The sequence below is a fragment of the Alosa pseudoharengus genome, unplaced genomic scaffold, assembly GCF_046254945.1.
Source record: "Alosa pseudoharengus isolate Yale_2024_CS ecotype anadromous, Long Island Sound unplaced genomic scaffold, YU_APseudo_1.1 YU_APseudo_1.1_scf_14, whole genome shotgun sequence".
NCBI classification, from domain to species: Eukaryota; Metazoa; Chordata; class Actinopteri; order Clupeiformes; family Clupeidae; genus Alosa; species Alosa pseudoharengus.
In genome coordinates, this window is record NW_027468609.1 from 23,016,979 (window position 1) to 23,149,820 (window position 132,842).

At 41.5% G+C, this 132,842-nt stretch overlaps 5 protein-coding genes and 2 pseudogenes across 8 annotated transcripts; 5 read left to right on the plus strand and 2 right to left on the minus strand.

Moving 5' to 3' along the window:
* Window positions 1-5,504: 5,504 nt before the first annotated feature.
* On the minus strand, window positions 5,505-13,852 carry pcyox1 (prenylcysteine oxidase 1). 2 transcript variants are annotated; one of them, XM_076284217.1, is made up of 7 exons: window positions 13,729-13,852; window positions 12,828-12,979; window positions 12,422-12,628; window positions 12,012-12,186; window positions 11,579-11,790; window positions 10,783-10,935; window positions 5,505-10,590 (listed from the first exon to the last, which is right to left on the minus strand). In XM_076284217.1, the coding sequence occupies exons 2-7, from the start codon at window positions 12,937-12,939 to the stop codon at window positions 9,920-9,922; spliced, it is 1,530 nt and encodes a 509-aa protein (XP_076140332.1). In that variant the 5' UTR covers window positions 12,940-12,979; window positions 13,729-13,852; the 3' UTR covers window positions 5,505-9,919. The 2 variants fall into 2 exon arrangements, with proteins under 2 accessions (XP_076140332.1, XP_076140333.1); XM_076284218.1 differs by lacking the exon at window positions 13,729-13,852 and adding an exon at window positions 13,470-13,712.
* surf2 (surfeit 2) lies at window positions 13,272-17,763 on the plus strand. 3 transcript variants are annotated; one of them, XM_076284221.1, is made up of 7 exons: window positions 13,272-13,353; window positions 14,280-14,386; window positions 14,602-14,753; window positions 14,916-15,019; window positions 15,451-15,648; window positions 17,386-17,525; window positions 17,655-17,763. In XM_076284221.1, the coding sequence occupies exons 2-7, from the start codon at window positions 14,312-14,314 to the stop codon at window positions 17,742-17,744; spliced, it is 759 nt and encodes a 252-aa protein (XP_076140336.1). In that variant the 5' UTR covers window positions 13,272-13,353; window positions 14,280-14,311; the 3' UTR covers window positions 17,745-17,763. The 3 variants fall into 3 exon arrangements, with proteins under 3 accessions (XP_076140336.1, XP_076140335.1, XP_076140334.1); XM_076284220.1 differs by lacking the exon at window positions 13,272-13,353 and adding an exon at window positions 14,098-14,201; XM_076284219.1 differs by lacking the exon at window positions 13,272-13,353 and having other exon boundaries at window positions 14,116-14,386.
* Window positions 17,764-18,027: 264 nt separating this feature from the next.
* Window positions 18,028-21,209, plus strand: LOC143123095 (uncharacterized). The gene is made up of 2 exons (XM_076284222.1): window positions 18,028-18,208; window positions 18,597-21,209. Exon 2 carries the CDS (start codon window positions 18,667-18,669, stop codon window positions 20,485-20,487), a length of 1,821 nt encoding a protein of 606 aa, XP_076140337.1. The 5' UTR covers window positions 18,028-18,208; window positions 18,597-18,666; the 3' UTR covers window positions 20,488-21,209.
* A 92-nt stretch (window positions 21,210-21,301) lies between these two features.
* surf4 (surfeit 4) lies at window positions 21,302-33,117 on the plus strand. Its single transcript, XM_076284223.1, has 6 exons — window positions 21,302-21,492; window positions 26,026-26,212; window positions 27,824-27,900; window positions 28,155-28,198; window positions 28,465-28,651; window positions 31,478-33,117. Exons 1-6 carry the CDS (start codon window positions 21,445-21,447, stop codon window positions 31,742-31,744), a joined length of 810 nt encoding a protein of 269 aa, XP_076140338.1. The 5' UTR covers window positions 21,302-21,444; the 3' UTR covers window positions 31,745-33,117.
* A 10,793-nt stretch (window positions 33,118-43,910) lies between these two features.
* On the plus strand, window positions 43,911-50,025 carry LOC143122606 (endonuclease domain-containing 1 protein-like; annotated as a pseudogene).
* A 4,100-nt stretch (window positions 50,026-54,125) lies between these two features.
* LOC143122607 (alpha-2,8-sialyltransferase 8E-like) lies at window positions 54,126-64,076 on the minus strand (annotated as a pseudogene).
* Window positions 64,077-68,725: 4,649 nt separating this feature from the next.
* On the plus strand, window positions 68,726-121,185 carry ass1 (argininosuccinate synthase 1). Its single transcript, XM_076283264.1, has 15 exons — window positions 68,726-68,810; window positions 69,718-69,854; window positions 73,564-73,632; window positions 80,344-80,532; window positions 84,978-85,034; window positions 85,126-85,200; window positions 86,214-86,284; window positions 86,549-86,579; window positions 98,406-98,496; window positions 104,054-104,138; window positions 104,492-104,556; window positions 111,555-111,686; window positions 115,319-115,475; window positions 119,488-119,553; window positions 120,850-121,185. Exons 2-15 carry the CDS (start codon window positions 69,753-69,755, stop codon window positions 120,896-120,898), a joined length of 1,239 nt encoding a protein of 412 aa, XP_076139379.1. The 5' UTR covers window positions 68,726-68,810; window positions 69,718-69,752; the 3' UTR covers window positions 120,899-121,185.
* Window positions 121,186-132,842: the final 11,657 nt, after the last annotated feature.

The window sequence follows — 132,842 nt, forward strand, 5'->3', positions numbered from 1 at the left end:
GATTTTTGAGAATATCATTATGCATTGCTTAGTTTACATTTTTGACTGAACCATGTAACCTCTGAATGCCTGCGGTGTCACATTGTTTTAACAGCTTTGCTTTCCTAGCCTAACACTATAAAAAAGAATTCACATTAAAAGTATAAAAACAACACTATTCAGCTTTATCACATCAACACATCATATGAACATCACACACAACATATTTAACACAACAACAACAACAAAAGCATCCAAAAGACACTAAAATAATGATAAGTAAGATTTACCACATTTGACAAATGACAGCTTAATGTTCTCACCATACTGTAAGCCTGCGACGGCTAAGAACACACAGATGGGCACTTCAACTCTCATGTTGCCAAACCTTGAAGTGGGTCACTGTGTCTCACAAAAGTGCTTGTTTGTCAGTCCGTACTTTGAGTCGTGTTTTCTTTTCACTGCCGATGCCTATTATATGCCCCGGGGACATCACATGCTTGGCGAATGCTGGCAGACATCATCCTATTGTCCATGGCTACCTGCAGGCAGCTGGGTGGCACATCGGGGATAACGCACAGACGTGGCATTATTTGGGTGCAGAATGGGCGCCATTGTTGGCCTCGGGGTCAGATGGTCCTTTATTTTGGGTGCCGGGGTGTGCCGGTGATCTGTGTGCATCTGAAGAAAAAGGGATGGTGTGTGTGTGTGTATGTGTGTGTGTGTGTGTGTGTGTGTGTGTGTGTGTGTGTGTGTGTGTGTGGGGTGGGTGGGTGTGTTGGGGGGGGGGGGGCATTACTCATATTGTTGACATCTAAAGTCGTTTCCTCTTTGCAATACAACAAATACAACAGAAATGTTAGCTGGATGTGTATCATTGACATAATGTGCAGAACTTTAGAACATCACAAAGACCAAACAGACTGGTAATTGTGTGCATGGATATGATGCCGAAGAGCCATGCTTTGTCCTCCAGAACGGGATTATGCATTCTAATACATTCTGTGTATACCAGAACCATACGTGTGAAATTTTTTGCACTGAATGGTTTTATTATTCCCGAGAGGAGCTGCCTTGGATTTTCCAGCACTGACAACACTGACAATGTTAACATTCTGCACTTTGGAGAATCCAACTATGTGGATAGATGACTTTGTGGTTTATAATAAAAAGTGCTATTCCTGAGATCATTAATCAACACATCAGCTCACTTTGTGTTCGGGGAAACCGGTCCCATTTATTTCACTAGCCCTTTTGTTAACGATATCAACTATCAATCACTGGTATTGAGCACACCACAAATATGTCATATTATCTGTTGCCAAAGAACTATTTCTTAGCGGTGCCTAGTCAGCGCTTGAACCATATTATGAAAAGCTGTGCGTATATGGACCATTATACAGGACTTGGATCTTTGTCAGGCTCAGAGTAAAAGGTGTGTATCAGTTCTTGTTTGAAACCTACAGTATAAGGGCCCTCTTGGGGTCCATATGGAACCGGTCCAAGACTTATGCAAGAACTAATTAGTCTCAACACTCAGATTTTGTGTTTAAAGTTAAAGGGAACACATGTTTTTACTATCATAAAAACAGACTCAATTTTGCCTCAAGCCAGTTCTCTGTGGTAATGTCGACCCACACAGTGACCAAAGAACATCTGTGTCCATTATGAATTAAGAGAACTGACCACAAGTTGTTTCCTCCAACACACAAATTAGATGCAGCATTTTTTGTTACATCTGCATTTTCTTTCTTTGTGGCCTCTTGACCTTGAGATGTTTGGTAAGGACATTCGAAATTGTTTACACTGCTAAATATTTAATGAGAGGTGACGGAGGTTAACCAAACAGCATTTCCCACCCAAGCTCACCTCTAGTCATCCAAGAGAATTGCATAACACATAGCAGTAGGGGTTTTGATTTATTCACGCACAGGTAGCCTACCACACAGGAATTTGCTTCTGAGATATATATTCTGAAATATACACTTAAATGTGCCAGAAATGCTCTGATGGTTTTAAATAGGAAACATTTTTACAATTCCCTGTCAATTTGTCAAATTACATAACAACCCAAGTTCCCAAGTTTGATTAAAGGCACACTATGCAGGTTTTTTAGCTTAATATGCAAGTTTTTAAGCTTAATTTACCTTCATTTAACAGCTTCAGAGTCATTGGGACAGTTATATGACTTTTTTCGGGTTGAATGGTGGCCGTCTCGCTTCCCCCTAGCACCTGTGAGTGGAAAAACCACCCTTGCAACTGTGCGCCGGCCGGCCGATGGCCTCGGTGTCAGGAATTATAACGAGTGTAACGAATTGCTTTACTGCATTCAAATACACATACACGGCAGGCACCGGCTAGAAAAAGGTAGCGATGGAGTTTCTCAGACATTCGTCATGACAGAGCCAGCGAAAAAGAAGCAAAAACCGAGAAAACAGAAAGGAAATTGCCAATACTGCATAGTTTACCTTTAATAGCAAACATATAGAAAGTATTCACAGCACTTCTTTTTTTCCACATTCCGTTATGTTACCTTATTCCAAAATGGATTCAATTATTTTTTTTCCACAAAATTCTACACACAATACCCCATAATGACAACATGAAAAACATATTTTTATAAATGTTTTATTAGATTGCATTTATTAGAAATAAATAACAAAAATATAATATGTACATAAGTATTCACAGCCTTTGCTCAATACTTTGCTGTGGCACATTTGGCAGCAATTATAGCCTCAAGTCTTTTGGAATATGAAGCCACAAGCTTTGCACACCTATCTTTGGCCAGTTTCACCCATTCCTCTTTACAGAACCTCTTGAGCTTCAGGTTGGATGGGGAACGTCAGTGCACAGCCATTTTCAGATCCCTCTAGAGATATTCAATGGGATTCAAGTCTGAGCTCTGGCTGGACCACTCTAGGACATTCACAGAGTTGTCCTGAAGCCACTCCTTCGATATTTTGGCTATGTGCGTAGGGTCATTGTCCTGTTAAAAGATGAACCGGCGCCCCAGTCTGAGGTCAAGAGCTCTCTGCATTCATCTTTCCCTCAATCCTGACAAGTCTCCCAGTTCCTGCCGCTGAAAAACATCCCCACAGCATGATGCTGCCACCACCATGCTTCACTGTAGGGATGGTATTGGCCAGGTGATGATCGGTGCCTGGTGTCCTCCAAACATAACGCTTGGCATTCACACCAAAGAGTTCGATCTTTGTCTCATCAGACCAGAGAATTTTGTTTATCATGGTCTGAAAGTCTTTCAGGTGCCTTTTGGCAAACTCCAGGCAGGCTGCATATGCCTTTTAGGAGTGGCTTCCGTCTGGCCTACCATACAGGCCTGATTGATGGAGTGCTAGCTATGGTCGTCCTTCTGGAAGGTTCTCCTCTCTCTACAGAGGAACCCTGGAGTTCTGTCAGTGACAATCGGGTTATTGGTCACTTCCCCAACTAAAGCCCTTCTCTCCGATCACTCAGTTAGAGGGACAGCCAGCTCTAGGAAAAGTCCTGGTGGTTCCAAACTTCTTCCATTTACGGATGATGCGGCCACTGTGCTCATTGGGACCTCTAAAGCAGCAGAATTTCTGTACCCTTCCCCAGATCTGTGCCTTGAGACAATCCTGTCTCGGAGGACTACAGACAATTCCCTTGACTTCTTGTTTGTTTGTTTGTTTTGTGGTCTGACATGCACTGTTAACTGTGGAACCTTGTATAGACAGGTATATGCCTTTCCAAATCATGTCAAATCAACTGAAGTTTACCACAGGTGGACTCCAATTAAGCTGTAGAAGCATCTCAAGGATGCACAATGAAACAGAATGCACCTGAGCTCAATTTTGAGCTTGATCTCAAAGGCTGTGAATACTTATGTACAAGTGATTTCTTTGTTTTTTATTTTTAATACATTTGCAAAAATCTCAAACAAACTTTTTTTAAGTTGTCATTATGGGGTATTATGTGTAGAATGTTGAGGGGAAAAAAATAACTCAATCCATTTTGGAATAAGGCTGTAACATAACAAAATATGGAAAAAGTGAAGCGCTGTGAATACTTTCTGTATGTACTGTACCTTTAACCTGGTTAAACACGATCCTTCAGTAGTGGGCTATCTCAAACCTACAACTGACATACCATATTTTATAGATAATTTAAGTAAAGGCTATATCAGGAAGGAAATGTCAGCTCCACTCCATGTTAAACAAAATGGCAAAAATAGTGTACATGTTACTTAACATCTACATCTCATATAAAACAATGGAAAATATTAATTTTAACATGAGTCAATATGCTGTGTGTCTGCAGTGCAGTCCCGAGTGTGTGAGCTATAGCTGTGGTACTCTGACGTGTTCATATAGCTTAACTGTAGTCTGAGGGCAGCCAGGTATTCTCAACATCCTGTTTCTTCCTCTCAGCTTCCAGTTTCTTTGGCACCTCTATGTAGAGCTTCTTGTCAGCCATGGCACAGCTCAGCGCCTTAGGACTAGCCCCATCGGGTATCAAGAGAGTTCAAAGATACAGCACACACATCCAAAAACGATAAATACTGGGTGCTGGACAGAAAAGCAGATGCAAAGATAAGAACAATGAGTCCGCACAACAGAATCTGCTCGCTAAGGAGCAGATTCTGGTGTGCGGACTCATCGTTCGCTCAACCTCCTGCCTGAGCTGCTGCACGTGGTGAGTGGAAGTCGCTCTCATTCCCATTGCCCCACATCACCTGCCTCTGCCTGATCACCTGCAGCCTCCCACCTGCCTGCCTGACGGACAGCTCCTCTGGGGAGAAGCTTCCTCTGTGTCCAGTGACAGGATGAAGTGGTTGTCTCTCTCTCCTCTAGCCTGAGGGAGATGGGCCTAATGATGTCCGTTGAGAGTGTCTCCTCAGCTTCATCAAAGAGAAGGTACTCCTGCGCCTATTGACCTTCTGCTGTTACTCTTCAGCAACTGCAGGCTGCTCTTCATCTCCTGGAGGTCTGCGCATAGTGCATGATCTATCAGGAGGGCTCTGTAATGATCTGAGGATAGAGACAGCATCCATCAGGCTCCCCAAATCAGTAGATGAAGGTTGGAGTTAATGAAGGCACAGTATCTTCACTTAACTTTTATATCAGCTTTGGAGAAGAGAAACACTCAGTTCAGCTTTACATTTGACTCTGACTTGAGCTATATGTTTGTCTCTCATGCTTCTCATACTGTAACTGCCAGACTTTCAGTTCTTTCTGGAATATTCTGGTCATTTCCATAGTTCTCCACTAGGTGTCACCATGAAGTTATTCTCCACACATTTAGAGAATAAGTTAGATGTAGGATTCTGAACAATTGAATAGAAACTTGCATACTGAGAGGTATGGTCTTTATGTCCAGAGTGTAATAGCATTACTTAAAAAAATAACAAAGCATATCCACCTTCTTTTATTTTATTTATCTAAAAATATATTATTTATAATACTCCTCAACCTATTAGATGCAACAACTCTTACTAAACCATTTTAAGAATGTCAAATATCATTTAACAGAATGATAAGACATTTTCCAATATTTTACTGGTTTATTGACATCATAAACAAAGACCTCACTGTCAACTTAATCACATCCAGTTCAAGTGACCCTCAGTACACTGAAGTGGTCTCTTGTGTTAACACTGCATAGTATACGATCAAACACCTATTTTTTTGCACCTAAGTGGCATAGATCAGATGCAGTCTACAGTACTGCACTGGTATATGGACATAGTGGTGTCAGTGCAAACAGTACAAAAGCACATGGAAAGCGGTATTTTCAGATCCAGTCGGCCTGCCGTGTAAACACAGCCCACTGTTCACCAAAGAAAACAGATGTTACTCCCAGTATCTTCACAGACATAAAACGACCATAGCAGAACAGGAACTGTGCCTTCATTCTCACAAAATAAAACATTTGTATAAAACATAAAACAAGATTTATTGTTGTTTCTTCAAATGAACTGATTTAAATTTAACAATGAAGGTCCCTGAACAATCTGAGTAAGTTAAATTATGACCAGACCCTCTGCTAGACGTTTCCTCCTTAAACCATTTTATTAACTCATTAATTCTTCATAGACGTTTTGTCAACAAGCACAAAGTATATATTGCATTTCTTGAATTTCTTTTTAATCGCATTCAGTCCATTCTGCGCCTGACTTCTTCCTTCTACTCACTGAAACAGTAGGTCAGTGTTCATCATGATTGATGGTTTCAAATTCCAAATACCAATTCAAGAGGTGCATGTTCATATTACAGTTGACACAGAAAAAATAAAACTTAGTAAGTCAGACAGAATTCTATTCTTTTTTTAAACAAAGAAAGAAACACAGGAAGAAATGTCAACAATGGCATCACACAAACTCCAGCATAATTCTATAGTTATTGATTTTCCAATCAGTAGTACAAAGACTTAAAAGGCACAGGAGAGGGATATAATACACCCTAATGTACCTTACACTAACCTATGGGCTTGGGTGAGCTTGTTCTATTTGGTCTACATAGCATCAGGAACCGGGAACAGGGAACACCTTAAACTGCGTTCCATCAGCCTCCAGGAAGAGGAAGTACAGAGACCACGGTGGTGAGACAACGCTCAGCAGCAGGTGTCGTCTCACAAACACCTTTAACCCAACCTGGGTGAACCCCGACGAACCTGTTAGTAAACAGGAGTACAGTATAGCGTGGTGCAAGTACACTAAGACCACCAGGATCCCGATATTTCCTAAAGTTAAGATCGGCAAAAGAGCTTAATTCAAGAAGTTAAAAGTAGCCTGGGTGAACCCAGATGAACTGGTTAGTAAATTTGAATTTGCTCTGCATATCTGTCTGGAAAGGAGCCCATTGACCCCCGTTTCCAAACTTGCCTTTCTCTGCTTCCACAGGCATAACCATAAGTGAAATTCAACTTAAATGTGTGCATTAAAGTCTTACCAAATCGTTTCAAAAGTGCAGCAAACTTATCTGTCTCGTAAATAAAGGTTTTAAATGCAGTTGTTCACTCAATTCCAAAGAAAATACACATTCCTGGGTTTTGGTTATTCGGGAACAGACGTCAACGGGCTCCTATCCAGACCAACCTGCAGATCAAATTCAAATTTGCTAACTGGTTCATGTGGGATCACCCAGGCTACTTTAAACTTATTGAATAAAGGTCTTTTGCCGATCTTAACTTTAGGAAATATCGGGATCCTGGTGGTCTTAGTGTACTTGCACCACGCTATACTGTACTCCTAGGGGTTTCCAAGGGGTCTCTCTGTCTGCTTCAGTTACAGTATCAAATAGGAGCCTGGTTACAGTGCAGTATTTCCCATGAAAACTCACATCTCAGTTTGGCCCTGTTTACACAGCAACACACATCATATTTACAAACAGTCCATATTTTTCTTATTGCTAAAAAAGCATTAAAGGCACTTTGGGAATGACAGGTTATTGCAAGTGGCTCACTAAACAAGCATAGTAATTAAAAATCTAGCAGTAGGCCTACCTTGATTTAAAAGGTGCAATACATAACACTACAAATATCGACGAAGCAAATTTCAATTCATGGTGTAAAAAAACACTTGTTTTTTTTAGTCAAAGATACAGTGACTCATTACTGGTCATTATTTAGCAACGACCAGAAGGAAGCCACCAGATGTTGACTTATGAGAAGCACAGAAGCACTCAGAGACAAGCTGATTGTACTGTATAAAAAAATCTGTAAACTACTTTTACATAACTGTTAATGATTATTTGACATTAGCAGCTAATCACAAGACACTGAAGACAGAGAGGCTATCCAGAAAATTCACCTTCTACAGGCAGCAGGTTTCTGTCTACATGTATACCACTAACAGAGGATGACTTCTTAGAAAGCGTATCTAAACATATAACATATTAGGCCCATTTGTATGTCACTTGAGCTTTCAGAAAAACTGTGCCCATAAAATCCTGCCATTTGATGTATTTTAAAAAGTTATTGCTGAAATAATGTGCCTCTGTTGCTGTGCTTATAACACAGACAGACTAACAAGCATATCAAAGACATCTGAGGTGGCATCAGAGACCTGAGACATTTCTTTTAGTATCTACCAAGTGGTTTTCAGAACTTCCTTATTCGCTTGCAGTTTTGCGGTTTTGTCAGCAGTTTTGAAAAGCAATGACCAATGGCGTCAATGGCTTATCTGGTTACACAGATGTTCCCAAAAGAACCACACCACCTTGGTCTTCCTATTGCTCATTTGCTCTCCCACAAGTGCATGTCAGAATACAGTACATTATGAGCTCAACTCAAGAACTCGAACACTGCCGTGACACAATCAGCACAGTGTTGTTCTGTCTGGAGGTTCTCAAGATCACCAAATATGGTCAGTGTGAAAAAAACCTGAAAACAATCGGTTTAACCACGCTCGAATTGCTACAGCCAGCAGCTAACGCAGCCAGGCAGCTACACTCTCGGGGCATGTCCGTGAGCTCTCATGTACATGCCCCCAGTGTAGTGCTGTAGCTGCCTGGCTGTAGCAACTCCAGCTAGGTAAAAAAACATTGTTTTCGGGTTTTTTCGTATTGACAGTACTCGGAGACCTTGAGAAATGGAGATCTATGTGAAAACAAATTAGTAACAAATCCACCTTGAAACACGTTAAAAGCTTCTTTAAGATAAAGAACATATTTTTTATGAAAATAAATATAATACAAGTCGGTAGGTGGTCACCTTTGTGGTCTATTATTAGGTAATGTTTGTGAAATGTGTCCTCCAATCCCTGGTGTATGTCATATGTTGTATGAATGTCATGTTTCATGGGTCATGGACTTACGGTGTTGCTAACAGGGCAAGGTGCCACACCCTATTTTATACCACTAGCAATGCTCAAAATAGAATTACACTTCTGTGGTAGTGTGGTGAGGGTTTCTACAAACAAACCAAAGTACTGTATATGTTATAACAAGACCTGTATCTGTAGAAAAAATATCCATGGCTTCCTGTTCTGGTATCGTCAAATTGACGGGCGGGTTCGGCCTTGCAGCACTGTGCAGATCTAGCGCTTTTAATACGAACATGTCTTACGTTTAGCCAGATCTGCGCAGCGCTGATTCGATTGAACGCGCCCGCTGATTTGACAATACCAGACCAGGAATCCATGGGATTTTATTCCTACAGATACAGGCATTGTTATAACCTCTCTGTTCACTTTGAAAGTTTACAATACGTCGGTTTGTCTGTAGAAACCCTCACCACACTACCACAGAAGTGTAATTATATTTTAAGCATTGCTAGTGGTATAAAATAGCAACTTGCCACCTTGCCCTGTTAGCATCACTGTAAGCCCATTCAGTGATAATGCAAATAAACGGTCTTGCTCAAAACGCCACCAATTAACATAATTTTGCTCTCAATCAAAAGTTTAAAATTGTTAAGTGTCATAAATAGACGCTAGGTTGTTTTTACTCCGGATTTACACTTTAAAAACAGTTCGATTTTAGAAATGTTGTATGGTATCAGAGTTGTTTTACTAACTTGTGCTGGCCTTTACATTATTGTATCATCAATATAATCATTATAATTATATTATAATTATTTTAAAATCATTTGTGTTTGATACTATTTTAAAAGTAGTTAATCATTTCTGCAGGACCAATGGCCTGACGATTAAATTAAAAATTATTTTCGAAACCAAACAGTGAGGCAGCCCTTTAAAGGTATACTTTAGTCCGACAACAACAGCATCTTTTTCTCATGTCCCTTTGTTGTTTTGAGTTTTGCTGAATTAACCCTCCCACAACTTCTTCCTACTCTAAACTCCAATAGTCATGGGGATTTTTTTTTATTTTTGCCAGTTGTGGGCATTACGAGTAAACTAAGACCGGTGAAGAGAGTTAGCTCTGGGGCACGTCTCCTCATCGCCCCCCTCTCCAACCAGTCGTGCCTTTGCGCCTGTCCCCCCCTTCACTCCACACCTTTACAGCTCCCCCCTCAGACGGGTGTGGAGGTCCTCCTGGTCCACCTTGGCGGTCTGGCCATGCCAGCGGTGGTGGGCGAGCAGCGCTAGGTTGCGGGCGGAGATGGCGCTCATCTCCATGGCGCTGGCCGCCCACTCTATGGCGTTCAGGTAGTAGAGGCGTTCGTGCAGCTCGAAAGGCGGCGTGCCGCGGTGTGGCGGGCTGTATGCCGGGTACGCCAGCCAGCGGGTCTCCGACACCTCATCCCACGACACGAACATGGCGCCCAGCTGCTCCGGTGTCAGCGGCCGCGGTGAGAACACCTTCCAGACGGAGGGCTGCGAGGCCGGCGGCCGCTTGTAGCCCGGAGGGATGCTCACGGGGTCCAGCGAGCTCAGGCTGTTGATGTCCAGGCGCTGGTGCTCAGTGGTGAGGATGTCCGAGTAGAAGAAGTGGGCCGGGTCGGCGGCAGAGCCCAGGAAGGAGACGTTGAGCCGGCCGTGGACCAGCGTGGCCATCGTTTGATGGAAGCGGCCAGGGAAGTGCGAGGGAATGGGTGGGGAAAAGCCCAGGAAGGCGATGTCTGATAGGCCCTGGTGCAGGGGTGTGGCCACGATGACAATGTCATAGAGGGAATGAGCTGCACCTGATTGGCTGACGTAATTAACCTCATAGAGGTTAACAGAGTTACCTAACGACAAGGAGAGTGGAGAAGGGGAGAGTAAAACTATGACCCTTTTTGAAACCAAGAGTGACCTGAGTATAATGAGTATAATCATCAGTTTTACATCCAGCGTCTTAAAACTTGTTGAACTCAATACATTAAAAGGTGAAGTAAAAGTCTATCACAACAGATCTAGAATAGATTAAAGCAGATTCTTACCACTCTTGGAGGGTCTGTGTTTGACTGCGATGGCGGTCACACGTGCCTGAATGAGCTCGGCCTTGCTGTGGTACAGAAGGCCAGAACATACCCTCTTATTGCCCCCGTCCACTGCCCATAGCCCCGAGTCTGCCCCGGCGAGAGACACAGCACCTGCAGGACCCAAAACAGCACTAGCTTACACCTATCCAGTCTTAACACAGTGTCCTGGACAGACTTTAACACAGTCCAGGGGGAGGTCTGCAAAACGCATTTTGTGAACAGAGGGTTTACATGAAAAGTTACACTATGCAACAATTTGCTACTTTATGAGATATGCTTTTATACAAAACTTGTTTTGTGGTCATCTTCACATTAGTTTTGATGATGCACTGTCAGGTGAAGGACCGATAAACAGACGTGCAATTCCCAATAGGCTATTCACTATGTAGTTCTGTGTTCAGGGAAGGAGTACCAAGCAAAAATATGAGGAGAGCTTTCACAGTACAACTGTACCTTGCTAGCAGTGGCAACTGGGATGGTGGTGGTGTTTGAAAGGTTCATAGTAGGCCTACATGTGCTTTTTAGGTAGTTTGAAAAATGTGCTGCTTTCAAACCAAACAAAACCTTACTGTAGCGTAATAAAGCATTAGTCGCACCTACAGATGTATCAATCTGTTGTCTTTAAATAAAATATCCTTTGAAATTCATTTCTTGAGTTACTGTTCGACCCTTTACTTTAGAGCTAATAATCATTAGCTGATATGCAATTCATGCAAAAACATGGGGTCGCTTCCAGTTTGTGATTCATCCGTACCCACTAATCCATTGATGCGGACACTCTGGCCGTAATTGACACGTGTGACAGGGGCCACGATGTCATTCAGGAAGTTCTGAGAGAAGCCCTCCCCCATCATGGCTTCTTCCAAGGTCTGATTGGTTAAGGTAAGAAAGGCATCGCCGCCCATCGCATGTAACAGCCTGTCAACACTCGAGAAGGCATAGCTAAACTGCTGGTACTGGTATATCCTGAGGAGAGAGTGAGAGAGACAGAGAGACCATATGCACTGTATATGCAAACTTATCAATTCATCGATGAAATCAATGCAATGGTGAAGGATAAGAGAGCTTCAAATTGAGCCATTCAAAGTCCATTTGATGTGAAAGTTATATCTGAGATTATATGTCCAAACAAATGTATATATTCTGAGTCATTCAAGAGCATTTACCTCAGTGACCCAGTGACTCACCTCATGAACTTGTCCAGAATTCCCTCCACCCACATGTACATACGCAGGAAGTTGAACCCATATTGCCATAGCATCCGAAAGATATTGACAACGAACCAGTCACTCTCCTCAAACGTCAACTCCTTCCCGTCGAAAATTGCCATTTTAGAGGGCACATCCTTTCGTGGATTCAACCCTATCAATGTCGATAACAACAGGGGACCGTGGCAATCAGAAATGTCTACCACATATCGTACATTACATATCTATCACTGCTTACAACTGCTTTCAGCATGTACCACTACATAGACCTCGATTACTAACAAAAGTGTGCAATTCACATTTTGCAGTATATGATATCAACATAACAGCACATCCCATTCAAGGCATTTATTTAAAAGGATTTCATTTGCCATGCTAATCATCTTTACCTAGCTTATCCACAAAGTGCTTCATGTGCAGGTTCAGTGGGTGGATAATGGATCCTCCTGTCTCATATTCGTCACCTGCAATGTTCTCCGTGGCTAGACGGCCCCCAACCTTTCCTGGTTCGAATATGTCAATTTTAACACTCTCTCCAAACTCCTGCCGCAGGAAGTAGGCAGCAGCGGTACCTCCAATTCCTGCTCCAACTATGGCTACAGGGGGGAGAAACTTGTTTTTATGGCACTAAATATACAAACAAGTGGTTTCAAATTATAAGCTTATTACAAGCAGAATTAAAACGAACACTTCCCTTTCCAGCATTGAGACTGACTTTTTGAAGCTTTGTACATATACATCAACTCAATTAATTGTGTTATTACGGAGAATGATAACATATATGTGAGGGCTCACCGATCTTCTTGGGTTGATCTCTGAGCTCTGGGGCAGAAGCAAGACCTCTTCGGCCAAACTGACAGAGCCCCAGGAACACAAGTGTTTTGATTGGAAGATTTGGTGGAAACATTGTTGTCTGATATTTATGAAGTCTTTACAAATATTGACACCTAGGAGGAGGGGAAAAAAGACAAAACTTGAGATAAAGCTGAAATCATGGCCGTATCAATTATGAACTTACACTGACTGTATGTTCAAAAATAATATAACGCACAAACATACATAACAACAATATAAAGTACAAAAGCGCCTAGTGATGCGAACAGTCACCGAAATTACAGTGGTACAGTGGTCGGTGATTTCGAAAGGAAGCAGTCAGAGCACGTCTTAATACAACCAACTTGAACTTTACTCCTACTTTAAGGACAAGGCCCGAAGAAAGTACTACAGATGAAATACAAACACTCAAAATCTATTTGGATTTAACGTGTCATCAACGTTTGATGTCAACTGGTCGAAGAAAGGCACAACAACTCAATTTGGAGTGAGTTATTACAGAACACTTAGTATTTTGCGTAAGAACACATGTCACATTAACTGAACTTTAAGCAGCAAGCTAAGTGTGGTAGCATACCGCACCTTCTTGGTTTTACAACATACCGTGAAGTTAGCAGTTCGCTAAGTGGTTCAACAAACATTAACATCAAAAACGCACAAAATATGCAGCCATTTCTGTCGTGTTAGACTTATTTGAGGAAATGTCGTTTCTCGTTTAACTACATAGTAGTACCCTAACCTCCACTTTCCTATCAAGTTAACCTAACTTAAAGACATCTACTAGCTAGCTAATTTGACTTCAAAGTTAACTTGCGGACATAACTTGATGCGATATTAATTCCGAAATAATTTCACTACATACCATTTTCAGAGATCTCCTAATGTATATGTTTGAAAGTCAAAATAAGTTTGACATCTGACAGCTAAAACTACAAAGTAAAGAGTGAGTTGTAGGTTCAGAGACACTACTCCAGCACAGAATGACAGTATTCACTCCTGTTGACAATTAGTATATGTTGACAATCAGTATACCGCCACCTATCGAACTGGAGTATACAATGGTACTTACTTACAATGCTACACTTTACGACTATACTTCTTCAAAGACACTACATTAAATACATTTATTAGGCCACTTGTTTCAGCAAACTTTTTGTGAGTTTAAGGGGAGTTGCATTTAAGTAATTTATGTTGTGTTAAAAAAGATGTGTCTAACAGCACTTTTATTTTGAAACCTGTGTGACCCGGAAGTAGAGTACCAAAACAGTGTGTCCAGAGCTTGTTTAAAACTTCTCTAGTATGTCGTTTTCGCCACACGTTTGTCACCTCATGCTGGTAAGCTAATAACATTGACTGTATATTTAAGCAAAATTATGTGACATTTTCATCCTGTTGTAACGTTACGTTTTTAAGTATTCCCAACTTTGCCCGAGCTACACGTGATAATGGCGGATCTACCGAAAGACCTCATAGATTTCCTTAAGAATCACCCTTTTCTTCAGGCCACAGACGCCAACAAGGTTTGCACCTCGTTTTTCCCTTGTTGATACTGTGGAAATGTTTTTTCTCTGACAGTACTAAGTCATTATCATTGCACTCTTACGTTATATCTTAACATTAACGTTAGACATGCTGTTGTTGTTCATGATACTTTAAATGACCGTTGTCGACCAAGTATGATGCGTATGGCAAAGTTAGTGCTCCCAGTTCATTCACTTGTATTTTCATACCTCAGATCAAATGTACCTTGAATGGACACGAGTTTCCCTGCAGCCTGAATGAACTAAAGAACTTCACTTTGGGGAAAAAGTACAAGAAATTGAGTGCTGTTGCTGAATTTGATTACAGTCAATATGAGCCCCACGTGGTACCAAGTACCAAAGAGCCGTAAGTAAACATTGACATGCTAACTGCACAATAATTTTTTATGTCCTATGTATTTCAGCCTTTTCCTGCCATGATTGGGGCACTTTGCATTGCAGACTATGTAATGACTGTAATGGTACAAGTCGCTCACAGCATTTTGTACAATATTTATGTGTCCCACAGCAATCATCTCTTTTGCAAGCTGACTCTTCGACATATCAATCGCCTTCCTCACCATGTTCTAAGGCATGTTAATGGAAAACGCTTTCAGAAAGCTCTGCAGAAATGTCAGTAGGCTATTTCCCCCTTTTCATTAACACACTGAACTAGACACAAACCATGACCTCTTGCCTCATGACTTGATGGATTAGTATGCTTGTCATCACTCCCTTACATTTACTTTTACATTCAAGCAGTTTATTTAAATACATTCTGATTTATCAACACTTACACAAGTAACTAAAATTGCCCCTTGAGGACATTAACGTTGTCTAAGTCTAAATAATGCTATCTGCAGTAAGTGACACATTTTAGATATCATCTTGAAGAGATAGTTTTATGTTTTGTTGATGTCAATTAGATTCTCAGGAAGGATACATTCACATGTATACTTTTGATGTTGTCCTTAAAGTGAATGACTGTCTTAACCTTTGCTATTTCACTGTGTTAAGAGGTGATGTTTGCCTGGAATAACAATGTGTGTGGCATACCTGTGCAGTTAAGGAGTGCCAGCAGCAGGGAGTGGAATATGTTCCTGCTCATCTCCGGCAGAAGAGGCGACCCAGAGAGGAAGATGACGGCGAAAACAAACGACAAAACAACCATAAGAAAAAAGGGAACGGGGAGGTGTGGGAGCCCAGTTCCAGTGATGGGGAGGGCAGCGATTCAGAAGACAGCCTGTCAGACCTTTACCCATGTGAGTAGGCTGTGTCCATTCTGAAAAATACACATTTCAACACATTTCGAACTTCTAAACCTTTTCCATGTCCATGTCAAGTGATCATTTATTCAGGCTTTTATAAGTTGTAATAGACGTACTGGTAAGGTGTCACAGAAAGTGCCTTATCAGTATAGAGCTCAATGCTGTCATCTCAAATCGTTCTTTCTATAAAACCACAGCTGAAGCGAAAAAGTATGAGATTGTTGGTTGCCTTCTAGTTTGTAGCAGTAGGTTGCTTGGACAGCACGTTGACATGCGTGTCAAACTATTTACACATAACCAAACAGAATTTTCTAAAGAAGACCCATATGAAAGAGCCAATATCAGCTCTTGACCCATATGAAAGAGCCAATATCAGCTCTTGTGCTGAAATGCCTTGTAATGTGTGATATATTTGCTGTAGTAAAGTATGATATTTTCTTTTGTCTGCATCTTCGAACCAACTGAGGATACTGAACCAAAAGTGAAGCCGAATAGCTCAGATTTGGCTCATCAGCCATGTCATAAAAGGGCTAACCTATTGACAGATCTGCATTAGTACCATGGATGATGATGTGTATGTGATGTGTATTTCTTCACAGAATGTCTCAAAATAATTGTTTTTTTCTTTATTATACTATTTTGTGAACCCTTTTCAAGTCCAGCTACAAATTCTGTATTGGATTGAGGTCTTAGGCACACAAGAACATCCATGTTGTTGTCTTTAAAACATTTCTGTGTAGCTTTCACTGTATGCTTTGGGTCATTGTCTTGCTGGAAAGTAAATCGTCTCCCGTAATTCTAGAGAATTACGACTTCCCTTAAATCGTAATTCTCTTGCAGACTGAATCAGATTGTCCTCCAGAATTTCCATATATTTTGCTGAATTCATTTGACCCTTTACCTTTACAAGCCTTCCAGGGACTGCTGTCGAGAAGCACCCCCACAGCATGATGCTGCCACCGCTATGCTTCAGATTAGGGATGGTGCGTTTGTGGTGATGTGCAGTGTTTGGTGTCCGCCAAACATAGCACCGAGTCTGATGGCCATAAAGCTACATTTTGCTCTCATCAGAGCAAAGAACCTTCTTCCATTTTACCTTGGAGTCTCCCAACTCTTTAGCAGAACTTTAGTCGAGACATAACATGAGCTTTGTCACTTGCCCATAGAGCTTTGACTGGTGAAGAACTTGAGCTGCTGATGCTTTTAACTCCAGAGTTGTCATGGGTGCCTTGGTGCCCCGCCCCCATCAGCATTACTCTTGAATGGTCGCTCAGTTTGTAGGGACGACCTGCTCTAGGCAGATTTACACATTTGCCATATTCCTTACATTCCTTAATGATGGATATCTGTGAACTCCAGTGGATTTTTTTTTTATATCCATCCATATACATTTTCTCTGAGTTGCTTAGAGAGTTATTGTGTCTTCATGGTGGCATTGTAGCCAGGAATACTGATTAACTAGTGACTTGGACCTTTTTTTTGTGTAAATTATTGTAAACAAAAGGCCAAATTAAACTGACCAAAATTCCATTTATAAAAACAAGAAAAGGGGAATATATCCAAAGGGGGGCTAATCATTTTTATATGCACTGTAGCTCAGATGACAAGACTTGAATGTAGGATTGTTACTGTTCAATGCATCTACCCTATTAAACAAAGATGCCATAATGAATGTGGTTCTGTGCTCTATGCTCAGTTCTGATTGATTAGCCCTTTCTCTTCTATGTACAGCATCCCTGTTCACTGTAAAGGAGCCAGAGAAAATGGCAGGTGCAGAGGAAGATGGAGATGATTTTGAGACTGATGAAGAAGACATGGAGGTTTCTGCCATTGAGGAGGAGCAGAAGCAGGCTCCACAGAAACGCAAAAAGGTCGGAAATAATACAGCATACAAGACAAACATGTTGTTATCTGGTTTAGTCATGCTCTGTTTCATCATGTTAATGTTTTGTTGTTTAGTCTGTGTTAATATTCCATGAACTGTTTTTTTTTCCTAACAGGTGCAGCCTGAAGACTTCAAAAAGAAATTTAAGAACAGCAGGAAGAGGAAAGGGTTTCAATTCATTGGCAAAGTCAGAAATGGGAAATAAAAGTATTGTGTTCTCATTATTGACTGACTGATTTATTTCTGTCTCTCAGCCATCACAGACCAAAAAAAAAAATCATCAACCTATTTATGTGAGAAAACAAAATAGTCTACTCTTTTTGTAAAAAAAAAGTCATTTTTTTTTCTTAAATTCAAATTTTATATAAAACAAGCACTTTATTAAGCATACAACATTATTCGGAGTGAGTGGACTATGGCATGTAGTTAAGGTAGGCCATGTTGTCAGAATGAATAATTCTGTAAACATGGGATGCATCGTGGAAAACACCTTTGTCTAAACGCTTCTTCAGAGCTGTGGTGTCTGGACACCAAAATTCTTTCTAGCTTGTGACGCTTCTGACGTTGACCAGAAGGGGGGAGACATTGCAAGTGCAATCGCACATGTCCGCGGAGATCTCGATTTGTCGCGGAGATAAAAACAAAATGTTATCCTGAAACGCTACATCGGTAAGATCATGAACCTTCACACTGGAATTTATATGTATTTGCATTTCGACGAAAAAGTGGTAAATTAGTGAAATGAGATTAGCTGATGGTTGTTCTGTCGTGGTAGGGATGCAACATAAACAAACAAGCTAAGAGGGAATCAGACAAAAGCTAATGCCATGCAGTCATTACGTTACCGTTAGAGACGCGAGTAAGACATGCACAATCTTGAGACTTGTTTTCAGATATATTTTACTGCAACGTTTTGATGTGATTGTAAGATGGCTAACTGTACACACAAACAGCTCTCTAGCAATCTAGCAACACAAGCTAACATCTCTGCAGGATGTGCAGAATCTGCTGTTGCTGCTGTGCGCGACATTAAAGCAAAATCTGTTTGTATTTTCAGTGAATTTCAGTTCCACAATCGAAGTTCGAATCATATTCGTTGCAGTCCACATCTAAGCGACTAAAACAACATGGCAAGCTCATCTCCGCGGTTCACATGGTGCGCCTGTCGGAAGCACAAGATCCCATCCAAGGATACCCACGAGCAGTGTTTGCACTGTCTGGGCATTCAGCATGCGAAAGAGGCCGTGCTGGAGTACGGAAAATGCCCTCACTGTGCCAAAATGGACTGGAGCTCCTGCATCAACCGCCTTACAAAAGTGCAGGAAGTGATGCATCGCGAGAGTCAGCAACGGAAGCACGAAGCCGCTCAGGCTGGGGCGCAACCCAAACCTGAGACCACAACGGCGTCTGTTACCGACGCCAAACCTGTCCAGGATGTAGTCTGCAGTACTCAGCCTGTCCCTCGGCCTGTGGTGGCCACCCCTGGCCCCACATCGTCCACTATGCCAGTGATGTTCACTATTCTATCCCCTCCCCCTGTACCTGCCGAGTCAGATGCTGGTGTAGTGAAGGGGGCCTTTATGTCCCATGTCGCTATTCAACAGTCAGCAGACTCCACTCCATCTCTGAGTTACCAGACATCCCACCCACTATCCACCAGTTCTCACAAGAGGAAGCGCCTGTCCAAGTGTCACACGCGCTGCTCGAAGCACTTCAGCAGGAGCCATGGACATCGGAGGAGGTGCTCCTCGTCCTCGTCCTCCTCACCTTTCTGGAGTTCCTCAGACTCCTCCTGCACATCTGCCCTGAGGGAGAAACGGAGACGCCGAGAGGGCCGGCGGTCTCAGAAGCCAAAGGAGCTGCACGACCGCCTTCTCCAGGTGGTGGAGCAGAAGCTAGAAGCGCAGCAGCAGGCCATGCAGATCCAGTGGGCCATGATGGAGAGGCGCCTGGAGGCTCTGGAGAAGAAGGATTCGGAGGCAGCAGCAGCAGCAGCAGCAGTAGCTGTCTCCTCGGCACCAGCTTGCAGGGCAGTTCATGTCCCCCAACCGTCCACATCCTCTCAGGGCGAGGAACAGAGAGACTGGTCTGGATCCACCAGTGACGCTGTGGTGACTGGTTCCATTCCTTTGACCATTATCAAACAGGAGGAGGAGGCGGCTTCAAAACCAGAGGCAACCACTGAGGCAGAGAGACAGGGTGGACCTTCACGTGCTGAGGGTGCAGTTTCCAAGCAAGATATCCTCACTGCCAAAGAGCTTCAAAGTCTCATTGCACGAGCAGCCAAATACCTGGGTGTAACTTTCCCCAAAACATCTCCTAATCTGCCAGATCCAACCATGGCGTCTGAATTTGAGGAGTTGGTGCAAAGCACGTGGCCCAACCCAGCCAGCTCCAAGCCGTTCCGAGAGGTGTGCTCGGAGATGTACAGGCTGAATGAAAGCCAGGCTTTAGCCTATGACCGGATGCCGCAAGTCAACAGGTTCATGTCTGCCATTTTCCAAGCGGTCAAGCCCACGGACAGTATAGAGCAGGGAGTACCGGCTGATCGCTGGCGCCTTACTGAGATGCTGACGGAGGGCACATACCAGACAGCTGGTATGCTTGCCAAAACTGCCAACTACCTGCATTACTTGTCAGACTATCAGCAACGACTGCTAGTGGAGATCACAGAAGACCACCCTGCTCAGCGCTTTGTGACTGTCCTCAACGAGCTGAAGCTTATTGGTCAGTTTGCCCACCAGCTCTCCTCTCACCAAGCAGAGTTATCAGGAAGGGCTATGGCTGCATCAGTAGCCATCAGGAGGCAGGTTTGGATGGCCAAGACTAATTACACAGACGCACTGAAGGCCACAGTGGCAGACCTGCCCTTTGTGTTGAGCCAGAGCGTGGGTGTTGGTTCTGGTGGTTCAAGCTCCAGTGACAACCTGTGCAAACAGGAGCATTAAACTTAATGCTGATTCAGAGAGAACTTCGCATACTTCATTACTGTGTACAGATACTGGCAAATCTGTGGTGTGACTGCTGTCTCTTGTCTTGTGACGTAACTGTGTTTACTGCCTTTGGAAATGCAAAGATTACAGTAGAATTATTCTGAGATGTAACTATTTAGCACTGACAAACATCAAGAGGCTGTACTCACACATGGGTTTGTACAGTCACCTTTTCATCAATGTGTTTTAATACACTCTTTTAAGTGTTCATATTAGATATTGATGATTATTTAATAGTTTATCAAGATATTACAGCATCTGTCCTTTTTTACACATGTGAACCCAATTTGTCATATTCAAGATCAGGTCTGTAAGTAACTTCTTTGTCAATTAATGGGCAAAACACTTGGGTTAGGTGCATTGTTTTCTAAATCAGAACCACTATAGATCATTCCTCAAGCTATTACTAAGAGGCCTTTGATCTAAATCTAAAATTGATTTGAAATATGTTCATTCAGTTCATGGTCTTCTACCTCATTGTTTCAGTTCTGCAGATCACAATTGTAACATTTTTAAACACTAATAAAACATTGATACAATGAATTAAACAAATCAGTACACCTCGCACTTCTGGAGTATGTAGTGTGACAGCATTGCAAATGCTGCAATTTAGCCAAATCGGCAGTGTTTTTCAAAATAGGCTAATGATTAAAAATAAACGTGTGTACTTCTGTCCAGTTCAAATGAACACCGCGGTCGACCACTCTCTCAGCATACGTGGCATGAAACAGTCGCAGGAGCTGTGCTGAAGGAATATCGTCGCCACGCGAAGCATTGTGGGGAGGAGGCGGCCTAGTCTAAAGAGACAGGCAGGAACTGGTAGATAGAGTGGTGGAAGAAAACATTCTAAATATTGGTAGAAATCTCGAGTAAAACAGCGCGTTTCAGTAGTAAGCCTCGCAATTATCAGACATGGGGCAGGAAGATATGATGAGTACGGCTGAAGACGTGGCGGATCAGGTAACTTATTTGTCTTTAGCGGCATTTTCACTCAAGTAACGTAGCAGCTAGACATGTTCGTGGAAACAGGCTGCAGTGCATGAATGAGATTGGCTAACGTTAGCTAAGGCGTCCTATGGGCCTGAAGTGTTAGTTAGCCATCATTTGGGGTATGGTGTTGCAGCTAATGTTAGGTGGTTATGTGCTAGGTTCGAGACGAGTCTAGTTTGAAATTACTGTAACGTTAGCCCTTCATTTCATGACATTGTCGGTTAGCTAGGATCCCGTTAGCGTTCAGATACTCTCGTTAACACTGTTGCTTGTTAGCCTGGATAGCCCTTCGCTAACACGGATGAATTAAGTGGATATCGCAACAGAATTTCCTCCCATGCAAATCTGTTTTCACCACTTGTTGGGAGATGCATGGAAGGCGCTGCTTGTAATGTTAATGTTAACCGTAGGATGCCCATTTGACTTGTTAACGTTAGAGTGTGTTTCGTTTGAGCAATATTGATACCGTTATCTTATAGTTATCTTGATTTGTACTGCAACATAATCGGCATCTGGTCAGCTAACGTTAATGTCAGTCAAGCTTTGAGAGGGCAAACTAACGTTAATTAGCAACAACTACATTACATGACAGTCCGTTAAAAGTTACTGTTACAAGTTAACGTTAACGGTGCTGTACTTTTTGCTAAACCTACGAAGTAATGTTACTGCTATATGATAGCGTTGACTGTCAGCTGTGAAGTGATGTTAGCCATCCTTTACCAAACTTATGCAACTACGACTTTTTACATCATTTTGCCCAGTAAATTACCCTTTTTTAGATAATGTTAACGTATATTGGCTTGCTAGTTAACGTTAGACGTCAAGTCAACAGAAGTTGACAAGCAACCTAGATTAGTACCTAGCCTGCTAATGTAACCCATTTTAACGCACACTTAACATTAGCCTGTTACTTAGCTATCGATATTGCCTTTAAATAACAGGACGTAACGTTATATCTCTTAAACGCCAACCACAACGAATTAGTTAGTGAAATGTGCACAACATATTAGCATATTCTTATAAATACCTAATCGGGTGTGGTAAAGTAATAACGATACGTTAGAAAAGCTGAACATAGCCAACCTCTGTGTTTGGTGGAAAAACGTTATTAGAAACGTATAACGTTGGCCTACAAGTAAACTTTGATGACTCACTGCTAACCTGAAAAAAACTTGCCATTTAAAATGAATGAGAATATTCTGACGTCCAAATATTAATCGTCAGAATATTAGTAACCGTATAAAACAATTGTAATCTCTTACAAGTTCCTTTCAGAAATGGGTGAAATTGCAATTCAATGATTGCACAATATGTGGTGTGTGTTTAATGGGAGGAGGGTGATTAGGGGGTGCGTACTGCGTATGAACAGAGCTTTTTAAGCCTTTGCTTGTTGCTCCTACGAAGTCTGTAAAGCCATAACAGGGTTGAATTGCTACAGCAGTCTTGCTCGACTGTGACAGTAGAAGCCTCTTAAAAACTGTTGCAACATTGACCCCCCCCCTCCAACTACACCAAATAAAGAATACACCGTTTAAAGCCACTGTTTGTGTTCAGTGGGAGAGACTTGGCCTAAAGTTTATCTTAATACGTAGGCATTGTGTTTAGGTAAGGACTGGGGCCTGATTGTGGGTCACTGTGGGTGCATGGCTTCAAACATCTGCGTGATGAAAGCGGTAACTCTGGATGTAATTGGAATCCATATGACATTCTCAAGTCTATAAAGGGATAAGTGTCAAGAACCTCTACAGTTCAGGTTACTTCACTTCTGTTTCCTTCTGTCTTGTATATGTGTTTGTGTTTTCTCACAATATGGCAGTAAATCAGTATTGGGACAGCTTGTTCCGCTTTACTGGCAATCCTATTTCACTCTACTACAAAAAAGAATGAATGCAGTTGGCAAGTCAGTGATTTATTTTCAGCTGCTTGTGCAGGTTTTCTGATAGTAACATCGGGTACATTCACACGGTTTGCACAAAGAGCAGAAGGGTTACATGAATGAAAATGTCACCCAGTTATAGCTGTGACGCAAGTTTGTTATCTTGGCCAGGTTTGCCTTAGCTTTACTATATCAGAGTGTTTCTATGCCAGGTACGTTGTCTAATTCATGTTTGTGTGCACCCAAATACCTTCTAGGATTCTGTTTTTTTTGCATCGTGACTGACGCACCAAGGACAGATGATTAGTTGTGTTCTTTTTCCCTGGTGGAAAGGTTTTTTAGACCTTGGAGTGTAGTCCTTGCATATTAAACCAAATCCAGCTACTAATAGCATTTTATTTGCTATTGCCTCAGGTGTGTCAGAACTCATTTTCATGTGTGTGCATTCATAATAATGAGAACCATTGTAACAGGAAAAACATTGACTGTTGTAAACATGTCTAAATTTGTGTCTGCGGTCTTTTAGACGTTTAATGAGAGTTAGAATTAGACAGCTTTGTGTGTCAAAGCGGTTGCTTTGACTGTGCTGAAGGAATTTGAGATATATTCACTACACAGCCAAGGTTTTGTTAGTCAAAGGAGTAGCTTTGACTATGCTGATAATTAGAATGCTGTGCTAAGCCCTGCCTAGAGGTCTGCAATTCATAACTCATATTAAACGTCATGCCATGCTGAGCAATAGAAGCACTTCCTAACTCCTAAGACATGTTCACAGCATGTTTTGGAAACAAGAGAACACTGAGAATTCCGAACCCAAGGAGACCTAACAGTGGACTGTGTCCCACATTGCCTAACAAGCAGCCATGGAGTAAGAATTCTGATAGGAGGGCTGATTGGCTGTCCGAATTGCAGTTGATGGGCGCATGGGGGGACTTGTTGAGTCGTGATTGGCTGCCTGAGTTTGGCAGTGCTGATGTGGACTGCACAGTGGGCGGGGTCGGAAGTGGGAGGCAGTACTCTTTGTACCAACAGAAGGGGGGGGGGGGGGGGGGGATCACAGGAACACATAGTGGAAGCAGATATCGACATAGACTGCATAGTGTTATTAGTAGTATTCATAGTATATGTTAGTGTATTGTGAAATAGGTGGCTTTATTGTAGTATCTTATTACTTTAAAAATCATATGGAAGCACAAGGAACTTATTTATATGATTGTTTAATTGTTTTTGTGTCTCTGTTTATGAACTGTTTAAGGACATGCCTATTTATATACTTGAGGATGGATTTCCCAGTAGGCAAACACACACACACACACACACACAAACACAGGCTCAGATAGATATATAGGCTACTTATTTTTGCCAGCCATTTGAATTTACATGTCAAGTGATAATCTCATGATGATGTAAGTTGGTGTTTTTAATAGATGGACTCAAATGTGTGTCATTATTTAGGTCAGGCTTCTCTGCTGTTATACTTCCAGTTCTCAAGTGCCAGCTTTCATCCTCCGAACTAGTTTTTATGAGCTGCTGATAAAATATTTGACAAAATATCACTGTTATGTGAGATTAGATAATCTTTTGATAATCTTTCCCAGGACACTAAATGTCCGTTTTTTTGGTGCAAAGGCACTTCTATTTTTTTTTAAATTATTCCCTAGTTTCACTTTCAATAAAACCTACGTTCCGCTCCTGCAATCCTACTATTTTTTTTTTATTTATCTTGATTGTATCCAGCTGTCGGAGGCAGGCATGTGCTTATTTGATTGGTTCTAATGCAGACCTGCGAAACGAAAGTTTACCTTAACCATCAGCATCACCTAGCAACTACCGGCCCCGCACAGCATGTCCAAGAGAGTGAGTGCGTGCGGGTAGGCAACAGATTGGAGAGGGTAGCCTAGTAAAAAATGTCATTTTGGTTCACTCGGTCAGGATGTGTTCTGACATCCGCTCCGCGGTCTTCATATATTCTACAGTTGCAGCAGTTTGGAAAATAGCCTAATTTGAAACAGGACATGCAATACACATGAAAATATGGGGTTTAAACCCAAACAGCATCAGTTCAGGCAGTGTTAATTATGGTGTTTACATGTGCAAACACAAAACCAGGATACTTCCAAATCCGGATCATAAACGGGATACTGAACTGCACGTAAACGCAGTGAGTGTTGTACATCAGGCCTTCTATAGACTAGGTGCACTCTTCCTGTATGCTCATTATTTCTGGTGGAGCGTTTACTGTGTTATAACAGTATTTTCTGTTATATTCTGTTCCTTACATCTTCACTTTGACACTGAATATCTTGTTTGCCCAATAATAACAATTTTAACGCACACATAAATCGTTTTTTGTCGTAACATGCTAATTTTCTAGTGCAAGACCCAACCGGGTCCATGTAGACACTAATTGCATTAACAATAGCGGCAGGTTCAAACACACCTGGCTCCACCAGAAACAAACGAGCACACAAGCCTTTCGTGCACGTAGTCTATTGCATAGCTGAATATGATTAAAATTGGGATCGTGAGGTGCATGTAAACATAGTCTTTTCGCACACATGAGCAGTATACAGAAATAGGTTTGACTGGTCTAACCCAGGTTCTGGTTCTGGTTCCTGTCTTCATAGTTCCTGCGGGTGACCAAGCAGTACCTGCCTCACCTGGCTCGCCTGTGCCTCATCAGCACCTTCCTGGAGGATGGCATCCGCATGTGGTTCCAGTGGAATGAGCAGAGGGACTACATTGAGGCCACGTGGGGCTGTGGCTACTTCCTGGCTACCTGCTTCGTGCTCATTAACCTCGTAGGACAGCTGGGTGAGAATGGACTTCTCACACACACACACACACACACACACATGCTTTTTTTCTCACTGACACAAACACAGAGGTCGTCTGTGTGTGTGAGAGATCTGGCATGCATCATGGGGGCCTGCTCTTAGTCCTGTGTCTAGGGTGGGGCATGTGGCATTGTCTATATTGGGTGTAAGCTAGAGATTGGGATAAAGCGTAGAATGAAGGGTGTAGTTCCCAGTGGCAATCTCTTGTGTCATACTTGGAAGAGGAACAAAATAATCCCACAGGGAATTCAGTGAAACATTTAGTTTGGGGGCAGTGGTAGCTTAGTGGCTAAGGAGCTGGGCCAGCATGCAGTAGCCTGTAAAGTGTGGATTCAATTCCTGGCTTCCACCATTATGCCCTTGTGCAAAACGCTTAACCTGGAGTTGCTCAGTAGAAAATGGCTCTTGAGATATAATTGACATGTTTGTATAAACGCATCAATTAAATGAATAAATGTAAATATAGTTAAATTACTAAAATGGCTGTTAATTAATCATGCACAGAAAATATGTAGTGCAATAAGTGTAATAAGTAATACCACTGCATGTGAATTCATAGCAATTACCATCATCAGGTAGTTTAGCCTAAGAAAGCAGAGAACTTTGAACCTGGGAAAGCATCAAACTTTGAACTTGCAGGTTGTTTTAGACTTATCTTAAATAAGAACAGGGTAGCCACACACTCTGGGGTAGCCCACACACTCGTTTTAACATTTTTGTAGCTGTGGCCTATTTATTATTATAATTTCTATAGCTGTTTCTATTATTTCTGTGGCCTATTTATTATTTCTATAGATGTTGCCTATCTAACATTTATATAGCTGTTTTGTGGCCTCTCCCTGGATTTCATAATCTGAAATCCTCTTATATTAAACTGTTGAGATCAGAGGAATTGTTTTTGAGCGTGCAGAGACTTGAAATGCGTCCCCTAAAACCAAACCGTTCATACTTGGTCTTAGCTCATAACCTCAGATATGACACAACGTTGCACATGTTACTCCACATAATAATACCACAGCCAGAAATCACATCATTATTGTTTTTTTTTAAATTGTGATTCATTATGAGGACTGATGCTGACTCTAAGGTACTTCATAAAGCCAGTGGGCTAAAGCTCAAGAGTGTAAACATGTCTGCCTCTGGCGATATACAAGTTCCTTTTAATTTAAAACATCTTCCTACCATGGAGAAGAATGGGGAAACCGGGGGAGAAGAAAACACAATAGCTGTGTTCGAAATGTTAATTAAATGTTAACTAAATGTTAACTCACTCACTCACTATATAGGCCTAGAGCTTGCTATATTGCTGAACCACTACATAGTGCCTTATATAGTGAACGAGTGAACATTTCGAACACAGCTAATGAGTTGCTGATCAGACTGATTTATATGTTAGCATAAATTCCCTTCAGTTTTGCAGCCGTGTCTCTAGCTTTGCAAGCAGGGGTTGTAGCAGCACCGGTGGTCCTTAGATTAAGTCGAGTAGGTGTAATAAGGCCAGAGGTTACGTTGGTATGTTTTTATGTAAGCCAACGGAGGCATAGTTTAACTGCCCATATCTCTCTCTCTCTTTCTCTCTCTCTCACAGGTGGCTGTGTCCTTATCCTCAGTAGAAATTTTGTACAGTATGCTTGCTTTGGCTTATTTGGCATCATCGCACTACAGGTGAGAGGTCTATTTGTTAATGTCTGATGTGTTAAGTTGGGTTAAGTCAATTTGGGAAAATTCAGCAACTACCGGTATAGTTACCTATCATTACATTTTACATTTAGCTCTCCTTTGATAACATTTGAATTATTTAATAAAAAGATGTTTAATATGTATGTATATAATGGCTAATTTAGTTCCCAATATAAAAATTCAGGTATTTACTATCATTACTATAAAAATTAATTCAGGTATTTTTTTTTTTCTTCTAGACTGTTGCTTACAGCATCTTATGGGACTTGAAGTTTTTGATGAGGTATGCCATCACACACACACAACACACACGCACACACATATACTGTATACATACATACATACACACACACACACAACACACACGCACACACATATACTGTATACATACATACATACACAAACAAATACACACATGCCCTCACGCATCTTTCCTTCTGCAAGTCTGATGGGATTCTGGAAGAACTTCGTTTCTCTTGTTGATGGCAGTGCTGCTGTTTACATTTCTTTATGTTAGTTTGTTTGTTAATTTCTTTTGGCTTTCCGCAGGAACCTAGCCCTGGGTGGAGGGCTGCTGCTGCTATTGGCCGAGTCGCGGTCGGAGGGGAAGAGCATGTTCGCCGGCGTGCCCTCCATGGGCGAGAGTTCCCCCAAGCAGTACATGCAGCTGGGCGGTCGCGTGCTCCTTGTGCTCATGTTCATGACCCTGCTGCACTTCGACTCCAGCTTCTTCTCGGTGAGCCACAACAACTGTTTATATATTTAATGTTATAGATATATTTTTGCCGAGAGAGAGAGAGAGAGAGTTTTTTTTAAATGACAACTGAGGGCACCACTAACAGATCAGTCTAATAAATCAAATCAAAACCACAAAATAAAACATCAAAATGAAAATCAACGATAATTCTTGACTTGACTAAGTTCTTGAAGATAGCTATATCTCCCATGTTCCGCTGAACCTTGTTTTTCCTGCTGATGTAGATTGCCAGCTTGGCCTGACCAACAATGAAATTAATAAGCTCACATTCTCCTCTGTACTTATAGAAAAACCCAAGTTTAAAATCTTGTCTTGTAAACATTATTCCCAAAGGAAAAAACAAAAGACTTAGGCTGTGTTCTTCATTTTGTCTACTATCACACATAAAACAACGAAAAAGTGTCTCCCTTTCTGTACAAAATGGACAGATGTCACTTATAGTTGGATTTATTACAGACACTCTGGCATTTACAGCAACAGCCCCATTGAGGGAGTAACCACTTTGTTTTCCCCAAACAACATTTAACCTTTTCCAAGACCCCATCCCAATTCTTTTGAACAAAATTATCATCACCCAGGTACACACACCCAGATATTTGAACCCTTACATTTTCCAAACCAACCCACCCGGCAAACCAGTGCCACTTTATTCCACCTCCACAACCCAAATAGCTTCACTTTTCCCCCAGTTCACTTTGGCAGATGATAGCAGGTTAAATCATGCACAATATTTTCCAACACATTGATATCATCCCTTCAATTAACAAAGACTGTTACATCATCTGCATAAGCAGACAAAAAGAAACGGTCAGTACAGAAATCTAAAGAGACACCCCTCAGATCAGTACACTAGCTTATGTAGCAGGGGTTCAATTGTAATGGAGAACAGCATGCCTGACATTGGACACCCCTGCCTGACCCCTCTTTTAACCTTGAAAGGTGCGCTAAGGCTTCCATTTATTTTCAAAAGACTTTCAATATCATAATAAATAGCTCTGACCATTGCTGTGAGGACCGGGCTAAAACCAAAGGAATCTAAAGTGGACCATAAATACTCATGTTCCAACACGAGATCAGCCCCACATTAATACCCAAGTTTTTTGAAACAGTCATTAGGTCTCTGACTACTCTGGAGCGGTCAGGTATACAATTGGACTGATCTGAATGCTCTACATGACCAATTCTTCAGCCTTATATCCAGAGCCTTGGATAATATCTTCATGTCAGAACATAACAAGGAGACAGGGCGCCAGTTACCTATTTCTTGCAGGTTACCTTTCATAGGCAATAGTGTTATAATCTTCCAGCAACAACTAACGGGAAGGCATCCTTCCCTCAAGCTCTCGCGGAGCACTGCAAGGAGATCCCTCCCAATACCTGTCCTGAGTACTTTATATAATTTGATCGGTGACCTGTCGATACCGGGAGCTTTGCCGTTCTGCATGCTCATGAGGGCCTGATCAAGCTCATCAAGCGCAAGCTCATCAAGCGCTTTGTCCGTCTCCGCGTGACACTCGTCAGGCACTCTGGGCAGGTTGTTAAGAAATCCATTGGGCAAGAAGCCATTAGACCCCAATTCACTTTCATATAGCTTAGAATAAAAAGATCTCGCATAATTGCATATCTGAGCAGGCTCAGACAGCTCCTGACTTGTTTCAGACCTTAAGGTGTGCATTATCCCACTCCATTTTTCTTTCCCAAGTTGAAGAAAAATTTGGTTGGAGCATACATCAGGGTAACACTCTGAAAACGGGAGCGTACAAACGCCCCTTGTGCCCTGGCACCAAGTAGTTCAGTTAGCCTGCCCTTTTTCTCATATAGGAGCTTAACATGGTCATCATTCTCTGTACGTGTTATTGACCTTTGTAAACCTACGCTTTCATTCTCCAACAGAGAATGAGAGAGAGAGAGACAGACACATACACACTTTGGGATATGAACTCAGGCCAGACTCTACAGTGCCTGTAGGCAAAAAGTGTTCAGAGTGTGAAATTCCTGTAGACTCTCTGTCAGTTACTGCAGACAAAGACTTGGAGTGTTTCTTGTTTGCTAGGGTGGCTCTCGAGCAAGGGTCACTGGTTTTTACTAAATCTCATGTTTTCACCTGTTGCCACTAGATGGCAGGAACGTGTAAGGAGCTGACTCCATAGAACAGAGATTCACTAAAGCTGAATGCATTGAAATAACACAATGCTATACATTTCAGAAGCAAAGAAGTGTATGTCTTTAGAATGGTGGGCTGTTGCTTTTTAATATTTTTCTGAGGTATAGTGTTCAACTTGAATTGATGAATAAAATTGTCCCACGACATGATTTGATAAAATGAGTCAAGGGATTGTGTATTAAATGGTGTCTTGGCTTTTATTGTTAATATTCTCTCAGTAATATAATCCTTCAAAATTATACTATGAATTTATACAGACTAGTGTATATGCACACTAGTGGTGTGTGGGCTGCGGTTTTAATGATATTTGGGTCATTGGCGGGCGGGTTAGTTAAAATTAATTAAATATATTTATTAAAGAAATACTTAAAATATCACAAGAAGGCTATATATTTAACTCGTAATTGCTTTTAAATGATCTCATTGGCTAAAAGACTTCAATCGGCGCAGCATAAACTTGACACATAGGCTATGTGATAGAAGGATAAAGATGGAGACGGTAGAGAAACCAGAGACGCAAACATTTTATGGCATTCAGTTCAGTTTTATTCTAATTTCATCTGTTGCTACATGCCACAAAATGCATTTCACCTTCACTAGTTGTCCTCAATACCTTTCCTCTTTTTGTTTCTGTCTTGCAGATTCTGCAGAACATGGTGGGCACCGCCCTCATCATCCTGGTGGCCATTGGCTTCAAGACCAAGCTGGCCGCTCTCACCCTGGTGGTGTGGCTGCTGGCCATCAACGTCTACTTCAACGCCTTCTGGGCGGTGCCTGCCTACAAGCCCATGCACGACTTCCTCAAGTACGACTTTTTCCAGACCACGTCGGTCATCGGCGGCCTGCTGCTGGTGGTGGCTCTGGGGCCCGGAGGGGTCTCCATGGACGAGAAGAAAAAAGAGTGGTGAAAAGGCACTGTGAACCACCTCCACCCGACACCACCACCACCATCAACAACAACGCCACCCTCCACCTCCCCCAGCACCGCTCGGGACACACACACACACACACACACACACACACACACACACACACACACAGAGATCCCAGGATCCTGTTCTCCTTTGCTCTGCTGCGTCCAGATCCGTGCACTCGAGTTGCCAACCACACTCAAAACTTTCGGTTACAGCATCGGTTTGGTTAACCCACCCCCCGGCACACGTCAACTCATCCACCTTGTTTTTTTTTTTTTTAAAGTAATATAGACATAAGTTCAGCCAGATGAAACACTGGCATTTTTATACACCGTTACCTTGTCCACCTTGTCACCATGGCAGACAACTTAAACGAGACCACTGCAGTCAGATCCTTTTGCGTTGTGGGTGGTGTTGCAACGCTGTTGGTGTTGCAATGCATCACTTCTTTTGTTGTTGTTGTTGTTGTTTTTGCCTTCTGTTGAATCTGTGAATTTCTCTGGCACTAAATGAGTTCCCCCAATTGCCCTTATAGTGGATGGTGGCTTTTAATAACACAAGGGGGAAATGGGACATTGGTACATGGTGGTACATGTTCATGGCATAACTTAAATACATTTCGTCAAGTAGGGGAAGAATTGGTGAGCAGTCTTCATTGGTTAGTTGTCGGTTTTTGTCGACCTACGACGAGAAGTGCACAGCTCTGTTTTGAAGCGCACAGCTCTGTATTTAAACTGAAGACGTGTTTGTCTCGGGGTTGCTCACCATATCTGTTTTGAGACACTGAGCTCAAGTTTGTTTCATGATTCTGTCATGTCTTCTCCATCTCTGTCTCTTTCTCTGTCTCTCTCTCTTTTTGTCTCTCTCCTCTACCCCAACCTTAATGTGAGCCCCCTGATTACCTGTATCCTAATGTTTGGCCGTAATCCGTGTCCACTGAATGACAGTCAATGTGTTTGAATTTGGGGGTCTTTCAGTGGAACACTGCAACCAGTTAGAGTAAAGCAGACTTGATGCTTACCATCTGATTTTTCTTTTTTAATCAGAACTCACTTTTGGACTATATTTGTACTGTGTATTTTTGGTAAGCACCCTCGCCTAGACACATGTCAGATCAAGGTAGGAAATGGGAGTTTGCAGTTGCAAAAACAAAATGCCATATTTTATGAAACCGAAAATGCAGAGGCAAGCTAAACTGGGCAGATCACCAGTTCAATCCCGCTTTGGTGTCTTGCTCAGTGTTCTTGCTGTTTAAGAAGATAAAATGTACTCATTGTATTGATTTTCAGAAATTTATATTGTACTTTTGATTTTCTTTTTTGTGAGATCATGGCGGAGAATTAAAAAAAAGGCAAAAGGAAAACCAATCCAAATGTATCGTCCATTCTTCTGTTCAGTACTCCCCACTGTGGGTTTCTGAAAGATGATGCATATACTCTTGTGAAATATTGAAGTATTGTTTTGTAAATGGGACACAATTGTGTCTGACTTGGCAGTAGTAATAGGCCAAATAGTCACTGTGCATTTCCATTTTGAATGACATTTTTGACTCAAATTGCAGGCAAACTGATGGGCAACAAACGGAGGCAAAAAGATGCTAAACACCTCATCCATATGGTTTTGTCTTTCATAGGAAGGAAGATGAAAATGGAGAATACAAACTAAATTTATAGTCACATGAGAACATTTTTTGTTTGGTTTCCAAGATACCGGTAGGCCACCTTACCCTGTGCCTCATCCTATGCCACTCTCCCCCACTGTTCTTACCTGGCTTAAGAAATTAATGTATATCACCTGAAATGACCAAAGTTAACTATACATTTAGGAGTTAAATTATCTTGTCAATTATCAGTTCATGAAAGAAGTTTTGTTTCAGGTCTCTCTGGATGCTTTTTCACCTGCAGTCTTCAGTCTGTTTATCAAACTATAGTGTGTTTGACCTCTGGTTCAGTTTGTTAGCTTAGGTCAGAATGCAGTAATCAGGTCCACACTCAAATAATCGGGATCAAAGACAGGCGGTCTTGATCTGCATCATCTTGTGAGCTCTGGTGCTGTCTCACAGGTCAGAAAGCAATGCAACCCAAACCAACCAGGGGCCTCATTTATAAAAGGGTTGCGTAGAAACCATCCTTCATTTGATCTTAGATCATTTCTGAAATGATCGTACGTGTGATTCAGAGAAAACGAACGTACGCACAAAAAAACGTGCGTACGCCACCCTTCCAGATGTGCCCATTATAAATCACAAATGAACGTCAACTTGTGCGCAGCCGGATGGTTTTAGGTCTCCGCCTTGTAAACACCCCCTCATCAATATCATTAGCATATGTGTTAATGAAATCAATGGCCTAAAAGTTGTAGCTAATGTAAAATTATATATTGAAAACATTGTATAGGCCTAGCCTTTGCCATCTGATGTTAACTAGCCTATGTGTCAGTTCGAATAGCTTACCTAATTATGTTTTTTCCATCAAAGCTTTCTGGAAAGAGATCGTATGCATCCATGTCTATTGTCCTCTGCTCGCTTTCATTCCTTTTGCTTGCAGTAATGTGAATAATCAACATTTCGTATGTTTAGGCCTACTTTGTAGAAAAAAAAGGGTAGGCCTAGCTTATGAAGAGAAGACCTCTAGGCCTATATAATCCTGTACGTTATGGTACAGTAGGCTACTGTATGTATCCAATATGACCCACGGTAATATGCTGATTTAGCCTACAAAACAGAGGACTAAATTATAAGCGTGAAATGTCATGTAGGCTTAACGTTTCTTTTAGGGTAGGCTATGTTTTTGCTGAAAAAGTAGCCTATAGTTCGCCGGTCATTTTTCATTCATTCTGCATATCTTTGCTATCATTTTCTTTCAATAATGTCCAATGGCTTAAACATTGTCCTTTATTGTTTGCTTTAGGCTTACCTTTATATTTTATCCTACATTATTCAACTCACGTATTGTCATCTGATCTTGGGCACTGCCAGTCAAAAAAAAGCAAACATGTGCGCGCTCTGCACCTCTTTACGCAACTCCGACGCACCACTAAATATGAAGATGCCCTGCTTTCAGAGGATGACTTCCGTCCCTTGGTTGTGTAGGCTATATATGATATAAAATATCTATAGCCTACATTGTATAGCTTACAGTCAAATATTACCTTTCTGTTACGAAGCTGGGAATAGGCCTATGAGCGCAAATTAGGATGTAGGGGAGGCTAAACGCGAGTAAACGCAGTTTATCCACCTCTGAAATTTCATAAATAGAGTTTAGGCCTACCCACCTCTTATTAGAGTTTATCCACCTCTCAAAAAAGTTAATTCACTTTTAACATTCAAAACTGTATGATCTAATACTATCCTATATTCCCAATACTGCACAATAACCTCCAACATTATCAAACTGTTCGAATGCCTTTTTGAATGCCTTCCTTTCCTAAACGAGGGCAATTGGACATTTGATGGTCAATATTAGATTGGTGAAAACACTAAACATACTATATCACCTGTAAGAATGTTTCAATTATTCTATCGTAGGTCTTGGTGTTTTTTGTTTAGATATTGTTAAATAATAAATATACGTCTTTTCACTTTCCTAAGTGGGCTATAGTTCTCATTAGCAGTTGTATGCCAAACCATGAAACAATAAGCTGCGTCCAAAAACGTCTTTAAAAATCTTCTGATATTGATCATGCATATGGCAATGAAAGACATGAGATCGTTGGTCTTGGAATTTTGAAAATGCATCGCACTTAGACCTCAGATTACTTGCAGTACCCCGGCATTACCACAAGGAAATGGTCGTACGTCAAGTTTGAACCTGACGTGGAGATAAGCACTTTTCCACGTCAAAGACGGTTTTTATAAATCTGAGCGTTGGCATGGATTTGAGCGTATGCACCGTCTAAGATCAAAGCTGTGCGTAAGAACGCTTTATAAATGAGGCCCCAGGACTAAAACAGTCCTGTGGCTATGAATCAGGGGATTGTAGGCCTTTAACTATGCAAATGTCTTCCTAATTTTTTACATTACATTTAGCAGACCACCAGACCAGAGCAACTCAGGGGTCAAGAGCCTTGCTCAAGGGCTCAGCGGTATGCCGGGGATTGAACCCACAACTACTGTATATTAGCCCAGCTCCTTAACCACTATCGTAAAAGCACCGGCCCTTTCGTTCGAAAATTCTAAAACAACAATGTTTTCTAATACTTCAAAATAACATTTGATAAATTAACCTTACATTTTTCAGTAGCCATAGGTGTGTAGATTTGAACAAAATCTGGTTTGGTTCTTAACGGGGCTTTTACTGCCTGAAATATCCGATTTTGTTTACCACACTCGGAAGTTAGTGCTGGCCTGGTGGGTTTGCCTATTTCCGACCTTTCTCACGGCACATCAACGGTTAGACCGAGAATTCTCGCCGCAAATCAAAATTCCACTGGAGCTCCAAGCGGATTTGTACACGCAGCCTTACAACACTGTTTACAGCTCTTCGAGTCACGGTAAAATGTAATTTTGGTACATAGCTAATTTAGATACACTTATGGTGTGGGTGCTTGCGTTTCTTTAGGAATCCGCCGTCTTGGTTTGTATAGAAATGAATATTAAGTGACATACACGTAAGAGTTCAGAAATACGGGCCGGTCGGTAATAGGTGACGTTCCGATGTTACCACCAGCCACCTAATTTTTTGCTAGTGTGGGAAACTCAGCCTTTAAAGGCAGAACTCCCTCTCAAAATTTCAGCAGACAGTATTACTTCTGCACTAGAAACAGGTTTTTATGCTTGCATTCTTTGGTTTAATCAGGGCCAAAGTTAATCCACATAGTTGTTCCTCTATTGTAAAATTCCTTTACTAACTCCTCCTTTCTCCTTCATATCTGTGATGCAAAGCAGGTACAGGACATAACTTTTTGCAAATCAGCTTCCAAACAACTAATTCCTATTCCAATAAAAGTGCTACAGATTTCATTGTAAACCAATAGCCTACTAGTGAAGAAACAAACATTCAATTTGATGGGAATGGTAAATCTGTGGGATTGTCCTAAGATCTGTTATGATTTTTTTAATTTTCATGTACACTGCAGTACACATAATCGTAACGTCGTCACAAAAGTGAAGTTTTTTTATTATATATTATATTCTCAGGAGTTAAGGAATAATACAATATCATTGTTGTTAAATTAATTAAAATAGTAATGATGTAGGAAATCCTAAACTATAGCAAAACATTACTTATTTTAATCCCTTGTAATACTTTTGATTTTGGCGAGAGAATGCAAAATGTATTGCAAGGGAATGCAAAAGTATTGAGAGGGAATGCAAAAGGGGCTCTAAAATAAATTCCCACCATGGTCTAGAAATTTAATTGGTACTTATTGTAATTTTGTTCTCAAAAATTTTAAAAAGTACTTTTTATAAGGTGTCCTGCATCCCAAGAATGTCAAGTGAAGTAGTTTTTGCTACTGTTCAACTAACTGACTAACTGACTAATCTTTTAGCCTTTAAACAATTCTCCACTTTGTCTTTGGGTTAAATGTTTCCCTTTTGACATCGACAGTTAATGGTTTAATATTTTACTTTATTATTAAAATACTTTTGCTTTGCATGCATTGGTATTTTCCCCAGGAAGTTTTCTTTGAGGATATCAACTTAAAACGGCCTTCACCTGTAGATAGATAGATAGATAGATTCAATGCTTCCTTGTCCACATTGTCACCATGGCAAACAGAAATACTGGTTAACCAGTGACTGGACACATTTGTGATTATACTAGGCCTATGCTATAGCCTACACTCAAGTTTGATTCTCTTCTGTCATCTCTCTCTCCCCCAACTCTCTCTATCTCTGCCCCAATAATGTGAGCCCATTTATTATGTAGGCCTACCTCCTTACTTCCCCATACCAAAAAAAAATGTATACTTAAGTTAATTTTATTAAGTAAACTGCAGTTGATGTATAATTCCCAAGTTTACTTTATGTAGTACATTTATTAGTATAAATGTGCTTGTGGTATACTTAAATGTACTATTTTAATGCTTCTTCAGACTAAATTAGCCCACTTTCAGTTTATAATAAAGTATTTTTAAGGTGTAAAAGTAGTAAAGTTTTAGATGCACTACAAGTGAACTTAGGTGTACTAATGGCAATAGACTGCATTTATTATATTGGGCTTTTCCACTCCTCTGAGCACCCATAGCTATGTACACACTCACACACTGATGGCACAGGCGTCACGGCACCAGCTTGCACATCGGGATCACTCTTGGGGTTATGTGTCTTGACAGGAGGAGTTGGGCTCAAACCTGCAACCTTCCCGTTCCTGGGCAATTCTACCTCCTGAGCCACTGCCACACACTGCTGATATTATATACTTCTAGTCCATGTTTTCATGTTCATGATAGTATACTTAACGTATCCTAGTAAAATATAAGTTTAATCGTTTTTATACTGCAGGTATACTTGTAAGTTTTCTTTACATACTTTAAAGTATATTAGGTTTCCATTCTGGTATTACTGTTATACTTGAAAGTACTTTTAACTATCCTTCAAAGTAGTCTTAAAGTTCAATAATATAAACACTAACAGTGGACTACACATACTAAGTAAGTATAAGTACCATGTATAGGCTACATACTTAAACCTTTATACTAATCAGTATAAGCCAAGTTTACAACAATTTAATGTATCTCTGATCACTACACAAAAAGTAAGCTATATACTTAGTTTAAAATAACTAGACCAACAGTACACTTCCACAAATTTCTTTTTGCTAAGGTCTGGCTGTAACATGTCCATTTCACGCCTATGGGAATAAAGCCCTCAGACACAAAATGTCATTGTACAAAGGGTACAAATTAACCTGAACCCTGCAGGCCTGTGAAAGTGAATGCCATGGTGATGTACCATTACTTAATCTATTTCCAAAACAAAGTGACAGTAAAGTGACTTTTCACGCACATATGAGAATTTGGACCTTATTCACAGCTTGCGGCTGTATTTCAAGGTTGTTTCCTTGTCCCTTGTTTTCCCTTCCTCTTCCAAGCTTGTTAAAAAAGGAGGAAACTTTGATCTTGTCTTCAGTTATAAAAGCATAGCATTGGCAAAAAATTCATAGAACTTTGTCTTGAACAGCGTCATGATCATTTTAGCTCTGTTCATCTTCACTGCTCTGGCAAAAGTGCCCGTTTGGGCAAAAGTTGTTGATAATTTTAAGGAGTGCCATGAGTTCTTTTATAATGGCACTGAACCACGGATAAATGATCAAAGTACTACAACATTTGCCAGCAGTTTGAGCAGGGTGTGAATGTCTATGCTTCACTGTATTCAACTTTCAACAGGATTCCTGTGTACAGTGCTTACAAATTTGATCCTAGTTGCAACAACATATATGGACAAAAAAGTGGTGACTGGTTTATTGAGCCGAAGGTAGGTTTTCTTTCAATTTTAATTGGTGCATGTGGTATGTGTTGCTGAATTGATAGTCCAAGCACCTGGTTTTTTACTGATTTCTGATAAATGTGTGAAACATGTTTTTGTTAAAATTTCTTTATGAGATTTTCCTTTTTCTAAGAAAAAAAATGCTTCCCTTCAAAGTTCGATTTTTCCTCATTGTTTCCATCGTCAAATTACATAAAATTTGACATTATTTTTTTTATATACCTGTTTTTAGTCAACTTTAGCAGAGGTGCTAATAATTCTAGAGGGCACTGTACATATGTATATATACATACATTTCAAGAGGTTGTCATATGGTAGTTTAGTTGTATTGACAAACCATATCATGAACAAATACAGTGAAGTAAAGCTGTTGTTAAGAAAAGTGCACAGGCTTGGAGCATCTGAGAGAGATTTATATCTTAACACAGACAAATATAAATGGTTTATCTTTTTGTTGTGTTTGGTTGTTCATTTAATTTCTTTCAGCTTTCTGGCATCCCTAAGGACTCAATGCAAGCAGAGAAGAATTATGCCAGAGATTACAGCGATGCAATAAAATCCAAACAGGCTGTCAATGGTGATTACTCAAACACAGGTTATGACCGAGGGCAACTCAACCCCAGCAGTTTCCAGTGTGGGGATGGTCGTATAGCTACATTCACCCTGACCAACAGTGCACCTATGGATGCTTCTTTCTACACTGTCCACTTGAAACAGTGGGAGGAAGGTGTGAAGGGTATTTTGAGGAACCAGTCTGAGAGTGAGGGAACTGCCTACCTGGTGACAGGAACTGTACCTTCACAAGATCATAGAATACCAAGACAAGAGGAATTTGATGATGTTAGCGCAAGAGATTTCAACAGAATCACTGTTCCTACTCATATCTGGACAGCTGTCTGTTATAAGCATAATGTTGATGATGAGAAGTCTTTTTCATTTGGCTATATAGGGCTAAATCATCCAAACAGTACAATAAATGTCATGACTGTACCACAACTTAATGCTGAGCTGCCTGCTCTCTATGGTACATCTATAGTAAAGATTTTCACAGATGTTTTTCTACCAATCGTAAATCTGAAGGAATTATCCGACTCCTTTACCAGTCCATCCAGCTGCCCATTAGTGAAACTGATGCTTCAAAGAGGTCAGAGGTAACAGAACTGCTTTCAGAGGAGGGAATACACTGCATGGATCTTGCCTGTACAACTCTAGAGGTTATTATTGCTGTGACCAAAAAAATAGAGATACCATGTTCTCCTGATTATTCCAATGTAACAGTATATGGAGATGAGTGTAGGAGTGACCACACCTGTGGAACACATGGTTATTACTACTATTGGTGTTATACACACACATCATGGGATTACTGCAGTCCCCCTCCCTTACCACTGGGCAAAGGAGTAGGGAAGTACAAGGGAGATGGGAGCATGTGCCGTTCTGACTACAACTGTGGCTGGTATGGTAATAAATACACCTGGTGTTACACTGATTACAGTAATACCTGGGACTACTGCTGCAATATTGATGCTTACCCATTCTCTGCTCTAAATGGCATGACCTGCAAGACTGACCATCCATGTGATTACTATGGTTATAATTACCTCTGGTGTTATACTACAGATGGGAAGTGGGACTACTGCTGTTCCCTGTGACACACCTATATTGTTTTCCACACACACAATTGACTTTCTGAGCACCGAACAAACAAAAACTAACTACTAATTAATTATACTTCAGTTCATTTGTTCAAAATACTGTTCCAATTAATTAAGTCAAGAAAAAGAGGGATAAAAGAAGGTTATAACTAAATATTTCCCTATTTCCCTTCTTTTACCCCTTTTACCCCTCTTTTTCATGACTTAACCATATATGTGTAAAATATATTAATATTATATATATTATCTCAGATTTTTATTTTCAATGGTGATTTGGTGATCTGGGATTGGAAATTTCCTGTGGCTTTCATGTTTGTCATTCTTCTGCATTTCATGTTTCTCATTAGTAAAGCATTAGTAAAGGACATAAAACATGTATTTTGTTGGATGGTGCTTACAATTGTATATTGAATATAATGACAGTTAATAAAACAATCATTATGTCACTATTATGATTGAGTGTGTAGACATGCCTTCTTGTCATCGGCCAGCCTATGGCTTTTTCTTTATAACTCTGCATATAAGTCCAGCCTCCTGAAGTCAGTCTTCTGTCAGTCTTCCTGTTGATGTTGACACTGGTGCTTTACTAACTAATTTAACAAAGCTTCCAGGTGAGGACCTGTGAGGCCTCTGTTTCTCAATAGACACTCTAATGCATTTGTCCTCTTGCTCCGTATCAGTAACACATAACACTCCCATACAGGGTTGGGTAGTAACAGATTACATGTAATCTGGATTACGTAATCAGATTACAAAAATCAAGTAACTATAATCAGCCCAGATTACAATAAAAAAATTGTGTAATCAGATTACAGTTACATTGTTGGGGATTACCTGATTACATTTTATCATGCAAGCAATGCAACTTTTTAATGATAGCCTAGTTATCTTTTAATTCGACAAGCTTCGATCCCCGATCAGTAGAAAAAATGTGGGCGGGGGAAGTGGTTGAGCACTGCTCTCCCATGCCCACATCCACGGCTGAAGTGCCCTTGAGTAAGGCACCTAACCCCTCATTGATCCCCGAGCGCCGTTGTAGCAGACAGCTCACTGCTCCGGGTTGGTGTGTGCTTCACCTCACTGTGTGCTCATTGTGTGCTTCACCTCACTGTGTGTTCACTGTGCTTTACTAATTCGCGGATTGGGAGACCAAATTTCCCTCACGGGATCAAAAGAGTATCTATACTTACTTACTAACTTATTTACTATTGGGGCAGGTCTCTCGGCACACCTGCCTGATCTTTTCCTCCTAATCTTAATGTAGCCTCTTGTTTTAGTGTTACCGTTTACTTTGAGAAAGTCACCAGGTCCCCCTGGTTGAAAAACATCCCAAAGGAATAATTTTCTCACCCCCACAATTGAAATGGACATGGTGTCATTCAATCTCAGGCCATGTCCCTGGGTCAAAAAAATCCAGCGAAAGCTAAATTCATTGTCCAGGTGTGCCCTTATAAAGGTTAAGCTGAGTTGTGCATGTTTGGAGAATAGTGATCCATGATCACATCCATGACTAAGTGATCAATTTTGGGATGGGGAAAATTTCAACCACCAAAATACCACCCCAAAAGTGGAGAATAGCTATAGAAATGTATTAGTTTTGGGTGTTTTTCAGACAATGGGACCTGGTGACCTCAAAGTAAATGGTAACACTAAAACAAGGGGCTACATTAAGATTTTTGGAGGAAAAGATCAGTTAATTCACACAGGAATGCTTTACTCAGAGCAAAGAGATTTCTTAGATGTAATGAAATAATAAACAGAAAAATAGAATGAGAATTCTTTCATCAATTCAGTGGTGGTGTCTTTTACTTAAGGGACATATTTATTGAAGTAATCTAAAAGTAATCCTAAAGTAATCAGATTACGTTACATGTTTTTGGTAATCCTGATTACGTTACTGATTACAAAAATTGCTATGTAATTTGTAGTCAGTAATGGATTACATTTCAAAGTAATCTGACCCAACCCTGCTCCCATACAATGGTGACTAGTCGCCTTAAGTAAGCTGTCAAGTTGGTCAAGACCAATAATGAATCACACAGATAAGTCACAACTAAGAGGTTCAATGTACAGTGTGCTCATGGGCTAGACCGCTGCACATAATTTCAACCTAATTGCATTAGACTAAAAGGTTTTCAATAACATAGTATGAGTAGAAGCAGGTTTCATAGTTATTGAACAAAACTAGAAGTACCAAGATTTCGTCATTTTAATTTAACCTGCGAGATAAGCTATCACAAATAAAAAATAACCTATAGCAATCAGTAGGCCTATTGCAGTTCAAACTGCAAACACTTGCAACGCGGCACACACAACAACGTCAAAAGAGCTTGATGCTCTTTTGCCAATTTCTCCCTGAATAAAGAACGCTTGATGATGATTGAAATCCGAGAGTGAGAACTAAAGTGCTGGAATCATCAGAGGACGGAAGATATTTGGAGCAAAGATTTTAAATATGTGTATGTCAGCACATAATATGAGTGCATGGTGCTCTGCGTACTATCTGAAGAAAGCAAATCATACATCTCAACTTCTCTCTATCATGTTTTACATCAGACGTCTAAGTTTGGATATGTGTTTGAGGTGAAAATCAAATGTATGAGTTTGCTTTCATGTGGCTGTTGAAATTTAGATCGCTGTCAATTATGACACCAAGATTTAACAGTATCCTTTGCTTTGAGCCCTTTTGTCCTTATGTAGCCTACATGTAAGTTTCAGGAAATGTTTGTGTTTTAAAGCTGTGTGTTGTATACTTGTCTGTATGTGTGCACCTGTGTTTATGTGTACTTGTGTGTGTGTGTGTGATTGAGAGTGAAAGTGAGGTGTTTATGTGTGTACATGCCTGTTACAGGCATTGGCAGCATATCATCAAAATGAGTTTGAGGCCATTATTTTAAAGTAACAAAAGCTACATTGTGTTGCTTTAAAATCTCTTCAGTAGACTGATCACGTCTTTTGCTTCAGTGTTTGCATTTGGGTCCAAAGTGCTCTCCCCTGCATGTGGCAGGCTATGACAGAAACAAGAGGGAACCTTGTGTCTTTGACCACACAACAACTTACCGCAACAACTTACATTATGATCATTTTGGCTGTATTAATCTTCACTGCTGTGCCAAAAGGGCCCGTTTGGTCAAAAGTTGTGGATCATTTTAATGAGTGCCCTCAGTTCTTTTATGAGAAAACTGAACCACAGGGCATGGATCAAAACGCCAGGAAGATTTGCCAGCAGTATGAACATGAATATTTCTATGCCTCACTTTATTCAACATCCCACAGGATTCCTGTGTACAGTGCCTACATCTTTGATCCTGGCTGTAACAACAGAGGAGGACGAAAAAGTGGTGACTGGTTCATTGAGCCTATGGTGAGGTGTCTTTCTTTTTTGATGAGATAGGGATAATTTAGCTTTCTGATGGCATCTCAGACCACACAATGATGCCAAGAACTACAGGCAAATAAGGGTGAATATTGCTGAGTGGTGCCTTTTGCTGTCTTTAGCTCATTTGCCATGTCAACATAACATATAAGTGACTATGAAGGAGTTTGTTACATTCATCTACGTATGTATGTTGTATTCAGAAAAAGCATTTTCTCCCTTCAATGGCAGGAAATGCATGCCAAGTATGCCTCGTGTACGCGTCAAAAATGACGCACGTCTTCGACACACGCAAATGTGACAGAGGAGTATATAATTTCCTTAAGTGTGCTTACTTGCTCCGCCCAAGCTTAACATGTCTAACCTGTTGTGACAAAATATGCAGGAAGTGATTGGAATGCAATATTTCCATAATATGCAGGTATAACTATACCAAAGTCTCTTCTACAATAAGTCTAGATAGTTACCCAATGACAGTTTGTTATGAGTAAAACGTTAACTGAAGGTAAAAATGCCCACCCTATCATCGTCCACCCTGTCGGAAATCAGGCCCTTGGCCCGACAGGGTGTACATTTACCTGACAGGTTGAACATTTTGTGCACACACCTCTATGCAAAATACATTGTTCCATGTCATCACAATATTTGTTTTAATAATTAAATCATACTAATTGAATATGACCAGCTTTAGCGTATAATGCTAGTTAAGTCATGTGACAGTTCAGCTCATGATGCACGACGTTGGACGCAATGCAACGTGAGCTTAACTGTCACGTGACTTTTTCCAAGATGGAGCCCGCCTGCTTTGCCTGTATATGTGAACGGTACTGTCTTTCTAAACTATAGCTTTTTTAATAAACTATCTGTACACTTACAAAGTTAAAAATGCTTCGGTTTACATGTAGGGACCCTCATTATGTTACCGTCGAAATGTGGTGCTATTTAGAGCCTTGTTAGTGGTATAGAAATAGCGATTTCTTTTTACTTGAGTCTATGCCAGGGGTGGGCAAACTTTTTGGCTCAAGGGCCACATTGGGTTTTGAAAACTGGCCGGCGGGCCGCACAACAACCCCCCCCCACGACACACACAAAAAATACATTTTTTATTGCCTATAATTTAGTATGAAAAGTATTTGTTTTAAAATATGAATTGCTTAAAAATGCTGCTAATTTTATGCTGTTTAACAAATGTATAAATTGTGCACTGTCGCTTTAAGACAGTCGCTTTAATTCATGTTTATTTCTCAATGATCTTCTGCCTGCTCCGCTATGGCTAGTGCTGTACTGGGCCCTCTCACAGTTTTTAAATGGTCAGTAGTGGGAACTACTGTTGCCTTCATGATTTCCTTTTAAAAGTTTCTTATAAGAAGGAGATATCAATTATCAACAATGACAAGCCAGCTGGAACTTGCGGCTCTCTCTCCCTCTTGTGAGTGCAGACACGTTCCCAATTAAATGGATCACATAATGTTCACGTTAGATCTGCTGCAAAGGAGATAACTAAGAGTTAACTTAGTTTAACATGATGTTATCTCTATTTAACATGATGTTTTGACATTGACATAATGTTCTCTAAGGAGAGTGAAAAGCAGTTTGCAGTAAAGCTAACCAATGTCGTCTCTATCGCAGGAAAATAATAGCGAGCAGCCTGATAACCAAATGAAATGCTCGGCGGGCCGGATGAAAGTGCTTGGCGGGCCCGATCCGGCCCGCGGGCCGCAGTTTGCCCACCCCTGGTCTATGCCCTTAAGACTAGCGTTATACGCTAATTAGTGGTTTGCAATAAAACTGGTCACATTCGACTAGCATGAAAACATATTCCAGAGAACGGTTGAACTCGGTACACATGTGTTATTATCCCCTAGGTTCATTTTGCACCAGAATTGTCCTTTAAGACCAAAATGTTCAATTGTGAGGGCTGAATGACACTCTCCTGTGATATTCACCCATATGATGGTCTTCCTTTTTGGTTGTTAATTTAATTTCTTTCAGATTTCTGGCATTTCTGAGGACTCAATGCAACCAGAGACCAGTAACCGCAGAGACACAATAAAAAGAAACCAAGCTGTTAATGATAATGTAATTACAGATTCTCTTATGACCCAGATAGCAAGAGGCTGGCGGACCACTGTCGGCCCATTGGCGGCATAGCTGGCGGTCTGCTGGCATTTTGCTCATCGGTTCTCTGGCGGGTTGCAGACAAATTGGCCAATATTTTGTCACTATTGGTCTAAAATCTTTTTTATTTGTTCAGTTATACTCCATATATCATTTTATTAACTTTTCTTAATATTCATGACAAGTTAAATTTAAAGAGATGGTGGTCCAATGGCGGACCACAAGTGGCACGCCACCGGCGGCATACCACCAGTGGTCCGCTATCTTCCAATCTGATTTTGCTATCTGGGGACCAAGGGCACCTCAACCCCAACAGTTTCCATTGTGAGAAAGATGGTCGTATAGCTACATTCACCCTGACCAATGCTGCACCTATGGATGCCTGCTTCAACTGTGTCTATGGGAAAGACTGGGAGAAGGGCGTCAAAGACATTTTGAATGCTGAACAACCAGGTGCAGGAACTGCCTACCTGGTAACAGGAACAGTTGTTGATGTATCACAAGATTATAGAATACCAAGACGAGGGGAATTTGGTGATGATAGCACAAGAGAATACCACAGTGTTACTGTTCCTACTCATATCTGGACAGCTGTCTGTTATAAGCATAATGTTGATGATGAGAAGTCCTTTTCATTTGGCTACATAGGGAAAAATCAGCCCGACAGCAACATAATTGCCAAGACTGTACCACAACTTAATCATTACCTGTCTGCTCTTTATAGATGACTGTTTTTCTACCAAACGTAAATCTGAGGAAAATGTCAAGAGGCTTTTCAGGGAAATCCGGTTGCCTATAAGTGACAGATACTGCTCATGTCTGATGATGCTCTGAATACATTTCATACCGCTACGAGCCGGTTTAATGATAAAGTTCTACATCCTTTAAAGAGGCCAAAAGTAACAGAAATGACAATACTTGAGTCTTTTGACAGCCTGGAGACATGGTTTAAAACGACAGAGATCATGAAATATATCTGTCTGGGTCGGCTTGTGTACTGTCACAGCCAATCTCTACCTTCATAAAGACTGTTGGTAGAAGAGAGTTGAAAAAAAGAGACACTGGTGATGATTCTCAAGAGGTCGTCTGTAGGCTTGTTCCAGAGGAGGCATCAGACTGCACTAGTTCTTGCCTGTACAAAGAGGAGGCTTGAGGTTATTATTGCTACTATGGAAATACAGAGAGGCCGTGTTCTCCAGTGTATTCCATGATAACAGTCGAAAGAAGCAGGTGTAACAGTGACCATACCTGTGGCAAGCATGGGTATACTACTGGTGCTATGTAGGCAGTTCATACTTCAGTCCCTCTCCACCTATAGGCAAAGGAAGTGATGGAAACTATTGCTGTTCCGACCACAACTGTGCCTGGTATGGTCAACAATACACCTGGTGTTACACTGATTATGATGACAACTGGGACTTTTGTTGCTGATAGTTGTTACAGTGCTGAAAGTGGCAAGACCTGTAATCCAGATAGTCCATGCAGTTATATCATTACTCGATGGCTTACTTTTCTTATATCCCTTTTTGTGTCACAACAGAAGGGTTTTGGGAACGCTGCTGTACCCCATCGTGACCCATCTCTTCAGGTTCAGAAAACTTATCTGGTTTTAGAAAATAATTAATAAGGGGACTCTTTCTTCCACCAGGCAGTCAGGATCTTAAACACTGCCTAAATTATTTCAGTGTTTCTAGTTTCTTTTTTTTTTTTATTATGTGTGTGTTTTATTGTCCTTATGTCAAAGTCAAAGTCAAAGTCTGCTTTATTGTCAATTTCTTCACATGTCAAGACATACAAAGAGATCGAAATTACGTTTCCCACTATCCCACGGTGGAGACAAGACATTTTACCAATTAGGTCCACAGACAAAACATAACATTCAATTAAACAATATAAAAAGTAAATAAGAAGGCACATACAGTGAAGAAATAAGAGCAGCAAAAAAATGGGTTTAAATTGTGCAATTGTGCATACAGTAGACAGTCAATATAATAGTGCAAAAGTCAGGCCAATAAATGGCTGAGGTAGTTCTGTTTGACCTAAGTATGCAAGTGGCATAGTGGTGCAAGTTATGTAAGAGCAGCAGAAGTGTGTTCAGAAGTGTTTTCAGGACACAGGACAACAACAACAAGTTGCAAAGTGTGCAAGTGTACAAGTGGAGTAGTGCAAGTGGAGTAGTGCAAGGCAGCCATTGTGGGTCCAAAAGTCCAGGATGTTATGTAGCTGAGGGTGGAGGGGGGAGAGGGGGGAGAGAGTTCAGCATCCTAACAGCCTGGTGTATGAAGCTGTTGGTGAGTCTGGTGGTGCGGGAGCGCAGGCTTCTGTACCTCTTCCCAGAGGGCAGTGGATCAAACAAATTGTGAGCGGGGTTATGTGTTATCAAGCTGCTGCAAGTAAAGAGCAGAGCAAGAATTAAGATTTCTGCGCCTTTTAATATGCGAGTATGAATTAAGATGCAACAATAAAACTGAATCTGGTGTCTATACTGTGACATTCTCGTTGAGTTATGGCAGACTTGTAGTGTGTCAACCTCATGTTTTCAATATTGCCACTTGAGTTGAGTCACTTTGAGATTGGGGGCGTGAGTGTAAAAAAGATCTTTATCCATCCTCCATGAAGCAGAGGGGAGACTAAAGCTGAGGGCCCCCATTCAAAACTCAGGCAAAGTGCAATGTTTGTCAACTAGCAAAGATCTTCTGCTTGGGTTTTTGGACTTTACTTTTTCCCCAAATGTGTTTATAGCCGTATAGCCATTCTATATCAGTGAGATAGAATGGGGTGCTGAGCACTTTGTCCACATGGCAAGTGAAGGAAATAATTCTGTATTCATATTTTATGTGAACAGTTTAATGATTCAAGTCTTTATGACTTGAATACTGTGTTCTTATGGTCATTTGTGATTTTGTACCCATGTGTACCCTGTGTGTGTGTCTTTGGTCTGTATGCAAGCATCCTTTGTTTATCCTTGAATTCAGTGAAAGCCTGTCTAGATGCCTTTTGTTCTTCAGATAGGTGTGAAATGTTAATGTTTGTAGAACAGCATGTGTCCAGGCCTCTGAAGGACTTCCCAGGAAAGGGGGTAGTTTTAATTAAAAGACAATAGAAGCTGACCAGACCTGATGAAGGCCTAATCCTCATCCTCCCTTTCTATTGCATATTCAAACTGGGTTGGACCTAGAGGTCACTCCTTCTTTTGTTTGTAACATAAAGTTAGTATACGCCTCAGAGAAGTCAGAAGAGAAATACTGAGAATCTGGTGGACACCCATGATGGGGTGACCCAAACATGTACCTCTCTCCCTTGAGGGGCACTGGCCCCTCATTGAAAAGAATAAAGCCTGGATCCTGATCGTGCATCGTCCTGATTGAGTCTTAAGAGAAATATGGTAGTAAAAATATACTATCACAAGTAATTGATGTATGTCTTATTTGACTTCTATAATTCAGTTAGAGGCCCCTTTATAGTCCAGGTAGAACTGCTTAACTTGATGTAAGAGTCACACATTTTGTTTTAAGGGGAGCACAGACCTTATAGGCTTTAAGGTTTTTGTTGTTTTCTCATGCAGAAAGTTAAGTTTCTGGTGTACAGCAAGTTTTGCGTGTGCACCATATCTATACTGGTGCACGTGGGAATGTGTCTGGGATACAAACTTCCAGGTGGTGCCAACGAGAAAGTTCCACAGGGGCCTTGTACATGATCAGAAGTTTAAAATATGTTTGCGTTTTCTATATGGCTATCTAGATGGCTCAAATACTGGAGTGGAGAGAGCACAGTTCCCTGTGGGGCTCCGGTGCTGCTGATCACAGTGTCAGAGAGACAGTCTGACGAACTGTGGTCGCTCGGTCAGGTAATCTGTAATCCAGGTTACCAGGTGAGCGTCCACACCCATCTGCAAGAGCTTGTCTCCCAGTCTGAGGGGTTGGATGGTGTTAAAAGCACTTGAGAAATCAAAGAACATGATTCACTGCACTTTTCCCCTCGTCTAGGTGAGAATGTGTCCTGTGTAGAAGATAAGTGATGGCATCGTTCACGCCCACTTTCTCCTGGTATGGAAACTGTAACGGGTCTAGTGCATGGCGTACCTGCGGTCTGAGCATACATAAGACCAGTCGCTCCATTGTTTTCATATAGATCTCCGTTTCTCGAGGTTACCGAGTACTGTCAATCAGTTTTTATATATCTTAAGTTGCTACAGCCAGCAGCTAATACAGCCAGGCAGCTACATCGCTACACTCTGGGTAAGACGGCAACGTTTCTGGATTGTGTCTAAATATGTTTCTTCTTTGCATGGTAGTTTTGATCACCAATTGTGGATGGAGTGTCAAACTGTGTACATAGGCAATGGTTATCGGAGGTTTCCCTGAGCCCATTTAATGATTTTCATTACAGAAACAGACCACAACTATCTAATATTTTTTTCAGCCCTAAAATGAATTGAATTTACTGAAGTGAATATCTCCACATATTTAATGCTGACTGACTCTGCCTCTCTGGGATGCTCTTTTATTAATGGTATCAGTTAACCTATTTAGTTGTGAAATGTTCCTTTTGTTTTCTTTAGCATTTCACAACTTCATTACTCCAAATTCACACCCCTTGTTCTCTGTTGAATTACTTATAGTACACACAGATGTCACACACATTATCAAGCTTTCCAATGATAAGTGGCTGGTTGCTGTGATCAACGAAGAAAGAATTAAATTTCATGTAAATTCAATGCTATTCATATTCAATGGTAATTTACATTCTGCACACAGCTCTGCACACCCATTACTCTCGGTGGAATATCTCACAAACTCTTCACTCAACACAAAGCAATTCACATATCAGAACAAACAGCAGACTGAATACAAGGATATAAAGCATGCCTCTGTGCAATAAGCTGTTCCTGAGTAATCCGGTTTAGAAATTGCAGCAAATTTCTACATGGTCTCCACTTGTGTGCTGAAACTCTAATGCAGAGGTATTCAATTGGCGGCCCGCGGGCCACATGCGGCCCAGAAGCAAACTTTGAGTGGCCCAGCCCATAGTTTGGCCAGAAACGTAGAGAAAGAAACATTTCCCGAGCCTTCAGAAATTCCTACAGAAATCCCTAGTCACCTACAGACTGCAACACTCGGCAATATTCATTTACAGCTCTTTTATTGTTTTATTTTTGGGGGTGTTTTTAAATACAATCCGGCACTCTGAAAATGCTCGCAACGCTCTGCACTTCGAAAAAGACGAGCGTGAATTAACAAACAGTTTCTCTTAGATCAAAATTGACATTAACACAAGCAGCAGATTGAAATAATACTTTATGTTTCATTCGAGAGTTTGACAACGATGAGGATGATCGGCACTATGTAAGCAAGTTTGTTGAATTACTTACTGGTCTCTATAATTTGTAAATAAATTATGTAAATAAATAAATAAATAAATAAATAAATCCTCAAAACTGTAATTCGGTAATTTCCCTTTGGGGAGGAATAAAGTATATCTATCTATCTATCTATCTATCTATCTATCTATCTATAACACCGTCTGCCACTGTTTTCAGTTTGATTGACGTCACACACATCTGACACAAGCACATCAAAACGTTTGATGCAGTTTTTGATGTGCCTGTGTCCAATGTGGCTAGGCCTAGGCTACTTGTTTTTCAATAGGCCTACATTAATTTGTCTGGTTTAAAAATGTGTCATTATATCTGTTGCCAGCCGCTGAAAATGTCTGGCCCAGCTCAATTTCTTGGTTTGAAAATCTGGCCCAACTTAATTTTTAATTGAATACCCCTGCTCTAATGTAATAGCACCCCAAAATAATAAACTTCCCTTCCATATCAAACAATCACAAGTTGACCATAGCATGCACAGATTAACTGTGACATCTGCACATATGCAAGCACAGCTTACTTCAGGTGACATATAGGAGAGGAGTATAAAGGCACATTCTTCATCCAATGGTTCAGTGACAAGACTTCAGTGATTAAAACGAATAATTCATAATGAATAACATATTTATGTCAGTACATATATTTTCGTAAATTACTAGGCCAAAGAGTATCCCACCATCATGATTCTTATATTGTCATATTCCAGACAATCCCACCTACACAAATATGAATAGATATTTATATTGGCATGATTCCTGGTGACATGAATGCAGAAACATGAAAACATGATCATGGAAAGACATGGAAAGTTTTACATAATATAAAGACATGACATACACAAATATTATCACATCATACTGTCCCAAATACAGGAAGCCCAGACAGTCCTGAAAAAAGATAAGAGCTTAAAAGTAAAGGTAGTACAATTACACTGAAAATAGCATTGGGCTCATTAAGATGTGTGCATGCTTCTCTATCTAATTTACAGAGAAATAAAAATGTCCCTACCACAATCCATATGGTATGTACGCTACATACAGACAATCCTGCCTTTGTACTTTTGCTCCTGATTAGCTCTAAGTGTGTTTGTATTTGTGTGTGTGTATGGACCTGTCTTGTTTTGTGTGTGAATGTTTTGATGTCTCCCTGTGTATGTTTTAAATGCAGAGTGTATGTTTACCTGCAAGTGACGTGTATTTCTGTGTTTGTTTGATCAGCAGACTGCCAAGTGTGTGTGGCTGTGTGTGTCCATCTCAGGGATGTGCACAGAGATTGTGGGGGGCAGGGGCTCAAGTGAAAAAACACCAGACACCAGAAAGTCTTTTAACCCTTCCTTACTAGAAGTCATTTATTTTATTTTATTATTAGTTTAAGTATAAAAGTATTACAGAAAAAGAAGCAAAATATTAGAAATATAAAAATGTGGATTACATGAAAAGAAATGAAATAACAACTTATAAAAATGTACCAAGTAAAACGTTTTAAAATCCCTTAAGAGAGAAAAAAATAGCAAAGTCCCTACTCTAGCCTAGTCCCAACCACAAGTGTCAACGAGGAGAACCGGGCGAGTGATGTCTCTCACACCTTACTTTTTATAGTCATTCACCTATACCTAAATATGGTAAGTGGTTATGTGATTGGCAGATTTCTATCTGTCCTAGACAGGCACTGCAGTGTGACCTTAAGATGACCTCCACCAGGTTGTTTATGGTCTGTTCAACAATGCACCTGCATTAGGCAATAATGTTGGTTCAAACAGGTTTCTGAGTACCCCGCCCTCTTTGGTCCCCGAGCCTCTCGAATTTTCTAAGAAAAAGCTTGTGTCTGCTGTTACCTAGCCTAACCACAATTGTCTCTTAGAAGCAACTTATTTACCCTAGACCTCTCTTATCACAACATATTTTCCATTTCTTTCATTATCCAAACAAGATTATACATTTGATTTGAAATATCCAAATAAGGTTACAAAATATAAGACTTGATTTGAAATATCCAAATAAGGTAACAAGATATAAGACTTCAAAAATAGAAAGGCAAGATTATATTTTGTAAGGCTTCAAACAATGGCAAGGCAGGCAAAGCATAGCAACGCATTCCACAGCAAAGAATTCCAGCCAGATACACTTTTTTTTTTTTTAAGTATATTTTTTTGGGGCTTTTATGCCTTTATTGCGGATAGGACAGTGGAGAATGACAGGAAGTGAATGGGAGATAGAGTCGAGGTGGGATCCGGAAAGGACCACGCGGGTCGCCGGCGTACGGTGCAGGTGCCCCAGCCAGTTGCGCCACGGCTGGGGCCAGCCAGATACACTTTTAGTCAAAATGCATTTTGTTTTGATATTATTGGTTACAATCCTTGACCATCTCTTGTATTCATTTTATTTCAAACATCTTTATTCACTCAAGTAAAACATGACCGGCAACTTCACAAATTTCATGCTGCACCTAATGCTTACATCGTCTCTTTGCAGTTGTATTAGTTTTCATTTTTGCCTCAACCAACACCAACAGTGTCCATCTGTGTATGTGTGTGTGTGTGTGTTTATGCGTGTGCATTTGTATGTGTGTCCATCTGTGTGTGTGTGTGTATACATGTTTGTGAGTGTGCCCATGTTGCCCCATGATTGCGTTCAGTGTTTTGGGCGATCAGCTGCAGGGCTGTGTGTGTATGTGCAGGATGCCCCGCGTGTGCATGTGCAGGAAGTGGAGCAGCTCTTGCGGCATAGCGTGGAAGCCCGGCTTCGTCTTGACGTCGTCGTAGTAGTGGTTCGTGATGGAGACACCCGCCGGGTTCGTAGGGAAGGCCCAGAAGCCGTAAAGGTGCTCCTCACACAGGTCCTCACACAGGTCCATGGCGGCGGTGACGAGTATGCGGCCGCTGCTCAGGCGTCGGGCGCGCACTCCCTGCTGTTTCCAGAACGCTGCACGTTACACAGGTACTCCGGATGTAAGAAGACGTCGCCTGGTGATCTGAAGTCATCCAGCGTGTACTTGGCACGGAAGGAGGGGCCAGTATCGTACCTCTGATGGAAGGCGGGCAGCACAATGGAGGCATTCTTGTACGACTGCAGGTATTCGTAAAAGGGCCTGCGCCAATTCATTACGTTTTTGAATCTGTGGTGAGGAGTAGGTGTTTTTAGTGACTGTTATACACACAGTATATGCTGTAGTACAGTATGTACTGTGTGTGTGGGGGGGGGGGGGCTCTGTGAGATTATGTATTGACATAAGAGTGACATGACACTATCGGGAACACATAACACTTTCATGACACATGAAACCTAACACTAACCCTAACCCTAACCCTTTTCCTAACCTTAACCCCAACCCCAACCTTTTTCCTAACCCTAACCCCAACCCTTTTCCTAACCCTAACCCTCTTCCTAACCCCAACCCTGACCCACCCCATCTCCTGCCCCTTATTGGCACCTACTCACACGGCATACAACACCTTCACCACACACTGAAAGAACACTATACTGAATTCCAAACAACACACCCCACCTTCCAACACCACACACTCATCTCCTCATATAGACGCAATAAAAACCTCAAAGACCTCCTCATACGCACCACCTTCACCCGTCACTTACAACCCCCACCCCCTAAAGAAAACTTACACTTCACCCCTCACCTATTCATCACCAATATTCATAGTCACTGTTCTAGTCACCCACTAATCCATTAAACTTAGACACTCCCAATTTAGTATATGTTATCACCTGCACTCACTGTCACATGTTGTACATCGGGGAAACTGGACATACACTACGCATACGCCTCAAACAACATCTGCACAACATACACAAAAATACACTCAACACTTATCTCGTCACACACTTCCAGACGCACAACATCACACATTTGAGGGTCTGTGGCCTTGAAGGGAACCCAGGCTGGACAATTTTACAGAGGAAAAGAGCAGAGAGATTGTGGATTTTAAAACTTCAAACACTACACCCACAAGGTCTTAATGAAAAATTAAATTAAAGTTTTAAACCACTCTGTGTCTTTTTTATAGCTCCTCTCTTTTATCTCTTCTTTTTAACCTTTATTTCATTTTATTTTATTTTATTTTATTTTATTTGACTATGGGAATAGTGGGGCGAGAACAACTGGCCAGTGCACAATAGTCAAACCAACTACACACTATAATAAAATTTTAATTCTATTTTCCTAATCCTAACCTGAACTTGTTATGACAAAAAACGAATGTCACTCAATAACAGAAGCGTTATGTCATAAACGTTTATAACTTGTTTATGACACGTTTATGACAGTGTCATGTCACTCTTATGTCGACACTGTCAAGTAAAGTGCATCCCATATTCCACTAATTCATTCAGACAATGCTGCAGTCAACTTACGCTTTACAATCATGGCCCAGTTCAAAAGACGTAACATACACATTGAACTAAATTAAAAAGATTGTTTCACTGAAATAAAAGACTGTAAGCTATCAGCTCCAGCTCCCTCTTTTCATCTTAAACACATTGAACTAAATTAGGCTCATAAATTGTAATCAGTTTTTCCAGGTCATGTTTTAAAAATCCCAATATTTCACCAATCAATTGCACATATTCACATTTAGCAGTTCTATATATGTCTATGCAACAGGTTGAGTTCAGACGGAGTTGTTTGTGTACCTCTCGTGGATGATACTTGGGTTGATGCTGACAAAGTCAGTCTTGGATCCCACATCGGCAGAGTATTTATCAGACACGGGTGGAATGTTGCACCTGACCGAGAGAACAAGAGGTAAACAGAGCAAGAACAGTCAATGAAGAGGACAGATGTTGTTTATAGATTTACTAATTATACAGTTCACCTACATATGTATTCTATGTATTCATATGTTTAACTCATTGAGTGCTAAAAACGTAATATTACGTTTTTCCTTCCCATGCGTTTAGTGCCAAAAACGTAATATTACTCTAACTCTAACACACCTTATATGTGATTTTGGGAACTCTGTGATGAATGGAAATGAAATATATGACGATCAAAAACTCATGAAAACGTACAATCTGGACATTTTATCTGGACATTTTATCGTAACTCGGTTGCCGCTTTGGGTCGAATCAGTGACGCATGCACGTCAGGTCAAAACCAGGCCATTTTCGTGGGTCTATCACTAGGTGGCAGTCTCGCCAGGTCTCGCTGATCACTTCCCGGAAAGTTTACACAAGTAAGTAACAGGCAACACTTCATATTTCATGAAAGACGTTATATCTCCATTTCTAGAAAAAAAACAGCGATTTTGATGAAAACTAGCCACTGTTTAGTTTGGGATTTCTCAGGAACAGAGGCGTGTAGAAATACACGGTTTGCACCCACTGAGAGCTTAAAAGTCTCACTTTTTAATCGAGCCATTGTATGTGTTCATAGCTATAACACAGAATATGCTGTGGCTGTACAAAAATCATGAACAATGGTCTAGATTGCTGGCACTCTAGGACAAAGCTCCCGAAAACAGCTTGGCATTCAATGAGTTAATGTAAATGCTGCATTTTCACCGGAGGACAAAGTCAGTTGAGTCTATCTCTTTTCCACATGTGCTGTTTATGCTGATGCCTCCATTCCCAATGACAGCACAGCGCTTAAACTCTGATCTTGAATAGGGCATGTCCTGTGAACACAGACACACATTTACAGCAAAGCTACACCATGTGGACCACAGACACACATTTTCATCTGGTTGTTTGTTCAAATATGCCAGACACAGAGAGAGAAGGTGTGTGTCTGATGACTCACATCAGGAAACATTTTAAATATATCTGGGCTGATGTCCAGGGATCCACCGATCTCATGGCACAGCTTGGTGCCTGATGGCGTGTTGCGCTTAGTGGTGAACAGGAAGGAGGATGCATTACAGCACTGAGACAGAGACATCCTACACATCCACAAGAGAGGGTTACATATGTAGGTAAGGGTATGATGAACCATATGGAAGAGAGATTTATTTCTGTACGGATGTGTGTGTGTGTGTCACTGACATGAAGTTGTTGGTCTCTTCCTTGTTCTGCTCCCACTTGCACACCTGCATATTTCTCCATTTCACAAACAACTCTGAGGTATTCACCCTAAGTGCACACACACACAAATAAACAAACGTATGACATAAAACAAGTGTAGGACAGGAGTACGCTCCTGTAAGCATGATGTTTATCAATCTGAACATGAGGGTTGGCAACGCTCAAATCTCACGTCAAGTCTCAACTCGTGTACACATGTTTTTGAAGCGGCCACCAAGTTTTGAGTATGTTTGTGAAAACGTGGCCGTCATCCATTCATTCCAATGGGAGCCTCTGTGAGCTCCGGTGAAGGAGGGAGGAGAGCTGGCGAGGAAAGATGGGACTCAAGAGCCACTGCAGTGCTCTAGTGTGTGCCCACACACTGACTCTTAGCTGTTAAAGGAGAAATCCGACGATTTTTCACATACAGGAGATCTCTGTTTCTCGAGGTCACAGAGTACTGTTGTTACGAAAAAAAGAAAGAAAAAACCCGGTAAACAAACAGTTTTACCTATAGCTCGAATTGTTGCAGCCAGTTTCTGGGCAGTGACAGTGCTACACTCTGGGGGCATGTTCATGAGCCCCCATGTTCATGTGTGTGAGGGTCTGTGTGTGTGGGTCTGTGTGCATGCCTGAATCCAGTGCTTGTGCATATTGCATAATTCAATTTTGAGAAATAAAAAAATAAAGCAAATAGATGTCAATTCTTTCTAATTCTGCACATACTCATCCAATCCCTCCAGTTCTGCGGGATCAAGTCGGATCCAAAATGCACACAGGCACAAAAACAGATTCAATATTGACAGACTTTGACAGGTAGCTACAAACACTAAGGGCTGTGGATCATCTTACAGCAATTAACAGCAAGTCAACCAATACTGCCTCTGCCCTGGTTATCCTCATTCTTTCTTCTTCTCTGAAGATGACTTTAAGGTTGCTGTAAGCAACACTGTTTTGAAACCCTATCTGCCATTAGATTTTGATGGTCATTGTGAAAATAGATGCTCTGAGGGACTCAGGGTGCAGATCATTTCTCTATTTGTCCATCCTCCATCCCTCCCTCCCTTCCTTCTTCCTTCCTTCCTCCTGTTCTAGCCCCTCCTTCTAATAGATTTTGTGAAGGAAACGAGGAAGGAATGTAAGGAGGATGGAGGAATGAAGGAGAGCCAGATATGAAAAATGAGACGTCATGCTCCCTCACGCATCACTTTTAAGAGACGTCAATTACAGATGATGCAGCGCATAACCTCTTCGGCTGGAATAAACTTTGCAAAAATATGAACTTATACCAAAGCCTAAAAATATCATATTAACATGTACTATTCCCACTTATTGAACCTGATAATGAGGTAATGTTTGATAGTTCTGGAGACATGAATGAATACTTATTTAAATACAACATGTAAACAAAAAAGGCATCAACTTTTTAAAAAAGTTTGCATGGTACTGTAGGTCATGATAATTCCAGCATATAAAGATATTTTCTTGGTCTACTATATATACTAATTTATTGTCAAAATCTCATTTGCTACTATAATTTAAATGTTTTAATCACTAAAACTGTCTTGTTTGTAGAACTACTTCTTTTCGACACACATCATTGTCAAGCAGGCATATCCAGGATTCTGATGAACCTTAGCTTTGAAACATCGCTATTTTTCTTAGCCTACTGCCATGTAACTAGCTAAAAGCCACTTTCGTCATACTGTATGCTACAATGTTGCTATGTTCTGAACGTCTGTATTTTACAGCTCTGATGCAACCGGCTTTTCAGAGTGCTGCAGAAAGTTCCATTCACTTGAATAGGCCTTCCCAACTTTCGGAGGTCTGTTAAATCTATATAATCACCGGCAAAGTATATAATGACCGCTGTCAATGGCAACGGAGTTTGTGCCTCTGATTAACGTCTTTCATATCACTCCGCAACTACTGGAACTTCATTCAAAAGTGAAAAGCAGATGGTTAATCAGCTGTGTTCTAAAGAATGTTTAATTCAGGTTCAGTGTGTGTTGTTGCAAACTATTTGTTTCTCAGCAAAAGCCACGATGAACGGTAACAAATAGGCTATAGCCTATAGGCTATGTAGGCTAAATAGTCATATTGTGGGGAGTTTATTGTTTCGTTTTGGCAAGTAGCCGTGTAATAAGCGGGATAATGTATAGAACGCCAGTCATTATTGGGAAAATAAGTCCTTTCAGGGCGGAACAAGACCCCTCCGCTGCGTGTCGGGGTCCGGTTCGACCTGTCAGGACTTATTTTCCCAATGATGACCTGCGTTCTATACACTATGCCTTACTTATTAAACTATTGCATGTACCACTGTGTATACTTAGGCAACTGATATATTGCTTTTGACCAATGTTTGGATGATCATTGTTTAATTTTCAATTATTTCTATGAGATGTATGTTTGTGTGTGCTGTGTATCACATAGAAAGGACCTTCACATCCAGGATTTCCTTCCTCAGCATTTGACACAATGTGGAATTGAACTCCAAAACCACATGGGAGGCCTCCAGAGATCTGTCAGAAATACAACTCTTAATCAAGGGCCATCCAATCTTCTGCTTGTTTTTATTTTTTAGGTAGACATGAACAGTCAGTTAGTCAGTCTCTCTCTCGCTCTCTCTCTCTCTCACACACACACACACATACAAGTAAGGGGTAATGGACAACACGGGACTGTGTGACCTCTAAGAGTATATTTGAGTTTTTCCAGTCTGAGATGTTGCATAATATCATTGATCAATGCAGTATGAGTGGGAGACCATGTCTGTTTTCAGTTTAAGATAATTTATCTGTGTGCTAAGAGAACTATAAACCTTGTTGCCATGGAGGCAAATCCTTTTAAAGAACTGCCATCACTCAGTATCCCAAATAGAGCTAAAACTGGATCAGGTTCCATTCTGTGGTCAAAAACATCAGACAAAGATTTCAATATGGAATTCCAAAAATCTGATAACTCTGGATACCACCAGAACATGTGACCCAACGAGGCAGGAAATGCCCCACAACTGTCACATAAAGGATCAATGTTAGGATACATTTTAGCAAGCTTGACCTTGGAAAGATGCAAGTAATGCAACACCTTGAACTGTATGAGCCTGTGTCTGGTGCAAATGGATACTGAGTGCACTCCCTCCTGTGCCTCCACCCACTGCTCCTCTGTCAAGTTAATGCCCAAATCATTGTCTTCCTCTTTCTTTCTTTCTTTATATATGAGGGTGTCTGGCATAGGTGAGTGATGTCAGCACCTTCTCCTCCCATACCTGGCAGGCGTCAGTGAAGAGTTGTCTGGCAGGTGTAATCCGATCCAGTTGCCTGCCTCATCTCTGTGCAGTTGGCTAAACTGTTGCCCACTGGTGGGAAAATGAGTCCGTTTATTTCTTCTTTAAAACCATTGACACACACACCACTGGGCCCCTCCTCTCACAGATACACACACAAGGCCGTAGCCATGGGGAAGACCAAATGTGCATCAGTCCCTGCCATTCTACTGTGTACAGGGGCGGAGCTACGTGGTGGCCAGGGGGGGCCACGGCCACCACTGGTCAAAGCTTGGCCACCCTGCTGGCCCCCCCAGCTCCATTTAGCTACTGCACTCTATCTACGACCATTGGCCCAGTCAGGAAGTGTAGCCCACTGTTGTGATCAAATCGTGAGTAGGCTAGGCCTAGTGCAGCAGCAGCAGCGGGACAATTCAAGTCATCTGTTAAAAACACTTGACAGTAGCCTACTACTTAACCTCAGTAACAACAGGTGAGTTGATGATGAGTTGGAAAATTAATGCTAATAAGATGTTAGAATGTGTCACGAATCATAGCCAAGTGAGCTGCGTTAGGCTGTCCTTAGGTAGGCTCTGACATTGATGTGTGGGGCTGATCAGAAATAATCAGATGCCTGCGCTAACAATGTTACAAAAATATTTCAATAAAATTCGGGTGAAATGCTAGCATATTAGGCACATATTTCCGGATGGCTCCAAGAAAAGTAGGCTAATAGGGCCTAGCCTAGGCTACTTTATAAAAAACATAAATTGCTGACTGCTTGTGGTTCTTGCCATAGCTGGTCAGGCAGAGGCAGGTTGCTTTGCCTGAGTTCTTTGTTACATTGCTCCAGAACTGTTCATCACAGCGAGACCTTATTTGCGTGACAGAGCGGAAGTGGGGCTTTCCAACGAGACTAAACACTTGCCTGTGAGATCAAGTATGAAAATAAAAAAAAATCATGAAAATAAATCAAATTGATTCATATTCACAGTTCACCTGGGCACCCATTACTCTCGTTTGAATTACTCCCGAACCCGTGATCACATAGATATGGCAATATCAGAAGAAAGAGGAGACAACAGGCTATCTATTGGTACCAAGGATATTGATGCTTCTGGGCTATAAAAACAGATAACATGACTGCAAAATAACATCATGTACAAAAACCAAAGCTGCACACCCATTACTCTCGTTTGAATTAGGCCCTACTCATGAACCCATGATCAGATAGATATGTCACGCATGTCAGATGAAAGAGACACATCGCTTTCATTTGATACCAAGTACATCCTTCTGGGTTATAAAACAGACGAAATGACATCAAAATAATAACTTCATATAGCTCGACTTACCCCACGTTTTTGTGTGTTGTGGTGGCAAGGCATTATAATCCAACGCTATCATGTGTTTCTCTATGGCAAATATGTTCATAATGCGGTTTTGAGATCCCAGCAAATTCCTGCATGGCATCCAATTCGAGACTCACATTGCATCCCAATTTATTCGACAAAGAAACACCTTTTTGCCTTCACTTTGTTCATGACAATGCAGTAAAAAGTTCATTAACGTTACTGCTCGGACTTCTGCATTCATGGCAAGAATATGGGGTTGTCTCATAGCACTGTTAGATCTGACACAAACAACAATTGACTACTTTTACCACTGCTAGGTAATAATGAAATGAGCATTTGATCAATACTGAGCCAACTATATCTTCATTTCCAGCCTTACTGTAGAAATGAAGTGGCCATGGGAACATAGTGCACCCCCATGGTTTCTAAATTTGTGCCATTCCAAAATACCTTTTTTTCTTCAGCAGCCAGTTGATAATGAAGTAGGGAAAGGACAGTCCATTTAGCAGTATCAGCACCTTAATTAATGTCATTATTACCACCTGGGTCTGCTGTGAATAAAAATGGTCCTTCGGCTCATATCCGTATCTCAGGTTTGGGCCAAATCAGTGTTTTGTATTTTAAACGCATCTCCTGACTTCAGGTTGAGTTGTGGAAATCGGACCTGGGACAAATCTGTAAACCTGATTGAACTTTGACCGCGGCACGCAGTCATTGGTATTTTGCGCAAAGCTAAATGATTCCAGCAAAAACTCTCTTGTAACTGAAATCAGTTTGCTCCCGAAACTTAATGTAAAGCGAAGCATTTTATGCACTAAGATATCGGTACTTTCATCCACAATTAGTGTGTGGACACGAGCATTTCTTATGCTGCTTATCATCTCAGCCTGCACAACTGAGTTGATACATTCCACAAATTCAAAAGCATAATTTTTGCTTCTCCAACTCTGAGGTAGGATGACGTATTTTGCCATATGATCATGTATATCCTGAACTGATAACATGGACATGTTAGTGTTAATTGCTAGCATCACATTGTCGATCAATATTTTAATTTGTTCAGGGTCGGATCGTGCTCTCTGAATTCGTCTCTCTCGGGATTCATTAGTTTCGGTAAGAAGTTGATCGATAGGGTTCCCATGTAGCCTGACGTTGTCATAGGCTACTCAAATTCTAGTCAGAATATGAGTCTGATACTGCTCCATTGGGACGTTATTATGGGGCGTGTTTCTACCGAAACAGGGGGTGATCTGCCTCTGCACTCAATTGGATAGACCTAACCAATCAGAGCAACAAAAAAGCTTACCGTGAGGGAGGAAGAAAACACACGAACCATCCTTCTGCTCCTATATCCCCTCCGTTTTTAAAAATAATTCTGTTGAACAGTGATAGGCCTATGCTACAAACATGTTAAACAGCTGGGAAAGGCTGTCGCAAATCCCTCGAACAGGTGGTCAATCAGAGATTTCAAACGAACGAGGGAACATGTCGCAATGCAACAGCGCTGTTTTCCCTTGATGAAAGTGAAACCACTAGTTTTCCCACATCTCAACTTTGGCCAAAGTTTTCAGAAATAATCGTTTTCAGTGATACAAACTCATTAAATAATATGAATTTTCCATATGGGGTCTTAAAAGCCATGTGTCCTTCTAGCCACAGCGTTTTTGTTTCAAACATAAACCTAATCTATGCGTGCTCAGATGACGATAGACCAGGCGCTGTTGCTCACCTGTCCATCATCCTAAAGTGTGATTTGATTGGTCCGCCAGATTTAGGGCGAGCATACTTCCACCACAATGGAGCAATGCCAGACCGAACTTCCCGTGGGGCGGGACTAAGTTCGGAATGGCACCCAGGCTAGTTCCCATGTCTAAGTCTTAATGTTTTCACTGCGTCTACATGGACTTTCTGTGTCAGATGACGCTTTAGGTAATCAAGCTTCCACTCAGACCAATGTTTCCCCCGAGCAAACTCTCCTTTAGCTTTTGTCTCTGAGCAGAATTTGCAGATCACGCCACTCCTTTCTTCATATGTAAATATGTCTGAAAATGTTATCCTACCTGGACCATCTTTTGTGTCAGTTTGGACTATTTCATCTAGCCACTCCTAGATATTAGGCAAACCTTTTTCTGGGGCACCTGCTCTGCCTTTCTTTTCGCCATGGTAGCCTGTATAACTGCTGGAGCAGGGCCCGCCAAGAGTAGCCTAAAGCAGGGGCGCAGGAGATATTTTGAAAGTGAGGGGGACCAAATTGTGAACACAAACCCATAGTGAAATCAGATTTCCAGATATTGGATCGCCACCTCTGGCCCACTTTCGACCATCATATTTTAAACTTGCCAGAATATTAAGATAATACTATTGACTATGTGATTGTTTTCAAAATATTGTTTGATTAAAATTGTCAAAACTGTGAGATGAGCACAACGCCAGATCTGCCCTCAGACCAGCTTCTTGCTATGTGCTATGTGCAATTCTACTAATTTGTTTAGATTTATTTTACTTGGGCCAATGGTAGAATACTCTAAAAGCAACATGATGTTGATATTTTATGAAGCCATGAATGAATCATCATCAGCAAGTGCAGTCGCACCAGGGCCCGTGACCTCCCGGGGCCCGTCGCTACCCCCGCCCTGCCTCCTTTTTTTGAAAATGTTAGAGCACGGAGAGTGAAGCGTCACTTTGACGAACTATCGGAAGATGAGCGCTTAACCGATGCAGAGAGATACTTTAATGCAACTCTGGACATCATAATCAGTCAGCTCTCCCAAAGATTTGCAAGTATGCGGGAAACTTGTTATGTGTTTGAGTCTTTACGTCCTGACCCTTCAACTTACAGGTGATGATGAACTGCTTGAAAAGGCAAGACGTTTGTCAGACCATTATAGCAGGGACATTGCACCGACATTCCCAACACAACTCCTCTCATTCAGGTCTTGTTTAAAGCAGAGATTTCACAGAAGTCATCTATTTTTCAACTTGCCAAAATGCTGGTGGTAGATTATGACAGTGTAACATCCACATTCGGGGAAGTGTGTACTGCTCTCATGTTGTTTCTGACATTGCCTGTGACTGTGGCAACAGCTGAGCGATCTTTTTCCAAACTCAAACTTATTAAGACCTACCTAAGGAGCAGCATGGGGCAGGAGAGGCTCAGTGGGTTAGCTATCCTGTCCATTGAAAATACGAGAGCCAGCATTAAATATTGGAAACATCGTTGACGATTTTGCACAACGAAAGGCTCGTAAGATGGCCTTCTTCTAATGGCCTAATTCACGCATATTGGGGATTGTATGCATATGAATGATTTTATTTGGTTTCTGCACGGTTAAATAAGTTAGGCTACATTAAGTTTTGTTTCTGCGCAGTGCGAGTTTTTAAGCAAGCAATCTACGCTTGCAGTTTCAGCAGAGGGTTGAAGAAGCGCATTGAGTGTTCCCATAATTCCATGCGAGTTGATGTTAATGTAGTAGCCTAATATTAGATTACCCTGGCCTGCAGGCTGTTAATAAAATAATTTTTAATGTTTTCACATGTAATGGGTCCTATTTAGTCGTGTGTTTTTTTATTTGAAATTGTAATCTGTAACTACTAAACTACTTCAGTGCCTCAGGCCCTTTGCATAAACAATTGAAGTCACCCTTAATGTGTATTGCATGTATCAGAGCTAATTCATTCTGGGCCATAGTTTTCCGGGATGGGGCCCGCGTAGCGCTCTCGCACCTGGGCCCACCACTGGTTTGTTACGCCACTGTCCCGTAGCCTATATTTTAATTTAACATCTTTAATGGTAAGAGATCGCACAGGGATGGATAATGAGCGGTTGTTTAAGATTAAATTACAATGCCAGACACCTTCAGATATGAGAGACCCCCTCAGGTTTTTGACTTTGTTGCTTTCATGGGAGCCAGTCCCATGGGAGCTCCCACGTAATTCGAGCCCTGGCCGGACAAATAAAGGCAGGTTCCCATATTTCCCTATACCATACCAGCAATTGCCATCAGTCCATCAGCACTAGAAGACATTGCTTCGATTTAAGTCAATGAAATAACACCTCTTCTTGATATTTTATTATATTGTTGGTTGGATTAATAAAGTCGTTTTCCTACCATGGGTCTCCAACACACGTTCTCAAGCTCATTGTCTTGCCGCCCCTTTCGAGCTAATTGCCAGAGGCTGAAGCCTACATTTAATTGTTGCGTGACTCAAGGCATTCCAGCCTACGAATTTAATAAAAAGTAGCCTACTAAATCATGCATAATTAAACAATAACTCAATTTAGGCTACTTGGCTACGCAAAAAGGTTTCTATTACAGCACAACCCCTATTCAATGAATGGCTGCCTTGTGTCGCAATAAACAGCGGTGAAAATCCCGACACTTTTTCAACTGCATGAAACATAACAGTGAACCATCAAATATCTCCCAGAGTTCAGTGCCCATCAGTCCCAACATTTAGCAATATAATCAAACAGTCCAAAAGTAAATTAGATCCCAAACCAAACCGAAAATGTTATGCTTTTGATGGTCTACCAGTATGCCGCTCCAAACGAAAAGCATCTCTAATGATGGTTGTTAGTAGACAAACTGGCTTCAGATATCCAACAGAGTGAATATGAGAGTGTGCAGTCTTACAGTACTGTAGATGGCTGTGGTTAGTGATGTGATGCTGTTAATGGGGAGTTTTACATAGTTAGCGCAAACCCTATAGGTTATTATTTATTTAGCGTATATAAGGCTTTTTTTCCTTATCAAAACTGAGGGGGACGACGGCTGTCTCTTCAGCACTGCGTGGGACACATCCCCCACGTCCCCCGTGCCTCCTGCGCCCCGGACTGTATTAGTTGTTAGTTTGTGCTTTCACTCCCTTTTCACTTAACAAAACCCATATTTTGTCAGCCATTGTCAGGGGTCAAACCCAAGGCGCCTACAATTCTAAATCTAATCAGACCCCCTTTTGTGAGTTTTTCTACCTCACTGCATCTGTCAAGTTCGCACAGGGCCTCGCACCCCCTTGCGACGGCCCTGCAGCTCCTCCTAAGACAGCGAGGAAAAAGTTAAAATACGCGATAAACCCGGGAAAAGTTGACAGGTTTGTTTCGGTCCCGGTGATTACAGTATTTGTGAAATTGTGCAAACGACAGCCTTTTCAAGGCATTTCAAGGAAGGAGTCGTAGCATGCAAGCTCCCAAATTGACCCAGTAGCCTACAGAAGGCATCAATAGCCTAAATTGTTGGGACTGGGGAGGGTCATGCGTTTTTTCTCAATCACTTGGAGGGTCATAGAAAAATTTCTTGCTGGGAGGGTCAAGTGATAAATTTTTATGCTTCACTGCCCCGCTAAATACAGATGGAACGTATTGTAGTAGGTAATACAACATATGAATACTAAACAGACACATGCATCATTTGAAATTATATAAAAAGCAGATTTTTCACACCACACGATGGTAATTCATTTCAATATCTCAAATTTTCCAGGGCACCTCCTGGAGCATTAGGGCCCTGGGCAGGTGCCCGCTTTGCCCATGCGTTATTCCAGCAGCAGCAACAAGCAGAGATTTTATGTTGTTCTCATAGGCAATCCCACCGATGCCGCCATGAAATATTAATGGACGACAACAATGAATAGGCCTACTAGGATGGAATTCCAACACAACTTTACTTCATGTTCTGCTCATGGCTATAGGCTACTCACTCCAGTGCATCACTTGTATTACTCTGCCATACATAACCTTGTCCTGTTTAACATACCAACACTGAGATCCAGCATTAAACACAGAAAAATGTGAGAAAAGCTATCAGTATTACAATATCACCTAGCTATTGCTAATAGGTGGCAGTTGCCATATCAAGTAGGCTTACTACCTCATTTAGACTTCCAATGGTGTATTGCCATTCACAATGTTTAGTAATAATATATAATAGCATGTAATTGTATGTGTGTGTGTGGTTTTTGTTTAGGATGTTCAATTTCTTTTCCATAATGGCCTGTTTAATAGAATTTGTCCTTGTCCACGTGTCTTGTTCCATGGTGTGCATTTTTATGCTTTAGCCTAGGCTACTTTAGGCTACTCAAAACTCCAGCTGTAGGGGTGGGGGGCTCAACTACACGTTCGCTGTTGGCCGAAAGGATACTGTCTGTCTAAAGCTGAATCAGCATATTTAATATTTAATTGAATCAGTATATAAAATATATTATATTTGCTGTAAAAAACAATTTACCGGTAAAATAGTTCCTCCTGTAGCTGGACCAATCAATAAATCAAACCCCTTCTTTAGCTGACCTACCACCTGTTGATACGCCCCCCTAAATTCATTAGGCACATTGTCATTGGTCGGCTTTCCTACGGCAAGCTTGCCTAAAAACGTCATCCATTCTGTTTCCCACGCGGACCAAAAGACAGACAAACACGGTCAGAAAGGAAACCCCATAGACAGTAAAAGGGAAACCCGCTTTTGCTTTCATAAATCTGTAAGTAGGTATTTGTGAGTAGGCCTACTGGTGATCATTTGTGTTTGACTCGTACATGTTCTTATCGGGGGAATGCACAGATATGGTGCATATCGTTTGTACATATCGCCTTTGAGGTGCTAACTAAAATAGCAGATGAAGCAGCTAACGTTAATGTTACCGAATGATTGAGTAAACCCTAAAGAGGCAACGTTTAGCCTTTAAGTTAACACAACTAATAACTTTTGCCCAGTCGCTACCATTCAGGCTTCTTTCACAGAATGATCAATTTCTCTGTTGAGACAAAAAAAAAATCGTATTTAAACGTGATGATAGCGGAGTACAATTTATGTTAACATTAACGTTAGTTACTCAGAATCTGTTCCCGTTAACATTAACGTTACTACTACAAAACATTAACATCAACGTTACTCATTGGCAGTGATCGATGTTGCTTCACACAACACCGCATATTATTCTCAGAATATTTATTTTCATTTCAGTGCCCCCTAAAATGATGCTAACGTCAAACGAATCAAACAAGCCCTACTAATTATTACTTTATTGTAACTTTATTGTAGCCTAAGTTTCGGTCAGATGACCATCATCAGGCAATTACCTGACGTTGCAAATTAAAAGTTACAATTGCAAATGAAAACCCTGTGCGGGAGCATAATTTTCTGTTACTGAAATGTCCATTTTCTGATCGCTGTTTTTTTTCTACTACAAAAATGTAAACAAGCACACAACTAAAAGTTAACATAACTTGCAGCTTGTTACTTGCATCAATATGGAAGTTTTAGCCTAGATGAAAAATAATGAGATTGTCATTGCTTTTCAAGTGCCACCAATATAGAATATGATTTTCAGTTGAACTGTGCGATGTTGTTATTGAAAACCCAGAGGTATCTGTTCTCTTGCATTTCAGGTTGAGCTCCGTGGCAAAGACCACAATAGAAAAAGATGTCTAAAGGAACCGTGGTCTTAGCATACAGTGGAGGACTGGACACATCTTGTATCCTTGTGTGGCTCAAGGAGCAAGGCTATGATGTCATCGCTTACTTGGTATGACCACTACATAAACAATTACAATAGGTACAGTTTAGATTTAAGAATCTATAAGATGCCTAATATATAAAGAGCAATGGCAGTTTGTTTTTTTAAAAGTGCTAGTATATAGAAATTATACTATAAAGAAAAGCTCAGGATTCTTCCTTTTAATGCCACACGTTTCTCTTCAGTGTCACAAGAAATTAAATTTAGACTCGGGTAGCCATACATCATCTGGAATCTGGACCCATTGTACTGTACTGTAGTTCTCAGACCTTACATTTTCTGACTCACAGCTTTCAGTGTTAGAGTTGCATTTTTTCCACACACACGTTTTCCATCAATAGCTTAGCCTTCAATGTCAAAAGTGATATGATTGATACATACCATGCTTAATTGGCACAAACAAATGTAGCTGAAATAAACATTATCAGAGGCTACAACTTTTATGTCTTCCACTGAAGCAGAAAGGTTAGGCAACTTCATGACATGTAGTGAAGGTGACAGGTGGGTATTGTGTGGTCAGGCGGACGTGGAAAGGGGGAGATTAACTGCTTGTGCTGGGCTTGACGAACCCCTGACCTGAGTTTGGCTTGGTGGTGGAATCTGCTTGCAGTGCACTTTACCCCCTCTGTCTGCTCTGAACATAGTATGGCAAATGAAAAGGGGGTGGGGTAGGATTGGCATCAAAATGCAACCTACTGCCAGTTTTGGGTGTAACCATTTTCATATAGGTTAATTATTGTTACCTTACCTTAGTCCCCCCCCCCCCCCCTAAACTATAGTCTAAAGTGCTTGAAAGCATATTTTTACTCTACTTTTGCTCTTCCTGGAGTCTGTAAAATGATTCTTTTGTCATTTTTATTTTTCAGTAATTTGATCAAGGTGATATTTTTGTGTAATATCAACGGGTTTAGAATGGTTGCCATGACCATGCCAATGCTTGATCATATTTACATTCAAGTGGAGCCCATGTGGGGATGTGACGGTATACTACTTTGTGATTGGATAAAGAGAGCGATAAAAGGCACAATGAGAGAGGTTCCTTTCTCCCTCTTGAAAGATTTGTATTGCATTAATCCCAGTGGCATGTCAGGCCTCAAATTGAGTTGTGACTGAGGATTATATTGAGCACAGTTGTGGGAGATCACAATGAAAAACCTGATGGAGTGTTGGGCCCCAGGGAAAACAAAAGGGAAGTAATATCTCTGGAATGCTACGATAGGAATATCAGTAGCTTTGAGGAATCTGGAATGTTGAGTCAGAATTATTAGCATGTTATTACATGTTGTTGTGTACATCATAACATCCCATGGAGCCAAAACATGCACTTTATGTAATATGTTGTATTAATTCACCTACTTTAACCAGTTTGCTACTAGAAGGCATAATGAATGCTTTACTGAAGACATAAGACAGCTTGTGTATTAAGATCATAACGTTTATTTTTAGTTTCAGTTCAGTTCAGTTAACTTTATTGTCCCAAAGAGAAACTTGTCTCGCAGTCAGGTACACATAAATAGCACAAGATACACAAAGACACAAGATGGGGAAAAAAGACACAGGTTAATATATAAGTTAAGAAAGTTAGGAAGCTGTCTTATCAATCTATGTTTCTGACAAATGATCATCAGAATAGTTTATGTGCAATAAAGCAAAATTGTGCATATTTAGCAGGTGTATTGCACTAGGCAGTGTTTCCCAGAGCATTGAATTCCATTTGTGGTGGTTGGTTTGCAGAATTAACCTGAATGCAACAGTTTTTAACAAATTAGCACAGCGTGGGTTATGATGCTAACCAGATTCAAGCACAATTTAGTACAACCTGGAAAATCATTGTGTGGTGGCCACTGGCCAGTGTTGATATTGTGGTGGGCCGCCACAAATAAGTCAATGTATGGGAAACACTGCTAGGAATAAAAGAGTTTTTTGTACTATTTGACCTTTAGTGGACTCTTTTGTACTCTTAATCTCCGGCCTGAGGGAAGAGCTTCAAATGAACAGTGAAGGGGATGATTTTTACAGTCCAATATAGACCTTGCCTTCTGGATGACCTGCTTCTCATAAATGGTCAGCAAGGACAACTGACCATTTATGAGTTTGTATTCGGCTCAGTGGTGCTGCCTGTGAGGGTTTTCTGATTGCATCCTACATGGGAAAGATTATACTCCATGTATTCAGTGAGAACTGTATTTTATGAGCATGGTTGCTTTTGAAAGTTTACAATAGTGGACTATGTTTGCTGGATTTGACAATGGTCTCTACATTTCACATGACCCTCCAGTGCGTACAACTTTGTGAACCTCTACAAAAGATACTTACTGTCACTGATATCCAAATAAGTAGAAAGCTCCCGCACACTATCTTCATTTGCAATTGTACCTTTATTTTAACTTTATTGTAGCCTAAGTTTCGGTCAGATGACCATCATCAGGCAATTGCAACGTTTGTCAATGAACGACACCAACGCACATGAACAGAATCTCTGCGTGGTTGAACGTGGTTGAACACGCACATGAACAGAATCTCCGCATGTTCTTCGCTTTATTCAGACATGAGCTCATTTACATAATGTCCGTCGGAAATACTAGGAGGGGAGTAGTGTAAGATAGTGTAAGCCGGCTAATGTTCAGTTATGTTGTTCAGATCTACGGCCCAACCGCTTGATATCCGCAGAACATCCAGACTTACACCTATGTCTGAAAGCAGCTATAGTAGTTCATAGTACCCTCAGTATTACTTTTTTTGTGCATGCAGTACAAACTTTTAATGGCCTAGTCATACTGAGAACTTATTTGCCATCCATCCTACAACATTTGGGCAAACAAGGAATGCTATTTTTTTAGATATTAGCACCTAAACATGACTCAAGATAAGGCATTTTTGAGAGTATAAACTAAAACCAATCAAAAAGATTGGAATTGAACAAAAACATGTTACAGATGTTTTGGGACCTATACATTATGTAGACAAACTTTGAGGAAAATCTTAGACAGTTTGGCAGACATTTTCTTGGACTCTGTCTGATTTGACACAGAATCACCCAGTAGTGTATTTTCAGTTGGCTTCAGCTATGGCTTCATATTATTCCAAAGTACTGACAGGAATATTTATTTTGATTTAGATAATGCGATAATGAGTAACAGTTCGAAGAGTATTTGGTTAATGCTAAAAAATGTGGCTAGCTAACTGCTCAATCAGGTCTGCTAGGCAAGGACCATTGGACGCTCTCTGAATTTCAATGGGAGTGAGTCAGTCAGCAGAGGTTACGTAACGAGTCCAGACTGCCAGCCTTTCCCTTGACCTCCTGTGTAGGGCTCCTTTCTTCCCGCCAGACATGCGGTCCATTGAACTGGAACCAAATTAAACAGGATCCAAATCTCATTTGATTTGATTATCCTCTCTGGATAATTCACAGATCATATTAATAACTAGTTTTAACCCGTTTGTGGGTTTTGTTTTGCCATTGAGATGCAGAGGTTATTTGTAATAATCTTATTAAGGCTTGTCTGTGGAACTGGAAAGAGGGCTGTGCTTCATATCCCTTGGGACAAATCAACTTAAATCAATAAATAGTGGACAACAAGCTCTTGGTATGCATTAGGTTGTTATGACTGCTTTGTTATGTAATCATCAAAGAAAAAAAGCATCTCTGCATTGGTCTAAACAGTAAGTGCCTCTCCAGCAACGAGCTAATCATTGCTGTGCTTATTCCATGCAACAGGCCAACATTGGGCAGGACGAGGACTTTGAGGCTGCACAGAAGAAAGCTGAGAGTCTAGGGGCAAAAAAGGTGAGTGCCACGTGTTCTTAAGAAGAGGGAAAAGGCCACAGCAGACTGTGAACCCCCACCATAAAAAAAAAAATCTTAAAAGGTCGGGATATGAATTTGAATGTTAACATTCCCCGTGAATAGGGTACCCTGAAAATCAATGCATTTTTGTTTGTTGGGAGGTTGGGGTTATGATATTGGTTGTGTGTTCCCCTGGAAGAGACCCACTATAGGAATATAATACCAGGGAAGGGCAGTATTTATGATACATGTATTTAAAATATGTATTTAAAATATAATTGTAATATGTTTAATTGAGTTGTAGAAAATGGCTTTGTATTTTTGTAGTTTCAGAATACTGCCAAATATTTTTGGTAAAATCAATATCTTTGATGTGATGACATCATAAAAGTGCAAAACAATGAATGTAGCCTCTGACTGATGCTCACCTAGTAATTTGCCCAGACTTGATGTGATCAGAATATTGAGATTCAGGAAGATGATCCAGTGCAAGATTAACAGTAAGTTGCTCACAGAGTAACATGTAGGTTGCTCACACACACAATACACTACCGCTCTCACACCAACCCACTCAATCAACCACATGGTTATAGGTGTGGCTCACCCACACCTATAAGTTTGACTGTTTTTGGTAGAACGTTGGAACACCTTGGACTGTGAACGTTGGAACACCTTGGACTGTGATGTCTATGTCTCCTCCAAAACTGATGATACACCTTTCTGAGCAATGTTGTTGGGCAATATTCCTGAGTATTATTGTTCTGGCAAGGTCTCTTTGATATCGGGCCTTTTTTTTTTTCTTTAGAGCTGTAAGCATCAGGAGGCAAATTAAAATGATCATCTAATCAGAACACATAGAACACATAAAACAGGTTATGTGGTTGCCCTGCAACATTCCTAAAATTTTTTTTTTTTTTTAAATTGCACTGTGCCTATTTACAAGGGCATTGTTCCCACCTCTTTTGGGGCCTACCATCAAATGTTGGACCTCTGTAGAAAGCTGAGAACCTGTAGTTTTCATAGGAAACAGTCAAAATAACAGTTACAGAGGCTAGAATATAGTTTTTTCTTTCTGCCGGATTACATCTCTGAACTGACCACATTTCAGCCCTCTAGGTCACTTGATATCACTTAGAAACAATCAATCAATATAGAATGAAAATACGAGTGCTTTAGACCATTATTTACCAAGGTATGCTCATGCGTTTTGTAAAATGCCTATGGAAACTCCCCATAGGACTTTTGGTTATCCAAAATGCATACTGGCAATCAAATGCTTACTGCACATGAACCCCTTTGTGTAAAGCATAATCCTGGTCCCAAATTAAAGGTAACACTTTGAGGTTTCTTGTGGACTATTTAGATTGTATGTCAGGTGTTCTGATATAGACTGACTACACAAAATGAATAATTACAAAAAAAGTCTCTATTTTTGCATTTACTTTGTGTGTGTATAAGATAGACTATACATCTGTACAACTAATATTGGATAATACAACATGAAGATTCAATTTCTATGGGTTCTTGTGAATATTTCAGTACCCAATATGTTGCATCTACTTATTGTGCTGCAGCTATACTGCAGCCAGAGGTCAGGGTAGCACCAGAAGCGGAGGGGGGGGGGGAGGGGGGCATTTTGGATCAAATTTAATTGAGACATAATAAGATTAATCTGAGAATGTAAAGCACTATACAGTAGGGGTGGGCGATATATATCGTCTGCGATAATATCGTGATTGTTGTTTTAACGATGTGCAAATTTACATTATCGAGTATTTAAATTACTTATGGGAAAATAACATCCGAAATCAGGCATTGAAACCTCATACATTCACTAAATCCAGGAGGTGTATGAGAGAAGCCCCTGGCTAATGCAGAGCATGTGTCACATGATCGCTAGTGGGTCCACGTTGTCACATGCACGCCTAATGTTTATTTTGTGCAGCTAGACTACTTTGTAAATGGACTGAAGTTTGGTCTAAATATCTACGTTTATCGATTATGCTAACCATTAGCATCTCTATGGGATTTCTCATATACATTAGCCATAAGCTAACGCATTAGTTTCTATTCTGTAACTTGGAATGCTAACCTACATGATTGCTCTTAAACAAAACATCGAAGGAAATAACTGAGATGCACTCTGTCCTAAGTAAAGGTTTTTGAAAGGAACTTCAGACTTTCTCATGTCATTGCCACACACTCTAGTGGGGGCAGAATTAGAATGTGTGACAATGCATTGGTTGATTTGGTTAAAAAGTCACAGGTTAGGTTATTGGTATTGTATTGATGCTACTTATAAATAATGAGCTGTAAAGCGAAATATTTTAAAGGATATCGACTAATTATCATTATCGTCAAAATCACAAAAAATATCGAGATATTATTTTTTGTCCATATCGCCCACCCCTACTATACAGATTGTACATGAAAAAAGTTGTCATTTTTGGATTCCCAAGAGTCAAAGCTTTCAAATGGTGTTTAACATTACTATGCTACATAGCAATATGGTGCATACAATTGATTTAGAATGTTGGTGGGGGAGGGGTGTTACTGTCCTGACGGCGGGACACTGAACACTATGCGGTTTTAATCAGAGTTTCCGCTTGAAAAAAATGTTGAGAGGTTTCGTTTTCCGGACATTTTGATGATATGCCGGTCAAATATCCTATTATCGCTTAATTAGTCAAGTTGAGGAAAACTGGAGACAGGCTATGTAGCTTAAAGAATTACATAATCAGGCTGTATAGAATGCAACATGTTCATTAGCCTAAATTAAACATGCTTAACTAGTGTCATTATAAAGATATAGCCAGTCTCTACTCTCTATGCTGTTTTCATGGACAGCAAGAATCCACTTCGTTCATTGTTTTAAATACATTGTTTGTTGCTGCTACCCACGGTATCTCCATTGGCTCAACAATTTTGCTCAGATGCGCACACACATTGAATGAGCGCTACCCTCTAATGCTATGCCTCTTTATTTGATAAAGTAAACACTAAATTAAGAAATATCTCCTATTCTGGAAAACGTTTAGTTTATTTTTCTTTTTGGTCCGCGGTTCTGCGGACCAGCAATCTCCTCGTCGAGGAGGCCCTAACCCTGCAGATCATAGACAGAGAAAGCATGCAGTGTCCAGTGTAGCCATGGGTCTGTCTACATGGAGAATGACCAATGTCTGGTACGGCCGCACCCCCTGCAACTCCACTTCCAACGTCACTGATTCCGACAGATACGCCCGACACTTCTGCTTTTTCTCTGGTGGAGGTGGAGCTGACCGGACATCTGAGGCTTCAGGCATTACCAATTTATCATCATCAATCGCGTCTGGCCTCTAAAAAACTTTTAAGGCTAGTCTGCGTGGTCCTGGCCATATTTAAACCGTTAATCACTCATTTGTTTGTTGTTTAACAGACGTTTTAAGTGTGCACTTTCTATTTGAAATGCAACATGCGTGTTGTTTAATAACTCTCAAATGGTAGAGCCTGTTCCTTTAAAACATAGCCAAAGGACGTATTCTTGCTTTAGTATAGGCCTATTCTCAAATTCAGATCGTGTTAGGGGGGACGTGATTATTAACCAATTTCAATCGGACAATTTGACCGGAGAGATTTAATTTTGTCGGACATTTCTTTTTTTTTCTGGCCAATGTCCGGCAATTACCGGACAAATGAAACCCTGCCCTTAATTCTCTGTATTAATTTCAGCGTAGCATGAGTTTGAAGCCATTATTTTAAGGTAAAATAACTGCCTTGGATTAAGCCCACATTCTGTGGCTCTCAATAGGTTATTTTGTACCACTTGACAAGTTCAGTTATGACTTTGTGAGTGAGAGTACCGTATTTCCTGGACTATAAGTCACACTTTTTTCATAGTTTGGCTTTATAGTCAGGCGCGACTTATATATGAAAATATATATAATTGAACATGTTTTTAAATGTTTATTCATATTAACTGACATGAACCCTACATGAAACATTACCATCTACAGCTGTGTGAGAGCGCTCTACAGTAGGCTTGTGGAATGAGATCGTTAGCTTGGCTTGCGACAAGTAAGACATTTTTTCGGTGGGTTTGGGGATGTCAGCCTCGGGAAAATGTATTAAATATAATGTAAATGCACTAGTTCTGCACACTTTCAGTCAGATATTAGTGCTTGCACTATGCCTGAAACACATGGGCATACCTAAATCCTCAAATTATGGCTGGGATTCTATTTATAGCCGGGCCTCAGATTCGTACAAATAAAGGCCAGTAATAATTTCCTACATTGTTTCGATTTAACTCCTAAAAGAGCTTTTCTTAATATTTTATATTGTTGGTTGGTTTAATATTGTTGCTAATGAAAAGTTGTTGTCCTACACCATGGGTCTCCAACACGTCGCTCAGTCGCTTGCCGCCCCCTTCTGAGCTTGCCAGAGGCTGAAGCAGTAGCCTACATTTAAACACAATGTTGCTGTGAGGCATTCCAGCCTACGAATTTTATAAAACTAAATCATGCATAATTAAAAAAATAACTCAATTTAGGCTATTGTAGACCTACATATTTGGCTATACACAATAAGGTTTCCAAGTTGGTGTACGGTCACTAAATGTACACATAAATTATTTTATTGTAAGGCCCCCCATGAACGAAAGTTCACAAAACTTGGCATGCATTTGGAGGGTGTCATAATGATCCTACACTTTCAATTTCGTGCAGTTTTGACCATGTCAGCCAGAGATATTGTGATGAAAACACCAAATGTTTTGCTTTTTAATTTTTAACTAGGTGGCACTATACATGAAATAAGTGGTAATAGGATGGGTTGACATGCCCCCTTAAGACCAACATACAAAAAAAAGGTGGACCTCCTAGGCCCTACGGTTCTCGAGATATTCACAGAAAACTGTCTCCGGCCACCTACAGTACAGGCCAGTTGGTGTATAGTAACATAAATTAATTTATTATGTGGCCCCCCATGAACGGAATTCCACAAAACTTGGCGTGCATACAGAGGGTGTCATAATGATCCTACACTTCCAATTTCGTGCAGTTTTGACTGTTAGGTCACAGATACCTGCAATTACAACACCTCATTTTTACTTTTTTGTGTTTAACTAGGTGGCGCTATACATGAAATGAGTGGTTATGGAATGGGTTGACATGGCCCCTTGAGATCAACATACAAAAAAAAATGGTCCTCCTAAACCCCACGGTTTTCGAGATATTCACAGAAAACTGTGTCTGCCCTACCCTCCTTTCGGGGGGTGCAGTCCAGCGGGGGGGCTACAGATTAAAACGAAAAACAATGGTTCCATGCTATCCATGTGGGGTTACATGCCCACCAAGTTTCGTGTACCCCGGTCTTTCAGTGTCCCGGGAATCATTGACGGAAATTTGGGCATGCGAAAAAGAAAAAAAAATCTGACTAAACCTATATGACCGACGCTTCGCTGCGCAGCGGTCATAATAATCAAACAGTCCAAACGTAAATTAAATCCCAAACCAAACTGAACATCTTCTGCTTTTGATAGCCTAACGGTATGCCGCTCCAAACAAAATGTTTGTCTCACAATAAAACACACCACTTAACAAATAAAGGCCTGCCTCGAATACAAGCCTGCTCCAAATAAAGGTGCTGTGCTTTGCGCAGCCTAAGTAAATAAAATACCCCAGCCATAATTTGAGGATTTACGATAGTCTGTCTCCTAAACATCCCTCACCCATTATCCAGACATGCATGAAAACATTTGAAAACAAAACTCACAGCCATAGGTCATAGGTCAACCATAGAATGATGACTTTCTCTTCTGCATTGTCCTAACCGTTAAAATGAGGCATATATTGCGAGGCATTGCAGTAATGTTTACAGAGATACACTGTAAGGTTGACTGCAAAGATTAATATGCAGACTGTTACGATTGACTAACACACGCGCGCACACACACATTATCAAAATCATGCGCCGGACGCTTTAGGCTACTACAAAATCGGGACTGTCCCGGTTAAATCAGGACGTCTGGTCACATTCTGTGTGAGTACAAAAATACTCACAGAAATACAAAAATACAGTATTTGTACAGTATTTATTTTGATATATCATGTGGCTGCTGTATTTTGTTGTTCATTTTGATAAACTTAAAATAAGAGTATTTGATCTTTTATTTTAAAGTATATTTTGATGTATTTTTGCCCATCTCTGTATAATATCATGTACCAGAAACAACAGATATTGAATGGAGAAAGCACAGTAGCACATTTAGTGTAAAACACCAGTAGAAGTTGCACTCGGGGGTGCCAAATACTCATACAAATACAACATTTGAGTTAAAATATGTACATTTCCATGGATTTTCAGAGTGACTCAACATTTGTATGCATGCTAAGATCCTGTTGATCGTAAGTTGTTCTAGGCAGAGCTGTGGTAGATCATGTAGCAAGTCACATTCTTGGAAAGCCATTACTAATATGGGTCGCATGCTGGGGGCACAGGCCTTGATCCATACTTAGGGAACACAGAATACAAGCCAAAAAGCATATTTCATAAAAAAATACAAAAAACAGATAAAGATGAAGAAAAGATAAAAAAAATATATAAAAGTGAGTATATACAATTTAAAGTTCATAGAATAAAATAATTAAAAAGAATAAAAATGATTTAAGAAACTTTAATTCAGTGACTCCTTGTCCCCAGCATGTGACTATTTCTTTCATTGACTCATCACAGGTGTTCATTGAGGATGTGCGAGCTGAGTTTGTGGAGGAGTTCATCTGGCCATCAGTCCAAGCCAACGCCATTTACGAGGACCGCTACCTGCTGGGCACCTCGGTGGCGCGGCCCTGCATCGCCCGCAGGCAGGTGCAGATAGCTCGCCAGGAGGGGGCGCAGTACGTCTCCCATGGGGCCACAGGGAAGGTATGCGCAGTGCACATTTAGGGCAAAGTCTGACAAATTATCTTTATAATAGATTTATCTTGTGGCACAGGTAGGAATATTACGTTGACTCTGGGGTGCTGCTAGATAATTTGGGCCCTATGACAGACAATAATTCTGGGGCACCAGATAATATATAGTATTTATGGGGGTGGGGGGTGGCTCTCTAGGGGCCCCCTGTCAGTGCTGGGCCCTTAGAATCGTCCTAACTTTCCCCCTCCCAGCAGCGTCCCTACGTTGACTCATCAGTGTTCGTGATTAAGGTGTTGCGCATGGTGTTAAATTATCAAATTGAGTTTGCCTTGTTATTATTTTAGCTTTGGTTAAACTCTTTGTCCATCATTCAATTTAGGGCCCTTAGTTATTTAGGAGAGGTTTGTATTTTTATTATGGTAAGAGCAGATTGCTTTACAAGTTGACCATAAAGGAAAAGCGATTTTTCACATAAATCTGTTTTTTGAGGTCACCGAGTATTGTCGGTGACAAAACATTCTACAGTCAGCAATAAGCTATATTTTGTTCCGTGTGGAGTAGTTGGAAGGTTGTGCGAAAATATAAGATGCTTAATCCCTGAACCATTGATTGAACGTCTGAGAGTCTACACTGTCTTTTAAGTAGCCTATTTAGAAACATCTATGTAACTCAACCAGTTAGTCTATAAGTATAAGTATAAGTATATATACTCTTTTGATCCCGTGAGGGGAAATTTGGTCTCTGCATTTATCCCAATCCGTGAATTAGTGAAACACACACAGCACACAGTGTACACACAGTGAGGTGAAGCACACACTAATCCCGGCGCAGTGAGCTGCCTGCATCAACAGCGGCGCTCGGGGAGCAGTGAGGGGTTGGGTGCCTTGCTCTACCTAAAGTACCCATTCCTAGCGCTTATCGGTGTGCTTGCTGTGTTTAATAAATGGCAATAAGCGCCAAGATTTACAAGTCTTGTGCTCTTACATCAATAAAACTGCTTCAATCATGAGCATATTCAAACTATGACCACAAGTCAATTAAGGAGACAATTTGGACTTTGCTCTTATAACCTCTGGAAAAATAAATGCACACGCCAAGAGCAAGGTTAGTTGCAGGCATGCATGTGTTTGCTTTGTTTGCTGAGACATGTTGAAAAAAAATGAGTATGCCAGGGGTGCACATTGTATATGGAGTGCATAAAGACTGCGCCAAAGCTTGCCAAAACCTTTAGACTTCCAAACTTCCCGACCTATTTCTGCTGATCCAGGAAGCCGTGAGACTCCTTGTTTAGTCTTCTCAGATGGCTCCCAGTGGCTCAGTTGTATACGTTTAAATGTCTAGGTGACTCATTTGGCAATACGCTCTAGAGTTCCTTCAAAGAATGCACATGTGCCACTTCTGTTAGGAGCACCCTCTGAAGGAATGCAGATGCAGTTTTCAATATGGCCAATAGGGGGAGACACGTTACTATTTAAAGACAGATGCCCTGAATGATGTAATGGGGCTTTCCATTTGACTCGTAAATCACCCGCCCGAGTTGGAAATTGTAAATTTCCGAGCTTTCTTGCGGCATTTCACGCAGGCACGCCCCCTTTACCTCAGAGTTCTTGAGGGTACCCCGAGGTGGCCGTAAGACCTTACGACAAACATGGCTGACATGTACTTTCTTTGCATTTGTGCTTTGTTGTTTTTTATTTTAATGTATTTTAATGTCGATGCAATGCTCGTACACACTAGATTACATTGCTGCTTCAATCCGGTCACCAATTCATGCATTGCACGGTCTTGCTGCGTGTGCAATACAATGTAACAATTTGTTTTCCAGCCGGTTAGCTAGAGGCTACATGTAGCACAAAACAATAACCATGACTAGCCTCCTGCTAATGCCCCTCGTGGCTCGAGAGAAACATGACAGCACTTGTTGAAATTGAAATAGGCGAAATTGAGTTACTAAAACAAGTTTTTATTAGTAATTCACATTGACTATACCCAAGAAGGGAGAATGAGGGACGTGTTCTTGTGGTTCTTGTGTTCTAGACCAATGTCCAGCACTAACGAGACAGCTACTATACTGGTGGCATCAATGTTCTTCCCAAAAAGACTACAAACCCCAGCGTTCGTTAGCAACTCATTCTACATGTTGTATGGGTGGGCGTTCGATGATTTACGAGTCAAATGGAAAGCCCCAGAAATTACAGTATTTCTAAGTTGCTTTGGCGCATTTCTCAGATCAGAATGGTAGTTCTCAAAACTGTTTGTTCAAACTCCATATCATCCTATCACTTGTGCACATCATCAAAGCAGTTTCTTACATCCATGCAACTGATTTTGTACAAAGGTCTGCTGTTTTGTTACATTTTCAATGGGTAATGTCATGTTGGTCAAAATGCAATATACTGGCTCGCTGTTGAATAGTCCTACCCCATAAAACAAATTGGCCTTATTTCATCGCTTGTGTTATTACATGCGAATGTGAAACTACTGTCATAGTCTGTTTAGCATATACTTATATGTGACCTGACAGACAGGAATTTCAGGATGTATAGAAATATGTTCAGTGGTGCACAGCTCAAGGGGCTGACCAAGGGGTGTTTTACTGTATATTCATAGTCATATTTTTCATTTGTACAATGCTGTAAAAGTCTTTGTTTTCTTTATACAGTCACAATGTCTGTCAGCAGTAAAAACTTTGAAACATATTCACTCTCATTCAATCAACCCTCTTCACACACAATATGTAACATTATAGTTTTAAAATAGCTATGCCACATAAAAATAGTAAATAGAAAAATAGTAATGCCTTGCACATTGATTGTTAGAAAATACTTAAAGAGTAAACTGCCATATTGACAACAAGACAAAACCATTTGAGTATCTTGACATAAACAATGGCATCATGACTTGCCATTCTGATTGCACAGACCGTTCCATTGGTATTAACAGAGGGTTAAAGCGGAGCGAGAGGCTAGTAATCAAGGATCTTTGGTATTAATGCTTGCTTTTGACACATAAACAAAGCATTTTGAGCAAGATACATGCTTTTGCAGGTAATCCACTATGGGGTGCAGTTTGCACTAATTGTTTGGAGAAATCTGTTGTGCATATGTTAATTATGATTTGAGAAATGCACCAAAGCGACTGAGAAAAACTGTAATCGGGTAAATTTGTTGTCCACCTGTGCACGTTGGCTCACATAACTTTTTCGCTTTCTTTAATGACAATTATAGGGGCAAAGGTTTGCGGCAGAGGCGGACAGAGTACACCGCTTCATTACTTGAGTAAAAGTACAAATACCCTTTGCTAAATTTTACTCAAGTACAAGTAAAAGTACAACAGTCAGATGTCTACTTAAGTAACAGTACTGAAGTACTTGTTTTTAAAAGTACTTGAGTATCAAGAGTTCAAGAGTACATTTTCTAAATATTGCATTACTACTGCCACAGTGCTTACATTTATGTACAGAAACGTCCTACATGGAGTTATGAAAAATGTTAATGTTAATACCTTGGAGAATGTAAAAGGAATTGAAAGTAAAATCAAGTCATTTTCATCTTTTTACCATGTTGCCAGGGATGTGCAGTATTTCTAATACATGTATTTAAAATACGTATTTCAAATACAAAATACTATTTTGTAATTGAAACACTTGAAGCGAACACTATCATTAACTTGTTCAGAAAATTGAAATAGTCTGGTGAGGCGGTTGGCACATTCCCGGGATGGACCTGCTGCGTCTTCATTGTTTCGTCCATGGTTTTGTCTCTTATCTAAATCTGACCATGGAGTTGACTTTGGCAGAAAGCTGAAGGTGATTGCTGACAGGCTGTCCCAATCAGTGGTGCCTGCACAATCCAATCACGTTTGAGAGGGAAACAACAAATTGAGGGTTTCCGAGATTTTTCTTTTTTCCTTTTTTTTTTTTTAGAAGAAGTAACGGGTACTCACGGGTCCGGCTCTGGTTTGCGGTAATCTGACTACAAGTTGCCTATGTTTCAAAAAGTTGGTGCATACTCTCTTTAAGGTCCAGTAACCTGTAGTATCTTCTACTTTGTACACACTTACTGCATTTACCCTGTGCACCTCTACTTCATTAAGCACATATATCACAAATCCCCATTTTCTCTCTCTCTCTCTCTCTCTCTCTCTCTCTCTCTCTCTCTCTCTCTTTCTCACACTCACACACACACACACACACTCACAAGACTTTTGTAAGGTCTCCTCACTATTTGTGTTGGAACTGGAAGAGAGCGATTCCAACACAAATCCCTCTTAGCCTATACCTTCCCTTCCATGTGTGTCAGTGGCAGCACAGCATAGATCACTTTGTAAAGGACTTTACGCAGCGCTGTCTGATTATTGAGGCATTAATGTTATTATTTTAGTAATGGTGATGGCTGGGTTAGTTGAGTAAATATTTAATTGCGAATGACCAATATATTACTTTCTCTTTAAAGGGAAATGACCAAATTCGCTTTGAGCTGACCTGCTACGCTCTCTACCCTGACGTTAAAGTAAGTGCTCTTCCATGGTTTCTGGTGTCTTTCTGATAATGTTCGTTTAGTAGTTCGCCATCACAGCCAGTTTCTTCTGAACTGCCCTCAGATCATTGCTCCCTGGAGGATCCCAGAATTCTACACCCGTTTCAAGGGTAGGAAGGACCTGATGGAATATGCTGAGGTAGAAACCAGAGGCTTTTGGCCGTCAAACATTTGCTTCTCCCTGGTTGCTGTCTGGTTATGCTTTTAGTTTTTTTTTTTTCCTTTTTGTTGACAGCAATTCTGTTTTTAACATTTCTAAACTGTTAAATTGTTTCTGACAAATTATGAATTGTTTCTAAAATGATAAAATTCAGTCAAACGGTCTAGATATGTCCAGGTTAGTGCTAATCAAATGCTGATGAGTAAGTACTTGATAGCTGGATGAAATAGGGATGGAATGTTAAAGATATTCCTCTAGAGGGAGCTGTTGGTTCTTGTGAGAACTATTATAAGAAATGGCAAGATGCCATTATAGTAAAGTATCCTTGTCTTTTAAGCCCACAGGGATTAGTTAAATAGCAGTAACTATGGTGACTAATTTTGTCGTCTGAGTCTTTCTTTATGTGTTTAGCTTAGACCTTTTGAAACATAACTGATTTTAGATTTAATCAAAGGCATTTTATGCGGCTGATTGTCAGTGGAAATTCAGTTTATCTGTGTGCCGTTAGTATTGCACACAGCCGTGCCTCATGAAACGCAAGTAAGTTTCTGTAAGTTTGGAATGCACCGACTAACAGTGTGATGCATAGCCTAGCATTACTTTTAGTCTGGTGAACGGAGAAAATATTAAATACTCTGGCACCATGAACTGCTCCAGATTCGGTTTCCTTTTGCATGGGCAAACGTGTGTGTGTGTGTGTGTGTGTCACCAAATCTATATGGCTTTAACACTAGATGTTGACTGCTGACTTACAGACATCATGCAGCACATTTTGCATGACTTAAATCTGTTACACGCAGTGTGTTATTGTATTACAGTGCTTGATTACAGTGATTGCAAAAATGATCACAACACCAGTATGAGATGTCCAACTGTAAGATAAAAAGAAAGATTCTCCTTGACCATTTCCTCTAAGAGAAGAGCCAGATTTTTGCCAGGGCTGTTTGTGTCATCTTGTAGTGGTGTGACTGAGAGTTCCTTCTCTCCCACAGAAACATGGCATCCCAGTGCCTGTCACTCCAAAGGCGCCATGGAGCATGGACGCTAACCTCATGCACATCAGGTGAACCATGATGATTTTGACTTAATGAGTGAGTGAGTGAGTGAATGCATTTTCAAAGCATTTGCCTACTGTGTGTTTCACACAGGTAAAAATGTTTTTGCAAATTAATTAAATGGTAGTAAATGGCCAAAGTGTGTTGTATAATGCATTAAGGCTTTTTTGAAGGTGTTACAACATGTATTACACATGTCTTATCTCTCTGTAAGGTGATAATTTGTTGAGTTACTCAATTTTGATAATATTGAATTGTATCTGTCTGAACAGCTACGAGTCCGGTATCCTGGAGAACCCAAAGGTAACCTGTTTTTCCTCATCTTCGTTGATAGGTCTTTGTGTCATGTCATTAATAAATATTCCATATCATGGCTATTACTAACATTTATTGACCTTTATATTGATGTGTAATTGATTGCATTGTCATTTAGTTTGTCAATTAGTTTGTCAATTAGTAGGCATTAAAGGCGCAGTGAAGTGCAAGGCAGTAAATAATAATGCTAGGTCGAAGCTATTTTGGTATTATATGTCATTGCTCACATCAGCTAGCAATTCTGCAGATGAATCCAAGCTAATGTTACCAAAGTGCAAATGTTTAATCAACTATCACACATATGTTCCTTGCTGGCCATTGTTGTTTTAAAATGGCGCACGTACATGGAGATTCGACCCCAGCTAATATGTAAATTTAAGGATTTCTAAGCCAATAGGTATGCTTTGAATTGGTGGTGGTGTTAATTAAACATGAATAAGGCCAAATTTGTGAATGGGAAATGTTTATTTTGTTAACAAACAACTGAAAATGTTACACAGTGGACCTTTGTTATGAATATATGTAGTGTATTTCAGTATTTCAGAATTGTATTCCTCTCTTGGTATGGAGCACTTCCTCTTATTGTAGGAATGGTTCGGTGTTGTGTTGAGGCAACCTGGAACCTAAAAATATGATATGTAGTTCAGTGTTGCCAATAAAACCTCATGGAAGTGTAAGGAATAAACAGTTCAGCTACACAAAGTCTTGTAGTACTTGATATTATATGATCAAAATCCTGAGCGCAAACATGGGTGGATCAACACATGAGATTGGCGTGGGAGGTCTATGTATAATCGACTATCTACAAAGCAACACCATTTTTTTTAATTTTTTTTTTAAGTATATTTTTTTGGGCTTTTATGCCTTTAATGCAACAGGAAGTAAGTGGGAGAGAGAGTCGGGGTGGGATCCGGAAAAGACCACGGGGCGGGAATCGAACCCGGGTCGCCGGCGTACGGTGCAGGTGCCCCAGCCAGTTGCGCCACGGCTGGGGCCAAAGCAACACCATTTTTGTGAAACTCTTGAATGATTTCATGACAGGCAGTCCTCCCGCACAAGAACGTCTGTTTCCTCTGATGTAAACCGCACCATTTACGACTGGAAATTGACTCCATTGTTGAACAATTACTGAGCTCTGTGTGAACGTTAAAGGTTGTATCAGCGATAGCAAAAAAAGGGCCAAACATAAATGATCACATTCATCTAATCTTTCCTAATGATCCGCTAGCTGCCCTCCCCATAAGCAGGCCATCAAAAAAACGCATCTCTGTAGGCAGCCTAGGCTCTGAGATCTGCACACAAAAACAATTGCTAACAACAAGTGTTGCCAACCACTCAAAAGCAAAATAAAGTGTTCCAACCAATAACCGACGAGATGTGCGTTCAGGAGAGTTTCAATTGCACGGGAGAGAGGGGGAGGGAGAAGCGAGCTAGCTCTCTGTTTTGTTTGAACATCAACAGAAGTTACGTTACCCCACCATCGCTGATACAACCTTTGATAAGGTGTGGTCAAATCATTGTGATTGACAGATAAAGAATAACATCGTTAACACATCCACTAATTACTCAACCTAATAAGGCTTGATTGGGCCCTCCGTTGTGTCAATGAAATTAGAAAATGTTGGTATTCCTGCCTGTTCAGACATAACATAGCTTGTCGCACTATTAAATTAGGCCCCTTTGAGTATTTTGGAGTTTCTTTGGGTAATTTGCATGGCCACCACAGCATATGTTCCTATCCATCATGATCAAAGAGCAAGCGTGATGTTTATGTGACTGTTTGCTAAGACTGATGGATAGCGATGGCCTCAGTTGTGGTTTTAACTCCGCCGACTCTGCCTCCCAGAAGTCCGGTCGGCAAAACCACACAGAGAGAGACGCCCAACTAGAAAAAGTCAAGGGTCAAGCACATATGGCAGGTCACCGACTTTTAAAGCACATCCTTTCATTTTTTCTCACTCTCTCTCTCTTTGTCTCTCTCTCTTTCCCTCTCTCTCTCTCTGTGTCCCACTCTATCTCTCTCTTTCAACCGCCTCTCCTTGCGGGTTGCGAGTATGGAAGGCGCAATGGCGAGGGACTCCCACACAGACACTGACTGACTTGTCGTGAGAGTGGGCCGAGGTAATTTCCAATTTCATGGGAGCGAGAGGGTAAGGGTTGGGAGAGGGGTAGGGGTGAGCTGGGGTGGGGTGACCCAGCTGGGCCCTCCTGGGCTCTCCCTGGTTCCTCAAGGGCCATTGTTAACCCCCCTCCCTCCTCCCCAACCCACTTTCCGTCGCTGCCGCAGGCCCCACAACGTGGGAGGGGACCCATTTCAGTGTGACACCGTGACACCAAGATGTCACCAGTAACAGTAAACTACAAAGGCGACGGCATCGGGACCGACAGGACCCTTCTGAGAGGAAAAAAAAAACTAAAAGAAAGAAAGAAATGGCATGTTGAGGCGAAGGAGGGAGGGCTGGAGGGAGGCTTCTTTCTTTTTAATTCACCCTTCTGTATCCATCTCTTTCTACTCCCTCTCGTTCCTCTGTATCCATTTCTTTCTTTCACTTTACACATGAGTGTGTAAGTGTGTGTGTGTGTGAGAGAGAGAGAGAGAGAAGAATCCACTGTATCAGCCCTTTGGTTCCCACTGCTTGAAGAAATAGGCTCAACCTAATACATCATAATAGCATTGTTCTTGCACCCTACTTATAATTCAACACAGTTTAATATACCCAGTAACAAAAACCCTGTGCATTAATATTCAGCATGGCCACAATAGGCCTGTAAAAGTAGTTAAAGACAAGCAGTGCAGCAACTAAAACTGACAGAGAGTTGTTAAGCTTCACTGCATGTCACCTGAAGAAACTGAACGATAATGTGCTTCGTGTCTGACGTAGGGGAAAAGGCATTCACACACATTCAGTGCAAAGTAGAACACGCATCCAACAAACGGGAGTAGGGTACACATGTGAGCCAAACACACACACACACACACACACAGCTTCTATTTCATAAACTATTTGTACCTCCCTCCATGTCTACCTGCTCTAGCTTTGAACACCTGAAAAGGGATGCGGGGCGAAACTTGTACTGCATGCAACAGTGTGCGGATTCTTCACACACTCACAGTCCTACAGTATGTCCACTGTGCACACAGAATTTGCCGTTACACTTCAGAGCTTCTGAAAAGCTAGTCATTTGCCAGGTCATCTCAGGTATGTCACCCTTAAGTAATGGCTTCACCGAATCTGTGTCATTAAGTCTATAATTGTGTCATTAGGCAAATGGCTCGGGTTAGCCTGCAGGGAAGTGGTGTGGAGAGGGTTGTCATGGTGTTATGCATTTTGGACTCGGGTTACCTTACAAGCCAGGAGGGTGTGTTTACAGTCAACGCGGCCCACCAGTCACACAAATCCCCACTCTCTGTGCTCAGATTGTACACAAGTCGCTGGTGTGTTTTGGGGCATATGTTCCTAACAATGCAGGGCTCCTTGTCCATCATGATCTGATTTCACCAGTGGAGTATGCTACTGGTGGCGTTGACTGAAGGTGTTATAAGAACACTTGTGAGTGCACTTGTTGTTCTACCGTTATAGGAGTAGCCAGATCATGAAGAGGTTCTTAGATACAGGGACTGAAGACAAAATGATATTCACAGGGTTCCCACGGGTCATGGAATTTCTGAAATATCAAGGAATTTTAGAAAGTCTATTCCAGACATGGAATGTCAGGGAATTTGAACATTCTTGGGTCAAAGTCATGGAATATCAGGGAATTTTGTTGAAACAGTTTAAAATTGACTTGCCAAAATACATTAATACAGATATATTTCCACACAGAATTGGTGTATATTTGGTTATTAGCTTTACTGCTTGTTTGAGTAGTTGTGGTTAGCCCAACTTTATTTATTCAATGCCCATTTATTCATCTTATACTCAAAAAAAGTAAAAGATTCTGGAACGCTCTGTGGCTGCTCTGAAATCTTTGGTTGGTATATTGTATCATTCATATAGTAGGCCATGGACGTTTTGTTTGTTTATTGTCAGGGAAAAGTCATGGAATTTTACATTTTACTTTGAGTGGGAACCCTGTATTCATTTTAGTTTGTTTGTGTAAAAACATACATTTTCAGTTCCTGTTCCAGTGTTCTAAGGCCTCTCTAAATGGTAACCGGTTAGAATTACATTGCCTTTACAAATTGTATTGATTTATGGCAGGTGGCACACTAGCATAAGCTTTTTTCTGCACAACAGCCTTAAAGCATAAATAAAACAGGGTTTCCATGGGGTTATGAAAAGTCATAACAAAGTCTTACATTTAATAAAAAGTATTTTGGCCTTAAAAAGTCATAGAAATGTCCGGATTTTCCATACAAGGTCATAAATCACATTTAGTCATGTCTTAAATTTATACACGTGTTCATTCATTGATTCTACCATCGCCTTTTTCCCCTGAAAAATGCGCTGGCGGCGGCATTCATTCGTTCTGCTTGTTGTAGTTCTGTCTGAGGAATCTGAGTGTTAGCCAGAACTACAAGGTCCTTGCGGCAGTGCAGCAAACAGACTTGTCTGAAGGATTTAATCGCCAGACTTTCACAGAAATCCGCACAAACTCCTATTTGTTTTTCATTTTGAACGGGAATTATTTTCTGTAATTCGTGTAGGTCATACATTTAAATCATAATGGTCATCAAAAGGCCTAAAAAGTCTTAAATTTGACTGATTTAACCCTGCAGAAGCCCTGTAAGAGTACATTAGCTATAAAAGGCTAACTGTTAAAAAGTAGGCAATTATCCTATGTAATATTAGATCTTTAAAAATGTCTGATAGCCTAACTTCAGGCACAAAAAATGTCCTTGCTTTAAGCCCTGGTGCTACCAACTGCATGATACTAGGCCTAAATATTTTCTTAATGTCTCTGGTATGTTATTTCAAACAATGTTTCTGTAATTTATGCTACATGGAAGATGATAATAAATATAGCAAGGAGGAAGCGTACGTTTTTTTCTGTATGCTAAATGAAGATTTAAATGGTTCTTGACAAGACAGTGTTTGTTTCCCTATTTTTTGTCTGTCTACTTACCTATATCATTCTATGTTATCTACTTATCTATCTATCTCTATCGACTCTCACTCGTTCTATCGCTCTTATCGTTCTGGCACTCTTGTCATTCTATCTTTCGTTTTACCGATCTTATCGTTCTATCTATCGTTCTATCGCTCTTATCATTATATCATTTGTTTTCTCACTCCATCTATCTATCTCTCCTTTTGCTCTCTCTCTCTCTCTCTCTATCACTTGTCCTCCCTCTCTGACCCTCTTGACAAGTGTTCATGGCCTGGAGCTGGGTGCCAGTCAGCACAACAGTGCTTAAAACGAGATCCCCTCACTAAACTCCCTGGAGCCAGGGATAAGTGTGTGTGTGTGTGTGTGTGTGCCACCCTCTCTCTGGGGTGGGTTGGTGCAGGCAAGGCGCAGGGCTGGAGCGTTGTTGTTTGGTAAACAGAAGGAGACCTTTGATCAGATGAAACCCGTCGGCTGCGTCCGACCTGTTGGGGCTACACTGGGGGTCCAGAAGTGCTGCTGCCACAGAGGCCGAGCAGGAGAGGAAATGAGTTCTGAGTCAGTGGCTACTTTATGGATGAGCCCAAGGCCTCTCTGCCCAAAGGGACCGGATGTGTGTGTGTGTGTGTGTGTGTGTGTGTGTGTGTGTGTGTGTGTGTGTGTGTGTGTGTGTGTGTGTGTGTGTGTGTGTGTGTGTGTGTGTGTGTGTGCGCGTGTGTCTTGCTCTCCTTGTGTAACCCCAGAGTTGTAAACTTGTGTGACTTGGACAATGACCACAGTTAGACACATTGTTGGCAAATGGCTGATCCATGTCTCTCTGTTGAGGTGTTAAAGGTACACTAAAGACTTTCAACTTCACATAGCCAATTTGATGCTAAACAAACTTGTATTAGGCAAATCGTTCACCTAGCATAGCTATGCAGCATAGACAGCATAGACGTCGCTACCGAGAAAACCAGCCATGCAACTTCAAGAACGGCGGCCAGACAAATCTCACAAGAATCGTGAAACATTACCTCGTCAGTAGATATAGCTCTTTGGAGATAGTTTTTGCCTGTTGTTAATCCTTCACCTCCACAACAAAATCATTTTTTTTTACTTGTGTACAGGGAGGATAAGTCACAAGAAGTTTGCTATTTACAACAGCAGAGTAAAATATAAATACTGTATATTGCGACTCTAGAGGGAGCTCTACAGTCGCCGAAAATACCTAAACCTGCAAAAACTCACTCATGAATAAGGGGCCCAACAGGAATCTGTTGGAGTGTTTTGTTTTGAAACTATAGTATAGGAAATATCGGCTCTTTTTGATCAATACTGTCATACATTTTCTGTACAAGAGAGAAAGATTGACATTTACAGAATCTTCTGGGATTCAAAATGTCTATATCTGGAACTCAGTCAATCGTGCATTTTAACCAAATGTTGTGTGTAAAAAAATGCTAATTATAAATTCTAATCCTTGCCTCTGTTTACCATATTTATGACTTGTGTCTAAAAGAAGAGGGAGGCTAGACCAGAAAACACAGTCATTTAAGTCTCACTTCCAAGTCAGTGATCAAGCAATCTTCCATTCTCTCCCTCCTTCCCCCTCCTATCTTCCTCCACAGTTCTTTCCTTCATCTCTTCCTTTTCCCCCCTCTCTCTCTTATTGCACATTTTCTCTCTCTCTCTCTTTTCCCCTCTCTTCCTACCTCTCTTTCCCCCTCTTTTCTCCCTCTCTATTGCACATAATTTCACTCCCTCCCTCTCATTTTCCCTCTCTCTCTGTTGCTCCATTCTCTCCATGCCTCTCTTTCTCTCTACTTCTTTTCCTCCTCCTGTCTTGTTCCTCAATTCTCTTTCTCCTTCCATCTCTGTCTTTCCTGTCTCCCTCTGTCTCTGCACTTTGCCCTTTCACCTCTGAGATTTGATTGAAAGGCAATGAGGCAGCTAACGTGTGGAAAGACAGAGATTTTCCAGTGCTTCGGGGATCATTCTGCGGCCTATCATCCTCTGTCTCTCTCTCTCTCTCTCTCTCTCTCTCTCTCTCTCTTTCTCTCTCGCTTTCTCTCTCTGTCCCAACAATGTAGCGAGCGCCAAGGCCAAGTGGAGAACCGGCAAACGTCAGTCCGATGTAGTGACACAACGCCGCGGTTCACGGCCCATTTGCCATCAATACACTCTTTCTCTTGCACTTCATCACGCTTTTTTTCTCTATCACTCTCTCTCTCATTCTCTCTCTCACTCGCTTTTTTCCAGATTGATATGACATGGGAAGGCCCACCTGCGGTGGGTTGGAATTGAAATGCATTGATCTGAACAAGTTATCCTCTCCCTCTTTCTCTCCGAACAACTCTATTCCTACCCCTCTTTCCACATGTGTGTGTTTTTCTCTCTGTGTTTTTGATTTCATAGAGTTTTGGATAAAGTATTACAGTATTCAGACTTTAGGATTTTACGACCTAAAGATTTGACCCATGTGAATCATACAGGTCAAGGGGAGGGGGTGTAGGTATGATTAACATTGATAATTGATGAATAGTGAACTTAAAGGATATCTGTGGGTCACACACACATTACTGTAGTGAGGTCAGGTACTGTAGTCCGTGATGGTACGACTGCATTTATGCTCTCACTATCAGGCTCTCAAAGTCTGTCACGGACCGTCCGGACAGTCCACAAGTCCAAACACCGTCCACGGCATGCACAAAATGGAAAGTACAACTATTGCAGCAGTAATATATATATATATATTAGGGCTGTCAATCGATTAAAAAAATTAATCAAATTAATTACATACTCTGTGATTAATTAATCTAAATTAATCGCATATATATTTTTTGCTGTGAAAGTATTTTAAATATTTAAATTCAAATGAATCATTGAATAATCAGCATTAGTGACATTAAAGTTCAAAAACTCTTTTATTATTATTTTCACTGTTCAAATAATGGCCATAATAATCTATGATATGACCTAATATGCTGAGGAAATCAATTCAAAAGTGGAAGAAGTTTTTTTTTCACATACAAGGCATTTCAGGCCACAGATATAACCTAGGGGACACAATGAAAATAAATTAACACTCCCCTGAATGTCAACACTATTTCTTTGCATTGATGTGCGACTTTAGAGTTGATGAACTCCGGTGATATGCAAATTCCTTGCTGCAGACATTGCAGAGGGCTTTATTTTAATCAACACTTTATTTTTATCAACATCAGGCCGTTTTTTAAAAGTAAATGTTCCAATCAATGATCTAGGCAGCACATTTTCTTCTCTCTCCTTTAATTTACAGTCTAATGGTTACTGACTAGAATGGCTCGGGGTCAAAGGTCACACGGAATCGATTAATCTGCGTTATTTTTTTTAATCAGTTATTTTTTCTCAAATTAATTAATCAAAATTAATCAGTTATTTTGACAGCCCTAATATATATATTAATATATTACATTATATTTTGTTTTTTTTTGGGTGAGACCTGGCTGTCCCTATTCGGATGCCACACCGAGCGAGCACATCTGTGCAAGGTTGTTTGCAGATGTCCAACATTTTAAAGCAAGTGGTTACCTAGTCGTGATTTCGATTTGACTGAATGGTTCATATGTTACATGAATGTTGGAATATTGGAAATTCTTACCTACTGAAGTAATTGGCCACAATAGGAATACAGGTTTTTAATAACCTCAGATTTCACTTATGTTGTAAGTCAGACACAAGTCACAGAGCTAGAGCTAATAGTTTATAGTCTAATATTGATGACTTGCAGGTAGGCCCAGTGGATGATTTCTTTAAACCGTTTTCACAGAATTGTGCGTCTGATGCACAAAATCGGAAAAGCTGTAGCTGTATGGATGTATGCAGAGTGCCTACGGGGTGGGGGGTGGGGGGGTGGCCCTCTGACAGGGACTCTTTTAAAAAAAGAAAAAGATAAAAAAAAAAAACTCCTTTTAAGGCCTGTCACTTTGGCCCGATTCTTTTCCTCATATCCCGCCAGGGCACCCAGGCGTAAAATCCAGGGAGTCTGATGCACCGGGCAGGGCAATTTCAGTGTTTAGTTAAAAGGAAAGTGACGATTGGGACTCATCACGGCGTCTGGATTAGTTATTGCTCGACGGCAATATTTGTCTGGTAAAGGTTTCCATTTAAATGCACCCGGTGGTTATTTTGCATAGTTTTCATCCCCTCCCTGCAATTTGCTTCAGCTCACGGGGCAGCAATGGCCGTCTCCACCCCTCCAGATGCCTCCTAATTGCCGGGGGGCCTGTCAGCACCATCCAGCATTCATCACCCTCAGAGCCTTATCCATGGATGCGCTATGTCCGTTTTTGCCAAAGTGCAAATGTGTTCTTGCCTGCCTAGCGTGAACTAATGTTTCCCCATGTGTTCCTCCCGGTCCCATGGGCCTCAGACTACGTTTGGAGGAAAGGCAAAAATGGCCGTTCACCCAACAGAAAGCAATTCAATGGTTACCTGTCAAGGCCAGTTCGACTTATCACCTGAAGAGGGACATGTTGGAGTGTTGACGAGACCTCATTCCCCATTTCAATTTCCAGTGTTTATTTTTTTCTTTATTTTGAGGTTGTGGATAGCATTTCTTTGCGCTTGGGCGCATTTCTTCTATAGTGGGATCAGAGGTAGATGTGGTTTTGTGTGTGTGTGTGTGTGTGTGTGTGTGTGTGTGTGTGTGTGTGTGTGTGTGTGTGAGAGAGAGAGACTTTTTTTGGAAAGGGAGGTGGTCCTGACTCCATCTCTGGGTGCATCACTCTGTCTTGTGGCCCCCTGCTGTGAAGGGCAGCTTGGGGGAAAATGAAACCAAACAGAGGGGAAAAATGGGACATTGATTTTTTGATGTCATTTCACTTACATCTTGATGGCATTTCAAGGCTGGTGTATCCCCCCCCCCCCTTCCTCCATCGCACATCGCACAAACCCTTGTTGTGACCCATACAGTCCCCTTTACATCATTTTGACATGTTTTATTAATGTTTTTACCATTTGTAATATCGGAAATGCAGGCAATCAGAAGATGTTCCAACTTTAAAGTGCCACAGAACTTTGAGGGACGTTAGGCTATATTCACTTCTAGCCCAGATAAATAGCCAGGCTAAACTGGACCATATGAGACTGATCATGTTTTATTTATTTTATGGTTCCTATTGAGAGAGAGAGAGAGAGAGAGAGAGAGAGAGGTCAGAGGTCCGTCAGATAAACAGAGTGGATGTAGTTGCATTACAGTGTGGTCACATAGGCCGAGATAAATGTCCCCTCTCCCCACTGCCTTTCGGCGGCTGGCAGCAGCAAACCGATCAGACGAGTACGAGATGATGATCAAGTTTATCGTTGCCTACGATAGGTAGGCCTAGTGAAACTTCCCTTCACCAAGTTCAGTCCGAAATAATTATTCACCAGAAAAATAGTTTGAACGTAAACCCGACGTACAGGAATGCCACTTGCGCCAAATTTATAGGAGTCATTGCAGATGAAAAGAAGTCTTAAAATTGCGAACAATGCATACAAGGCCTTCGCGAACGACAGAGATACTATATCGCCGAAAAAAGGAGTGCGTCATTGACCGTGCATGGGACATGCAGGGAGTAACCCGGTTTTCAACAGCAATATTCGTTTTGCGCGCGAGTTGTGTAAACTCATTCTGATTGCATCAATCAATTTAATCCGGTATTTAGCACAAACCGAATATCGCTGCTACATTTAAAGCCCGAATATTCCCTGCATGTATAACTGTGGTCATTGTGTACGGTGAATTGAATGGACACATTTAGATCGAGCATGGCAAGTCATTGCAATAGCCTATAATAATAGGCCTACCATATTGTTACTGCATTAACCATAGTGATGTTCTTATTGAAAATTTAAAAATACTAAAATTAAAAAGTAAATTGCATTGTGGGACTGTCAAATGATTATTGTAATCATCATTGCAAAATCACATAAAAATCCCCCAGGCTACTTGGAACATCTCTTTAAATTGTGCTCAAATACATTTCTATGGAAGATGCTAGCATGGCGAGCTGGTTTAGCCAAGGCCTAAAGATCATGAAGGATAGTATGTAAGACATTGAGCCATTAGATGTGCAGTTTGAAGCCCTTAAAAGACGTGCACTGTTTACTCACTGTTATTTTTATTTAATTCATCTTGAGATTTTTTAAGTTTAAATTTCAGATCAGTGAAGCACTTAAAGCACCAACACTTCATTAAGTTGCTTTTCTTGTAGAATTGTAAATCATAAGTCATAGGACAACCTATATAGGACAGTAATTAAGGAAAAAAAGTGAACCTGCTGCGGTGTTAAATGCGATGTGGTTGAAAATTTGAGTGCACCTAACTTTTGTGCTGGTGCACCTAAGAAAAAAAGTTAGGCGCACCAGTGCAACCAGTGCAAAAAGTTAGTCTGGAGCCCTGAGAACATTTTATCCATGTTCATAAAACGATAAGATGTATAAGTCTGACTTTTCAGTGGCATTGAAACAAATAGTCAAATTCTGTCTGAGACCAAATAATGATGACTCTAGGACAGGGTAGTAATATGCACAAAAGATCCATACAGGAAGCCAAACAAACAAATAAAAAGAAAAAAAAAAAAAAAAAACAATACCAGTCAACTGTAGTTATTTTTATATTCCTCAGTTGTTCCCCTATTTTATTATTTAATTATTGACTCATTCATTCGTTCATTAATTCGATCGCTCATTCAATGACTAATTTGTTCATTCATTAGTCCACTAATTAATTCGTTCATTCATTCTGTGATTTTATTTCAGAGCCACGCTCCATCTGATCTCTACCTAATGACCAAGAACCCAGAAGACACTCCCAACTCCCCAGATCTGATCGAACTCGAGTTCAGAAAAGGTATGTGTGTGTGTGTGTCTGTCTATCTGTGTTTGACGATGATACCCTCCTGATCTAACCCACATCCAGAGGCGGACAGAGTACACAGCTTCATTACTTGAGTAAAAGTACAGATACCCTTTGCTAAATTTTACTCAAGTACAAGTAAAAGTACAACAGTCAGATGTCTACTTAAGTAAAAGTACTGAAGTACTTGTTTTTAAAAGTACTTGAGTATCAAGAGTACAAGAGTAAATTTTCTAAATATTGCATTACTACTGCCACAGTGCTTACATTTATGTACAGAAACATCCTACATGGAGTTATGAAAAATGTTAATGTTAATACCTTGGAGAATGTAAAAGGAATTGAAAGTAAAATCAAGTAATTTATATATTTTTACCATGTTGCCAGGGATGGGCAGTATTTCTAATACATGTATTTAAAATACGTATTTCAAATACAAAATACTATTTTGTAATTGAAACATTTGAAGTGAAAACTATCATTAACTTGTTCAGAAAATTGAAATAGTCTGGCAAGGTGGGGCCACAGGTTGGCACATTCCCGGGATGGACCTTTTGCGTCTTCATGCATTGTTTCGTCCATGGTTTCATCTCTTATCTAAATCTAACCATGGAGTTGACTTTGGCAGAAAGCTGATGTGATTGCTGATAGGCTGTCCCAATCAGTGGCGCCTGCAAAATCCAATCACGTTTGAGAGGGAAACAGCAAATTGAGGGTTTCCGAGATTTTTGCTTTTTCCTTTTTTTTTTTAGAAGTAGTAACGGGTACTCACGGCTATGGATAGAAATGTAGTGGAGTAAAGAGTACAATATTTGCCTCTCAAATGTACTTGAGTAAAGTCATGAGTACTCCCCAAAAATTATACTCGAGTAAAGTACAGATCCGTCAAAACTGTACTCAAGTACTGTACTCAAGTAAATGTACTCCGTTACTGTCCAGCTCTGCCCACATCACAGCAGTCAAAGCCCCTATTTTACTGTAAAGTGTTGTGGAGTATTGTAGGGCTGTGTAATGAATCAAATTAATTGATTAATCATCAACCATGACTTCCAGCAATGATGAAAACAACATAATAGAGATGTAATGATTATTTTGCTGCATTTCAGTTTGCAACAATGCTCTCATTTGTCTTGAGTTATAAACTTAGCACTGCCTTTTGCTTCACAATGGTAACTTGAAAACATGATTTTTTTTTGTTTTAAATGTCTATTTCCATTTCATTATATTTAAATTCAATTCAATCAACTGTATTTTTTAAGTCTAGAAAATGAATGAGCATCCCTAGAGTCCTGTGCCGTCCAAACCCCAAACCTCAAGGCCCTCTGGCCCTGTGACTGTGTTAGGACCACACACAGGACATGTCCCCACATTCCTTCACTGCTGTGCTTGCCTGACTATGTACTTGTGCGTCATAAGATTTGTTTTCTTTAATGGTTTGTGTTATTCTCTCCGCTTAGGAGGTTATATGTTTAGTTTGTTTGTTTGTTTGCTAGTTGGTTGGTCTATCTTGGTCAGTTAGCAGGACTGCGCATAACTACCGGCCTGTTAGCACGGGCAAAAGAAAGAACCTGCGTGTCGTGAATTTGGTTTCACATTTACTAATGTTGTATGAAACAGCACTTGGTGTTTGCCAAAGGCGGCATTCTCTGATGCCCTTCTTCTATCTCATTTGTATCTTTAGTCCCATTTTTGTAGTGTGTGAGTGTGAGGTCCTAGGCTATGTTGTGGAGAAATATGGCCAGCTCTGCGTCAGACTTGATATTCTTCGTTTGACGAAGACGTCACCATCTCAGGAAGCTCCTCCGATGTCCACTTAATTTGTTTCTTGTTTTAATTTTGGAAATTTCCTTTTCGTAGGCGTTCATGACTACAAATGACAGCTGTTGACAGTTGGCCTTTGCTAATTTGGCAACCCATATAGGAGGACGCGCTAGCCAATTATTAATACGCTATTCTAGAATTAATCGTTCAAAACATAAGAGAAAATTCCAAGAGATTCTGCCCCGTAACTCTTTTTTTTTTTATAGGTTTTACGGGGTTTTACGGGTTAGAGTAATGTTGTCAAATAAGCCATTACTTCAATTCATCGTGTTTCCTTACTCTCTGACACATATGGTGATCATTTTTGGAATGGTTACAGTTTATTTTCCATTATTTCCTACATAATGGTCCTTTAATGAAGCGGAAGTAGATTGGGAACAAAATAGAATGTTCAAGCATTGTTTTTGTTTTTCTTGTTGAAAACTTGTAGATCTCAGACTGCCTAAATGGTTGTTTTCTCTCATGACCTAGTTGTCAATAGCATATGCACCCTCTCACTCAAAAGTAATACTAAAGTTACATTATATACAAAATGTCATGTCATCAAATTAAAAAAAAAAAAACGATAATCTCCAAATCCACCACTTTGCAGGTACAAACAGGGCAGACTTCCTCAAAAATTAAAACAATCACTCGACTTCCTTTGTGTGTGTTTCTCTCTCTCTCTCTCTCCCTGTGTGTGTGTGTGTAGAAAACAATCCCATAACAATAAAAGCACATAGAGCTAATAAGGAAAAACGTAGAGACTCTTTGCTGAAAGTGGGAAGTGTTGAGATTTCTATAACACGCTAATATTTGTCCCACACATAAGATGGCCCTTTAACCTTTCAACAAAGTGTTATTTTCATGACAAACTAGCGCCCGGGAATGCATGCATAAATGTTAAGCCCTTAGTGTGTCAGGCGGTCAATGGACACCCCAATGAACTGGTAATGTGATTTTATCTAACAGCAATGTCATTGTGTCCCCTAAGAAGGCTACGCTGGATCCGAGCACATTTCTGATCAGTATTCATAGATATTTTAGTGGCCACCCTATACACCCACCCACCAACCCCAACCCCCGGCCCATTTAAGGGGGAAGGAGAAAAGCTGGTTTAGTGGTTTACACAAAAGACCCCCCCCCCCCCCCAACCCAAACCCACCCTCTGTCCTCCCTCCTGCAAAAGACCTGCACTTGGATGTTTTATTTCATTCTTTTCCTTTCCTTTCTTTTATTTTCTTTTTCGTTTCCCTCGCTTTTTTACTGCGCCTGTTTTCTCAGACCCTTCCTAAAGACAGCCCCAGACATTCTTTGAACAAAAAAAAAAAAAAGAATTTTAACTACGCAAGAAAACTCTTGGCCCCCCAACACACACACACACACACACACACACACACACACACACACACACACACACACACACACCCCATTTTCTACTTACTAGAAAAAGAGAGCAAAAATGTACTGGAGTAATTTTTCCAACAACTGTGTCTGCTGTCCCATTGTCTGCACTGTTCTGGGCATTATACGCAAAAGCAGCAAGAGAAGAAAGCCCAAGTGAATGCACATCAGTATCGATAGATCCCTCATAAGTAAGAGAGAGAGAGAGAGAGTGAGGGAGAAAGAAAGGGAGAGAGAGAGTTCCCTCGCATTCCCGCGCTTTCCTGCCCCTCCCCTCCTGCTCTCTCGTTCCTTCACACCCCTGCTTTTTAATTGATTTGAACTTTTAATCTAATTATTAACTATTTGGGGGAGCGGAGGTCTTTGTGGCTGGGGCACAGGCAGGGCCTTGCTATCTCCTACGGCCTCGCATTGGCCCTGGGAGTATTTTCCTCCTCCTTCTCCTCCTCCTCCTCCTCTTCTTCTGCTCTTCCGAGCCGTGGGGGCAGGGCCATATGGGAAGGGGGGTCGGGCCGACAAAAGGCCTTGTCTGAAAATATTTGTCAAGTCCCTTTACGTGTCACTCGAACAGGGCTTACACTGCTTGTGCCACTCAAAGGCAAGCAGAAACGCGCCTTTTATATTTCTCTCTCACTCCCTGTCTCACCCTCTTTCTCTCTCTCTCTCTCTTCTCGCACATACGGGTGGCTTGATTGGCAACTGCAAGCATGCTAAATGCAAATGAAGGATTGGACAGATGAAGGGATAGAGAACTTATCAGCAGTTTTTTCTTTCTTTCTCTCTCCCTCTCTCTTTCTCTCTCTCACTCTGTCTTTTTCTTATTTTTTTTTTTCCCAAGCTCTCTCTCTCTCTTCAAAAGATTCTCTCCCTTCTCCCTCCCCATCTTTTCTCACTGCAACCCCCACCACCACCACCCCACCAGGCTCAGGCCCAGTGTCTGTCTGTTAGGCCCTCTCCACCTCTGGCCCCGACGATGCTCACTTGGGCCCGTGAATAAGCCGCCTATTGACAGTGATTTATTTATGGCAGTGTGTTGAGTGTGTGCCCATGAGGAAAGGCTGGCGAAAACCTGGGTGTCCCCAGCCAGGGTTTTGTATGTGTGTGTGTGTGTGTTTCTGTGTGTGTGTGTGTGTGTGTGTGTGTGTGTGTGTGTGTGTGTGTGTTTCTGTGTGTGTGTGTGTCTGTGTTTCTGTGTGTGTCTGTGTTTCTGTGTGTGTCTGTGTTTTGGGTATGTGAATGTGTGTGTTTGTGAGTCTACTTTATGTCAAGGAACTGTATGTGATCCACATGTAGGTTGTCTTCTTTGCTCTTCTGTTCTTTTCTCATTGTTATGTCTTTCCTGTATTAGTTTGACTTTGGTTTGTGGTGGTATTTTAGCATTTGGTTTCATTTTGTTTCATTTTATGTAGACATCTTGCTTTTTCCTCTCTTTCCCTGCCATCCTGTCCCATTTATTCTGAGGTGCACGCACGCACACACACACACACACACACACACACACTCACACACCTACACATTTCCACTCACACATTTTCACACATACACACACAGAGAGACACACACACACACACACACACACACACACACTCATTACCAGGCTTACTCCTACTCCTGCTCTGTACGCTGAGTACAGTGGAGCAATGGTTAGGTGTGTAATTGCATTAGGGAAGGTCCTGCCCGTGATTTCACAGCCCTCAGAGTGAACAGGGCTTTTGCATTTATGAGCTGTTCTTGTCCCAGGCCATTGAGGTATTGTCTGGTTAGACTCTCAAGCCCCTCTCATTTCTCCCTCTGTCTCTCTCTCTTTCTCTCTCTCTCCCTCCCTCTCTCCTTCCTTTCTCTCCTCAGTCTCCGCTCTTCTTATTCTCTACCCGCGGTCTTTTTATTCGAGCACTATGAACTCTCTAAGTGACCAATAGAATGCAAAACCTCAGCGCTCTAAACGTTATGTTCTATTGGCCGTTGTGTAAGTCTATAGCTTCATTGTATTGCCAGGCATTCATACTCCCACTGTCACCCAAAATGTTTGTGCTCCATTGGTCACTGTGTGAGTGTATAGCTCTATTGAAATGTATTGTAATGCAAGCATCTGTTTTTTTCCCCCTCTTTTTTCACACAAAAACCTTGTGTTGTGTTAGTCATTTTTTGAGAGTTCATAGCTCCGTTGTGGTTTGGCATGGGATTTTCTCCCAAAAAAAAAAAAAAAAAAACACTTTCCTCAAGGGGGTGACTTCATAAGCGGTGGAGTAGGATGTGCGGTGCTGGGGAGTTTTGGGTGCCTGGTTGTGGCCTGCGTTGCTGGAGCCTCTGTGCCAGGTGGCTTAAAAGTCTCTCCTGTCTTTCACAGGTGTGCCAGTCAAGGTGTCCCATCTGAAGGATGGCAAATCCAAGGACACTCCCCTCGAGATCTTCACCTACCTCAACGAGATCGGGTCAGTAGAGTTCACACTGCAGATGGACTGTCCGTCCTGTCCGTCCTTCTGTGTAACTGTATTGTAATCTATAGTAATCTATCCTTCTCTCAGGGATTTGATCTGTCCAGCAAATGGTCATACTTGTTGTTAAAGGTTGTATCAGCGATAACGGGGATACGTCACTTCTGTTGATGTTCAAACAAAGCAGAGAGCTAGCAATGTCTTATATGTGATGCGCTTTGGGTTGCACTCTGTGCATGTTAAATGCGCTATACAAATAAATCTGACTTGACTTGACTAATTAACTAACTAGGTAACTACCTCTTTTTGATCACCTGTCTCTGCCTCTGTCCCTGGTGTCTGCCCTGTAGTGGGAGGCATGGTGTCGGCAGAATCGATATCGTGGAGAACCGCTTCATCGGAATGAAGTCCAGAGGTGGGTTCACTGCTCACCAGACATTAACCACCAGACAGTGGTTAATATTGTGTAATGTTGTTGTGTGTGATTTGTAGCCGGAAAATGCTGTTGGGACACCACAGCAGGTGCCAGCACACACACACACAAAAACACACACACAGATATAGACACAGACATAGACACAGACATATACTGGAATACACACGTGCATACACACAGAGACACACACACACACACACACACACACACACACACTGAGAAAGTGTGAGTAGATAATTGTGCTGGCATTTGTCTCAGCACCCATCTCATTCAGCACTGAAAGCCAGCTGTGTTGTAGCGTGGATGCTGACTCTCCTGAATGTCACACTGCAGTCGCACCACCATCCCAACGAAGCCCAAATGAAGCCCATTACACAGTATGCATGCACACCCCTGTCTCCACAATGACACTCTCTGCCTTCTGGGGAAAATTGCCTCTTTCAAAATCAAGGCCTTCTAAACTGTGCCTGGTGCCACTAGTTAGATATTGTGTCTTTACAAACAGACCCTCCATGTAGCCAGTGTACGATGGGGAGGGGGGAGGGGGGAGGGGGGGGGGGGTCTGGAGCTGCTTGCTGTTTTTGGGTCCATCCTGATCAGAACTACACAGTGTCAAAGACTATTATCAAACTATTTATCCATCCATCCAAGATAAAATAATGCCAACACCTGGTTGTGACTTAAAGTGATTTGTGAACATTGTACATTCATTCTTTTCATTCTTTCATTCATTCACGAAACCACTTATTCATGCAGATGTGGGAGTGTATGCTTGACAGGAGCAAGAAAGTACTGGAAAAGAAAACAAGACATTTGCTATGGTGAAAGAACGCCATTTCACAAAACCATTCACAGTCGCCATTTGACTGAGCAAGGAAATTGTGCTTTATTTGAATCTTTTCTTTTGGGAGTTACAGCTTGTCAAGCATATGATCATGTCTGATGGAGGTTGCTTATCACTGCGCTCTGTGAACTCCCACACGTGTGTGCGCGCGTGCACACACACACACACACACACACACACACACACACACACACACTGATTGCTGTGTTGACCCCTGGCTGCTTGCTTGACTGCCTTGTGGGTGTTTGTCCGTGTCCCTTCAGATGGGTCGAGGTGCTCTGACCCTGTCAACATCCCTCCCTCTCCATCATCAGTCGTTGGCCTAACCATGGCTGCTTCCTCTCCTCTACAGCTGGGTTCCTGCTCCTTTCTTTTTTTTCTTTCTCCTCTCTCTCTTCAGCCTCCCCCCATCCCCCCATCTGTGTGTGCAAAGTCCACACCTTCTCCATCCCCCCATCTGTGTGTGCAAAGTCCACACCTTCTCCATCCCCTCTTCTGTGTCCTCCTCCAGTGAGGTTGCAGTAAGTATTGGTCTCTTGCTGTCATCGTACTGACAGCGTGTGACAGTGACTGAATGGATCAGGCTGACTCCCTCACACACACAAACACACACTCACACACACACATACAGACGTACACACACACATCATAATGCCCCCCTGATTGGCAAATTGACTCGACCAGAGGGCCTACTCTGTCACCATGTCTGACTGGCAGGTACAAATTGAGGAAAAAATTTGAAGCTTGTCCTTTTTCATTTTTTTTTCTCTTGCACTTCTTTCTCCTGGCCGCACAAAAGACAAGACCTTTCTTTCTTTCTTTCTCTCTCTCTCTTTCTTCTCATCTCCTCCTGTCCTGTCCTCCCCTCCTGACTGTGACAACAGTGCGAGGCGCCCTGTCAGAGAAGAGGAAGGCTTCACAAGACAAACTGAGAGGGAGCGGGGTTGAGCAGGGCATCTGGGACTGGTCACAACTGGGGTGACAAGGGGGGGGTGGGGTACAGATATGATTGAATCAGTCCTTTGGGTGTCGTGTTTGTTTGTGTGTCCTTTGCGTGTTTCGTGAGCAGACTCACAGGTCATTCAGTGGAGGGAACAAAACAGTCCTTGTCAGTTCCTGACAGAAAAAAGAGAGAGTGAGAGAGAGAGAGAGAGAGAAAAAAAGAGGGAGAGAGAGAGATGGAGAGAAAGGTAGAAAGAGGAAGGAGAGAGAAAGAACAAGGAATACTGAGACAGAGAAGGAGCGCAGGAGAGAGGGATTTATTCAGAGGCTGCTACACTCCTGCTGCTGCTGCTGCTTGAAGTGTACTTGAGCTTTAATAGGCCGTCCTCTGCTGCGATCTCCACAGGACCACAGGAGGCTCTGAGGCGCTGCTTTATGTGTGACTGCCCGTCTCTCTCCTCACACACAGGGATGGGAGGCTTGAGTTGGGGGATTCAGTGATTAACGACTGCGCTCCCCCATCTCAGCGCTGTCTGTAGAAGAAGTGTTGTGTATAGCTTAGTATTTGGTCGTGCAAGTCAGAAAAATTTAATAATGCAAAATGGACATGAAACAGAGGAAAAAAGGAAAGAAGGAGGTAAAAAAAATTGAAAAAGATTGAAAGGATTTTTATATTTTGTCCTTTTAAAGCAGGGAACAGAGATGTAGTATTTAGGATCCTTGCCCACACAAATTATTCCAAATATTATTTATATTTATAGTTATGAACAGTATCAATATTTACAGTTTAGATCAGAATCAGAATCAGCTTTATTGGCCAGGTTTGCATAAGCACAGGCAAGATACAATATACAATTGAGAGAGAGGGTAGGAATAGTGCAATATCAGAATAGACTGAGATTTAAGATTTAAATATAAATATAGTGCAATGATAATGTATGAATAACAACGTGAGGTAGATGAGCAGAACAGTGTTGATAGACTTTGTTCAGTGTAAGGGTGGGTGCTTGGGGGAAGAAGCTGTCTTTGTGTCGGCTTGTTTTGGCGAACAGTGCCCTGTATTGCCTACCAGAGGGAAGGAGGTTGAACAGTTTGTGACCAGGATGTGAGGGTTCTGCAGAAATTTTTGCTGCCATTTTCCTGACCCTGGACCGGTACAGGTCCTGGATGGAGGGAAGGTCAGCTACAATGATCCTCTCTGCAGCCTTAATTGTCCGTTGCAGTCTGGCCCTGTCCCGTTTGGTGGCTGACCCAAACCAGACAGTGATAGAGGTGCAGATGACAGACTGAATGATGGCTGAGTAGAAAGTGGTCAACAGCTCCTTAGGCTCCTTAGATTATGATGATGCACCAACAGAGGACATGGAGCTAATTTTATTGGTTATTGACCTTGTATATCAGTCAGCTGTCTCTATTTTAGGACTGCCCCTCTAAAGGTGTGTGGGGTGACTTTGGGATTGTGCCAGGTAGCGCAGATGGAACACAAGGAAATGTAATGTATTCTAAATTTTACTACATTATTGGCTCCACCAGGTAGGTTTGTCTGTCTGTTGTGTGCAGGATTGCGGAAAAAACTACTGGCCCAATTTCAATGAAACTTGGTGGAAAGGTGAAGCATAGTCGAATTTTGGAGCAGATCTAACTCGCAGGCCTTCACTTTCGCTACTGATGCCATATGACATTCACACCTGGTGTACCCTCTTGTGGTCAAATCTTAGAAATGCATTTCTTTATAGATCTCTGTCTGCCTTTGAAATTCAAGAAATAACATGTAGGTCTTCTGATGACATGGAATTACTGAATTAATGCAGCAGTGTATAATTTCCATATCAAACTGATTGCTGAAAGGATGATGCACTTCTTGTCATTGTTATTGGACAGTCAGTGTTTATTTTGACATCTAAAAGACAGTTACTGATATGTCAAGTTAGACTTGCATAGACAAGAGCTGTATGGCCTTGGTGGAGGGCTTTACTTTCTGAGTGCCCTTCTAGTTTCTAATTGAGATAAATGTCATTATTATTGGGTATAAAGACTGGATTTGAAGAGTGGCTATTTGGGTAAAGGAAAAACAGATTGCCTTCTCTTTCTCTTCCTATTGTTGACTTTGAGTACTTTTGATGACCACTAACATTGCCCATTTAACACGTCTTTATATGTTTGTGGGTCCAGATTGTAGTCTTAAGGTGTGTGTTTGAAAATAAAAGGGCACATGAAAGAGCATCTGCAAATACTTTGAGGTGTTAAGGTATTAAATCCTGTGGTTAATTCCTACCTGACCACCCCCCTACCCCTCCCTTCTGTAGGTGATTTCTGTTTAGGTTGCACCAAAGAATGCCAGGGAGGCTTAGCTTGGACCTGTGACTGGACCTCTTTACCTATGCGCGAGCAGGCCAGACGCCCCAAAGGGGTCCCCACACGCTCTCCACGCTCCATACAACAACGCAGCACTGAAACCTGGGCCTTAACCCCTGCAACCCCTCCACTCCGCCACGAGCGGCCTGCAGACATGCAGCCTGTTTAAAAGATTAATACCCGAGGCCGCCGCCGTGTCTATAATCTGAGCTCAGCTCTTCCTTTTTTAACAGCTAAGAGCAGAAAGAGTTAGAGGGCAGGCTTGGCTGCGCTTTATCAGATTCTCATAACGGAACTGGCCCAATCTGTCGCTTAACCCCCACAGACCCCTCCAGCCTCACCTCAACTTCCGTCACCTTGCCTACTTTAATCCGCATGGATTTAAGCTGGACTTTGTGTATCAGATGTCGCCCTTTTAGGTGTTAGCAGCGATGAGCGATCTTCTGAGTCGTGTTGTGGCCATCTGTGGCTAGCTGTGAGAATCAGTAGTATCTGTGGTTCATCGTTTCGGTTCCCTCTGCTGTTTCTTGACCATCTGCTGATTGGTCATTTCCTGTCTAGTCTCCTCTCTGCCCTCATCCACACTCTTTTTTTCTCTAGCCATTGCCTGGCTTCGCCTCATGTTTTGTGAAACGACAACACTGTCATGCTCTTATGTTCTCTTCGACTGAGCCCCTCATGAACACATCCCTGGTCACACTACTTTGTGAAGTACATCTGAGGCACTTTCAGATCATATGGCATTGTTTACTGCAGTCTACTCTGTGTCTCTAAATTGGACCAGGAAAGCTGAAAGCACAGCCACTGCTCTCTGAGATAACAGCAGCAGCAGCAGCTTTAAGAGCACTACTACCACCTTACTTTCTCTCATCTCTCTCTCTTTCTCTCTCCCTCTCCCTGTTTCTCGCTTCTCTTTCTCCTTGCGTCTTTATCTTTAACCCCCCCCCCCCTTTTTCCCTTTCTCCTCTCTTCCCCTGTGGCCTGAGTGACAGCTCCATTTTGCCCGGGTTCCTGGATGTGCGTGTGGAGGGGAAATTGCAGGGTAGGCCGGCCCCGGCCTTGCATATGGGCCGCTGACGGCTGCTACCCTGTTATTTACCAGGCGCTGTCAGCTGAGACGAGCTGCCACCGCAGGAGCTGACCAGAGCAGACTAATGCATCTACTGGGCTCAGCACAGAAGGAGGAGGAGGAGGAGGAGGAGGAAGATGGCTGTTATGATGAGTGCAGGACAGTTGATTTGAGCTACAGCAGACGGGAATGCTACGAAGAAAGATTGGTGGCATGTTGTGCCTAAATCTAGAGGTGCATTCAAATCCGACAAACACAGGAAACCTGTGTGTTTACAGTTTAAAGCAAAGAATTTTAAATGTTTCGACAAAAACGTGAAAAATAAAATGTAGAAAACTAAACATGCATGCCACAAGCAATCGACTTTGCCATATTTGAGCACCCTTCTGGCGTTAGACTCGACATCCCACTAATCTGTCTTTGTAGTGTATGCCTCTGATACGAGGTGGTAGTACAGATGGTGTATGGTGATTGGTGGAGTAATGGAGTAAATATCACTCTCAATAGAGGAGGATTTTGAATGGCAACCAGTGTTTCCAAAGAGGCTCTATGGCAGAAGTGTGTCTGCGTGTGTGGGGGTGGGTGGGTGGGTGTGGCGGGGGGGGGGGGGGTAAGTGGCTACAACCCAGGTTCGAATCCAATATCATTTCTTGAGCCCACCACATTCCACATCCCCCCACTTTACTGTCCCATCTGATTAAAGGCATAAAAGCCCCCAAAAACATATTTTTAGGAAAAGAGCTTCATTGGCAATTCACATCTGCTTTTCCTCGATGGCCCCATAATCAGGGGAAGTGGTTCAAAGTAGCGTGTCATTTAGTACATTTTTTTTTTTTTTTTTGAGAATTCACTCAAATTATGTACTGCTAATGATGCATCATGTTGAGTGTTTAGAAAACTAAAATGGGGCCCCAGCAGTGGCGCGACTGGCTGGGGCACCTGCACCGTACGCCGGGTTCGATTCCCGCCCCGTGGTCCTTTCCGGATCCCACCACGACTCTCTCCCCCACTCACTTCCTGTCAGTCTCCACTATCCTATCTGAGTAAAGGCATAAAAAGCCCAAAAAATATACTTAAAAAAAAGAAAACTAAAATGGAACGAACGAGGCAATGATTAAGCCATACTTCCATACCAGGTCCTCATTAGAGGATGAAGGCAAGAAGGCAAGTCAATGACAAAGTCAAGCGTTAGACTTGTGTGATGTGGACACACTTGTGAATTCTAACAAGCAAATGTAAATGTAATGGTATTGAAAGCTATCCTGGCCCCGCCTATCCCTGATCTCCTTTCAGGGAGATACACGTCTGGGACTCGATAATTCACTAACGTTTCCCTCAGACTCATTTTTCTTAAATGTCAGGCCAACCAGCGATGAGAGGGGAAGATAGTAGCAGCGACACCTGCAAACATCAAAAAAAGAATTACAGCAGATAGACCCATATACATTGTTTCCTGACTGTTGATGTTGTTTATTGTCAGTTTGTAAAGTTTAGGCAAAGTAGGAAGTAATGTTAGGAATCTCTGGTCAATGTAATAGTAAGGCTGGACCAGATATTTCAAAAGTTAGTGCCTGTCGCGATGCAAGTGTTGGAAAGGAATCCCAATCATGAGTCACTAGACTCTATTCACTTTGTAAATGAGTTTGGATTTTCCAGGCTAATTGAAAGAAACTGAATGAGAAAAATAAGTGCTCATCTTAACTCGTCAGTGATTCTGCTTTCAGTATATGTTTTTGGTTCTCAAACTGTGTCTTTGCTTGTGCCCAGGTATTTATGAGACCCCTGGAGGCACCATTCTGTACCACGCTCACCTGGACATCGAGGCCTTCACCATGGACCGAGAGGTGCGCCGCATCAAGCAGAGCCTGGGCATCCGCTTCTCCGAGCTCCTCTACAACGGTACACTACACACGCCACTACACCACGCCCTCTATACTGACTTACTTGACTTACAGGCAACATCAAGTAATAAACCCTTAAAGGAGAATTCCGGTGTGATATTGACCTAAAGTGTATTGAAACACGATACCGAGTGTGAACGTATGTCTCATAGCCCATCTCTGCTTGTCCCCTGCACTCCAAAATCTGGCGCTAGTTAGCCGATGCTACCAATAGCTTTTTCAATGGTGGTGCTTCGGCATCGGGCTAGCCGTGCAAATAAATCACTGTTTTACAGCATTTACGAGGCTCAATGTATCTCCATTTAGTCACGATAAGTCGAGCGACGAGTAAGAATGAACAGGTATGATAAGGGATCAGATTCCAAAAATAATTCAGTGGAAATGCATGGATTCCAGTTGCTGCTACTGGAAGAAACTGGAATCCATGCATTTCCACTGAATTATTTTTGGAATCTGATCCCTTATCATACCTGTTCATTCTTACTCGTCGCTGGACTTATCGTGACTAAATTCAAGATGGCTGCAAACGCTAAACTTCATGAAGATACTGTCTGTATAAATCGTCTTGTAAGTAAACTACCAGTGCTTTTTCAAAGTTCTCAATGTCTCGTTTTAAATGTCATGGCCCTCGGAAGTCTACCAATGAAGCGTGGAGATACATTGAGCCTCGTAAATGGTGTAAAACAGTGATTTATTTGCATATGGCTAGCCCGATGCCGAAGCACCACCATTGAAAAAGCTGTTGGTAGCATTGGCTAACTAGCGCCAGATTTTGGAGTGCAGGGGACAAGCCGAGATGGGCTATGAAACATACGTTCACACTCGGTATCATGTTTCAATACACTTTAGGTCAATATCACACCGGAATTCTCCTTTAAAGGTGTACCGTCACACCGATGGGAATGTTGGAAAATGGGTTAACCTTTAAGGGTTAACAGTTTTGTCCAAATGACAATGATTTTGATTTGCAAATCTGCTGAATTTTCAGCCTCACCTGTAGCCATTTTGTCTCATATTGTCTTAGGACATGTCTAACAGGATGCGATGTGAGCAGCTATTAAAATCCGCTTAATTGCATTCTTTTCAATGTTTTGAGAGAACTATCGTCGGATGCCCCGTTATTTTTTTATTTCTGTCGCTCGCGTTGTTCTGCTATTTTGAATGAGAAATATGTCGCAATAGAAGGGCATATTTAACGGATTCAGTGTAGATAGACTACAAGACGGTCGCTCACTTGGATCCTATTAGGACATTGTGTAATATGGTGACCGACCCTGAGTCCAGAGTGCAACATTACATTAGGAACTCCATCTTAACAGGCATACTAGTTAGGAACTAGTTAGGAACTCCATCTTAACAGGCATACTAGTTGGGAACTCCATCTTAACAGGCATGCTAGTTGGGAACTAGTTAGGAACTCCATCTTAACAGGCATACTAGTTAGGAACTAGTTTGGAACTCAGTGTTAACAGGCATGCTAGTTGATAAGGTCTCTCTCGGGTTACCTGTTAACATGCAATAGTTCTTAACACGTAGCAAGGTTTAAAATTGATTTAGAATACTCTTTTACGTTAAGCCCACATTTAATCCAAATGACTTTCACTTAATGTAGTCAGAAAATCCCTGTGTGAGTGTATCCCTGCAGGCTTCAATCTCGCCGCTGCAGTGTTGCAACAAAGGCCAGAATACCTGAAACTGCTTGTGACATTTGGTCCACATCTCCTGCCGTAGCCTTTGAAATATTCTTGCGAATGCTGGGCTGCGCGTGTGTTGGGTTTCCCTCTCTGTTTCGCTTGGTTAGCTCAGATGGCCTAATCTCTTTGTGTCCTCCTGGCAGACTGCCTGCTCCTCCCAGCCCAGCCCAAGCCTCCCACCTCAGCACTCTCAGCACTTTTTCTTTTTCTCTCTCCCTCCATCTCTCTCTCTTCTCTTTCTTTCTCTTTTTATCCATCTCTCTTTCAAGCTTTTTTTTCTGTCCCTCTCTCTTTCCCTCTTTCACTCTTTCTCTCTCTCTCTCCTCTCTTTCTTCTGTCTCTATTTCTCTCTCTCCCCTCTCTTTCCCTCTGTTGTGTGTGTGTCTCTCTCTCACTCTCTCTCTCTCTCTCTATCTCTCTCTCTCTCTGTATCCCTCTGCCCCCCCCCCCCACTCCACCTAGATAATAGGCTTTGGCCTCGTTAGAGACTGCTTACAGAGCCACTGTGAGCAATTAAAGACATATGAGCAAGACACACCAGAGGAGGAAAAGAAGATGGGGTAAGAGAGAGGGAGAAGATGGGGTAGGAGAGAGAGAGAAAAGGAGAGAGACAGGAAGCGTGTGTGTGAGAGAGAGAGAGACTATACGAAAGAGGGAAAGCTAAGTGGAAGTGTTGAAAGGAAGATGAGTAGACAGTGTATAGTGTAAATAACAATAATGTTCATAAATGATGTGAACATTTGCTGTATATTGCTGTCAAATCTTCACCAATGAACACGACCAAAATCATTGCGCACGCTATGGTGCATTCCAGTTGTACTTGTAAGCCATAATTGTCCAGTTATGAATAGAAAAATTCAATTGGAATGCCCCTGAAGTTGTAATTCTAACTTGTCAACTTGTTCGAACCAACTCGATTCAACTTGTTGAGTGGGAAACTTCAAGATGACTGCCCTTACCAATAAATTAAATTTACAGAAAGGCACTCTATTATTATTATTATTATTATTATTATTATTATTATTATTATTATTATTAGCATTAGCATTTCTGTCCTATTTGTATATGTTGTAGTAGTAAATTGGTGTCCAACTTCTTGCCGTCGCTGTGACGTTTGAATGCAATGCCATTCAGAAACTCATAGAACATTTTCGCCCTCCAAAAACGTTCCTTTTTGATGATTTATTTTCACCATACCATGCAATGCATTGATATGAATTGGTATTGCTATATCAATAATCACTTACAACAGTCAATTGTAAATATCAATAACAACAGTCAATTGGAGGCAAATGAAATGCGGTGTTGACATACTTGGCCAATAAATCTGTTTCTGAAAAAGAGAGCTTGAGGAGATTGATAGATGGATGAATGATTTGGATGGGTGAGATGAGGTGTAATGAGGGAGAATTATGGAATTAGGATTATGAGAAGATTAAGAGATGGAGGAGGAGGAGGAGAGTGAAAAGGAGAGAAATAAACAGATAAATGAAGAGGATGGAGAGAGAGAAAAAAACAGAGGCTCTATCTCACCTTACAAAGACACAGATAAAAGTCATTAGCATCCGACTGCCTGAGGCGACATCCACACTATTCCATTTTTGTTTTAAAACGTTGTCTCGTTTGATAGTACTGTGTCCGTCCACACATGTTTGCAATTTCCGAATCTTGTCTGCAAGGAACACCTATAGACAGTAGTGGTGGCACCTGAAGACATGATCATATGTTCATAAACGACAGCTTGCGCAATGCGTATACACAGATTCAAACCACCAGTGTCAAAACTTTATTGGCATCGTTACACTGATTGGATTTTTTAATGACCTCGCTGATATACATCCTTTAATTCTGTTTGTTTATTTGTCTATGCAGTTCCTTTAATGCCGTCCTTGTGCTGACCTTGTGCTTGTGTGTGTCATGGCTTCTGGATCTGCAGGGTTCTGGTATAGCCCGGAGTGTGATTTTGTGCGCCACTGCATCGACAAGTCTCAAGAGATGGTGGAGGGCAAAGTGCAGATGTCTGTCTTCAAGGGCCAGGTCTACATCCTGGGCAGGGAGTCGCCTAAGTCTCTCTACAATGAAGAGCTAGTGAGGTAAAAAGTGTGTGTGTGTGTATGTCTGTGTGTGTGTGTGTGTGAGTGGGAGTGCTTGTGAAGAACGTGTGTGTGTGTGTGTTTGTTTGTTTGTTTGTTTGTTTGTTTGTTTGTTTGTTTGTTTGTTTGTGTTAAACTAAAGGTAAGGAGTGTGTGTATGTGTGTGTGTGTTAAACTAAAGGTAAGGAGTGTGTGTGTATGTGTGTGTGTGTTAAACTAAAGGTAAGGAGTGTGTGTGTATGTGTGTGTGTGTTAAACTAAAGGTAAGGACTGTGTGTGTGCGTGTGTTTGTGTTGGTGTTAAACTAAAGGTAAGGAGTGTGTGTGTGTGTGAGTGTGTGTGTGTGTGTGTGTGTGTGTGTGTGTGTGTGTGTGTGTGTGTGTGTGTGTGTTGCTCTATGTCCATTATCTCCACTCTTCTCCCTGTGAGCTGTGGTTTGATCGGATCGCCCTCTGCCATATTCTGTGACCCCAGCCCAAACAATAACATCTACACAGCAGGAGACAAAAGCATCAGAGCCTTCTATCCCTCTCCCTCTTTCTCTATACCTCTCTCTTTGACTTCTCTTCCATCTTTTACCCTCTGTTTCCCTCTCTCTTTCTGCCTTGTCTTCTGTCTCACTCCCAAACTCTTACTCCTTTCTCCTATATTGTCCATTTTGCTCTTCTCTCTTCTTCTGTTTCTGTGTCTCTCTCTCACTCACTCACTCACTCACTCACTCACACACACACACTGTTGTCTTTCTCTCTTGCATGCACACATACAGTACACACTTTCTCTCTCTAACACACAGGCTGCTGTCATGCACTCTCTTGTACACTCATATACACACTTTCTCACTCTACCTCTCTCTCTCTCTCACACACACACACACACACACACACACACACACACACACTCCTACGTGCCTTCTCTCTGATCCCTGGCTTTGGGGAACACTGAGCCCATTGAGGTCCTCCTTGACCCTCTCTGGCCTCAGGGCTGAGCTCCGGCTGAGGCTGAGGACCAAAGCAAAGGCTCCATATGCCCAGCCTTCTCCTGTTCCCTCCTCAGGGCTCCCATGGAGGCAGAGCAGGGCCCTTTAGGCGGGGGGGGGGGGGGGGGTGCTCAGGGTTGGGGCCTTTGAGAGAGAGAGAGTGAGTGTGTGTGTGTGTGTAGAGGGAGGGTGCGTGGGGGTGGAACGGCACGTTTCATGCCTGTTAAGCATGGACCGGGCAGTGGTCGAAAGGTCGCATCACCCTACTTACTCACACACACACACACACACACACACACCTCTTCACGCACTCAGAGACGCCAGAGGGGAAAGTGGGTGTTTTATTTCAGGAGAAAGAGTGACAATGATGAGAGAGTTGCAGAAGAAAGAGATTGCGGAAGGAACAGATGTTATGGGATGTCTGTGAAGATGAAGATAAAGATAAAGATGGAAGTTGATGATTGAGGAAAAAGATGATGATGATAAAAAAAATGCCGCCCATGGTGAAGAGGAACAGGACAAAGGAGAATGTGATGAAGAGGTCGTCCATGAGGATGATGAAGGAGAAGAAGGAGGACATGGATACTGGTGGGGGTTATGACTATAATGATGATGATGATGATTAATTTTATTTCATGCCACTTGAAAGAACATGGTGTCAAGCCATGTTGTGAAGGCGTCTGAAGAAACAACAGAATCAATCATCAGCTATATATTTGATGTAGCAACACTAGGAGATACTCAAAGCCACAGTAAAATCGGTCCATGTGTGTGCTTGCGCGCACGTGCGCACACACACATACACACACACGCGCGCACACACACACACACACACTCATGCTTGCTTCCACGCTGCGTGGGCTCCGTAAATAGTGGCATACACACATACACACACACGCATACACACATACACACACACACACACACACACATACACACGCACATACATACACACACACATACACACACACACACACACACCAAAGAGTATAGAAGTAACAAGAGGCGAAACTCTGTTGCAGTTTTGACAACAATCGTTAGTTGGCGCTGCTGTCACACTTTCGCCAATTTGGACTGATCATACCACTATGGCCGTTGACTTCAATCAGAACATGCCAACGTAAACCAGCAAGATGGGTCACTATATTGTGCTCAATTTCAAACCACTAGTTTACTACAGGTCATATGTAGAAGTTCAATACAGGTCATATGTAGAAGAAAAAAAATTTGAATAACACACCGCTCAAATTAAACGGCAATAATATTATGTAGGGCTACATACATGGGCTACAGATCATGTCCATTCACTGGGCAGATCTACAACAAGTTTGACAGAAAGACTTTAGCCTATAATGGATTTTTAATCTACAACATAACAGAAAGTTTACTTTCCATCACTGTTCCCTCCGGACTGTAAGTCTACTTGAAAATACAGTATGTTTAAACTAGAAACAAAATAGACGGCCATCACTTAACTCAAGCTACAAGCCAGCCTGTCAACTGGAATGACTAGAGAAGCTAACTAACTAGCATACATGATAATCAGCAAGCGGCAAAAAGATAATTCATTTCACGACGAGGGACATACGTTGGATGAAAAGGTAAATAGGCTAATAGCCTACCAACTTCATTCCTCTCAGAAATCGATCCATTTTCTTAACTGTAGGCTACTTTACAATCAGTGCCCCTGCTCAGCTTCGTAAATCAAAGCACTAATTACCACCCCTTTCGTTCGAAAATTCTAAAACAACAATGTTTTTTAATACCTCAAAATAACATTTGATAAATGAACCTTACATTTTTCAGTAGCCATAGGTGTGTAGATTTGAACCAAATCTGGTTTGGTTCTTACCGGGGCTTTTACTGCCTGAAACATCCGATTTTGTTTACCATGCTCGGAGTTTAGTGCTGGGCTGGTGGGTGCCTATTTCCATCTGTCAAATCTTTTGGAAGCCTAAATTATTATGAATAAATGCAAAGCCTACTTATCATATTTTGCATGATTTATAGTTGGGGAATTCAGGGTATGAGAAAATATATATATATATATATATATATATATTTTTTTTAATACTGTAAGACACTTTTTAATCTGGACCGATATCATTAAGTTCTATGATAGTTGTGTTGCGTTCAGTCCAAGATGGCGGAGCTGCAGCTCAGTTATGGGTGCGTTTGTTGCAATGGAACATTCTATTGAGTTTCACCTCTTGTTACTTCTATACTCTTTGCACACACTCCTCATGCTTGCTTCCACGCTGTGTGGGCTCCGTAAACAGTGTCATCAGCACAGTGGAAGTCCTCCCTATCGATCCTCCAGAGGGTGGAGAGAAGGGGGAGAAATGTCACAGCACCACGTCAGCTCGCTCCGCTAGCACATCAGCAGGGAAGCTTACCTCTCCAAAACACCACGACGACCGCTCTAAACTCCCAGCTCTCTCCCATGGCCGCGTCTGAGCTATCACGCGCCCAGTAGCCCCTTCTGACTCCCAGCTGAAAGAAGCTGCTCTGACGGGGCCGCAAAAACAGTGAATGTCCTGAAATAACACGCGCACACAGCGGTCGCAGGGATCGGAGACAAACTGTTGTAATCACATTATTGTGATTCTCAGCAGAGCCAGTCAAAAAAGGAGGTGGGAGGAAGGCAGTGTCGTGGCTCCCACACACTGGCACACAGCGTTATGAAATGGCAGCCGTGGAGAGAGACTCTGTGCCGGTCTGACATAATGGACTTTCAGCTGCAACTGTACACCATTCAGTAACATCAGAAGTGAGGCAGCGATTGTGTTGTGGGAAATCATTAAACTGATATAAATGGGTTTCTTCAAATTTGCATTATGCATGTTTGTTTCAAAACTATGAAACATTTAGTTGCAGAAGTGTTGTCTTAGTTTGTCCTCTGTATCCACGACTACCATACAGTGGTATTTAGTCAATTGATGCGTCAAGTGTAATTTTCCTTTCTCGCTCTCTCTCCCTCCCTCCCTTTCTGTAAATGTCATTCTTTCTTTCTCTCTTTCTCTCTCTATCCCTTAGCATGGATGTGCAAGGTGACTATGATCCCTGCGACGCCTCTGGGTTCATTAAGATCAATGCTGTCAGGTAAGTTGTCCCTTTGCTCCCCAGTCGCCATCTTAGCCACCACCCCTAAAAAAAAGGTTACTGTCTCCTCTTCCTTCCTCTGAAGTCTTTACTGCCACTCAATTAGCCATGAATGACCAACAGTTAAGCCACTGCTTCATCACATGCCGTATTTATCCACAATTGTGGGCTTTGGGACTAATGGGAAGTAATTGGCCAGAAGTAATCAGCATTTACCCCCCTGTTGAAATCATTAACTGTGTCTTTGGTTCACCTCTTACTGTTTTAAAAAATATGGAAATGATGCCTGCAAAGACTTGTATTTAGCTGCTTTCAGACCTAGGTGTAAGTCTGCATGTTCTGCGTATGCCAAGAAGTATATCTGAACAACATAGCCGGACATTTGGAACTCCAAACTTAGCCAGTTCTTAAACTACTCCCCTCCTAGTATTTCTGACAGAGCTTGTGTCTGAACGAAGCAAAGAACGTGGAGATTCTGTTCATGTGTGTGTTCAACCACGTTCAACCTGTTCAACCACGCGGCGTTTCTGTACATGTACGTCGGTGTCGTTCACACATAATGTCCGCATGTTAGCATCATATCTGAATCACCCGAAGGGTCGGACCTCCGATCCGCATATACTGCGGGGGACGTGTCTGAAAGCAGCTGTAGTGTGGTTTTGAGGGAGATAGGTGGAACATGTGCAGTGTTATTTTTTTTTTTTGTCCCTTGGCTAAGGCCTGTATGCCTCTTAACCCCATGCCTCTATTTGTTATTCTCAGTATCTGACATTTGCATAATGTTCGTGTGCAAGTTTCACTGACCCTTTACCCCGTTCTTTTTGCCTGCCTTGCACCTTAGTTCAGTAAAATGTTTGATTTTCATGGTAGTGTGCATTCAGCGTTTCCTTTTTACATTGACATTTATTCATTCGGCACACACTTTTATCCAAATCAACTTACACATTGAACCATCCTCTGCTAGGCTAACCCTTTGGGACAGCCGTAGCTTGAGCCGTGTAACCCGAGGGTTGCCGGTTTGAACCCCGACCAGTAGGAACGGCTGAAGTGCCCTTGAGCAAGGCACCTAACCCCTCACTGCTGTAGCAGGCAGCTCACTGCGTCGGGATTAGTGTGTGCTTCACCTCACTATGTGTTCACTGTGTGCTGAGTGTGTTTCACTAATTCACGGAAAGGGATAAATGCAGAAACCAAATTTCCCTCCCGGGATCAAAAGAGTATATATACAGTACTTATACTTTATATATTTAAGTGTAATAATGCCACATCCTTCATTTCACACTTCTGTCTTCACAGGCTCCGGGAGCACCATCGTTTGCAGGGTGACATGGCCTCAAAGAAGTGAGGCCGGCTCAGAATCAGTCCTCCTTTCTTGCTCCCAAACAACACCTCACATGTGCCTAGTAGATGGAAAGGGACAGTTCTGCCAAACTAATTCTGCCAATCAGAGTCAATCAATCTGTCAAAACCCCACAGCATGGCATTGGTAGGTTGAATGGTTTGGTTGAATTCCCGCCAAGTGTCCTGTTCTTCTAGTCAGCTTTGTGTCGGTTGTAGTGCTAGTGTTGTAATTGGATCTCTACAAATGCATTAGAAGAGATGTTTTGTTTGTTCAATTAAATAAGTCGACCATTTGAAGGGTTGTATGTGTCATGTTTTTGTTACAATGAGAAAAAAAATGTTTGCAGAACCTTCTTCACGATAAGTGAATGGACTACTTGCTGAATTATATGAAAGACAAGCACAACACCCGTTGCCAATGACAGCGGCCATTATTTGTTGCAGCGGTCAGTGGGATGGCCAGTTCAATTCTGAGAATTCAGAGGAGCCTTATAATAAAACTCTGACCAATCTAACCATTAATGTCAGCAGGCTGGTGGAAAGAGTGCAACTGACCTCAGCTCCCTCAAACTCCAAACGACCAAGTTTCTCTCAAAGCATCTATGCTGCCTGATCCTATCAGTGCTTTACTAAACTAGAACATTAAATTCAGTCCAGGGAGAGACCCAGAAGTCCCCCTGGCCTATCCCAAACCACCCTATGGTAGCCCCCTGGCCTATCCCAAACCACCCTATGGTAGCCCCCTGCTGAGTGAGGTGACCAGTGGGGGGAACATGCAGGCCCCTTTTTGTGTCGGACCAGGACCCCCTGCTGCTGTTCAATTACACCACAGGCGTCCAGATCTGCCCGTTCATTTGCTGAACCATCCCCTACCATTTACACACTCTCTCTCTCTCTCTGGTGCACACACATATACATGTGTAGCCTCCTTCACACCTAATCACGCCGGTCCAATTTACTTGCAACAGAAAAGCCCCCTTTGGGATTGATCACTGAAGCCGAAGGAAAAGGAAAAGGACAAGAGTGCCCAGTCCTTTAGCCGTCAGATCGCCACACAAATGAAAAAGAGCATATTTCGGGGGTCTTTTTGTTCTCCAGGTTTCCTAGAAGGATCTGGGCAATCAGTGGTGGGATGATGTTGTGCAAAGTGGATGGGATGGGGGGTTGGGGTGGGTCTGTTAATGTGTGTGTGCAGGGGGTAAAGATGGGTTTTCCCAGAGGACATAAGATCGTAAGAAAAAGAGATGAAAAAAAAAAGGAGAGCACCTGTCCACCCTAGTGGCCCCAGCCTCTCGGGTTCCTCAGAGGGCACCCTGAAGTAGCCTCAGCGAGCGAGACGGGAGGGGAGGTGCGCTCACCTGTCAGTTGAGCCAGGTATGAGAGCGGCGACACTTGACCAAGGAAATTAATCATCCCTGACCTCCCATCAATTATCCCTCATTTGCCACGCACTCCGCCCCCCCCCATCCCACCCCCGTTCCCATTCTCTGGGGGGCAGCCATTGCTGCTAAACACAGACACACAAAGAAAGGCTGCAGGAAGTCAGGAGTTGACACCGCAATGGAGGCCTAATGGCGACTGCTGCCGTCTCCTCCAATGCTTGTGTCTCTACCCGTCCCCTGTCATGATCACCCATTGGCAGACAATGGCCGCCATTGTTTGGATCCTCCAGTCCGAGACTCGACAGGAGTTTCACTGATGGCCGACTCCATTCTCCTGTCGCCTGGAGCTTTTTCAGCAGGTACGATATGTGCCTACCAAAGCAAGTTGGAAGGATTGTGCTAATTCGTGCCAAACTATTACAGGTGCTCCTTTCTGAGAAGGTACATCTTAGTCCTCCTCAGCAAAGTCCACCGTCATTTTCTCAAGATGTTGGGGTGGTCTTGAAGATTCCAGTTGTGTACTGAACATATTTAACCACTGAAGTCTTTCGTTGTGTCTGTCTGAGGTATTCATCGGATACAGGCATGTGACATTGTATACATTGCCATCTTGCAAATCTTGCCTAACAGCTTAACCGTGTGTGTGCATATTACTTAAAACTTGGCGCTGTTGCAGAGGAAAAGAATAACACTTAAAACAGAGTATAATTCTGCGGTCTCTCTTTCTCTTTTTATCTTTACTAACCTGTCTCTCTTTGCTTCCGTGGTTCACTGACCTTTATCCTAAACATCAGACGGCACAAAGGAACAGGAACAATGACCACAGGAGGTCAATTACCATCAATTAGGGTAACCCAAGACCCCGGATCTGCACGGAGCTCCCGCAGTGTGGGAGCCTGTCACAGCCCTCGTCTCGTCCCAGCGTCCTTAACAAAGCAGTGCTGGTGTATTCCATTTAAGTGGGTTACTGTTTTTTATGTGGCATGTCCGCCCTCCAGAATTCTCCTTTATCTGTGGCTCTGGAATATTCTGTTTCAGAGTATGTCCCTCTGTTGTGTCCATCTGCTGTGGGAATGGATGGATAGGAGGCCGAGATGAGTTGCACGTCATGCTTGCATGTTCATGTTTTTTTTCGTTCTTTTTGTCATTCTTTGGTGAAGGGCATTTCGCAGGAGACGGCAGATGTATCGCTTATATAGTCAGTGTTGTTGTTGACGTGTTTGACATTACAGTTTTTGTCACACAAGTAGGCAAAGTGGTTTTACTAATTGTGTGTATTTTATGAGGTTTCTGTCCGAAGGTGTTTGAAGTTGCTCGTGAGGTTCTTCTTTAAGTTTTCAGTTACTGCTTTCTCATGTGCCATACATGCCAAGTGGCTTTGATTTGTCTCATGCGATGACGTCATGCACCCTTGAGGAAAGTTGCTGTATGGCATATCCAGATCTAAGGAGAGTGAAAGGGAACCTCAGATAAAAGCAATGCAAAGCAAATTGCCCCCCTCCATCCCTTTTGCTTCCATCAAAACATGAAGAAATCTTTGTTCAGCTTGAAAATGGATATTTCGGAACGGGAATGCAACTGTCTCTGGTAAATGAACAGAAATGAACTTGAATGAGATGGGGTTTTATGGATAACTTCCTTCAGTAAAGCTTTGTTTTTCCAAGCCTGGTGATTTGAGTGGATCTGTGTTGCTGAGGAGTCCATTGTATCCATTACAAAGGTTATCTACAGACACATTTTTTAAAAACAAACTTTGTAGTCCACAAATCTATGGCAACATTAAAAAGCTCTTAAGTTAGTACTTCTGGATCTGAGCCTCTTGAAGTCCAATTCCCTTTGAAGTACAGAGCAGGGCAAACTAAACCTGAAAAAGGCCATTGTTAAAAAGAAAGGCTGCCTGTTGGTCTGGCATTCTGTCCGGCCTGCCACGCAGCGGCTTGCCATCTGGCCAAGGAAAGGGTTAACAGGCCCTGGAGGTTTGAAGCCAGCGCTAATGGCCCTGGAAAAGACGATGAGGTCATGTTCACACCGCCCTGTGCTTCGGCGGGATTTACAGTTTGGGCAGGGATGCTGCGCATGAGTGTGTGTGGCATGTGCTGAATTATGTAAGCACTCACACACATACACACAAGCACAGGAAAAGAATAGGCCCTGTTCACGGGCAATAGTAAAACACTACTTTGTGTTTTTCTTTGTCACCTAAAATACCTAAGATGGTTTTAAGATTCAGTGAGTAAACCTGTTTATCTTGAACATTTGGATGAGTAAAACATTATTGTGTACATTTGTTGTTGAGGGTTGGACTGATCATTACAGAGAAATGAACATAATCAATTATAATATGAATACATACAAAAGTCTAAGTGGTGGTCAAGCTCCAGATGAACGGTTCGGAGCATTTCACCCAAAAAGATAAATCAGTCCAGATTCTGAAAAGTTGATTCGGAGCCAAAATAGTTGTTTTTTTCCCCTGTGAACCGATGTGGGTGTGTCATTCGACAGGTTAGTTAGGCACCCTACACCCTTCATTGATGACACATCATAGGTTACGTTCAAAACGGGTGGAAATGCAGGCTGATTCACTAATGCCAAGGTTCAAAGAATTTTAAACGGAACCGGTTCAAAAACCAGTTATCTGGTGGTTGAAAAAGCCCTGTCTGAATCAACAATATTATTTCAGATGAAGCAAGCAAACAACAAAAATGTTTGTTCAAACATTCTACCCAAGTCTACCCAAAGAGCGTGCAATTCATTTTTCCTCTTATACCTTCATAGCTGTCAGCTTCCGTGCCCGCACTGTCACATGACCACAAAGAGGTCTGCCTGTCTGCGCCCTGTGAGAGCGAGCTCACGCAGCACTCTCTTGGATCTATAGCCAGATGGGGGGCCATTAAAGCCAAAGCCCCAGCCTTTGTTTTCCATGGCACAAGTGATAAAATATTGATGGAAAAATAGAAATATTTTGCCTCATGCTTAATGTAGCCCATCCGAGAGGGGTTAATGAGTGTTTTGGACCCTCCGGTCTCAAGTTTCACTGCATGGTCTCTACGCTAACCTGTGCTTCGACACAGTCAATGGACTTTGGAGTTGTGTCCCTGTGGGTCATGTTAAATCGATAACTCTTTGCAGCATTGGGTAGTACTGGTGACCAAACACTGGTAGGGAACAGTTCCTGAAGGCATTATATCTTGTGAAGTCTAACATCTGCTCTATGCTATCAGCTTTCATTTTCTTGTCACGCATGCTTTACACTTCCTGGTGATCAACCTGGAAATACTATACTTGAGAATACTACTATAGTAAGAATGTGAAAAATAATCCATATGAATATTAGTAGCATACCTAATCCACCTTATGATAATGTTTTAGTTCCCTGCAATGTTTGTCTCACAATTTCAGTTCCTTTAGGTCCAATTATTCAGTCTCTCACACACATAAATATCTGAAGCAGGCAGGCACTCAATAATAACACTCTCACTCTCATTCTCACTCCCACTCTCACTCACTCTGTCTTTCTCTCTATCTCTCTCTCTCTTTATCTCTCTTGTACTCATAACCAGCTGCAGGATGCTGCCAAAACAAGCCCTAAGCCCAATGAATGGGAGTCTCGTTGCCCCCTGGGTGACAGTAATGCAGCATGTTTACCTCAATCAATAGCTTCATTTTCCTCCACGTGATGGCTATGTGCTTTGCTGTTCACACCCCCGTACCCCCACACAGACAGACACACTCGCCACTTCAACCCCCCGCCCCCAACACACACACACACACAAATACGCACACATCTCCCCGCCCGGGGCCGGTTGCTTTGTTTGCTAGCTCGTTATGTCTTTCGATTGGTTGCTGTTATGAGAGGTAAAAGTCAAAGGGGGAAACCCCTGCTGATCCTGAGGGGCTAAGACCCCTTCACCCTCTTAAGAACGTCCCTGGGTACCCACCTTCCGCACACACTCCCACAGCCCAACTCGCCTTTTAATGGCCACTCCGACTCTGTCAAAAGCACCGTCCGTTTTTATGAGATTTGTTTAATGCAGCTCTGGAGCAGTTGTTTGCGTTGTTACGCCCTGGCTAGTTAAATGAAGATGGATATGGGAGTCTTGGCCTGTGGTTCCACACTGAGGATTCTAGGTTTCTTGGGAGTTCATAAAAAGAGGGCCTATGGAATGCGCCATCACAGGCGATGAGATCATGCCGCGTGGCGTACTATCTGTTCAGCACTGATACACTTGTGAAATTATTGTCCCAAGTGTTGTATGCTTCTTTTTACAAAAATGTGTCGATACACGTGTATCCGCTGACAGTGACCATCTGGGCCCAAACAGAGACAGATCGGCCTCAGCCTCTCCAACAGGGACACACAGTGAAGACTACTGCTGATTAGCCACTAGAGGGGGTGAGCTGGCATCACAAGAGTGAGATGTGTCACTGTTACTCCTCTGTAATTGCATGCTGCTACTGAGTGGAGAGTGTGAAATAAAATATATTGAATGTTAAATCATTTACAGTCAAGATGCATATTTTACGTAGGTATGGGAATAGGTCATTGTGTGAGTATTTCTGAGTTGTACATTGCTAAGTATAGCTTGTGCACTGCACTAACAAATAAACTGCAGTATTTTACGACTGCATCATGCATCCATAAACTAACACATCCATTGTAATTGTCTCACTTAAATGTTTTTTTTTTTCTTGCAGGGTTTAATTGAGCTATTGTAAATGCCACATGTTTTCACTTCTCTAAACCTATAGTGATACAACCTGCACAGCCTTTGAGGACTTCTGAGATGGAGGAAAAATTGCAAGTATTTAAACCTATAATTTACCTATAATTGACAGTCATTGTGAAACAGAGGCACCATCATTTTGTGGTTATAATATCAGAATGAGATGTGTACATCTGGCAAGGGGACAGTGGTTTTAAAAAAGACGTTGTCTTAAAAATCCATCACATATCAATATCCATTGCATGCTTTCATTACTGCTATCGTGAGGGACAAACAGTCACTCTCACTTCTGTCTGCCCCTGGGGTCCTGTTTATATTTCCTACAACATTGTGTTTTTATGTATAATTTGAACACTTCATGAGAGGTAGGACATCACTTGTACAGAATTCAAGATTTTATAGATTCACAGACTTGTGGCATAATCTGGACAGAAGGCGGAAGATTTGTCTTCGAGAAGGGCACCGCACCATACAAATGAAAAAAAAAAACACACTTATTGTGTTAGTGCATGGTGAGGGGATCTGGCAAACAAGCCCATTTAGCCATTATTTCCCCACAGTCCCCAGCAAGCGCACAATGAGGCGAACAGGCTTGACGGCGGAGGACTTGAGAAAAGGGAAGAATGGGGCAGGTGGGAGGGGAGGGTGAGGTAGGAAGACAGGAGGAGAAGAGAAGACAAGATGGTGGTGGGGGGGGGGGGGGTATAGTGATGACCAAGGAGGGGGTCACTGTGTCCCAGCAGAGAGAGGGAGAGGGAAATAGTGGAAAACATCTGTAATTTTCACCGCAGGAACCTGGCATAATTGCGTCATTTAAAAATCCAGATACAACGCTGATTCAAGGCAAAGTGGTCGGGGTGCGACGTGGGGGCGGCTGTGTGGGGCGGCTGGGGGAGTGGTGGGTGGGAAGCATTACACTGACTGAAAGAGAGAGAAGAAAGAAAGCCAGTGAGAACACAAAGAGATAAAAGAGTGTGTTTGTGATGATAGGACAAGTAAAAAAAAAAAGAGACCATTCACCTGCCGCTTTTCTCTTTTTTTTTATTTTTATTTCAAGCTGGAAGTAACCTGTCAAGGGTCTGGGCTTTTCTTTAGAGGACTCCCCAGGCTGCGATAATGCCTCCCTATTATGTCTGTCGCAGAATTGTCATATTTACTTGTAGGTGTTTTTCTCGATATCCCCACTGCGCTTTTTAGCTCCATTTAAGTTTCTCTCAATTTATAATTGGTTCCTCTTTGTCACTGGTGAGAAAAGCGCTCTAACCAAACACTTCATTAAATTGCTATCATCCCCTCTTAGAGTGTGAGTCATTGTGCAGGAAGAGATTTGTCTTCTGGCGGCAGACTAAGTTAGATGAACAAGAACAATTTTATGCAACGAATATACTGTACATTTCTATGAAGTCATATTGTATACAATACTCTGCATGTGCTTAGCTTTTGTTTGGGATGATTTTTTTAATTGACTTATCTTCAGCCAAATCATAATTTGTTATCCACAGAACTTGTACACTAAGGTGTACAAATATTTTATCTGTATCAGTGGTGAAGAATAGAACTGCACTTTTTGGTAACACTTTAGTTTAGGGAATGCATGGTAGCCTTATTCAACAATTTCTTATTCATACTAAATACTATTCTTGATCAATTCTTAATAAGCAGCTAGTTGGTCTTGATCTAAGGTTTTTGATATATAGTGTAGACCAAAATAGAAACTTTATGGCCCTCTAATACTGTCTTAATATGTGATTATTCTGTAAGAGTCAAGAACCTCTATTTTGATCCATATGTATCCTTAGATCAAGACCAACTAGTTGCTTATGAAGGGCTTACCTACAATAAATGACCTACTTTTAAGAATAAGAAACTGTTCCATAAAGACTAAGAAATAGCAATGATGTTAATAAATACACACCTTGCTGAGTAATACATACACACGAGAGTTGGAGCGGTGTCAATATCTCAACAGCAGTAGTGGTGCCAAAAATAGAGGTGAACGGGAATAATAAAGGGAGCTTAAGAAGAACAATAGTTAATTTGCCAGCTGTGTCCCCTAAACTGAAGTGTCACCCACTTTTTCAATAAAACACATTTTTTTGTGTACACATGTATTTGTCAGGAAATTTGGGATGACCCAAAACACTTGAACTTCCTTCAAAGTGTGTTTTACGGGTGATTAGGTCCCATGTGTGGCACTGGATATCTCACTGTTTGAAATGCATGGTTACCTCATAAAAACCTGCTAATTGATCTATTTATTTATATACATAGTGGATATTTATTGGTGCATTAAATACCATAAAGCATAATTGGATTAAACTGAATCTCATGACAAACCCCAGTGTTTTGGCAGGAGTTCAGTATGTTATGTGATGTCTCAGAATGCAAAACTGTAGACATTTGCTTTAAGAGCTGTGGTATTCTTACATTTTTACAATGTTATGTAAATACAGGCATCCAATAAAGTTCCGTTGTTCCCTTTCAAGACTGCTGGCTTTTTTTGTGTTGCACATAGAAGACCAATTATTTACAAAGCACTATGTTACATAATTATATATTAATTCCACATTCACTTTTCTGTCTATGTACATGTCTCCATACTGAATTAATTGTGCAGAATTAAACTTTATTTTACATGTGTGTGTGCGCGCGCATACATGGTTAGGATACTTGTAGGATCCTACAAGTATTTTTGTAGGAAAGTGTTTGTATATAATATCCTCTAATCTCGGCACTGCTACAACAGCGCCTGCTACTACAGCGGCGCTCGGGGAGCAGTGAGGGGTTAGGTGCCTTGCTCAAGGGCACTTCAGCCGTTCCTACTGCCGGGGTTCGAACCGGCAACGCTCCAGTTAGAAGTCCGAAGGAGGCTAACCAGTAGACCACGGCCAAGTTTTTGAGATTCAGGGTACAGTACTGTAAAAATAGGGGTACAAGGAGGAGAAAGAACAACAACGAATTGCAAAGAGTAAAGCAAAATAGTAATTTTATCAATTTTGAACTACTATGATTGAACATGTTTTCGTTCATCTAAAGAGAATGACGGAAAAATATAAAATTTGTTTTAAAATTACAGTTTTTCTCAATTGCTAAAACACTAAAACCCATTGGCTGAACAAAGTTCTCAGTTGTCTAAACTCATTTAGCTAATTGTTCAGTCTGGTGTCAATACATTAAACCATTTCACATGGTAAAACACAATTTGCAGATCTCACTTACACTTTTCAGCAAAAAGTAAAGTAAACACATTCTCATTCTCAAAACACATTCTGCACTGTAATGCACATGTCATCCATACTGGTAAACACAAGTGGCATAATTAAATACAAATAGAGCAGACATGTCATTGATTAAACACAACCACTCAAAATTGATTTCACTTGTTTCAAATGATATGACAACCAATATAAGCCAGTTCAGAGAGCAAACAGGTTGTTGAAGGTGGGAATGAGAAAGTCTGAGAATGGATCGAAGAAACTATGTGAGAGGAAGAGTGCTTATGCGAAGTGGGCGACGAGGAAGAACATGAAAAAATGCAAAGAGCAAAGCACAGTAGTAATCAATTTTGAGCTATTATGATAGAACATGATTTTGTTCATCAAAAGACAATGACCGAATATGAAATTTGTTTTGAGATTAAAAATGTACTTCTCCCTGAGAACTATGTTTTGAACAATGTGTTTTCTATTTTTGGGTGTAAATTGTTTACTGACTGCTTGATAGTGTATATCATTTTGATCACTTTGTTTATGATTTGAGAGCAGTGTTTGGTTTTGAGTACTGTTAAATCTGTTTTGAGGCGAAAGTTTCATGTTGCAAGAGGAGTTAGAGGTTTTGTAAATAGTGCTTGAAGATAAGGTTTTGTGTTTAATGTTTCACGAAAATGGAGAAAGGTCTCAGAAATTGTGTTTTAGCACTTGAGAAAAACAGTACTTCTAGAGACAACATGGCCAGTTCCTCCCATCAAAATCTATTTCTATAGAACTGCCATCATTCACACACACTGCCAGGCACCCAGCCTTAGAATTTCTGAACAGAAAGACAGAGGACCAAGGGTATCTCTGCATCTCCCCCTGATTAGACACACACACACACACACACACACACACACACACACTGTCACACACACTTTTTTTCCACACTCATTCTCACTTTCTCTGTCAAACACATGAACACTCTTTCATATATACACATACTCACTCCATCTTTCTCTCTCTCATACATACAAACTCACGCCTTAAAAACACAGATGGAAGAGGAAATCCTGACACCTGATCAGCTTTGAAAGTTAATCACTCTCAGCGCTATCCAGAATTACGGACTCTCTCTGCCTGCCATCCACCTCATACACGGCGAAACCAATTCTCTCTGTCAGCACCTACTTTCCACACGTTGCGAGAGAAAATCCCCCCGTGCAACTGAGTCTATAATTGCTCCAAACGTCTGATTTCAACTTCAATTGCATCCAAATTTTGACCTCACACCCAACCCTCCCACCCACAGACCAAGCCAGCCGCTCTCAAGTCTGAATACATTGCCTGCCAGATGGTAGCAATAGCTAAGATCAGACCTCTTGCGCTGAATGAGAGATCTTCATTTGGATGTGTCCGTCTGGCAAAGGCTGATGGCAGCCCATGATTTTCCTGACAGATTTTGTGCAGGTGATAAAATGCTCCAGGCTGATGGGCTTATGGAAATTGATACCTTGGTGCGTCCATGTGGTCAAATTTAGTTCTCTGTCAATCTTCCTGTCATCTGGGACAGAGAAAGAGATAGGAAAGAGAAAGAGATAGATAGGAAGAGTGGAACAGATGTCATCAAAATAAATCAGGCCTCAGGACTCATTGTAGTTTTGATGGCAATGTTAATTATACAATGCATTTAAAGGAGGAAGATACAATTGTCATACTTTTTCTTTTATTACATGGAAATAAGTACTGGTACTTTGTGTGGTGGTGATTAGGCCTATACTCTTTTTGCCCTTGATGTAGCTATTCCTTTTACTTTGACATATGCGGCAGTTTCAAGTTACAGGATTTTAATATTAGGTTTGAGTGCAATTCTGGGGCTGTTTTGCATAAACAGGCTGGAAAATTGGTGGCAATTTTGATGCATTTAACTCCGCTTACACTCACTTTCTGCCAGATGTGCAAAGTTAGATGTTTCCACATGTGGAGTTTTGAGGATATTCCAAATAAATCCATCTATTCTCAACTTACACAACCTCCTCAAACTTTAGCTAGGAGGCCTTCCAGTGTCCTGTGGCCCAAAATACTTGTTAACAAAACAAGTAGGTCAATAAGACAAACAGACAAGAAACCAAACAAACAAGGGATAAAATCAAATATATTTAACACATGTAGTGATGCTGAACCATTAAAATATTGAAATGCTTGGAAATCAGACTTGAATAAGACATAACACAACTTATAAGACAGGACAAAAGAAAGAACAGCACAGACAGGGAGGTAAGGAGGATTAGGAGAGTGAGGAGGAGGGGGCTGGGAGCATATTCAAGTTCAAAAGGCAAATAGCCTCAAAAGTAAAGGTAGCCTTCTTCCTGTAGTCCTAGCCAGAGGACAGCGCAGACGCCTGCCAGAGGGCAGCCATTCAAAAACTCTAGGACATGGAGTCTTCTAAGATGCAGTTGGCTTTCCTTAGTGTTGCCTTGTCGTACAGTGATGTCAGAGACTGAAGAGGGTGGTCACAGAGGTTTCACAATCCTTTGAAAGGCCTTCATGACAAGGGAGGTGAGGGTATGGGCTGCTCTTCTTGGGAATGGGAATAATTGTGGAGTGTTTCCATGACTGTGGGACAGTGGCAGAGGATAGAGACCTCTGGA

Bases quoted from the DNA above. Each gene is read 5' to 3' on its own strand.
- surf4 (XM_076284223.1), top strand. From the start codon at position 21,445: ATGGGGCAGGAAGATATGATGAGTACGGCTGAAGACGTGGCGGATCAG. The intron at 27,901-28,154 runs GTGAGAGGTCTA...TTTTTCTTCTAG, and splicing joins TTGGCATCATCGCACTACAG to ACTGTTGCTTACAGCATCTT. The intron at 28,652-31,477 runs GTGAGCCACAAC...TCTGTCTTGCAG, and splicing joins TCGACTCCAGCTTCTTCTCG to ATTCTGCAGAACATGGTGGG.
- surf2 (XM_076284221.1), top strand. From the start codon at position 14,312: ATGGCGGATCTACCGAAAGACCTCATAGATTTCCTTAAGAATCACCCT. The intron at 14,387-14,601 runs GTTTGCACCTCG...TTCATACCTCAG, and splicing joins AGGCCACAGACGCCAACAAG to ATCAAATGTACCTTGAATGG. The intron at 14,754-14,915 runs GTAAGTAAACAT...TGTGTCCCACAG, and splicing joins GTACCAAGTACCAAAGAGCC to CAATCATCTCTTTTGCAAGC.
- LOC143123095 (XM_076284222.1), top strand. From the start codon at position 18,667: ATGGCAAGCTCATCTCCGCGGTTCACATGGTGCGCCTGTCGGAAGCAC.
- ass1 (XM_076283264.1), top strand. From the start codon at position 69,753: ATGTCTAAAGGAACCGTGGTCTTAGCATACAGTGGAGGACTGGACACA. The intron at 85,035-85,125 runs GTAAGTGCTCTT...AACTGCCCTCAG, and splicing joins CTCTCTACCCTGACGTTAAA to ATCATTGCTCCCTGGAGGAT. The intron at 115,476-119,487 runs GTAAAAAGTGTG...TCTATCCCTTAG, and splicing joins TACAATGAAGAGCTAGTGAG to CATGGATGTGCAAGGTGACT.
- pcyox1 (XM_076284217.1), bottom strand. From the start codon at position 12,939: ATGTTTCCACCAAATCTTCCAATCAAAACACTTGTGTTCCTGGGGCTC. The intron at 12,187-12,421 runs GTAAAGATGATT...CGACATTGATAG, and splicing joins GCACTTTGTGGATAAGCTAG to GGTTGAATCCACGAAAGGAT. The intron at 10,936-11,578 runs GTACGGATGAAT...TGGGTCCTGCAG, and splicing joins CCGCATCAATGGATTAGTGG to GTGCTGTGTCTCTCGCCGGG.